The sequence below is a fragment of the Podarcis liolepis genome (assembly GCF_965112155.1).
Source record: "Podarcis liolepis genome assembly, chromosome: 7".
Lineage (NCBI taxonomy): Eukaryota > Metazoa > Chordata > Lepidosauria > Squamata > Lacertidae > Podarcis > Podarcis liolepis.
In genome coordinates, this window is record NC_139561.1 from 78,375,948 (window position 1) to 78,517,230 (window position 141,283).

The window sequence follows — 141,283 nt, forward strand, 5'->3', positions numbered from 1 at the left end:
TCCTCTGATCTGTCTTCTGTGCCCCACAACCCCTCCCCTTGGCCTGACTCTTCTTCCTCTGTGGCTTCCCTAGGGAGTTCCTTGGCTGAAGCTTCCCACCACTCCTTGTCACCCAGCCAGTCCCTGATAGTTGATGTGCCATTTCCATCATCCATGAAGCACTTGCAAGAGGCCAATGGCAGAGCCAGCCCATTTAAAGGGCCTGCAATCCCACACCTTCCCAAGATCCCACCTGGCCCCATGAGATGCAGAAGCCAGTAGGAGAATCACTCTCCCACCCCTGGCTATAGTGGCATCTTCACTGCCCCACAACCCACCTCCAGCTTGGAAATCCTTCAAAAAGGTCACCATAGCTGGGATTGGCCCATACAGGCAAAGGGTTGTAGTCCACTAAGTTCTACTCAGAGTAGACCTGTTGAAATTAAGGGACCCAAGTCAGACATGTCTATTAACTTCAATGGGCCTACTCTAAGTAGGAGTCTAAATTTGAAAACAACCCAGTATGATGTGTTGAGCAAGGTGTGCCTAGGGATGTCAGTGACTTCCCATTCCAATTGTAATCAGATCTATACAAGTTCAGCTTCTTCAACTTATCCAACAGTGTCAGGCATTTCCAGATTGCCACTGGATTATCACTGGACCCATATTTTCCACAATACTATACACTTATCTATAATTTTTGCTCCTTTCTATCCTTCTCTTTAAATAAGATCTAAACTGGACAGTTTAAGAGGAAATCTTCAAGCAGAGAATTGTCCTCTGAGAGTCCTTCAAAACAGACGACCTGCCTCTGTTAAGTAGGACATGAGATTAGCCTAGAAGTCAGCTTGAATGAGTCTAATTGGATATGCTGTCAGGGAAAAGTTCACAGGATTATAGCCTTGGCCCATTCTATCTCCCACACACCCACAACCCCAGAGGAACACATTGACACATGCAAGACAAACCAGTTCAGATTTAACTGCCAGCCAGGTAACTGCAGGGCCCGTAACAATAATAAAAAAGCCTCTCCCGCTGTTTTTCTTAAAGTGAATAATTTAAAGATAGGTTTATAATTACAACAGTACCTGTCTAGGCAGCTAGGATGTAAATTTCTTCCAGTTTACATCTTGGAATTCCCAAAACTGAGTTGTGGAATTGTTGGGAACACAGCTTCTTGTTGAGCAGGGGGTCAGAGTTACTGTACTTTGTCAACAGCCATGTGATAGGCTGAAATTCCACAGGTGCTCCTGTCCCAGGCATGGAATTGCAGTTTCACCTGTTGAATAGCTTCCTCTCCTGTGGAAGATCCTCTCCATAGGAAGATCCTCCCGGATCAGGCCAATAGCCAATCTAGTCTACTATCCTGTTCTTGCAGTACTACAGTAGCCTACCAAATGCATGTGGGGAACTTGCAAGAGCACTCTGCCTTCCCGGTAGGCAGAATAGCAACTAGTATTCAGAAGCATTCCTTCTGTAGAATTACTGCCTACAGCCAGAATGCGGCAGCTAGACTGGTGACTGGGAGTGGCCGCCAAGACCATATAACACCGTTCCTGGCTCCCAGTACGTTTCCAAGCACAATTCAAAATGTTGGTGTTGACCTTTAAAGCCCTAAACAGCCTCGGTCCAGTATACCTGAAGGAGCATCTCCACCCCCATCGTTCTGCTCAGACACTGAGGTCCAGCGCCAAGAGCCTTCTGGCAGTTCCCTCACTGCGAGAAGCAAAGCTACAGGGAACCAGGCAGAGGGCCTTCTCAGTAGTGGTGCCTGCCCTGTGGAACACCCTCCCATCAGATGACAAAGAGATAATCAACTACCTGACATTTAGAAGACTTCTGAAGGCAGCCCTGTCCAAGGAAGTTTTTAATATGTGACATTTTCCAATCTCTGTTGGAAGCCACCCAGAGTGGCTGGGGAGGCCCAGCCAGATGGGCAGGGTACAAATAATATATTATTATTATTATTATTATTATTATTATTATTATTATTATTATTATTATTATTATTAGCAACAGAGCATAGTCGTTATGGCGAGTAACTCTTGATAGCCATGAATTTGATAATTCCATGAATTTGTCCAATCCTCTTTTAAAGCCACCCAATGATGATTTTTAATGATATAAACAACACTGGTTGTTTATATCATTAAAAATGTGTTACAGTGGTACCTTGGTTCTCAAACGCCTTGTTACTCAAACAACTTGGAACCCAAACACTGCAAACCTGGAAATAAGTGTTCTGGTTTACAAACCTTTGTCGGAAGCCAAACATGCTCCGTTTTGAGTGTTACGCTTCTGATTTGAGGGCCACACTTCTGTTTTGAGGGCCACACTTCTGTTTTGAGGGCCACACTTCTGTTTTGAGGGCCACACTTCCGTTTTGAGTGTTACGCTGAGGTCTGCCTGTTTTTGCTATTTATTTTGGGTTTTTGTTTTTGTGGCTCTTTTTGTTTTGTTTTTGTGGCTGTGTGGAACCCAGTTCAGCTACAGATTGATTGATTGATTGATTGATTGATTGATTGATTGATTGATTGTCTGACTGCAGTACATTGTTTATTGCTTTCATTTTATGGATCAATGGTCTCATTAGATAGTAAAATTCATGTTAAATTGCTGCTTTAGGGGTTGTTTTTAAAAGTCTAGAACGGATTAATGCCAGGGGTCAGCAAACTTTTTCAGCAGGGGGCCAGTTCACTGTCCCTCAGACTTTGTGGGGGGCCAGACTATATTTTTTTTTTTGGGGGGGGGATGAACGAATTCCTATGCCCCACAAATAACCCAGAGATGCATTTTAAATAAAAGCACACATTCTACTCATGTAAAAACACGCTGATTCCCAGACCGTCCGCAGGCCAGATTTAGAAGGTGATTGGGCTGGATCCGGCCCCTGGGCCTTAGTTTGCCTACCCATGGATTAATCCATTTTGCATTACTTTCTATGGGAAAGTGCGCCTTGGTTTTGGAACGCTTTGGTTTTGGAATGGGCTTCCACACACACACACACACACACACACACACACACAGCCTTTGTCTAGAGCTCAAAAAGTAAGCCAGAAGTCCTGAGTCATCTTCTCATTTTCATTTTGTCCACCCAGTTCACCCATCACATCCAATTTCTCACACTAGATTGGCATGCATCACGTATGTTCAGCCAACCACATGGGGGAGTGCTGCGATGGTCTGTGTTTGCATGTGTTCTGGCATGTTCGGTATGTCACATGATGCTCCAAAGTCGTAGGTGGAGGCCAATGAATCAGGTTAGGTGCTCAATCAGATTAGGTGCTGAATCACAGTTCCTGACTGTGCTGAGTCACACGCAGTCAGCCCCATTCTTTCCATGATGCAGAATCATCCACACTAATCCTGGAGGTGGAGCAGGGACCACCTTAGCAACAAGGGACCACTCCTACACCTGAGTCACCTTGTTGCATTGTGGAGTTGCCAATTTTTCCTATGGTTTTTGCTGCACCTCTAAAAAACTGTTTCATTTACAGGCATTAGCAGAAGACAAACTTTTCTCTTTATACTACAAAAAGCTCCACTAGGCAGCTTCTGCAGATAAAGCTGTTCCTAAATCAGAACTATACCTTTCCAACATTATCTCCCTCCCTCCTTTTTATCACTTAAATTCAGAATGAGCAGGGGAGCAGCTGAGGAGAAGCTGTCACAGTTTCTAATTTGAGCCCAGAATGTCCTGCTTTTTCTTGGGACATCCCTATTTTCATCGGCGAAATGGTGGAGGGTATGGAGTTATGCAATCCCCAAGCCAAGGAGATAAGTAACTAGGCAGAAAACCAGGCAGAGGGCCTTCACAGTAGTGACACCCGCCCTGTGGAACACCCTCCCATCAGATGTCAAGGAAATAAACAACTATCTAACTTTTAGAAGACATCTGAAGGCAGTCCTGTTTAGGGAAGTTTTTAATGTTTGATGTTTTGTTGTGTTTTTAATATTCTGTTGGGAGCTGCTCAGATTGGCTGGAGAAACCTAGCCAGATGGGTGGGGTATATATAATAAAATAATAAAATAGTAATACAACCTTTAGAAGATATCTGAAGGCAGTTCTGTATAGGGAAGTATTTTTTCAATGTTTAATGTTTTATTATGTTTTTATATAGGTTGGATGCCACCCAGAGTTACTGGGGCAACTCAGTCAGATGGGCAGGGTATATCTATATCATCATCATCATTAAATAAGATATCCATATTTTCATCTGAGAAATGTTGGAGGGTATGCTATAGCTGAAATACCAGCTTCTGGAAGCTGCAGTGTGGAGTGAGTGTGTTTTTGTGCTCGAATCCTGCTTGCAAGTTGGCCACTGTGAGAACAGGATGCTGGACAAGACGGGCCATAGGCCTAATCCAGCAGGTTCTTATGTTCCTGTCAGAAGCCCCTGCCACAAATGGAAGTAGACTGTGATGGCCTGGGACTCGGGTTCGGATTCGGAGCCAGAGGAGTCTCAGTCCGCACTGAATCCTTTGCCCCAGGTGGCATCTGAACCTATTCTGGGGCCTGATTCTGAAGAGCTCCAGTCTGCACAGGTTCCCCTGCAACAAGCACCAGCTGGGCCACGTCAGGTGCCTGAGCTTGCCCTGGCTCCAGATGCGGGGATTACCTCATTGCCTCCAGCTGGGCAATCACTTACAGCTGCTCCACTACCAGTTGAGTCAGGGGAGGCTGAGGCGGCCTCTGGGTCTAGTAACCCACCAACATCTCCCAAGCTGCAGAGACTGAGGTCTGAGAGAAGGAGAGACCTGAGTACTCGCAGGAGGAGTGCTTGCCTTCGGGCAAGACATGGAGGTGCATCACCAGGGGATCAGGACCAGCCGTTACCCTGACAGAGATAAAAGGCTGCTGGACCCCGCCCCAGGTTGCGGGAGCAATGTTGCTGTTTGCCAGAACCTGCCTGTGATCCTGTGCCTGACCTTGCCTGGTTTCCTGCCTCGTGTCCTGCCTTGGCCTTGTCGGACTGACTCCTCGCGGAACCCTTGGATTCGGGACCGGACCTGGATCGCGTTACACGGGTTACCCCCGGGCCCAGCACACAGACCTTCCAACCACCCCCCTCTCCCAATGCTGTACCACTCAAGGAAACAGTGGAACTCCTTATCTGGGTAGCCTTACGACAGCATCTTCTGTAACCTCTGCAAGAGCGGTGCTTTCTCCAGGTCCCGCTCACTGCCCAGACTTGCCCACAATTATCTTCCCCTGCCTCGAAGCCCTGGGCTAACAGCATCAAAAGATATCCCACAACTGGCTCTTCAGGTTTCCCCGATGGAGACACCTTCCCAATAACCGGCCTTAAAATGCTGAGGAAGGGAAGTGATGGGCCCTGGGCTGGAGAGGAAACATGAAGAAAGGAGGGCGGAGGGCGGGGTGGAGTGGAGATGCTTTGGGCCATCATCGAAATACTGAGCAACGCAGCTTAGAGGAGGTGTGTCTCATGGGGGAGCCTGAGACGCCCCGCCCAAGCTGTCTGCTTATATTTAATGTCTTAGCTTCATCTTTCAGACATTGACGGCAGCAAGACGCACCCAGCACAGGTGGGGAAGATCTGAAACAAGGCCTGGAGGACTTACCGAGCAGAGCAATGGGCACTCACTTTCTGCTCCATGCATCTGTCTTTCTAGTGGCGGTGACATTCTTCATGAAAGGTAGGGGTGATAGAAGACTCATTCGTTTGGCTGTGACAACAGGATCATGCCAACATGGAACCCCATAGAATCTGGGGTGGGCCTGGATGGGTAGCAATGCTGTAGAATGGGGGGCCGGGGATGATGAAGTCAGGTAGGGTCTCTCTTGTAGGATCTGTGAAAAGTGTATCTGTTTCATCATGATCTCTGTGGAGGGAAATAGGAATTGAAAATATCAATAGCAGAGTGTCTGGCATGAGAAGGAGAAAGAGCCTATCGCCTGTATTATGGAAGATGCGATTGAGGGACATGAATGTGCATTGCCTGCATTTGTACGTCACATACGCCTATTTACATGCCTAAATCCTAGCAGAGGACTAAAGAAACCCTCCAGATTTCAGCTGAATAATCATATGACTCAGTTGATTCATTGATAAACACTGCATCAATAATATAAAAAGCCTGAGGGAATCAGGCCAATGGCCCATGTAGTCTAGCATCCTGGCCTCACAGTGGCCACCCAGATACTTGTGAGAAACTGGCAAGCAGAAACTGAGCAGTTGCCCCTCCAGTAGCTTCCTGAAACTGGTAATCAGAGGTGGCAGCTAATAGTAATCATGGTATAGCATGTAGTAATCATGGCAATCTAAAGATAAAGCACACCTTGTGTTTAGATAACGCATACATGCGACACTGAAAGCTTTATCTTAGGCGACACATTTCCTGTTTAGGAAGATAATGCCTCCAGTAATGGCGGGGGGGGGGTGCAGGGAAGCACAGATCTGGGACTTTTTTCAGAGCAGGAGTGATGATGGCACCTGTCACCTGAGTACCAGAGTAACCTAGGGACTTTCCTTGCTCCAACAAGTGAATGAGGCGATAACAAGGCTTTCAAATTGTTTGTGACAGATTAGCACAGAGGAAGTCAGAGAACGAGATTCAAACAGATATTTCTTTTTATTTTCTGTGGGGTTCTTAACTCGTGCTAGCAGTTTCATTGCTTTGAGCATGAGCTAAACACTTCATTGCAGCTGAATAGAGGTCTTTTGTGGACGCTTATTGTGTTTTACAAGTCAAACCTATGTGGTCTTACTCTGTGAAGACTATGCATAATAATCCACTGGACATTATGCTGTTGCTGTGTATGCAACATGCACACATGCATCTATACCAACCTATCTATCATGGATCAAGACCTGCATCAGGGAAGGACTGTGGCTTAGTGGGAGAGCATCTGTTTTGCATGCAGGAGGTTCCTGGGTTCATTTTATGGCATCTCCAAGTAGGTCTGGGAGAGAAAATCTGGAGGGATGCTGCCAGCCTGTGTGGACAATGCTGAGCTAGATGGACCAATGGTCCCACTCTGTATAAAGCTTCTCTGCTCCATTTTTTTACTCTGTCATGAAAACTTGATGAGAATAATAAGGTTGTTGCACTTCATCATTTAACACTACACCACTGAAGGACACACAAGATGGAGCTTGCAGCCCACAGCCACATTAACACAATTTACTTGTTAAAATAAAAGCATGTGGCCTTATGAACTGGGAGCACCTTTTTAACCTCTCAAAATGTTAGCCACCAATGCGTCTAACCAACTCACAGGAGAACTTGTATCCTTAATTATGGCTCTGGTCTGGGCCATAATTACCCTTGGCTAGTCTTATGCAACCTCTTCTTGATGTAGGAGAAGCTGTTGTCTGCTCTCAAGGATGGTATGTAAGTGGCTACTGAAGTTTGACTTGGTAGACCTGGGTTCAGATCTCTCCTAGCTCTTAAGCTTGTTGTGAGGCATTAGGCCAAGGGCAGGGAACCAGTCCCTTGCCCTCAAATGTTTTGGGACTCCCAGCTCCCATCAGCCTCAGCCATCTCAGTCAATCTCAGGGATGATGGGAGATAGAGTTCAACAACATCCACAAGTTCCTCGCCTTATCACAATTTCTCTGCCTAACCTACCTCACAGGGTTGCTGTGAGGATAAACTGGGAGGATTGCCTCATGTCTGTCACCATGAGCTTCTTAAAAGAAGGGTGGAACGTAAGGCTGGTAATTAAACAGCCCTGACCGAGGGCACAATATGGAGACGATTGGCTTAGGTTTCTTTTCCCAACCCATCACAAAGGCCCATCGGGGCTGGTTGTGAATCCATCCAAGGGTTTCATTTTATCCTCATCACATCTTTGGGAACGCCAAGAGGTGTGGCGAAAGCAGGAAGCTATGAAACAAGCGCAGACTTGTTCCAGTGTACGGTCTGAAGGCACCCAAGGCCACCACCTTGCTGGAACTATGCAGGTCTGCCTCTGGTCAGGGCCTGGATGGGAGCATAGCTGTCAACTTTTCCCCTTTCTTACGGGGAATCCTATTCAGAATAAGGAAATTTCCCTTTTAAAAAGGGAAACGTTGACAGCTATGGATAGGAGTCTGCCTCAGAAACAACATGTCTGCCACTTTGGCTTCCATGATGGAAGAATGGCAGGATACAAATGAAAGGGAGGAAATACGTGAGCTTATCAGGCTGGACCTAACAATCCTAAAAGGGCACTGAACATCTGTAGCATCCATCCATGTGTGAGGAGAATTTTACCACAAAACATCTGGAGGAGCGAAAGCCTGCCAAGATTCTCCTCACCTCATGGGCAGACAGCAGAAGCTACAGCTCCCAACATGGCTAAGTTAGGCTCTCCTCAACAGGGCAAGTGCAAGGCATTGCACTACCTCTGTCTCTGCCCTATTCCCCTCCTTTTCCTCTCCTCTCCTGATCCCTTCCCTGCTTTTGCCATCACAAAAGAACCAATGCTGGTTCTTCCCTCCCTCCGTGTCTTGCTTCAAGAAGGGCCATGGGGGTCCTTCCACAGTGTGAGGCATTCTGGGCAAGGTGGCTGGGAAACATTTTGTGCCCTTCCAATGTTTACATGGTACTTGAGGCTTTTCCCCCTCCCTATGTTTAAAGAGTGTTTATAGCGACCATTGAAAAAAACCACAATGGCAGCACAGACACTGGTGGAGGGTGGGGGCAGCAGTGCCCGGAAGTCAATGATGCAAGCAATTGGGAGGTCCTGGGGTGGGGTGCCAGTTCAGATACAGTGGTATGCTTCAGGTTCCAGACTCCGCTAACCCAGAAATAGTACCTCAGGTTAAGAACTTTGCTTCAGGATGTGAACAAAAATCGCGCGGTGTTGGTGTGGTGGCAGCGGGAGGCCCCATTAGCTAAAGTGGTACCTTAGGTTAAGAACAGTTTCAGGTTAAGAATGAAAATAAAAAAATTCCTTCCAGTAGTACCTTAAAGACCAACTAAGTTAGTTCTTGGTATGAGCTTTCGTGTGCATGCACACTTCTTCAGATACTTCTTTAAGTGTGCATGCACACGAAAGCTCATACCAAGAACTAACTTAGTTGGTCTTTAAGGTGCTACTGGAAGGAATTTTTTTATTTTGACTATGGCAGACCAACACGGCTACCTATCTGTAACAGGTTAAGAATGGATCTCCAGAACGAATTAAGTTCTTAACCCGAGGTACCACTGTACTTGCCACCCGAGGCAACTGTTGCAGCTTCCCTCATGAAAGGACCTGCCCTGCCCCTCAATAAGTTACAGCTTGGCCATTTGTATTGAGTGCCACACAGAGAGAGGCAGCTGAGGACAGCTTTCAGCTTAGGCCACTCATGGTTAAACCCAGCCTGTCCTCTTCTGTTTGGATGTCAAAGAGAAAAAGTCAAGGTCAAGAAGGAAGTCTATAATTACGCCTGTGGCCTGTTTGAATAGATTATTTGTAAATAAAAAATGAAAGCCGCATTTTTATTGACAGTTCCAGGGGTTTTTTCCCCAAGAGGCGGACTTGTAAAAGGAACCTTCCATGGGCCACACTGAGTTTGCATGTCTACAGACTCACTGTTGCCAGCTGCTGTGGCTTCTCTACCTCCTCACTGCTGCCAACTGTTTGCTTGCCAAGTAGAGCCAATGAGCCGCCAGGCAGTGGCAACTGCATCCCTTCTTCCTCACCCCTTGCTTGCTCTTGACCTCTGGGCCTGAGTGAGAGGCAGGTGACAAATCAGGTCACTATGGTGAGGAGGAGGAGGAGGAGGGAGTCCAGAAGCATTTTGCCAGTGGCCTTCCTGCTGCAATGTGGGTTCTCAGCAGCTGCCCAATCTCACTGGCATTAAATGGGGCCAAACATGTATTTATCTGTTGCATTTATACCCCACCTTTCCTCCAAGGAGCTCCAGGTAGCATACAGAGTTTTCTCCTCACAACAACCCTGTGGGGTAGGCTAGGGTGGGAGGGAGGGAGTGATTGGCCCAAGGTCACCCAGTGAACTTCATGGCTGAGTGGGGATTGGAACTCTGTTCTCTGAAGCCCCAGCACAACACTCTAACCACTTCTCTGCACTGGCTCTTCACTATCCATTACAAAGAAACCTGTCTGCATGCTCTCCCCGGGGGCTTCTTACCTGGTGTCTAATCTGACGAGTTTCAGGCGCCAGCCTAAGAGTTTTATTTGACTGGGCATTTAATGAGCAGAAAGTTTGGTGTTGCCATTTGAGGCTTTATTGACAGGGGTTGTGGTTTACTGATGCTAACTGTTTCTTCTCGCTCAATTTTTAATTTATTTATTTTTTTTACTAAGGGTCAATATCATTTGACTGATAGTTGATTTTGCTTGTTGTAAACAAAACCTGCTTCAGAAGGGGGAGATTTTGCAAGGAGAAGCAGTAAGGGGAGGAGTTGCTTAACCCACTCTTCCTCCAGCTCTTCTTCTTCCTCTCTTCCTCTTCTTCTTCTTCTTGTCCCCCCCTCAAAAAAAGGGTGTCCCCCAAAACTGGAAAGCTGCATGTTTAGCCTGGCTTTCAGAGAGAGAGGAAAACAGTGGCTTTTGCTCTCAGGGCTTAATTTGCCTCTGGGAGAATTACAGTGGTGGATTATTCAAGTCTCACTGGTATTATGCTTTGCAACACACACCCAGCTGCCCAGTAAACCAGGAGCTGGGGAATTTTTCCCAGCCCAACAGCCGCATTCCCTTCCAGGCAACCTTCTAGCCACATGCCAGGATGGGCGGGTCTGCAAGAAGCAGAAGTGGGCAGAGCAACAAATGATAATTTAACCTTTGGGCAGTGGACCAGTTTCTGTGGACGCTCTCAGCACATGCCTCTTTGTCCTCCATCCAGGCAACCAAAGAGTTCAAAGGCACCTTCTGGCCAGGCAAAAACACTAAAGGAGGATTCAAAGCCACAGCCAGTGAGGAGTGTCTCCTGAGGGGATAGGTGCAATTGGTTGGAGCTGTCAGTTTGGGAATGTGCCCCTTCAAAGACAAGCTACCCCATAGTCATACCCTCCAACATTTCTCCTATGATAATAGGGACATCCAATTCTTTTAGAAAAAAATAACTGAATACACACACACACACACACACACACACACACACACACACACACTATCAGATGTCTTCTAAAGGTTGGATCTCCTTGGTTCGAGGCTACTCATAACTCCATACCCTCCAACATTTTTCTGATAAAAATAGGGATGTCTTAAGGAAAAGCGGGACGTTCCAGGATCAAATTAGAAACCGGGGTGGCTTCTATAAATCTCAGGTTGTCCCTGGAAAATGGGGATACTTGGAAGGCCTGCATATTTCATATCCTTCCAGAAGGCCTGGAGTTTTGGAGGAGCAGCCGTGGATGCTATGGGGAGAACAGAGAGTGCAGTGGAACTTGTGACTGAAAGCTATCCGGGCAGGCCCTGGGGTGCTCTTACACAGCTGGGAGTGTCTCTATTAATATTAGCCCCACCCTAGGGTGGGGTCTTCTCAGAACCGGAGCAGACACGGCCCTGCAGGAAGAGGGATGGAGGAAAGACAAGGAAGAAGGAGCTGGGAGAAGGGAGTGGATAGGGAAGATGAGTGCAATGCAATGCAGGCAGGATCAATTTGCTGGTGGTCTTTGCAGGGTGGGCAGGAGCAGGCAGAGCCGAGACTGACAAAGGGGCAAAAGCACAGGAGAATGAGGCATAAAGTGAAATGACACTTTAAAAAAAACAACCTCAGATTTTAGGTTGAGGAAGTATGTACACAAAGGCAGCACAGTGACACACTTTTGCGGGCCTGAGCATGTGCCTGACCTGGCAGACTGCTGGCGCCACCCATGACGTGGAACCGAAATCTGCACTTTGCTCAGCTGCACATTCCTTGCCTGGTGTTAGCGCCCTGTCCAGAGAGAGGGGTGGGGGAGAGAAAAGGAAAGTCCACACAGGGCACAAAGGTCAGCACAGGCTTGGTTTGTTTATCGGCCATTTTCCTTTCCCAGGGAAGTTTTTAATGTGTGATATTTTAGTGTTTTTTGGTGTCTATTGAAGCCGCCCAGAGTGGCTGGGTAAACCCAGCCAGATGGGCGGGGTACAAATAATAAATTGTTTTTATAATATTATTATTCCCAGGGAACTGTTGTTCCGCCAAAAGGCTTAGGGCAGGGCAAGCTGACCTGGGGCCCTCCTAGTGCCCCAGTTCCCATCAGCCCCAGCCGTCAACTCAGTGGGCAGGGATGGGGGGAATCATAGTCCAAAACATCGGGATGACATTTGGCTACCTCTGAGCTAGCAGTATCAGAGAATCATCTAGGAGAATTCTCAACATGGTTGCAGCTTGATAAACAAACAGAGCTGTTATGCAGAAAATAATTCCCGATCTCTGTTTATTATCAGAGCCAATAAATTCAGTTTCCAGAGGCAGCTCATGAGAAGAAACCACAGAATAAACAAAAGAATGAGTACAATTTGTTATGCTGCCTCTTTATCATATTAGTGCATGTTTATCACTGCCCTAGCCCTCCCTGTGACACAGGGTGCTGCAGAAATCAAGTTGTTGTTGTTCCTCACATGAGGTAAAGCAAAGCAAAACAGTTACAAGGGCAACATGTCTGCTCACAGGTAAATCCCATTGAGTACAATGGGCCTTACCCCTGGGCCAGTGGGTATAGCAGGGAATACAGGAAATGTTGCTGGACTCCAACTCCCATCAGCCCCAGCCAGAATGGCCAATGATCAGGGATGATGGCAGGTGGAGTCCAGCAACATCTGGAAGGCCACAGGTTCCTCATCCCTGGAGTATTGGATTGTGCCTTCCAAGATATAAAAAGAACAAAAGCAGCACAGGTTGTCAAAACCCTCACCAACGAAACAAAATACTCTCTCAGAGAATAAGATATTTAAAACCATCTGCAAATCATGCTGGATGAGAGTCTCTATGATAAAAAAAATCCATTAAGATTATTGTCAGTCCCCCTTTGACCGTGTGTGGGATGGCCTCCCTATTACTGTCACGGGAATTTGCCTGCTGGGAGAGACTCAAGCTAGTTTATTTGTTCCATGAAGTGGTAAGATGTTCCCTGCCCTGTACCACTTCAGACTGCAGAGGGCAGTGTAGTATGCTGACGTTTGCAAGTTTGAAATCGACTCTTCCAGCACACAGAAAACAGGCGTCAGGGAGAAAGGTTCAGGCTGGTGCCTTTTGGACACATTGCGACCCAGTTGCAGCAACAATGAAGTCCTGTTCCACCATGTGTGCATGTTCTAAGATGGCAGAGTTTCACAGAGGACTGTGCTGTATGCTTCCCCCACCACCACCACCAAATACTTTGTATCTGCTCCAGATGCTCCTTCAATCATTTGTATCGGTGTCCAATTCTGTTTGGTATTAAAACAGGAACAGATTGATTAATTATACACTTGGAGCTGTACTTTCCTCACTTCTTTATTACACAGAACTAATAAATAATAAATAATATTAGGCAGTGGCGTAGCGTGGGTTGTCAGCACCCGGGGCAAGGCAAGTAATTTGCGCCCCCTAACCCGTGGATTTGCACCCCCTAACCTGTGGATTTGCGCCCCCTAACCCCCAGGTGTTGCGCCCGGTGCGGCCGGCCCCCCCTGCACCCCCCCACGCTACGCCACTGATATTAGGGACAGTGGGTGGCACTGTGGTCTAAACCACAGAGCCTAGGGATTGCTGATCAGAAGGTCGCTGGTTCGAATCCCTGTGACGGGGTGAGCTCTCGTTGTTCAGTCCCAGCTCCTGCCCACCTAGCAGGTCTAAAGCATGTCAAAGTGCAAGTAGATAAATAGGTACCGCTCCGGCGGGAAGGTAAACTGTGTTTCCGTGCACTGCTCTGGTTCGCCAGAAGTGGCTTAGTCATGCTTGGCCACATGACCCGGAAGCTGTCTGCAGACAAACGCCGGCTCCCTTGGCCTATAGAGCAAGATGAGCGCGCAACGCCAGAGTTGTTCATGACTGGACCTAAGGGTCAGGGGTACCTTTACCTAATAAATAATATTGCTAAAGTACATAGTACGTCTTACAACTTACAACGTTTTGGGAGTACTTGAGTTTTATAGCTAGCCATATATCTGATCTGTTTCAGAGTTTCTTGCCAAATGTCTTCCGGCAGAACATATGAAAGTTGTCAGATGTCAGCGTAAAGGGTCCCGCTCTTTTAACACCAGTCATTCTGCAAATTATAAAAACATGTTTTTGTAGTGTGGGAAACTGATACCAACAGAGCTGGAGGTGTGTTTTTTAATATAAAAAAATTAAGCATTACATTGGCCAAAGGAGGGATCGTTTTGTGTTTTTGCAATGTTATCTCACAACCATCTCTTTCATCAAACATCATTTCTTAAGAAATGCTTGATATCAATTATTTTTGTTGTTGTGGGGCAGTAATGCCTCTGAATACAACTTGCTGGAAACCATAGGAGAAGGAGAGTGCTGTGTTTCTTGGGTCCTGCATGTGGTAGGCCACTGTGAAAACAGGGTGCTGGAGTTGATGAGCCAATGACTTGGCCCAATCTTGTTTTCCATTGAGAAAATCAAATGACACCTTTTTTTCTTTTTCTTTTTTGGCTTGGTAATCCTCTCAGTCTAAGAGACATACTAGTTCTGCTACAGGAGAATCGTAAATCTACTTTTCTTTTTGTGCATCTTCCCCCTCCCTGCCCTCTCCTTTACAGATGCCCTGGCACTGGAGTGCCACAGCTGCGTCGACTTGGGCGATGGTGGATGCAATGCAGAGAATATGAAGAAAGTGGAGTGCCCGGCATCTACCCACGTCTGCGTGGAGACGGTGGCAGCTGTGGAATGGAGTGAGTAGGCAGCCCGTCATCTTCAGTCTCTAAACCAGGGTCGGGGAAATTTGTGACCTTCCTGCTGTTGGACTTCAGATCCCATCAACCCCAACAGCATGGCGATGGTCAAGGATGATATCTCTATCTTCCACAAAAGGAGAAGCGCCAGAAAAGTTCTGCACTCCAGTCCCTTTCCTCTGTTCCAAGTTGGACAGGAGGTGCTGGTTGTAATTGCTCCATGCTCAAAGGAACCGAGCTATTTCACACCTTCCAGGGAGAAGCTGTTGGAGTGAAATGTGAACTACTAACTACTGGCTCAGATTTGAGTAATTGGTTCAGCTGGACACCCAAGGTTGCAGAGTCCTGCCTTTTGCTCTCTTGAAATGTGCAGTTTAGCCCTCTGAGTAGATCAGCCTTTGGGAAGTGCCTCTTAGTTGTCTCCCTGTGTAACCTCTGCTTGTCCCGTTTGCAGGCCATGGGAAGTTCTCGGTTGGCGAAAAAGGCTGTGGGTTGGGCATGCCAGGTACCAACGACAAAGCAGTAGATGTGCACGGCATTCTGGCCTTCTCTCAGCTGCACCAGTGCAACAGCAGCCACTGCAACACCAAACTGGACATCAAAAACCTGGAGCTGGAACCCATCGGTGAGAATCTGAGCCCCATGCAGGAATGAAGGTCCTCCTTTGGATGAGAAATGGAGCTTATACCTTCTCATCCTGTTGGGACAAGGAGTTGAGTCAGAATACTGTTGTGAGTTTGGGGAGGGGAGGTTAGGCAGTGGCGTAGGAAGGGAGGTGTGGTGGATGCGGACCGCCCTGGGTGTCATCACTGAGGGGGTGACAAAATGGCTATGAGCTATGTGAGTCTGTGGCATTTTTAGCTGTCAGGTTAATTCAGAGAAGCAGTCAGCCCAAAATGAATGCAGAACAGAACAACAAACTATATTGCTGGAATCAAGAGCAAAGACACTAGGTGCCACACCACAGGGGGCAGCATTTATTGTGGGGCCTGCAGCATGCCCAAGCCACGGATCTCTCCTGGGAGTGACACAGTGGCTCGGGCACCTGCAGGCTCCATGCTTGCATCCACTCACCTCCTCTCCCTCAGCCACCCTGCAGCTGGGGGGGGGGGCGGGCAGTGGCGAGGCTCGATGCAGTGTGCCCTGCCTCGGCTCACCCCACCCAATGGGTGGCTTGCCCCGCCCCCGGGCAGAGGGCACATGCAACACTATGGGCACCTGAGCGGCTAACTACACCGCTGGGGTTAGGCTGTATGCCTGATTCCTGATTCCTGGATCCAGCAAGGATTCAATTGTTGGAATAGCTAGGCCAGCGCTGGCTGGAGCAGATGGGAGTTGTAGTCCCAGGTTGGCAAAGTTTGATTTACAGTATGCAGCCAGGTGTTTCATCCATGCTAGTGCCTGTTGCTTTTAAAATATATGTATATGCATCCTTGGTTGCTTCTAGGTAACGAGAGTGCCAGGGTTGCGAATGGCGTGGAATGTTACAGCTGTTACGGCAATGAGTGTTCACTGGACAACTCTACCACAGTCAAATGTTATGACTCTTTCCGGGGCTGTTTCCATGGAAATGTCACAATGAAAGCAGGTAAGGGTTCCGTCGGGGATCTAATCTAGCTATCATTGAATCTGGGTCCTTTGTGCATTTGCATGGGCCTGGTGAAATTTGGCAGGTCAGATGCTGGAGCTTTGATCGATCAATCTCTTTGTGACAGTCAAGGACCAGCAGTATTCAAAAATGAAACTATAAAAATAGTACCTAACAAAACAAAACGGGACCATAACAATACAATTACTAGGAACTGCATCATGTAATAGAACACTAGGCATCAAAAGCAAAATTATGACTTTGCTAGAATTAGTCCCTGGCAAGTTTTACATGCAGCCGTACAATATCTAGTCACCCTGGAAGGAGTGGGTGCATTATTCCTATCTGAAATGAGTTTTTAAAAAGGGATAAAATGCATCCAGTAGCCTGGGAGTTTCTGTAAGAGGGTTTCCATAAAACTCTCAAGTGCTGGAGTTTCTTACCTGTAAGCAATCTTCTTGATTTTGCTGGTTTAAGGGGTATGTTGTACCCCAGAGCAAGGGAGGACTTGACTGATGCCTCTTGTTTTGGGGGTGAGAAAAAAACACTGGAGTGAGAGGGTCAGACCTCATGATGTGTTTGACACTGAACTGGATAGATTTGGGCTGAATCAAGCATGTGCAAAAGAAATCAGTTACCCCTCTTCATGCTGCCATTATTTTTATTTATTTATTGAGGTTCTATGCCACCCTTCATCTAAGGAAAACAGGGTGGTTTACAATATTAAAAAAACTCCCAAAATGAATAACATAGTAACATAGCAATCTTTTCCAGGCAACTTCTCACTGACCAGGCCCCTCAAGGGCTGTGTCCAAGATGAGGACTGCACCAAGGTCACGAAAGGTAGCCCAGCTATCACCGTCATGGGTTCCTGTTGCTCTGGAAGCCTCTGCAATGTCGACCTCTCCAACAAAACTTACTTCGCTCCCAAGATCCCACGACTTGCAGTCATGCCCGGGCAAGGTACCAACGCCACTGTGGCTGCCACCACTGCCACCACCACCACAACAACTTCCACACGCACTCACAACAGTGCGCCAGCCCCTTCCACGGTCGGCAAGCCAATCCGTTCCGTTGCTGTGAGCCCACCTTCAAGTAGTCATGACGACCATGATCATGACCACGACGATGACCATGACCACGACCACGACCATGATCATGACCACAGTGAGAGCCCAGTGAGAGATGGGAACAGAGACACTGCTGTGAAAGTTGAAGGGCGTCAGAGCCAACATCCTACAAAGGGGGATGCTGCAGGCTTGGGGGGGTCAGTCTTCCTGTCCTTGTTGCTGGTTGGGTTGCTCCTTTGAATGAAAGGAGAAGAGATGGTGTTCAACCTCCTTCCTTTCCCCCTTGCTGTTTCAGTCCTGCCCAAATACATTTGGCCCTTGTCTTTTCATACAACTTCCCCCACTCGAATTAGGCTTCTGCCTACACATGCTTTGAAACCACCAGTTTTGCAGTTCACATGATAAATGCTCTTGCATAACACACTTTGCTTATTGGAAGCATGCCCTTATTTGCACACTTCTCCTTCGTATTTTTTTTAACCTTGCTTTCCTGGCAGACGCCTTGTAGCACATGACTTGGGGTAGCTGGAACTTGCAGCCATTTTACAAGGCAAAGTTCTTCTGTGTTATGCTTAATGTGTATCCTAAGACAGTTCTGCACTCAGAAAGCAAAGTCGAGTTCCATTTGTGTGCGAGCCTTTTCGCGGGCTCATGACATTGTGTTTGGTGCCAATACAATGGAAGCCATTTTGTACCCATCTTTCTCGATGGTGTTTACCTTGAGTCATTCTTTAGCTCACCAAATAAGTTTTCTCTCATGGTCAAGGGGCACTGCTCTCTCCTATGCTCCACCTGTATCAGTCTACAGTATCAGATTGTTTTCAGAGGGCTGTATTATCTCATATGGGCTTTGGGGGCTGACAGAGGGCTGCTAAGCTGGCCTCCAGTGTCCAGACAAATGCAAGTCTTAAGGCAAGATAGTCTGATGGACTGCCAGATTTCCTTGGAATCCATGAAGATAATTTGCCTTTTCCAGAGTGTGATATGAATAGATCCTGGAGGTCTATATATAACCATTCTAGGGCTGGGCGATATATCAATATATAATCCAAAACTGGCTTGAAGTCCATATCATGATATCAGCTTCATAGTTTTTGATCTGGCAATATATTGCAAATCATGGTGTGTGGGGGTGTGTGGGTGTGTGTTATGCAAAAATCGCAATGGGGGGGAAACCGTGAAGCCAGCCAATGCCTCTACATAGCTCCCTCCTTATTTCAGACATTGGGATATATCCGTATATCGCAATGTCTACTTGGTGATGTATTGCAATGTTGAAAACCAGATATCGCCCAGCCCTAAACCATGATGAACTCTTCCAACTTTTAGCGTTTGAGCATCAGTTGGGCTAGGAACCAGCCAGAGTGACTGCTTCCTTCCTCTCCCAATTCTGTGCATTGCTGAGTAACAGTGCATCCCCATTCACTCTCATGCATATGTTCTCCCTATCTCTAGTGAAGGCCACCAACTTGGATGGCTTCAAAAGAGAATTGGACAACTTCATGGAGGGTAAGGTAATGTTCTGCCTCCAGTGTTGGCCACTGTGAGAATAGGGTGCTGGAGCAGATGGACCTTTAGCCTGATCCTGCAGGGCTCTTCTTATATTCAGCTAGATGCTATGGAAATCTTTCATAGTAGCAGTAATAATTTAGATCAAAGGGCCACTGTTTCCATTTCCTTTCCCTCCCAGTATTTTATCTTTTTAGCATTTGACAGAGGTCAGAAAAAAATATGTTTTGGGTTAACAACAAAAACACAAAGCTATGAAAAAGACTGAGCAGTTGATATGGGACCCAGCGATTTAGCTATTATTATTATTAATGCTGGATTTCAAAATCTGCAATCCTGGATGCAGAGAGGATTGAGTCCAGTTTAGGGCTGAAACAATAAAGCTGCCTTTGCCAACTTGGTGCCCTCTAGATGTTTGGGGTAGAAATTCCCATGAGCCTCAGCCAGCACATGTAATCCAAGCTGAAGGGCAACAAGTTGTCAAAGGTTGAGATAAATAAATGGCAAGATTTCAAAATGAGGAGCTCTTTCCCTTGGGGGTTTGATCCTGAAATATGACAAGTTCACAAATCATAATCTGAAATATATTGAGTTCAGCTTTTCACCTGTTCAAGGGAAACTTTCCTGACTGGTTCAATTAATGACGCTAATCTAAATTTTGCTAAAGTGAAGTCAGGTGCTGTCAAATACTGACAGCCACCGAATTGAGTGCTGCTGCTACTTGTGTGGATATAAATTGAAATGATGATGATAAAAATGCAGAATTTTCAGAAACTCATACTATTAAATATTTTCACATGCAGAGAATATACATCATCTTTGGGGCAAGATTCCTGCATTGCAGGGGGTGGAGTTGATGACTCTTGGCGTCTAGTCCAACTCAAGGATTTTATGATTTGCAGAGGGTCATTGTGAGGTGCTGAGGGGGAAAGTCCATTTAACTCCAGTTGTTGTTGGATTCAAACATGAACCAACAAAAAACACATTTAAACCCAGACCAAGTCAGTGCGGCACCAGATCAACGGATCAGACCATCAGTTGCATTTGGAGAAGATTCAGATAGTTGCCTCACCCCCAACCTCACCTCACTCACATACACGTTCAGTAGTCCTAAATTGTCTCTGCTAAAATGTTTGAGGCTCTCTTCCGGAACACTGTTTTATGCCATATTCTCATGGGAAACATATCAGATTTCCAGCAGTTCTTTAAAATGTAGCCAGTTTCATAGCTATAAGTCAGGGATGGGGGGACCTGTGACCTTCCAGATGTGGTGGAGCTCCAACTCCCATCAGCCTCAGCCAGCATGGCTGGTGGTCAGTGATGGTGGGTGTTGTAGTCCACCAACATCTGGACAGCCAAACGCTACCCAGCCCTGCTCCAAGTGGTAGGAAAGGTTGCTGCTCCTTTCTCCCACATGTAGAAAGCTTTTTAATTTTTTGTGGTGTTTTTTAATATATATAAATATTATTGCAAGTCTCACATTGTGTATTTGAAGGGTAGATTATAAACATAAATAGTAAATAGATAAATGCAGAGTAAGCCCATTAAGGGTGGTAGACCACACCCTCCAACATTTCATCAATGAAGACAGGGATGTCCTATTCCATAATAATAATTTTACTATTTATATCCCAACCATTAGACTGGGTTGCTCCAGCCACTCTGGGCAGCTTCCAACATATATAAAAACATAATCAAACATTAAACTTAAAAAAAGGACCTCCCCTATATAGGGCTGCCTTCAGATGGCTCGGGGGGGGGGCAGATAACATCATACCTTCCAAAATTTCTCTGATGAAAATAGGGAAACATGGGACCTTCTGGGATCAAATCAGAAACTGGGATGGCTTCTGTAAATGCAGGATTGTCCCTGGAAAACAGGAACAATTGGAGGGTCTGGACTGGAAGGAATGTAGGCACACGGCACATCAGAAAGTTCTCTCAAGAAAACACCACAGAAATGGAAGAGAGAGGCACCAAACTGGGGCCAGGCAAGACACACAAGATGGTGGGAAAGCTGTGACTTTTGGACACTAGTTCCCATCAGCCCCAGCCAACATGGCCAATGCTCAAGGGTGATGGGAATTGGAGTCGAACAACAGCTGGAGGTCCAGAGGTTTCCCACTCCTACTGTTCTGTTTGCTATAAAGCCCTCAGACTCTTAAGATAACTTTCCTAAGGACCCCCAAGCTGCCTCTTCAAAAAGGGCTGCTCACATCCAAGAGAAATATTGTACTGAAGAAGTATTTTAACCATAAGCTCCTGGACGATACTTTTTAAATAATGCTTTCAGCAGGTCATATCCGCCACTTGTTGAATCTCTCTGACAACCCTTTGCTGTGTAACACAGTCCTTCCTGATCTCAGTTTCTTGGGATCCTCAGGGATCTAGACATGTAAATGAATCAGCAGCTTGTCTTCTATTGCAATTAGTTTCTGATTCCTCTCTTGTCAAGGTTGGGAATATCAAGGGAAGCATGAGCTGGAGAAGGTGGAACAAATAAAGATATTGCACTTTGGCTAATGAAAGTCTGCAGTCTACCATTTTTTAAAAAAATAAAAAAATTAAATGTGTGGGGAGCTGGGAGACCCATATGAAGCTACAAGGAAGGGCTGCCCACTTGTGGCAGGCTGAAGGCAGGTCAGGTTGAGGGAGCAATTTTGGAAGGGAGCTGGGTAGAATCAACATCAGACTTCAAGGAAGGCCTGCGCAGGCCACGGGGTGCTCACCTGTGCCCTAAAAAGTTGTTTTCACATGATGGGCTGGTGAAATGATGTTGAGAAGCTTGTTTGTATTGTTCCATGCACCCCAATCTCTGAGTGGTTAGAGACTCCAGGGGGGACCAGAACAAACCCAGGGTTTCCATGGAAAGAAGGTCCATGGAGACTGTGATGCTTTTATACATACATACATACATACATACATACATACATACATACATACAGCCTGAGCATAGAATAGAGGGGAATCACAGTAGATCTTGGCTCCCCATGACTATACATTCCCAAGGAGATCTCCAAGCCACAACTGTGGGTCCAGGACTGAGGAAGACAAGCTTATGTGTCTCCAGCTTCCAAAAACAGCCCAAACTCTCTCACACTGCCTCCCATCCTATTGTTCTCCATCCTAGGACGATGTGACAGGTGAGGTGGGAAAAGGCCCAGCCATTTGTCTCTATGGCAACAGGGCAACGCTTTTGGTCATGTAAATGGTGGTACTTAACTAGCTAGCTAGGGCCTTTATCTTACAGCTGGTTGGACTGGTTCAGTAGGTTTCCTCATAGATTCTAAACTCGCAGATACATGATCACAGGTTTGGAAGAAACCCATGGGAAGAACCCCACCCAGAAATCTTATAACAATGTTATATGTCTTACCTGACCTCTATGCTGTCAAGGACAGTATACACACTCATTTTATATTGTAAGAGAGGTTAGGGTGATTGACAGAGAGAAGCCCAAGATATTATTATTACAGTGGTACCTCGGGTTACATACGCTTCAGGTTACATACGCTTCAGGTTACAGACTCTGCTAACCCAGAAATATTACCTCGGGTTAAGAACTTTGCTTCAGGATGAGAACAGAAATCGTGCAGTGGTGGCGCAGCGGCAGCAGGAGGCCCCATTAACTAAAGTGGTGCTTCAGGTTAAGAACAGTTTCAGGTTAAGAACGGACCTCCAGAACGAATTAAGTTCTTAACCCGAGGTACCACTGTATTATTATTGCCTTATTGGGAATTTGAATCTCGATTTCTGTGGTCATAGTCAGATACTCTAACCACGACACCACATTGGCTCAAAAGCTTATCAGGAACAGCCCAGTAAGAGGATCAGTGCTGGTGGGAAGTCACCTCTGAAAGTGCTCCTCGTGACTTTTACCTGAAATGAACAGAAAGAGGGGAGTGCTGATTATGTTCTAGAACAGGGTGAGGAATCTTATGCCCAGGGTCTGGCCTCAATCTGGCCCAGGCTTTGTCCCCTCCTCAGCCACATTCCCTTGAGGTAGAAATTGCTCATATCCACTACTGGTACAAACCTGCCTCCCCCACTCAAGTTTCAGTTTCAAACCTTTTGCTTTTAATGTGGCCTGTGGTTGACAGATCCCTGCTGCGTCCTCACACTTCACACAAGCCAGCAGAGCTGAATAGAGAAGACTATTCAAACCACTTCCTGATCAAGTTTCAGGTCTCGACATGAGTTTAACTAGTATATGTATATAAATAAACAAAGAGGCACAAACACAATCATCAAAAAAAGAAAAGCTTATCTAGATCTCAGATGCTGGGTGCTTTTTCAAAAGGGGTAGAAGCACACAGTGCTTTTTCTGGGGGGACGCAGGGGGATGCATACCCCTAAACATTTTGTGAATCTAAGTCTGGCCTCATTGAGGGGAAATATTTCAATATGAGTAGGAAAATGAGAAAACACAGGAAGCATACTTTTTTTTTTTTAGCAAGCAGCTGATGTGGAAATGGGAACTGGTCGTTTTTTCCCATTGGATCAAGAGTAGCTTGGGGATGATTTGGAGCTGGCAGAGAGGAAAGGCTTAAAATAATGCCCCACCCACCTGTAATTCTCACACCAATCTCCTGGTGCAGGTTGGGGAAAAAAGGAAACAAATAAAATTGACAGATTTGCCCATCCTTAGTTGTGGCACACATGTGTGGTGTCCTCCATTAACAGTTTCTACAGTTTGCAGGTGTGCCCATGGTCCACAAAGGGTTGGCAACCCCAGTGTGTCCCATTAGTGCTTCTATTTTTTTTATATAATAATGTTTATTAAAGTTTTACAAACAATAAAAAGTTCCAAAATTTAAACATAAGAAAAACTACAAAAATATAAAAATACAAAAAAACGCATAAAAAATACACAATAGAAAACAGTTAACAGAAGAAGGGAAGAAAGAACAAAAAGAACAAAAAGAAAAACAAAAAACCCCAGAAAATAGATTAGTATTTTCAAATCTTATACCTCATTCACTAGTTTCTTGACCTCCTCACACCTCCCATTTTGTATTCCAGTTCAGATATTAAATTCAGCAAATCCTTACCCTCTAGCATTTATCCTCACTCAAGATGTTAACCTATTATAAATATCAATTTTCCAATTATCAATCCCTATTTACATTTTCTTAGAAATCTTTTTACCAATACCACTTATTTTCCATCAGACATCATTTTAACATTCCTTAATTTTACAGTGCTTCTGCAAGTAGTTCTTAAATTTTTTCCAGTCTTCCTCCACCGACTCTTCTCCCTGGTCACCATTAGTGCTTCTAAAGTAAGGACCAGCAATTTCATTTTATTTACTAGGCTTATATCTTCCTTTCCTTCCACCATGGAACTCAAGTTAACATAGACAGAGTTCCTGGCTGGTCTCCCAACCAGGCACTGATCAGACACCGGACCAGCTTACCTTGACCAAGGGTTGCTGCATTAAGGTCCCCAAAGACCCCACCTTGGTCACCAGTGGGATGGAAGCTCCTCACTGAGAGGTGCCACCAGATCCCTCAATACCCAGTTTAATGACAGAAGGAGGGTATGGGTACATAAAAAGATCCATTCTCTACCATTCTACTCCCCACAGTAGCCAATGAGGTGCCTCCAGGGAGTCCACAAAAATAGCCCCCACCCTACCACATATTGTATCTGAAGTTAGAGGCTCCAATGAGCTCTCAAGGCTAATCATGAATCTGTCTAATACCTTGAAAACTAATGGAACTAGTCACCATTGCATCTTGTGGCAGGGAGTTCCATAGGTTAAAGCCCACAAGACTCCTGCCTTCCTCATGGCGAAGGCTCCACAATCCCCTGATCATTTCATTTGCTCTTTTCAGCACCTTTCCAGCTTGGGACGGGGTGTTCCCAACAGGGCACGCTATTCCAAATTTGGTCACAACAACCTTTCATTGGGTCAAATGCCGGTAAAGACAAACTAAACAAATCCCAGGGTGATTCTTCACAGGACAAGCCTGATTTATATGACTTTTACAAGGATTAAGGTGAGCAGGAATTATTGGCAAGATTCGAATCCCAGAACAATCCCAGGCTCGCATTAAGCCAGGAATGGAGATCAGCTAACATATTGGCTGCAATATCAAAAGAGCACTCAGCTAAGTAAGGGGGGAAAACAGGGTAAATACGAAAAGGGGGTAAAAATGAATGACATGCCCACAGCGTACCTGGAAACTGTGCCAGGGCCAACCATTCAGAGACTGTGCTGCTGCTGCTGCTGCCGCCCAAATGCTGTCCACCAATGGAGGGAGCCCATGAGCTTACAATGACAGAGAAACACACCCGGCACACAACCCTTTATCAGAGGAGAGAGGATCCTATGATCCTCCAGGTGTTGTTGGACTCCAAGTCCCATCAGCCAGTCGGGGATGATGGGAGTTGGAGTCGAACAAGATCTGGAGGGCCACAGGTTTCCACCCAAAAAAATAATATGGTGCATCACATCATCCCTCATGACATAGCCAACAATGGCCCTAGTATTGCCTGTCCCCAACTATCCCTAAAGCAGGGACTGGCAGAAAAAGGCAACCAAAATCCATTAATTTATGTGATATTTTTGTCATTATTCCACTGCATTAATTGTATGATTCCAGTTACCACAATCTGGTTCATCTGGGAAAGAAGCAAAGCATTGGAGCTGATTGACTGTATGGGACTGGCAGAAATGACTGGCAGAATCCGTGACCAGTCGGCAGAAGAAGACTGGAAAAAATTTAAGGACTATCTACAAAAATATTGTAAAATTAAGGAATCTTGAATGATGTTGGATTGAACTTAAGGGGTTTCAAGCTGTAATTATGATAAAATGACTTTCTTTTTGTAAGTGAGAATTTAAAGCTACAACAATTTAAGAGGTTGAGATAAGGATTTGCTGTATAAACAACTCAAACTGGGTATACAAGAAGGGGAGGTACGAGGAGGTCGGGGAAATAAGTTACAAGAAAATAAGTTGTGAAATTTATGTGTTTTTAACATTTTTATGTTTGTTTTTTCTTTTTTGTTTGTTAAAAATCGGAAACTTTAATAAATATCTTTTTTAAAAAAAGAAGAAGCAGCAAAGCATTGGAGGCACTCTGATTGGCTTGATTTATGTATGACACCGGTGGTTAGAGGGCTGTCAGGAGGGCCCTGCTGGATCAGACCAAAGGCCCATCTAGTTCAGTCTCAGGGGCCAGCCTGTGGGAAGGCTTGCAAGCAGGAGCTGAGCGAATTCCTCCCATTCTTTCATTTTATGGTAGTAGGACACCTCCTAGTTTAGGTGGAAAACTTATAAAAGGAGAGCAGTGAAATGCGGGAAGAGTGTAATGAAGTCTAACAAAGCATACCCTCCAACATTTCTCCGATGAAAATAGGGATGTCCCAAGGAAAAGGAGGAGATCCTGGGATCAAATCAGAAACTGTAACAGCTTTTCTAAATCCAGGAATCATTGGAGACAACTCCTAGGGGCTGTGGGGGCTTTGACACCCCCCCCCCAAGTTGATAGGTAAAGGTAAAGGGACCCCTGACCATTAAGTCCAGTCGCGGACGACTCTGGGGCTGCGGCGCTCATCTTGTTTTATTGGCCGAGGAAGCCGGCGTACAGCTTCCGGGTCATGTGGCCAGCATGACTAAGCTGCTTCTGGCGAACCAGAGCAGCGCATGAAAATGCCGTTTACCTTCCCGCCAGAGCGGTACCTATTTATCTACTTGCACTGGCGTGCTTTCGAACTGCTAGGTGGGTAGGAGCTGGGACCAAACAATGGGAGCTCACCCCGTCACGGGGATTCGAACCGCCGACCTTCTGATTGGCAAGCCCTAGGTTCTGTGGTTTAACCCACAGCGCCACCCGCATACTGCAAGTTGATAGGTATTCCCATTCAAATACTGTGTGCACACTGTGTCATGTGATCAATTATGTGGGGCAAGACTTACCTGGCCCCCCAAAATATTTTATTCAGGTTGGCACACCTGCCAGGAATGTCCTTGGAAAATAGGGAAACTTGGAACAACTGACAAAGTTCTGGCTTTTCCCATGATGGCTATTGTATAAGGTTTTCTTGTTGTTGTTGTTGTTTTGAAGTATCAAATTCTTCTTCTTCTTTAAGGCTGTGTGTGAGTGTGCCCCTGCCTTTCTGGTGCCCTAAGCACTTGCTTAGCCTGCCTACTGGGTACCCCAACACTGGCTGCAGTCAGAACTGGTGGTGCCAATCACTTTGGCCACTGCTGAGATAGATGCGCCCTTGGCCTGATTGGGTAAAAGGAATCTTCCCATGTCCCTGTGCTAACTGGGGTAGAAAGAGGAAGGAAGAGAAAAGGCCAGCAAAACAGAACAAAGCATGATGGGGCGGGGGGAGTTGCAATGCTGCCTTGGCTTGATCTAGAAGTGCTTCTCTATCCTATTTATAGGGATGTGTGTGGGCTGGCTGTTGTTACTCAAGCTCAAACTACACATGACTTCAGCAGGACTTCCAGTCATGTGCTGGGATTTTTCTTCTTCCCCCTAGTCTCTCTCTGTCTTTCTATCTCTTACTTGAAGCCGTCGCCTAGGCTGCAATCATGATTGAGAGACTAATCTGGGGATGAGGGTTGATAGAGAGGCACCTCAACCCTCTCCCTTCCGCCTCTTTTCTATCTCTGGCTGCTACACGGGGAGAACGATAATGGGTACCAGTCAGTTTCTCCCATTGACTCAAGAGTAGCTTAGGGGTGGTTTGGTGCTGGCAGAGGGAAAAGGGTTAAAACACCACCACCATCAACAGCACTTGTGGGTACCTTGCCTGAGATAAGAAAACACTGATGGGGAGAAAAGGGAGGGGAATCTGATATGAATAATCTCATGTGTAGCTTGAGATTAATCGTCTCAGTAGGGATGAGGTGGAAAGGGCAATATTTATATCTTATGTCTCCCAGAGCAGAGCCCTGGCATTAGGAAAAGGTCCTAGGGTTAAGCCTTTGCCATAACAAAAGCTGTTCTGTTCCTGTGAAAAGTCTACACCCAAGCAAGGAGAGAGAGTGTGTGAGAGCTAGGCAACATCCCTTGGTCACCATCCCCGTCACTCTCCAATTTGTAGAGGGCAAAGGTCAAGAAGGGCTGTAGCTTGGCTGAAGACCATCTGCTCTGCATGTACATCTCAGGTTCAGTCTTCAGAAATTTCAGGTATGCATGGGTGACTCCAACCATTTCTGTTTCTCTCAGTTTCTCATTTCCCCCATCTTAAGTCCAGTTCTCCACATTTCCACCTCAGATTGTGGCAACTCCAAAAAGGGGACTTTACAGTGATGGCTCCCTGCTTATGAAATGCTCTCTCCAGGGAGACACGCTTGGCTCCATCACTTCCAACTTTGAGTCACCAGGCAAAAACATTTCTATTCAGCCAAACATTTTAGATAGTGCAGCCTCCTTTAATGGGTTGCATGTGTTAAATCGGCTTTTATGTACATGAATGTTCTGAGATTATAGTTGTTTTAATTTTTGTATTGTTTACTGTTTGTAAAAAGAGAAAGGGACTAATAAGTGTAATAAATCATAATCTATGACTGGGGCGGGCTCCCCCTTTTTATCAATTTACTCTTATGGGTGTAGGTTTTTCACGTGAGCAGAAAGCTCATGTAGGACTGAAGCCAGCAACCAAACCCACATGTCTGACTGACACCCCCCCCCCCTCATCTCTGTTCTCCATTAGTAGAAAGAGCTGAGCAGTCTCCTTGCTATTTTGGGATGGGGCGGCCAAGGGAGGATGTCACGCTGAGTTCACAGCATCTCTCTGTGAGGCGCAACTGTAGGGTAGCTAGGAGCTTTCGTCTCAGGACATGAAAAAGGAAGTAACTACGGAACCGCTTCCTGGATGGTGAAGGTTTCACAGAGTGAGATGGAGCAACCAGACTTCCTTTTTCTTTACCTGGAAAGTTTGCGGAACCACAGAAAAAGATAGCAAAAATATGTTGGTATTGCATGAGTAGGGTATGAGAGGTAACCTTCCAGAAAAAAACCCAACCCTCAGTCTTGGGATCATGTTACAGGTAGGTAGCCGTGTTGGTCTGCCGTAGTCGAAACAAACAAACAAAAATTCCTTCCAGTAGCACCTAAGAGACCAACTAAGTTTGTTATTGGTATGCACTATCTGAAGAAGTGTGCATGCACATGAAAGCTCATACCAATAACCAACTTAGTGCTACTTAAGGTGCTACTGGAAGGATATTTTTATTTATTTATCTTGGGATCAAGATTTGCATGCACACCAGTCTGGGGTTAATTCAAGCCAATGCTTGACCCTATGACCTGTTTTCCAGGCCAACAAAAGCCCTGTGCAATGAGAGTACTCCTGAGGACAAGCGGAGTGACTTTCTGTCTTCGCTGGCTGCCTCCAACCTGCCCCATCACTTCTGTGATGAGGGGCAAAGGATCTGCAGGTGAACTTAAACCCAGAGCGCTTCTTGCTTAGGTGTTTCATTTCCTACTGAGCTTTAGCTCTCCTGGAGCACTGTGAGCCTAGAAGTGTGTATGAGAAAGAGCAATGCATGCTGGGAATCTTCTCTCCACAGGGCTGCCCTAGAGCAGGGCATGCTGAGAACTATCTTACTTAGCTCTGGCAGAGCAATACATTTTGGGTTCTCTCTCTGTACAAGTTCCAATGATCAGGCAGCCATTACCACTGCCTTCCGGTGAGGTGGAGCCATTTACAAATATTACCTGCTGCTGCCAAGTACCAGCAGTTTTGACCCCATTTTACTGCCCTGCTCTTTCCCCCTGCCAAGATGCACAGGCTGATGCTGTTTTGGATGCCCACCAAATGAGACATCTCGTTTCTTCTTGAGCGTCTCTCTAAAGACCTGAGAGAACTTTCAGAGAGCGCCGCCACCTCCTTCCTTCCACATCACTGGAGGTTGTTTTGAGTTTCCAGGTCTGGTATTTATTGTCTATTCTGACTGGCAGCAGTCCCACACGGTCTCAGAAAGAGAAGGGTCTTTTCCAACAGCTACTATCTGATCCCTCCAACTGAAGGCAGAACTGTCCTTAGGCAGAGGGAGGTGGCTGCCTCAGGTGGCAACTGTAAAGGGGCTGGGCAACAGAAGCAAAGCCTTGAAGGAGAGGGCTGTCACTCAGTCTGCCCAGCAACCTTCTAAACTAGCCTGTCGCCTTCAGGCACAATGAAGGATGTTTCCTCATTGCCAGTATTGAAGAAGCATTTAACTGTCAGTCGAGCCAGTTTCTGTACGTGAAAGTTGTTGTGCCCTTTCCTCGGGCAGCTAAATGTCTTGGGCTAGCCCTTTGGAGATTTTATCTCCAAGGTTTTAAAAGGCACATGCTCCCCACCCCTTTGTAGTTTGATGCTTTGCTCTGGATCATGAACAATAGGTTAAAAGGTAAGTAAAGGACCCCTGGATGGTTAAGTCCAGTCAAAAGCAACTATGGGGTTGCAGCACTCATCTCACTTACAGGCCGAGGGAGCCGGCATTTGTCCACAGACAGCTTTCCGGGTCATGTGGCCAGCATGACTAAGCCACTTCTGGTGCAATGGGACACCGTGACAGAAACAAGAGCCCACAGAAACACCTTTTAGCTTCCCGCCACAAAGGTACCTATTTATCTACTTCCACTGGCATGCTTTCAAACTGCTAGATTGGCAGGAGCTGGGACAGAGCAATGGGAACTCATCCTGTCATGGGGATTCAAACTGCCAACCTTCCGATTGCTAAGCCCAAGAGGCTCAGTGGTTTAGACCACAGTGCCACCCACATCCTCATGAACAATACAATCAAGGTGAATCACATATTCATGGCAAGTCTGCCTGTCAGTCACAGACACCTGCAAACACATGCCATTCAGCTCCAGCTCCAAAAGTTGGCATTTCATGGGAATGCTGGGGCGGGGGACCTCTGAGTAATCTTGTTTTAATTTGCTTGTGGCGAAACATCCTAAAAGTAAAGAGCTGCAGTTTTTTTGGCATCAGCCCTCTATGCAATGACACTTTATTATAAACAGTGAGAGACCCTAGGAAAGCTTTCTCTTCTGCACTAGCTGTCTTCCCCCTTCCCTTCCATAACAGCTGGATGGGGCTCCGAACTTTGCTCAGGCAGCTGCACCAAAGCTTTCCTAGCTTTAAATATCACCCTTATTTATCATTGCATTTATATCCCACCAGGAGCTCAAAGTCGCATGCACAGTTCTCCCTCCCTACTCTTTTTATCCCTACACAACAACCCTGTGAGGTAGGTTAGGCTGAGAGACTGTGACAGGCCCAAGGTCATCCATTGAGCTTCATGCCACACTGAGGTGTCAGGGACTGTTCCCATGTCCTTCCATGTGCAAAATGTGCCGTGTGTTGTTCTAAGACCCCTTATTCCCCTCACAGAGCTACAATTTCCAGAGTGGTTTAATAGTCAATCCCTCTTTCCAGGGAACTCTAGCTCCATGAGGGTAATAGGACTCTCCTCATGACTCTCAGCACCCTTAACAAATTACAGCTCCCAGAATTCTTTGGGGGAAGCCCTGGCTGCTTAAAAGTGGTATCATAGTGCTTTATATGGATTGTGTGAATATGACCTTAGACAATCTCCCTTACCGTTTACTCCAGCTCCAGTGTGTTGCTGATTGTAATAATAAAATTAAGGTCTTATATATATATATATAATAAATGTTCATAAATGTACCAACCAAGCACGTACATAGATCAGCACAGGAAGACCAACCTGAAACCCTTTTGACTCCCAAACTGACCAAATGTTTTCTCTGCAAGGAGGGAGGGGGTCAGGGAGCCTTCCCATTGTCTCAGGAATTGGGAAATCACTATCTCAAAGGAATGGGCAGACTACCAGGAAAGGCAATCAGATAAGGCATTATCAGATAACCTGACAGACAGGAAAAACAACAACATTCAAATGTCTGTTGTAGACCACCATTTCTGTGATGTAGGTATGATGTTTGTGGGGGGTGGTCTTGAGCTCCAGGGCCGGGAATTTAAAATGTCTATATAAGGGCAGGCACACCTTTGTTCTGGGTCCTCCTCCCTTCCTGCATGTGAGGGGAGCACCCTGTTGCAACAGATCAATAAAGATCAGGCTTACTAGCTGCTTTGCTTCTCAATATTCTCTGGTTGGTCTCTGTTATTTTCTCCAACCAATAGAGAACCTACAAAGGACTCTATAAGGGCTCTTGTGTCCCCCATAAGAAAATAAGGGCAGATTTTTGTTTATTACACTGATGATGATGTCTGAACACACATGGCATTGACCCCAACCCATGTGCATCCTGTAGTTTGCTTGGAAATACTCTATATCACAGAATCATTGAGTTGGAAGGGACCCTGAGGATCATCTAAGTCTAACCCCCTGCAATGCAAGAATATGCAGTTGTCACATACGGATGATCGAACCAGCAACCTTGGCGTTATAAGCACCACGCTCTAGCCAACTGAGCTATCCAGGCTGACTCGTGTCTGATGTGTTTTCCGTCACACCAGCTTCCATCTGATTTGAAAATGTCAGCCACAGTTAAGCTAAGGTGTGAACATTTGAAACAGCCAATGAACAAGCACCGAGGACAACTTCAATGAAGGAAGTTCAGCTCAACAAAACAAATTAGGTAATGCACAGTGAGTGAAGACATCCTTGACGTTCTCTCCGGTGCATATTTTGTTGTTGTTTAGTCGTGTCCAACTCTTTGTGACCCCATGGACCAGAGCACGCCAGGCACTTCTGTCCTCCACTGCCTCCCGTAGTTTGATCAAACTCATGCTGGTAGCTTCGAGAACACTATCCTTTTTTTTTTTTTTTTAATGCATTTTTATTGAAGTTATACACAAAAAACAGATATATATGAAAATACAGAGAAAAAATTACAAAGAGAAAAAAAGAAAAAAAAGAAAAACCACACATCCGAAAAAAGAAAGACACAGCTTCGAGAACACTATCCAACCATTTTGTCCTCTGTCGTCCCCTTCTCCTTGTGCCCTCCATCTTTCCCAACATCAGGGTCTTTTCCAGGGAGTCTTCTCTTCTCATGAGGTGGCCAAAGTATTGGAGCCTCAGCTCCAGCTGTCCTTCCAGTGAGCACTCAGGGCTGATTTCCTTAAGAATGGATACGTTTGATCTTCTTGCAGTCCATGGGACTCTCAAGAGTCTCCTCCAGCACCATAATTCAAAAGCATCAATTCTTCGGCGATCAGCCTTCTTTATGGTCCAGCTCTCACTTCCATACATCACTACTGGGAAAACCATAGCTTTTACTATACGGACCTTTGTTGGCACTCCGGTGCATATAGCAACATTAAAAATAGAAACTCAAAAGGCAGTGAGGGGAAACAGAGAGTTATGTTTTAAGTTACAAATGTGTACATAGCCTCAGACTGCAAGCAGACCTCATGGCTCTAACATGCAGCCTAATCTTCAGCTATTACAGCAACAGGAAAGAGGAGCTGCTATCTAGTTTGACTGCCTATTCAATTTAGCTGCATTATCAGTCAAACTAGATAGCGACTTCGGTTTCCTGTGAGAGCTGTCAAAGGAGGGTTGGTTTTTTTTTAGGGTTGTCCTTATCTGTGTTGCATTACATCTGACAGTTTATACCTGTAAATCTGTAATGCTTGAAACGACGATGTGTTTGTGACACGCTCCTTGAAATAAATTTTAAAATTGAAATGTTAAAATGTTGAAATAAAAATAATAAGCACTCTAGCAGAGAGCCCAAGTCCGCACTCTCCGATGCATTCATTATGTAACGGAACAGCAGCATCACCTCTTCCACAAAGTATCCCTAACAGTGGCTAAGGCTGAACAACCTCTGAACGGACAAAGGGGCTGCTGGATCAATGGGACATACCAAACATTACTAACACAGAGACACTCCTGTCCTGGTTGTTCATATGGTGTATGTTGCATTTGTTGAATCTACAACTGCCGCCTTGTGTTGGCACCATAGTTTTAATAAAATTACCTTGTGTTTCTTTGGTCTCATCTGCCCAACACACTGAAAACCGTGTCATACTACTTTAAAGAGTCATAGCTTCTCCTCAAAGAATCCTGCAAACTGTAATTTATTCTGGGAAGTATTATTATTATTATTATTATTATTATTATTATTATTATTACTACTACTACTTATATCCCGCCCATCTCACCGGTCCTCCCCAGCCACATTGGACAGCTTCCAACAGGATATTAAACACACAATAAAACATCAAACATTTAAAACTTCCCTTCAGATGCCTTCTAAAAGTCAGACAGTTGTTTATTTCCTTGACATCTGATGGGAGGGCATTCCACAGGGCGGGTGCTGCTACCGAGAAGGCCCTCTGCCTGGTTCCCTGTAGCTTCACTTCTCACAGGGAGGGAACTGCCAGAAGGCCCTTGGAGCTGGACCTCAGTGTCCGTGCTGAACGATGGGGGTGGAGACTCTCCTTCAGATATACTGGTGTTGAGAGTTGCTAGGAAGCTCCTATTCAGAAAGCTGCGACCCCCAATGTTTTCCAGGGAACTGTTAAACTGTTCTGAGAACTGTAGCTCTGTGAGGGAAATAAAGTCTCCTAACATCTGTCAGCACCCTTTAGAAACTCCAGAACCCAGAATTCTTTGAGGGAAGCTAGGACTGTTTAGAATGATGCTGCTTTTAATGTATAGTGCAGAGGGGGGTTGTATTATTTCTTTCAGACAGCTTTGCTTCCTTGGAGGCCTGATTGCCATAGAATCGTAGAGTTGGAAGGAACCCCAAGGGTCATCTAGTCCAACCCCCTGCAACTCAGGAGTTTCCTTACAGGATAAGTGCAATGCAGACACATTCAGCAACATTTGCTATGTGGATGGGTGCTTATGGGGAGGGGTGAGCTAAAATGAAACATGCAAGAATTGTCTCTGTATGTGTGATATCTGGATGGTCAGACCTTCCCCAGCCCCGTAACTAAGAGCAGCTAGGGGAAATTTTGCAAAAATGTTTTTTTTAAAAAAACAAAAAACGATTACAGAATAAATCAGGCAAATGTGCTTTCATTCAAGTTGCAGAATCCAGGTTTTCCTCGTTGCAGAAGGAAAAAGCCACACGAAATAAATCAGGCAAATGTGCTCGCATTCCGGTTGCAGAATTCAGCTGTTTCTTGTAGCAGAACTTGGCTGAACTTTTGCAAAGAGTGCACATCCAGCCCTGCCCACTGTCGACACTGCAAATCCGCTCTCTACTACAAAAGGAGCAGCTCACTCCTGAGAGAAAGAATTCCTCTTCGAGACAAGCATCGGGTGAAATCTCTGTCTCCCATGAATCATTACACCCTGCAGCTTTAGGAGAGCAATTGGATTTTTTCTTTCTTTTTATTGATGCCTCACCTTGCTTCCACAGAACTCTTCATTAGAAGGCTTCCTGCCTTTCCTGGTGCTTCAATTGGCCGCTGTTATCTCGGTCTACAAGCAGAGCTTCCCAAACACACACCAGCCTCTGTGTTCCCCCCTCTTCCACGCAAAATGAAGTAAACATATCACCGAGTTCCCCTTTTCATCAGGAGCTAATCTTTGTCTTGGCCAGAGACCAAGGTCTTAGCCAGGCGAGGAAGACAAGCAGCAACCAAGAAGTCTCCAGTTTCATGCACAAGGACACCAACAAAGGACCATAGAAGATCAGAGTCCTGCAACCTCTGACAGGTAAGGGTTGGGTCCAAGATGCTTCATCTCCTTGGACATTGTCCTGCTAGAGCTTACCTTTTCAAATCAGATGGAAGCTGGTGTGAAGGAAAACACATCACAATGGTCTTTCTCGTCTCTGTTCCAGTGGCTTTGGTCTTTTGAAGCAAGGTAAATGTGCTTTTATCGTCCATCTGGCAAGATTGTTTCTTCCCTGCATAGATTGCACCTCTGTTGTGGTCTGTGGCCAACATTGTGCTCTGTCTGATTGTGGTTTGCATCGCAATGTGTGTCATAATGGCATCCCAATGTGATTTAGGTGTGTGGCCTCAGTGGCGTGCTTAGAATGGAGTGTTTGCCTCTCACTTTCCCTGTATGTGGTTCATACTTTTGTGTAGAGAAAGCTCAGCTGAGTGGAGGCAGCAACAAGGTCCGGGGTTCCAATCCTGCCATTCCCGATTAAAAACAACCTTCTATGGCAGAGCTGGGAACGATCTGTGCTAGAGACAGCGGGGAGCCATAGGCTGAATGAACACCATACATTTAAAGCACTGCACCACCAAAGAATCCTGGGAATTGTAGTGTTTGAAGGGTGCTGAGAATTCCAGCTCTGTCAGGGTTAAACTACAGCTTCCAGGGCTATAGGCGAGGTGTTTTAAATGTACTTTAAATGTATGATGTGTATGCAGCCTAAGTCAATCAAAACCAGATGGCTATTTCCCACTACTCTAGTAACAGAGGCACTCCCTTTTTCTGGGAAAAGAAAGATACCATTTGGCGAGGTGAGACAGCCACTTCAGGTGGCAGATTTTTTCCTCCACTTTTCTTCCTGAGGCCCCTCCCTCCCAGTCAGTTCCCTCTGTTATCATGAGTTCTCCACATTTCCACATCGGTATGTGATTCAAACAAAAAAATTGTAAAAATCCAACAGCCTTTTAGTGTGAATTTCTCTCAATAGATCCTTCCCCCCCCCCCTAACAAAGTCATTTTGCCTACTATAATGGATTTTGGTATTTGGTGTTCACTGATCTCTGCATTTGCACACACACCCTTATCCTAGCATATGCATTTCTGTACGCATTACTTGCCTGAAAAACTGCATTGCAAAATTCAGATAAATTTCAAAGGATGGTAGTGTTTGGGTTTGCATGTTGTTTATGAAAATGCAGATTAGGTAGGCTCATCTTGAAATGGGACCTGAATTGGTTTTATGGGTGAGGACGTAAGTTCAGTTCACATTTATAGGCAAATTGTATCAAATTTGCACATTCCAAAACAATACGAAAAACAAAATGCAGCTCTCCTTCTAGATATGCACTTATATGAATTTTGCAATGCAGTTTTTCAGCCAAGTAATGTGTACAGAAATCACCCACTCTAATTCGCACAGCTAATTCTCCTCTGGTCTCCTCACTGACCCAAATAGGACTAATTCAGCCAGGTAGCCCTGGTGATCATCTAATGTTTATTGGATGAATTTCCCCCCTAAATTGATTTTTGAATTCTGAATTTATTGTTATTCACGTTTTATACTGTATTTTATGCTGTTTTTTGTTGCATCAATTAAGTGTTTTAAATTTGTTGCTAGCCGCTCTGAGCCCGGTTTTCTGAACTGGGAAGGGCGGGGTATAAATAAATAATTTATTATTATTATTATTATTATTATTATTATTATTATTATTATTATTTTCATCCATTTCCTTTTCTGGTCTCTGGGGTTTGCTGCTTTTTGGAGTATCAGACTGCATACAGTCCCTGGGAAATGCAGAAGCCCTTTAGATGATAGACGGCAGGGGAGGGGAGACCTTCCTCCTTCTTGCCGTGATTTGTTCCTGCTCCTCAAAGTGCCTACCTAATGCAGAGAGGGGTTGAGGAATTGGCAAGTGGCGGGGGGGGGGCAATTTTGAGAAATGAATCTGAGGCGTGGGCTGCATTTTGATTGGCTTTCATAGCTTGACAGGCAGGCTTACTTCCAAGTCAATCCGGCTTGAATCCGTGAAGAGTTCACTCAGCATTCGTTTGCAAGGATAATTTTTTCTTTCTTTCTGATTCTCTCTTCTTCTTTTTCCATCATTTTTTAAAAATAAAAAAAAAACCATTTTTAAAAAGTCTCTTTCTCAAGTCACCTACAGGAGGGGCAGCTAATCTGTGGCCCTGCAGATATTGCTGGGGCACAAGTCCTCTCCTTTCGAGGTTCACATACCTGCCTCAGGAACACCTGACTTCCCATTTCTCTCTCTTTTCGAAGGTTCCATCATGGATGTCAACGCCACTGCCCTGTGGCCTACCAGTGTCTCCTTGCAGCTGCCTTCCAAAGCTAGAAGCGAAGAGAGCAAAATGATGGACACGATCCAGATCTTCTTCTACAGCGTGGTTTTCCTGCTTGGCTCCCTCGGCAACGGGACCGTGATCTGGATCACAGCGCGCCAGGTCTTACGTACTGTCAATTGTGTTTGGTTCTTCCACCTAGCCCTGGCCGACTTTCTGTTCTCAGTCAGCCGGATAGTGCCACTGATGAAGAACGCCTTCTACGAGGGGTGGCCCTTTGGGAGCTTCCTATGCCAAGCCAACAGCTTCATCAAGTACCTCAACATGTTCTGCAGCGTCTTCCTCCTGGCTGCTATCAGCTTGGACCGAGCAGTTTCCGTGTCCTACCCGGTGTGGTTCAAAAACCACCGGGGGCCCCGCAAGGCATGGCTTGCTGCTGCTGGGGCCTGGTTTGTGGCTACTGCCGCAAGCCTTCCTTTCTATCTTTACCGAAGAGTGGTAGCAGAGAAAGGTAGCACCAAGTGTTCCCTTGCCCTGGGGGACCAGGTTTCAGTGAAGTGGGCCTTGTATCTTCTGAGGTTGGTCTGTGGGTTCCTGGCTCCCTTTGCCATCATTGTGGTCTGCTACGGGATCATCACGGTGAAACTGAGGAAGCGACAGACCACCTTTCGCTCCAACAAACCCTTCAAAGTCATCTTGGCTATTGTGGTCACCTTCTTTCTCTGCTGGGCACCGTACCACATATTCCTCATACTCAAACTGGTGGGAGTGAAGGGTCAAGGGATGTCCATTGGCCTTCCGCTCACGTCCTCTCTGGCCTACCTCAACAGCTGTGCCAACCCCATCCTTTACTTCTTCCTGGGCCTGGACTTCCGCAGGAAGCTCAGACGTTTCAACTTGGTTGGGGCTTTCAGGAGAACTTTGCTCGAAGAGAGCGGCTACTCCTTCAGAAGGCCTAGCAGATACCAGAAGGAAGCTGCTTCATCCGTCACTGAGCCGGTCCAATCGACTGTGGTTGATAGAGTGCTGTGAGCAAATTCAAGGTTCTGGAGACTTGTTGGCTTGTGAGGTCCATGTGTCATCGTTTGCTGAAACAGTATTAATCCATCACATTCCTTACCAAATCAAATTTTGGACTGCACGTTTCTGCCCCCAAATTGCGGAGTAGAATGAAATTTCACCTTGTGGTACACAGCGATGTTTTCTGAACATTTTCAACTGGGAATAGCGGGTGTAAGGTTCATGGCAGATCCATTTCTTTATCCAGGTCAGGTTTTTCATTATGCCCCAGACTAAGCACAGATAAGTCCACCCCAGGATTTATACTAGACTGACAGGGCAAGGGCAGTTCTGGAAAGAAGAATGAGAGTGCACCCTGGGGCAAGGAAGGAACTCTAGAATAAATCCCTATACCTACTAAGCTTAGTCTGAATGCTGATTCTTACAGTCTCATGTCTCTGAACATAACTTGTGTGTGTGGTTGTTTGTGGTCTTTTGCCCTATCATTGGGTCTGAAAGCAAATGTAGAGTCACTTGAGGGACAGAGCTCTGCTTTTGAGAACCAGGCTCTGGAAATGGATTGAGGACAAATTTCCAAAGTTCAGCTTAGCAAAGATGGAAAACCAAGACCCTTAAAAACCTAGGGAGAATGTTTGAATGATATTGCTCCCCCCCCCCTTCCCTGAGCAGTGAGACTATCCAGGGAACCAGGGCTTCCTGGGTTTAGGTGAGTCAGCATTGGAGACTTAGAGTGTCTTTGCAATAGATGCCTGCAACAACAGCCCTGCAGAATCAAAAAGTTGGAAGACCTGCTCTGGTTGACAGAAGCACGTGTGGTCTGAAGCTGCGCAGGGCGGTGTCTACCCACCCCTGAAGGATGCTTAGAACTTCTGCTGGCATCTGGGTTTTTTGAACAGCACCTCGCTCCTCTTCTCTCCTCCGTGCCATATTGCTAAGCAGGTTTAAAGCACAGTTGCTTCAGAGGGGGTGATTTAAAAAATGCACCTGTGATGGTGCAAAAATATATTAAATACAGTCATCAAACAGGCTTCCTAATCCTGGGATTGTAGAAATTGCTCAAAAGAGACACACCTCTCCCGAGGATTAAGCGGCGGCTTTGCTCAACGTTTCCTAGCGCACAAAACAACTTATTCATCCAGCTTCCCCAGCCCAAATAGGAGACAGGCAGTCTTAATCATGAAGGCTCTGTTTCTGAGCTGTTTTGTTGTAGGCGCTGCTGTCTCAAGGAGAGTCCTGCTGGGTCACATCTACTCCAGCATATTGTTCTCACAGTAGCCATCCAGATGCCTATTAAGGAAAGCCTGCAACAAGGATTGCACCATTGTTTCACAGTGATATATAGGCAGTATAACCTGGCTGTCATATAATATAACCACCATGTCTGGAAACCTATTTGACAGTCCTAATCGCCTAATTAAGCTACCCAGCTGGTGTCTGGGTACCCACCACACCTTGCGTCAGAAAATTCCATATTTTAACTATGTGCTATATATGAAGGAGCTTCCTTTAGTCTGTTCTGAATCTCCCAACATTCAGCTTCATTGGACAGGCCTGGGTTCAAGTCCCACAGCAATGGGTTACTGGAGAGAAAAACCTAGTCGAGTGACCAGGGCCACCTTCACACCAAGCCAGATGATACCACCTTAAACAGTCATGGCTTCCCCAAAAGAATTATGGGAGCTGGAAATTGTTAAGGGTGCTGAGAGTTGCTAGGAGGAACCTAGTCCCCCTCAGAATTACCAATTCTCAAGCGTGGCTTAACATTCAATCCCACTTCACAGGGAACTCTTGGGATCGAAGTTCTGTGAGAAGAGACTCAGGTACCTTAACAAACTACAGCTCCCATAATGCTTTGGGGAGTTCATAACTGCTTAAAGTTGTATCATAGTGCTTTAACTTGGTGTGAATGCAGCCTAGGACTAAACCAGGCATAGGCAAACTCGGCCCTCCAGATGTTTTGGGACTACAATTCCCATCATCCCTGACCACTGGTCCTGCTAGCTAGGGTTCATGGGAGTTGTAGGCCAAAAACATCTGGAGGGCCGAGTTTGCCTATGCCTGGACTAAACCATCCCCATTTCTCGGCACTATATGTAGGTGGTGACATTTTATGTGCTGGGTATATGCATTTCACTGAATATTCTTCAGAGGTGGACGGAAATTCTTCGACAGTTCAGGGAAAAGACATTTTCCACCTCCCCCATCTTTCAGAATGTTGAAGGAAGCTCTTTTGCTGGCTCATATTGGGGGATGAAGGGAGTTGTGATCGAAGAGAGGGCAGGAAAGAGAAGGGGCAAAGTCTGTTGAGCAAAAGCAAATTGCCTATAAACGAGGCTGTTTGGGGTCCGTTAAAGATGTGACTGACCCAAAGGGGGGTTGCAGGTCCTCTGTGTAGTGCTATGCAAGGGCCAACAATCAGCTGTTTGTCAGGGCTTGCGACATGCTATCTGTGGACCTTGCAAACAGTGACAATCTGCTGATTGCTGAGGCTTGCACAGTGACATGTGGCGTTTCACAAGCTGCAGCATCATCCGCATGGGCAGGAAAAAGGCATCACTGAGACACCTGGCAATTGACAGGTATGAGAGGAGCCATGGGAGGCAGAGACACTCACAGGAATGTGGGAAGCTGTCTTATAAATTGCTTTGAGGTTCTTTTTCAAGAGGCATACTACTTTTATGAAATAAATGAATACTGAATGAGGCCGTTGGTCCATCCATCTCAGTACTGCTGCCACTCCAACACTTAGTTAGGCATTTCTCTCACTCCTTCCTGGAGATTGGACCTTGAACAAGCAAAGTTGATGCTCTGCCACTGAGCTACGCTCCTTCCTCAGCTGCTGCTGCTGCTGCTGCTCCTTCTCCTTGTCACTGTGCTTGGAGAAAGCAGCTGACCAGGCACCAGAAAAGATTGAAGAGGAGCAAAACTAGCAGCCCACTGTTGGGAAGTGGGCCTGGGCAGGTGTCTCATGATTCACTTGTGCATGGCAGATATGTAGTCATGGGAACAACTGGATATTCCATATAAAGTAAAGGTCAAGGGACCCCTGACCATTAGGTCCAGTCGTGACCAACTCTGGGGTTGCGGCGCTCATCTTGCTTTATTGGCCGAGGGAGCCGGCGTACAGCTTCCGGGTCATGTGGCCAGCATGACTAAGCCGCTTCTGGCAAACCAGAGCAGCGCACGGAAATGCTGTTTACCTTTCCGCCACCTATTTATCTACTTGCACTTTGACGTGCTTTTGAACTGCTAGGTTGGCAGGAGCAGGGACCGAGCAATGGGAGCTCACCCTGTCGCGGGGATTCAAACCACCAACCTTCTAATCGGCAAGTCCTAGGCCCTGTGGTTTAATCCACAGCGCCTAGTGGGTACCAAAATAGGCTCTAGCTAGTGCCTGGTGTACTTCCAGGCAGATGCAGGAGAAGAGCAGGATTCGACACAGAGAAGTTTGCAGGGAGAGGGATGCTGGGCAACTTAATTATCACGAGTGAAACCTTCTTACTGCAGGAGGGAATAACTTGAGTGACATTCAGATCTGTTTCCACTTTAAAGATTGACACAATAAATAGCCCAGTTTTATACATGGGTGCCCCTTTAAGCAGTGTCCCAGGTATTCCAACAAAAGAAAGAAAGACCAAAGCACACAATAAATACTAGGAGGTCTATACAGCGTGGGCAATATGCCTTGCTTTTCCGCATAGGGGGTGCAGCAGAGTTTTACCCCCCCAAAAAAAAAACATATTAAGAACCTCTTCCACAATCCAGTCAAACCCACGTGAATGCAGTGTGACAAAAACACTACTGGCGAGGGGTGGAAATGCCACATGGTTGAGCGAGTCTAAACAAGTAGCAATGATGGAAATAAGATGTACTCCTAAGGGTTACAACCAGGACCAAATCTCAGCTGGTTGGGGCTAGAGCAAGCCATGACTTCTACAAAACCAGCAGGAGTCTACTTGTGACTCATGGAACGTCCAGCCAACTCATAAAATCCACATGAAGTCCAGATGATTCGCTTTGTTCGGCAGATGTCCAGGAGCTACAAGTTCCAGAGAAGTTGGTTTTTATCCTTCAGAATGGAAGTCACTTTTATTTATAGAAGAGTTTCCATCTGCCAAGACATCACCCTAAGTCTTTTCTGATAGAGGGGATACTCAGAACTCTCTTTTGAGCTGGTCCATTAAAAAACAAACATCAGTATTCAGGCAATTTGTATGAACGAAACAGGCACGGCCAACCATTCTTATTGACTGATTACCCTGTTATAAGGTACTTGGATTCCACCCTGTTGTTCCAAAGATCAGACAGGCCGTACGGCCTTCTGACCGAACATGAAAACACTTGGCCTCTCCCGTCTTGCCATCAGTCTCTGTCCTGGGGAGGAGCCATATTTTACAGCAGAGGAGTCCTCCTTGGAAAGAAGTGCCAGGCCCCATAATCAAGCATGGGGAGCCACGTGTCCACAGCAATCGAGACCCATCAGTAGCGAACGTTCTCCTCTGCCGCTGTGACAATCGCATCCATCCAGATACGCATCGCCTCCGGGCTGGGCGCCACCATGCAGAAAAGGCGGTCGTAAGTCTTGACACAGAAGGTCATCTTGGGGCTGGGGCTCTGGCAGAGAGGAGAGTCGAAAGAACAATGGAAACACAAAATTTTCTCATGGTGCGCTTTTTAGAAATCCAACCCTTCCTCCTCCAAGGACCTCATGGCAGGGCACGTGGTGCTCTTTCAACACCTCCCCCCCCCACTTTCTTTTTATCCTTATTGCCATTTTGTGGGGTGGCTGTAGGTTCAGTAACAGCAGAGCTGCTTTGCAAAGCAACCACATCTCAATGGTTGGAGCAGGTGCTTTGCACAAACCCAATTTCTGCAGACTCCATAAAAAAATGGATCTAATATATTTGCATTTTTTAATATCATCTACTCTTTAAGTCATACTAGGCATGCTGCCTCATAATACAATTTGAAGACTGGTAGTGCAAACCCTCCTCTTTCTTTTATTTCTGTTAGCAGTTTGTACTTTATCCTTGGTTTTTTGCCCTGCCATATAAATCTTGCCAAATCTCTCTGCCATTCTTTAAAGCAATCCAGTCCACTTATTATTGGGATTGTTTGAAAAAGAAACAACATTTTCAGTAGCACAGTCATCTTTATTGCAGCTATCCTTCTCTACAGTGGTAAATTTAGCCTACTCTAGATTACACTGGGGTAGCTAAGGGGCAAGGAACTGAAAGCGGCTCACCTAGCCTCTCTTATTTCACCCCGGGATTCTCCCTAGGTCACCCACACCCCCATTTGCCCAGCTTCACACTGTCCTTGGGTGGTTTTTGCTTAGCTGGAATGTGTCCATTTGTTTGTTTATTATCCTACCCAAAGGAACCCAGGAACTCTTCCCAGTTTATAAACCCTTCACCCCCAGATCTACACTCCTCAATGACCCCTGCTCCATGGCTTCCTGATGTGCTTTTGTGTGGCTGGAATGGTGTCCTTGAATTGTGTCTTTAAATGGTGATATTTGGCTGCCGTTTGCCTGGATGGAGAGATGCCACCTGCTACGGTATGCAAAGGTTAAGGGTCACACCTGTGGCTCCACCCACTCCCCCCCCCCGGTCCTGCCCAATGCTGGCATGTGGGCCCCAGAATTTTGCCCGTGATGGAACTTAGTAACATAAGAATCTGCAGCCCACGTGGTCCAGCGTCCTATTCTCACAGGGGCCAGCCAGAGTCCCCCAAGCACAAAAACACTCTCCCCTCTGCTGTTTCCAGAAGTGTTACTGCCTCCAAATGGCTATTAAAGCCACTGATAGCCCTCTCCTCCACGAATTTGTCTCATCCCCTTTTAAAACCATAGGAGCTGGTGGCTATCGCTGCTTCCTGTGGCAGCTAGTTCCAACTATGCTCTGCATCAGGGGATTTCACGGTGAAGAGAGTTTTAAGGGGGGGGTCTGTGCTTTTTGGTACCTTGAAAGCACTGCGGAGGTGGTCGTAGTATACCTCTTCGATGGCCTGGAAGTAAATGACACCTTTAAGCTTGGTCTCCTCTTTGTCTGCAATGAGAAAGAAGCAGAGGGGCACATTAGGAAGCTAAGAGCAGCAGGAGAAATACCAAACAGAGGACAGGCATGAATTTCTCAGGCACATCACATTGACCCCTCCACATTGACCCCTCCACATTGACCCCAACACAAGCATAGAGGCATTCTCTAAGGGAATCTCAGACATTCCAGGATTGGATGACAGTTGCAATTCCTTGGGGAAAATAGTACTGGGTTGCAGACTGCAAAACTTTAATTTCTTCATTTTTATTATTTTATTTTAAAGAGAGAGTTTCTAGTCCTTATGGATGTGAATCAAGTGAATGGAGGCTTAAGAGAGGAAGCCTCGTGAAATTCAAGAGGCTGAGAGGGAGATGAATATGCTTTCCAGTATATTTCATTTTTGTTAGCAACTTGCTTTCCCCATGGATGATGATTTTCATTTTTTATACTTATATGCAAATTCTCACACGCAAATAAGAAATATGCAAACAGACTTGATTTGTATGTTCTACACATACCAGCGGTTTGAGCTTCAATCAGCCTGGGGAGATTAATGTTGTGTACAGACTTTCGAGATCAAAGGAAGGTGCTTTGTTGCAATAAATGGATGCTTCTGCCACCCCACCCCACAACACAAATTGCGCAGGATCTGGATCAGTGCTGTGGCAGAGTCAAAGGGATAAAGCCCACCCCAAGGTCCTGATCCAGATTGGAGCCATGCACTGTCAATTTCTGAAAGAAGAAAAGGCTGCTCATATGACTAACACCACATGCAGTTTGGCTCTAAGTCTGCCCATTGAGCCTTAAACTTGCTGCACTGGCTGGCAACAGCTCTCTTTCCTATTTCTGCTGCATGAGACCCCTTTGAATGGAAATGCAAGGGAGAAATTAAACCAGGGACCTTCTGCAGGCAGAGCAACTGTACTCCAACAGTACATAGCTTTCAGAACTGGGGGAGCCAAGAGCCATTCCAAGCAGCAGGTTCTGATAACAGGTGAGCAACCCCCACCCAAGTAGCTAATCAGCAGGCTCACCCCATCCTCTAAAAGGTGCCAGTCTTTTAAATCTCTGCATGCAAATGAAATAAAGGTAAAGGTACCCCTGACCGTTAGGTCCAATAGCGGACGACTCTGGGGTTGCAGCGCTCATCTCGCTCTATAGGCTGAGGGAGCCGGCATTTGTCCCCAGACAGCTTCCGGGTCATGCGGCCAGCATGACTGAGCCGCTTCTGGCAAACCAGAGCAGCACACGGAAATGCTATTTACCTTCCCGCCGGAGTGGTACCTATTTATCTATTTGCACTTTGACATGCTTTCGAACTGCTTGGTTGGCAAGAGCAGCGACTGAACAACGGGAGCTCACCCCATTGCAGGGATTCGAACCGCTGACCTTCCAATCAGCAAGCCCTAGGCTTTAGACCACAGCGCCACCCGCGTGCCATTGCAAATGAAATAAATACATCCAATTTTATTTTTGCTTTTCATTTCTCCAGAGAACATTTATTTCAAGTTGGACAGCTCTGTAAATGCAGCATAAGACTCTTAATGTCAGGGTCATGGGTTCAAGTCCCACATTGGGCAAAAGATCCCTGTATTACAGGGGGTCAGACTAGATGAACCCTCATGGCCCCTTCCAGCTCTACAATTCTGACTCTATGGACATTTTTGCATGCACTTCATGCATGCTTGGGAGTTTTGCTCCCAGGTGAGAAAGCCTTTCTTCCACCCCACCCCCCAAGCCATAAAAAATGGGAGCAACCTCCCAGGACCAGCCTGTTGGATCAGGCCACTGTGAGAACAGGGTGCTGATCCAGGTGGGCTTCTGGCGTGATCCAGCAGCGCTTCCTTTGCATTTTGTACATGGCGGGCGGCCGTGGACTCTCCTTCTCACCTGCATAGTAGGCCAGGACACGTTTCTGACGGTCAAAGGTGAACCAGCGCTTCTTCCAGGTCTTGATCCTGCCTCCCATCTTGACCAGGTAGCCTTTGCAGGACTTGTTGGTCACCCGCACCTGGGAGCAGGTGTCCACGCTGTGCCCCGATGCCTCCAGGTGTTTGCGCAGGTCGAATGTGGCTGGTTTTTGCTCCTGGATCTCAGCTGGGTTAGGATCCTGCAGGACAGCAAGCATGGCAAGGGTTAAATTTGGAAGTGGGGTTTTTTTTTGGGGGGGGGTGTTCGGAGCAGCCTATACTCTGCGACTGCACCATGTAAGCGCAAGAAGCCAAACCGGGCACAGAATTCAGTTTCCTAAGGTTCTCGGCTTTATGCTTTCGCCAAAGCAAGTTTCTAGTCCTTATGGAGGCAAAGAGAAGCTTGAAATGCATGTGAGCAAACGTTGACTGTAAGTATCTGATCTGGTCACTGCGGGAAACCGGCTAGATGGACTTTTGGCAGAGCTGTTCTTGCAATCTTATAATGAAGCCTCATGTTCTCAGGCTAGTGGGTGGGAGCTGAGCAGAATTTGCATTTGAAGCTTGACTGCCTTGTAGAACACATCTCTCCCCACTTCCTATATGCAAACAGCGTTTCTGGTGAGGAATGGGGATGTTACTTTGGGTATGAAATTCTGGCCTTAAGTGAAACATTACAGATATATCCACCAGCTTTCTTTTGGAGTTAGCCCACCTGACCTAGCCTCGCCTACCTTGATTGGCAGCACCTTTCAAAGCAGAGATACATACTTAACAACGAACGAGCCTAAGAAGAGCTTGGCTGCCGGATCAGGCCCATCTAGGCCAGCATCCTGTTCTCACAACAGCCAACCAGATGCCTGTGACAGACCCGGAAGCTGGACCAAAGGAAAAGGGCATTCTCCCCTCTAGCATCTGGTGGTTCCCTCGCTGCGAGAAGCCAAGTTACAGGGAACCAGGCAGAGGGCCTTCTCAGTAGTGGCACCCGCCCTGCAGAACGCCCTCCCATCAGATGTCAAAGAGAAAAACAACTACCAGACTTTTAGAAGACATCTGAAGGCAGCCCTCTTTACGGAAGCTTTTAATGTTTAACAGACCATTATATTTTAATATTTTGTTGGAAGCCACCCAGAGTGGCTGTGGAAACCCAGCCAGATGGGTGGGGTATAAATAAATTATTATTATTATTATTTTCAGAAGCATTACTGCCTCCAACCAGGGAGGTAGAGCGCAGCCATCATGGCTAGCAGCCATTGATAGCCTTCTCCTTCAAGAATTTGTATAATTCTCTTTTAAAGCCATCCAGGTTGTTGGTCATTACTGCCTCCTGTGGAAGAGAGTTCCCCAGGTTAACTATGTGCTGCATGAAGAAGTACTTTTGTTTATCTCTCTATAATAGAATTCAAACTGTAATACAATAAAAGAAACAAAGGGAGCAATATAATTACTATCGTTATTCTTATTATGTATTGATTTACATACCACTTACATGCCAAATGCCTTCAAAGTCATATTTAACTACATAACCATTAGAAGACATCTGGAGACAACCTTGCTTAGGGAAGCATTCTATAGTTTTATTATGATTTTATATATGTTGGAAGCCACCCAGAGTGGCTGGGGCAACTATTATTATTATTATTATTATTATTATTATTATTATACTATAAAATCAATAAATAATTAAAATACACAGTCATAGTTCCATTGGGGCATTGAAACATCCTTAATTAAAATCTCCCTGCTTCTGGCATCTTCAAGCAGCACTGGGAAACAGACTCTCATCTAAACCTCTGGACAGGAGCTACTTAAATAAAAAGCCAATTAAGATATTTTAAAAAAATAAAATGAAATAAAGCGTCTGCCACAGAAACATTGATTTCACAGAATTCAAATTGCAATCCCATGAAATACAATGTAAGAAATGAAAGAAGCAATAGTGAAAAATCAATGTGAGCGTTTAATGAGGGCATGCCACGGACCACTTGAAGGATGCTTTTGGGCCACTCATGGTCCACGGACCACAGTTTGGGAACCCCTGACGTAAACTAAGGCTATCTATGGCTACGATCCCATGATCTCTATTTGCTAACTGCAGCTCGGCTCTGAATACCAGCTGCAAAGCAGCAAGAATGAAAGTGTGTTATTTACACTCCTGTCCTCCTTGTGAGTTTCCCATAAATGCCTGATTGGGCACTGAAGGAAACAGAATGCCAAAGAGCAGATCAGCCTTTGGTTTGACTCAGCTCTTAGGAAGAAGCACGGGCTTGCTCACATGTTCACAGAAGCTACCTCCTCTGATCAAAAAGCTGAATTGTTGTGCGACAAGCACACAGAGTGCAATGAGATTGAGTGTTTGCGGGAGGGAGGCTTGATTAATTTCATTGTACACAGGTTGTACATTGACAATAAAAGTATTATTATTCTTAAATCATTTCCCCACCCCCCTGATGTGTAGGATAGCTGTCCGGAATGCGCTCTGTGCATGCTCAAAGTCCTTCCCAGTTCACAAGATGCGTACCAGAAGCAAATTTGCAACAGGCTCTAGGCTTAGACCTGGCAAAGCCCGTTTGAGCTCAAGCCACCTTCCCGCTGGGATCCAAAGACGAAAAGGGATCGTAAAAGCTCATTTTTGATTTTGCAGAAGTTCTCCTACCTTGGTGGATGGGGGCACCTCCATGCGTTTTGCCTCCTCGGCTGCTTTCTTGGCCTCCTGCAAGGAAAGAGTGTTGAGCAGGCGATAGGCAGCGAAGCGCCAGCAGCCACAGGCATACCCCAAAAAAGACAAACATCACACGGGCACATGCACACAACCCCAAACCGCAAAAGATAAAAACCAAACGGATTCCCAGACTCCTCCCCTCGCGCTCTCTCTCCGTGAGCAGAGAGCTGACATAGTGAAACCTGCAACTTCCTTGTCCTCGGAGGCACATGGCAGGCAACTGAGGTTACTCTGATTTATGTTCGCTTTCCCCCACTGCCTGCCCACCGGCTAGACCTCACTACTGACAAGATGTTGTGGTGTTCCGTCTCAAGAAAAGAAAAGGGAGTTGAGCAGAGCAATGATGCTGTTAGTTAATGTTAGATTCTGGACTTGATGGTCTATCGCCAAGGCTTCCTGCAGCTGTTACTGGGGAGTTTTGTGTTATGTTTGTTTTGTTTTCATGGCACAATATATTTATAGTCCTATTCTTCTTCTTTTTTAATGTGCTGCAAGTTGCATGGAGCCCTTCCAGTAACAAGTGGCTAAGAGGCCTATTCATTAGCTAATGAATAGCAACCAATATGCAACTCCTAGTTATTTTTTAAACAATGCTTTGACATTCCTGCGTTCCAGGGGGTTGGGCTAGATGTCCCTTGGCAGTCCCTTCCAACTCTGCAATTCTATGATTTTCTCTACATTGAAACGAATAGCAGAGAAAGCATTACGTCATTAATTATGTTAAAGTTGTAAAGTTGCGTAGCTTAGCATAAATAATTCCTCAGATTACATGAAACAGCAGGCTATGAGAGCAGCATTTGGCGCAAACCGAACTGCAGCAGAACAGAAATGGCGCCTCTTGCGACAGAGACAGGTCAGAAGGAAAACTGCTACCTTCAACACCCATGAGCACACCCAAATCTAGTGGTAGTCAGGCAGTCTGATTCCCCCTGAACTTCATGGCTAAGTGAGGATTTGAACCCTGATCTTCCCAACCCTGGCCTGACGCTCTGCCACTGTACAACTCTGAATTGCATTTAGGTGCTTTAGCATTTATGGCCTCAAATGCAAAGAGTATATGGGTGATATTGTGCAGCGGAACCCCATAATGCTGCTAATAGGGGGAGTCAGGTCCATTAGATTTCCTGGACCTGGGTATGCATGTCAGTTCATTAACTGCCTTGGCCCCTACCAAATTCTGTCTCACCCCCAAGCTCTTTTTACATCAGAGAAAAATGCAGGCGATGCACATAATGTTTAGCTTGGTCCTCATGCTCTTACACTTTGGGGAATGCGTGTTTGTGTTTGTGTTGGGAGAACTGGAGAGACTTGTGGTATGTATACATGGGTGACATCTTCCCACCCACCCCAAATACCAGGGATTATTCTGAAACCAGAGGAAGGCCAACAATCTTGGCCTGGAATTCGTTGATCTGACTTCTTACCCTTTCCTGCAGCAGCCGCTCTCTCTCGGCCATGGCCTCCCGCACCCTCCGTTCCATCTCGGCCAACTGGGTGACACAGTTCCCAAGGCTGTCAGGAGACATTTCTGGTTAGTGACAGTGGAAGTGAACAAGCAGATATGTCAGGGTGTCAGCCTGAGCCTGTAGTTCAGGACTGGCTGACATGCTTAGTCCCTCCAGATGTCGCTAGACCACAATTCCGATGAGCCCTAGAGAGCACTGCCAATGTTGTAGCTGTAGTCAGAAACATCTGGAGGGGACCACATTGGCTGCCCTGCGGTGGTGCATCAACATCTGGAGGGCCACACACAGTTCTAAGTATTTCAAGAAACACAGCGCCTCTCTCCACCTCTCTCTCTTCCGCAGGAGGGAAAGTGGGAGATCTCATGAGTCCTGCTGGCTCTGGTCAAAGGACCGTCTAGTCCAGCATCCTGTCCTCACAGTGACCAACCAAAGGAGAAACCCACCAGCAGGACATGAGTGTGACAGCTCTTTCCCCTCCTGCGATTCTCAACAATTGGTATTAGAGGCATACTGCCTCAAAGGATGGAGGGAAGAACATATTCACTGATCAAGCCAAGGAGACTTGCTAAGATGTGTAAGACTGAATCAGATTAAGTGTTGGAGATGCAATGAGGTTAAGGGTACGTTCTTTCATATGTGTTGGACCCGTAAAAGGGTAAAAGAGGTTTGGGAAATAATTCAAAATTAATTGAAAAAAAATGTTGAAAAGCACTTTTCTAAAAAAACAAACAACAACAACCCCAGTGTCCTTTTCATTGGGGATAATTCAGACGAAATTTCCCAGGTGTCCAAAAAAGGTTATTTATGTATGCCACCACTGCAGCCCATATTTTGTCAGCCCCCAAGTGGAAAACAAGCGAGGTCCCAACTAAAGAAGAATGGCAACTTAAACTGATGGAATATGCACAGCTTGCAGACCTAACAAATAGAATAAGAGAACAAAAGGAACATACGTTTAAAGAAGATTGGAAAATGCTTATTGAATATATTGGGGGGGGAATTGTATACACTTGAAAATGTTGGCAGCATTAAGATAAATTCTACAGTTTAAATATGGATGTAATAATGGAATACTGAAAGGTTAGGTTTATGTAAAATATGCAGGGATTTATGTTATGCAAAATGAACCATAGAAAAAGAAGAAAGGAAGTCATTGATATTTTAAGGTTGTTTAAATGAATATTCTAAATTGTAAAACAGAAAATTTAATAAAAAATATTTTTTTAAAAAGAACATAGCCGCTGACATTCTCCACAAATTTATTCAATCCTCTTTTAAAGCCATCTAAGTCTGGGGCCATCACTGCCTCATGTGGACTCCCATGGTTTAATGTACTAATGGAATGGCGCCTGCCGAGTGGAGAAGGCCGGCATACCAAGGAAAATGCAGCTGTCAGCTGGGGAGGTGTTTGTTGGGACAGGCTGAGATTAAGAAAAAACGGATGTGCTCACCTATAGGCTCCTTGGCTGGACCCTCCTAGCTGCCCCACAGCTCCTTGGCCAGCCAGGAGCTGGTAGAGGGGGTTGTTGAGTCGTGAATATTGCAGGTTTGGGCTGCCTAGGTAGGGCCTGTTGCCCCCACCTGAGAGCTGTGCTGCCAGCATGCTGGGATCCAGAGCACCTGGAGGGAGAGAGGGGGAAATCCAAGGAAAGTGATTGGTTCAGCATCTCCCAAAAGACACAGGGCACAGATGACAGTGAAACGGACCGTTGGTCCTCTAGCTCAGTACACTGATTGGCAACGACTTGAACCTGGGAAATTCTGCATGCAGGGTAGATGCTCTCTCTCTCTGAGCTATGGCCCAATAACCCCCCAACCCCCCCCCCTCTGGAAATCCTAATTTTGGATATAATTGGCCACAACATAGGGTTCAAATCCCCACCCCAGCCAGGATGCTCCCTGGAGAGCCTTGGACCAGTCACTATCTCTCAACCTGACCTACCTCACAGGGTTGTTGTGAGGTTAAAATGAGAGGGGAGAACCATGCACACACCACATTGAGCTGCTTGGAGGAACAGTGGAGTATAAATGTACTAAACAAATAACAGGTCCATGTGTTTTCCTGCCGCGCCATTTAAATAAAAGAGACCGAGTTCCTGTAAAACATCTTATTTCAAACCTCTTGGTTCACCGCTTAGTTGTGGTTTGTCTGTTTTTTTGCCAGCCACCATGAAGTTCAAACCATGCCATCAGTGAAAGAATGGCTGACGAAAGGCTAAGAGTTGCCTCCCCCTGGAAAAATCGTGGCTTTAGGTTGTTTTGGACTACAATTCCCATCATCCCTGCCAAGGGTCATGCTGGCTGGGGCTGATGGGAGTTGTATTCTAAAATGCCTGGAGGGTACCAGGTTGGGGAAAGCTGTCTTAGAGATTGCAGAGATGGGTTTACCACTGGCTCATACTTTTTGGAGGTGAAAGGGGCTTTTCACATCAATGGGTAAGGTGAATAGCATTCACTGTTTACTGGAATGGGTGTTGTACTTTTCGTTTCACTGGATAGAAGTCAGTTTTTGTGCTAAAGTGATAACAACAACCTCTGCAAGCAAAATGTCATGTATATGAACCTTACCCAACCACCTCCAAAAATAGTATTCCTTGAATTTTCCCCTTTTCCTTGTCTCATGCTTTCTGCCCACTCCAAATAACTGGTTGCTAGCTCATTTCTGGGCCCAGTCCAAGGTGCTCACATTCATGTTTAAAGCTGTAATTGACTTAGGCCCCAAATACCTGAAAGACCACCTCCTTCTTTGATTGTTGTAACCCACCCTAGAACCTTAGGGTGAAGGGTAGGTAATTAATAATAAGAATCCATACCATGCATGGAGAGGGGGCGCTGTGCAGTCCTGGCCGTGAGGCGTTCTCCTCTCCTACGGGGGAGACTTGCGGTCCTCTGCAATCCAATTGATCCCTGGGCAGAGAAAACAGGAAGAATTAGGGTCAAAGCTCCCACTCCACTTCTCCCCTCATGCTTTGAAAAGAGCCAGGTTTTCGTTTGTTTGTTTGTTCGTCTGTCTGTCTAGTAATTTCTTAGGCAACTTTATGAGAATTACATCCAGTAAAATCCATCACACATAAGAAACAGCACTTACCTCTTGAGCACCAGAAATAGATGGAATGATTCAACAACATGGAAGAAGGGTCTATTAGCCATGCTGGCTATCTAGAACCTCATAAGTGGCATCTAACTTAACTTGTTCCTTCAATGCAAGGATTTGGAGCAAAATATACATCAGGCGGCTTGGTTTGGTCAGAATCGAGTATACACTTCCAGAGTTAATGCTAAAGACATCACTTCTGGTAAATGAGCCACCACAGCTGCTAGAAGGCTGTGAAAATTTGTGCCCTGGGCTTTTTAGACTCGTCTGCCCACATACTACCTGAAACCAAGGGGACACATTGGGTGCCAGATGGGAAATATATTGGCATTATTTTCAGCTCTCCTACCCCACTGGGTGCCCTTGCTCCAAATCCTTTACAGTGTGCAGGGGCTTCCACAGCAGCTAAACCAATGTTTACAAATTGCTTCTCCAAGGCAGGGCCTTCAAAAATCACTGCTTTGAAAAGAACCCCTTGTTTCTATTTTTCTCCTTGTTTGGTTAATGATTCCTTGCCAGAGAGAGGTGCTGGAACTTAGTGTGTGAAGTACCCCCATAGAATGATCCATTAAAACCCCAGGGGACAGCTTTGCAGTGAAGATGCCTTCAGGTTTTGACTCCACCTACCCTGATTGACCACTGGATTCCTCTGGCCAGGGAGAGAGTTTCCTGTGCCGGCTGAGACTCGCAACAAGAGCTCCTCAGGGCCTGAGCAATAACATACTCCTGAATTATGGGTTATTTGTTGATCCTAGCTTGCTCCTTGCACCTGACTCTGGTTCGCCCTCTGGCTGCGATTTGCTCTTTGGTCATGACTGGCTGACTGTGATCTCATGGCTCCTGGTTCACCTCCTCCTGCCTTGTAAGGCTCAGTCCCAATATTCCCCTAGCAAAGGGCAATCTCATATTCCTAAGTCTCTGTCCTTTTGCCCCATGAGTCACTGCCATGTCTACTAGCCACGGTCACTATGCACTACCCCCACAGTAGGAGACAGTAATGTTTCTGAACATCAGCAGCTGGAAACCACAGGAGGGGAGAGTCCTCTTGTGCTCGGTTCCTGTTTGCAGGTTTTGTTCCACTGCAAGAACAGGAAGCTGGGCTGGATCCAGCCTGATCCAGCAGCTTCTACTTGTGTTCTTATGCCATCTTTGTTCCAGAATCTACCTTGCAGTGGTGGCTGGTGCCCATTGGAACTGGTAGGGCAGGAGGCCAACAGGAAGTGGAACCACAGCCAGAGTCAGAAGGCAGGCATGTGAGGACTGGATGAGGGCAGGCTGATGTTGCTGAATGTGTCCCATTTGCCCTAACAGACCACCCTCCACTGCAGCAGTTAAGCCATCTGATATCTGCTGCCTCCACTGCTGGTCCATGCTCCCACACCACCCTGAAAGGATGCAGATGCCCCAGCCTCTCCCATCAAAGACAATGCAAATCCAAAGGACCTACAGCAAACATCTCACATAACCTGGTGCCCTATGGAATGTTTGGGAGTTGTAGTCTGCTAACATCCAGAGGGCACTAGGTTGGCTGGGGTGGGGGAAGCACAGCTGCAGAATCATGTCTGTACATATAAAAGGAAGATAAGACACTGAAATTCAACACAGACCAACAGGACAAGACAGACCTTGACAGAACTGCGGACGGAGAAGACACAGGAGGAGGAGTCTGATTGGTCGGAACCCAACACAATGACCTTCCGGTCCGTCTTTTGGGTGAAAGTGAGCTGCAGGGAGAGACAGACGCAGATAAAAGGATGGAAGTGGTGTTTCTCTCCCCCCCCCAAAAAAAAAAAACCACCCCTGAAATACTAAATCAATCCTCTGTTGCTTTTATCACCAGAACCAATCAAAAAGGTGTGAGGTTTTTCAGCACAGTCCCAGCAAGCTTTCATATGTGGTCTGGCAGCATACACAGTAGTTTACACGCTTCCCCTGCCCTCCTCCTGCTAGGTTGGAGAGGCTGAGTTGACTCGCACAAATTTAACCTGGTTAAACTTCCCTAAACAGGGCTGCCTTCAGATGTCTTCTAAAAGTCAGGTAGTTGTTTATCTCTTTGACATCTGATGGGAGGGCATTCCACAGGGCGGGCGCCACTACCCAGAAGGCCGTCTGCCTGGTTCCCTGTAACCTCACTTCTCGCAGGGAGGGAACCACCAGAAGACCCTCAGCGCTGGACCTCCTCAGTGTCCGGGATGGACAATGGAGACGCTCCTTCAGGTATACTGGGCTGAGGCCGTTTAGGGCTTTAAAGGTCAGCACCAACATTTTGAATTATGCTCAGAAACGTACTGGGAGCTAATGTAGGTCTTTCAGGACTGGTGTTATCTGGTCTCGGCAGCCATTCCCAGTCACCAGTCTAGCTGCCACATTCTGGATTACTTGTAGTTTCTGGGTCACCTCTAGCCCTTGAATATAGGTTTTGCTTGGTGCCCACACAACAGACTCCTCAAAATGATGTTCCATTGTGTATTCCTGTTTAACAGGGATTTACCATTTCTGCAGAAAATCAGATCAGCACGTGGAAATGGTGAGTCCAGATTGAACAGGGAATAAGAATATAAGGATGACATTTTGGGGAGTACTAAAAAAAAAAAGAGCATGCTGGAGCTCACCAAGTCTTAAATTTCAGAAGGCTGCCCCCCTCTCCATGGCATTTGTGTTTGGTTCAAGCACTAAAGGGGCTAACTAGGAGTGGTACCTTCTCTCTTGCCCTGGTTTCTCTGTTGTATGCAACAGGCAGAAATTCAACAGGCACAGCCTCCCTTAGATTTGCACCATTCATTTATTCAAGTTATTTATATGCCACTCCTTTCAAAATGTTTTCAGATTGTTTTAAATACATTTAATTTTATTCTATTTTATTCTATTCTATTTTACGCTGCATTGTTTTACACCGTGGTTACTTGCAGCCCTGGGCTTCTTTGAGAATGTCGGGTGCACAGATAGATAATGAATAAATAAGTAACTTTGAATAAATAATAATATTCATCCCGGAGTAGTTTAAAGAGAACAACAACTACCAGGCTTTTAGAAGACATCTGAAGGCAGCCCTGTTTCGGGAAGCTTTTAATGTTTGATGTATTATAGTATTTTAATATTCTTTTGGAAGCTGCCCAGAGTGGCTGGGGAGGCCCAGCCAGATGGGCGGGGTATAAATAATAAATAAATTATTATTATTATTATTATTATTATTATTATTATTATTATGCAATCTAAAACACAGCAATAATAAAAACGTAAGATCAGATCAATTAAAAGAAATACATTAACACAATGCACAGATTAAAGCAGGAATTAAAACAGCCATGCAAATACTTCAATGCCAATGTTTTAAAATGTGAGATCGCTAGGCTGGAGGAATGTTGAATTTCTGCCTGTTATACAGCAGCAACAAAAACACACACACAATCCTGGTTGATGGGAAACTTGGGTCACTCTCATACTGTCACTAATTTGCAGGTGGGATCCCATCACCAGTCGCACTATTAAAATACATTTGGAGCTCTTGTAAAACAAACCCTTTCCCAAAAACAACTGGACTTTTTACAGTAAGGAAAATGATGAAGAAATGCACCAGAAGGCGGGGAATAAATAACATTTGCTCAAGGTAATGTTGCAAAACATCCCTGTAAAATAAATCAGAACGAATGCTCAAGAAACCCTATAACCTCCCCACAAAACTTTATGCACACAAATCAGAATGACAACTCAATAAGCAGGCCATCTGGAAGCGGATTTGGTCTTGGATGGACACTGGTGGATGGAGAGACAAAAGGGAGCACCTGAAAGGGCTTACCTGAGTGACACCCTGCTTACTTTCAGAGGAGTCCTCTCCCCCATCCTCCGAATACTCCGGGTCCATGTCCATTAGGCGATTTTTCTCCTACACCGAGAACGACAAGTCATATATAAGGGTCTGGTGACTTCTGTTTCAGTGTATTTGAAGAAGTGTGCATGCACACAAAAGCTCATACCAATAACAAACTTAGTTGGTCTCTAAGGTGCTACTGGATGGAATTTTTTTATTTTGTTTCGACAACAAGTCAGTTTTGTAGACAGGCAAAGTCCAGTTGCAAATGTTGCTTCAGGTCAGCTTGACCCATAAACGGATCTGGTGCCCCATTCATTTCCCCTCCTCCCACCACCCCACGTCTTCCTACTGTCTGTTCACCCACAAAGAATAGGTACTCTTCAACTGTCCCAGTAAAACTGGAATACCCCCCAAAAATTGTGAGAACACAGTGCTTGTTTTGGGTGCCATAATCTTGCAACGCTTTTGGGGGGCTATGATCTCACTCAGCACCCCAAAATATGCAGGAGGACAGCCCTGGAAAAACTGTGTCTTTCAGGGACCCAATCTCATGCACGTAACGTGACTTCACATGAACACACACCCTGGTTTTTCACCTTGACGTGTTGGAAGGTATGAGAATAGCTTCACGGTGTATTTAGTGCCCTCCCTCCTCACAATAAAACCCCTGGTCTCTTCCATTGCCATTGGGTCTAGCGCCACCTGCTGTTGGGTTTCCTTGTCTTCTGCCCCACTGAGTCCCAATGGGAACCAGCCACCACTGAAGCCTAGGAGCCAAAACCTCTGGTTTACATGCCCAGTAAGAAGCTTAGTGGCAGGGAACTGAAAGCAAGACTTTGCATTAGTTGTTATCGTTGGGCATGAGAAGTGGACTGGTGTGGGAGAACAGGGAACCTGGGATCCTGGGTGTTTTCCTGGCTTTCAGCCAGAAATTCCTTGCTGCGCCAAGATTCCTGGGAATTCCTTACCGCGTTGAGATTCCTGACGGCCTCGCCTTTCTCTTGCGCAAATCGCTGGCTCTCGCCCACCATTTGCTCCTGTGTCAAACGGGCCTGTCCTTCCAGCCTCTGCACCGTCCTCTGGATACAGGGGAGAGAACCTGGTTAGAATCCTCAGACTTCAGGGCAACACAGAGCTCTATTGCACCTAGGATAATTATACACAGGGAGCCCCTCTTGTGTCGTGGTCAGGTGCAGTAGAAGCAAAAACACAACCCCAAGGTTATTGACTAATTGACTAATTAAATAACGCTTAGCTGATGACTTATCTGCTTTTTCACAGATTTAACTATCACGTGTGCAGAATACCCCAAGCTAAACATGGATCTTTTTTAGAAAACAAATGGTGGACAGGTGAATTGCGTGCCCACCTACAGTTTAACAATGCTACTTTATTGAAAGGAAGGGCCATCTTCTTTTTCATCCTTTATTTTATACATATCACAGCAGGAAAAGAAAGACAAATAACACCCTTCAAAAATATACTTAAGAGCCTCTAAGTCTTGATCCCTCTGATTAAAAGTTGGCACCACTAGTTCAAAGGTGACTCCTGCATCAATTGAGCAACTAAAATTTCAGTTGGTTGATCTACTCATTGGACCAGATTTAAGTGTGCAGTCAAAAGAAAACAAAAGGTAAACAGAAGTACCAGATCCGTTTGTCGCTGCCTTGGCATAGCAGCCTGGAGCACACAAAAAACCACCCATGCTACTTTTTAAAGAATAAATGTGTAAGAAATAAATGCTGCGCACATGAAAATGGCAGGATAGGAATGTCCCTCCTCATCCTGAAAAGAAAAACACTACAGCACTGTCAGGGCCCCAGGTCAAAGAAGGCTACTATAGAGTGAGACAAACCCTGGAACTGTATTTATGGGTCATCAGGACTGCCACTTACCTTCCTTTGGTTGATGCTGTTCTGCAGCTGAGTGATCTCTTGGGCCAGAGCCTGGCAGATGGCCTCCTTCTCCTCTTCCAACCGGCTTTCCCGCTCCAATTGCTGGAACTCCAGATCTTCATAGCATCTCAGGGCTCCATCTAGCATCTCAGACGTCTGGATAGAGAACCAGAGTCAAGATAGACTTCTGGGTCCCATCGCTTATTGCCAGAAGGACCCAGTGGTCAGGGAACTTATGCTACCTGCCAGATTCCCACAATTTGCAAGCCAGTAGAAGTTTCTTCCTGGCTTGGATTTTTTTAGGCCTACATTGTGGAGAGCAGCCTTCCCCAACCTCCTGGTGCCTTCCAGATGTTTTGGACCACAACTCCCACCCAACCCAGCTGTGGTATTGGGGGCTGATAGCAATTCAAAGCCCCCTAATTAGGGGAGCCTGTCCTAGATTTCACCACTTGAGATCGTAGGTTGGGAGAAACCACATTTTTAAATGCACACGGCACAGAGAACCCTATTACAAACATGCAAACACAAGGAGCTGCTGCCTTATACATCAAGCTCAGCACGACCCACACTGACTGGCAGCAGCTCCCCAAGGCAGGAGGTGTCTCCCAACCGTACCTGGAGACACTGGGGGTTGAACCTGTGATCTTTTGCACGCATGTGTTCTGCCAGTGAACCACTGCCCTTCCCTAAAAGTCTAGGCTACAGCCCTTCTCTCCCTGATGCCTATCTTCCTATAAGCAGAGTGTTTGATGCATGCCTTCAAATCGCACCATCTGCCCCACTTGCAATCTGAAGTGGTAGCAACCAAAGAGAGAAATCACACGATCTGACCTGCTTTTCGCACGCCGCCATACCAGACCTGCTTCTGGCAGCTCCTTGCTGCACACTCACCTCCTGAAGCTGCTTCTGCATCCGTTCCCGCATGGATTCGGGCTGGTTGTCCAGGTGGATCTGTGATTCAGCGTGCTGCCGCTGCAGCTCCTCTACCTTGTGACGCTCTCTCTGCAGCCGCACCTTCTCCTGCCAAAAAAGAGGGCAGGGAGAGCATTACTACATCTCCATGGGCAGCAAATATCCAGCCGCTTTTGCTCCACCTAGCAAGTTAACAGATTAGGCGTTCCTTTCCCAACTGTGATCGGCGCTGCGATAAGTGCCGCTTGGGAGGCCAAGTTCTCACTGATGAAATAAAGGCGAAGTCCAGGCTGCAACACTTCAGAGTGCAGGCAGGAGTGCAGTTCAGGGCAGGGTCACCTGGATTCAGTCTGCCCATCACTTTTGCCAGCATGGGAAGTTTGGAAACTGCCTTGTGCTAAGTCAGACACATTGCCCAGCAGTGGTTTTCCAGGTGTCCTCCCAGTCCTACCTGAAGATGCTGGAATTCGAACCTGAGACCTTCTGCATGCAAAGCAGATGCTCTACCGCTGAGCTATGGCCCTTCCTCTTCTCCCACTGGGGAATGGAAAGGTATATCTAGTTGCTAAGTAATCAACATTTTCCTCCTTCCCTGTGTTCTCTTCCTTCTTGCTGTGCTGTTATTCCTCACTGTTTCAGGCACTTTGACCTCCCAGCTCATCACCAAGGTGTTGTGCTCTGCTAGAAGCAGACTTTGGACATCAAGGTGAAGATTTAGCGCCCTCCTGTATGTCAGCTACCCGTTAAGTTCCTTGCACTATTTAATTACAGGTACTTTTGAAGATTTCGGAAGGACAGCTTTTGACGCATATATATTCCTGGCGACAGCTTGTTGTTGTTATGCAGAAGTCCTGTGATGTGGGCTACTTGATGACAGCATTGTGTTTTTATTTATATAGGAAGAAAATATCTATTGCACCTGTCATCATAAATGATCTCAGGGCAGGACGCAACCATTTGCCATTTCTCCCCCCTACCACACACACAAAAAGCTGAGAGACCTAAGACAAGCAGGGAGACAATGGGGGTGGCCTGCATTGCAGGGGGTTGAGCTAGATGACCCCTGGGTTCCCTTCCTACTTTAAGTTCTCTGAGTCTAGGACAAGAAAAAACATAAGTAGGAATATAGACAGCTGCCTTACACTGGTTTATCTAGCCCAGTATTGTATTGTATTGTATTGTATTGTATTGTATTGTATTGTATTGTATTGTATTGTATTGATCGGCAGTGGCTCTCTAGGGTTTCAGGCAGGAGTTTTGCCAGCCCTACCTGGAGATGCCAGGAATTGAACCCGGGACCTTGTGCATGTAAGGCAAATGTTCTACCAATGGGCTACAGTCCTTCCTCCATTCTGTGTTTGGTGTGGTGGGGTTTTGTTTTCATTTGGCCAAACACTGCTATTCTGTCTCCTTAAGCTTTGCTTTATTATATAACACTAAAAGGCCAAAGTGGAGAATAACAAAAGAGATGATGAGAAAGCCTTTGAATTTCAGTTTCAATCTCAAAATACAAAGAGCCTCGTGGCACTTTAAAGGCTAACAAATTTATTATGGCATAAGCTTTCCTGGACGACAGTGCACTTCATCAGACGTATAAACTGTTACCTTGAGTGGAAGGTATATATATCCATAACGTGTGTGTGTGTGTGTGTGTGTGTTTTAAAGGGAATGTGCACTGAGAGGTTAATGTGCATAGCAACTGGCCATTGTGCACATTCACCAGGCCTCATGGGGAATGTGTATATAATCTTTCCAAGAAGAGGCAGTAATGTACATTTCCCATCAACAGACATACTTGCCAACTGCCCTTGGGGAATGTGCATATGTCAACTACATTTTGCACATTCTCTGGTCAGAGGTGTGCAATTGGTCTGCTGCCCAGGCTGCTTCTGGACCACTGCTTGATCTTACATGACTCACAACATATCCTCCCACTGATCAGCAGAGCAGTAAGAAGGACAGGAGGCTCCAGATACAGATTATTTTTTTTCTGCAGTCCATCCTCCACCACCTTTTTTCACCTGTTCACCAATCAACTGAGCAGCAGAAGGGGGGTTGCAGGGAGATGAAGAATGCAGAACTTCCCTTACCTTCCCACAGTCCTGATGGACCTTTACACCATCACACAGGAGGGAAGATTCATCCAACTGGAAGAGGTACCAAGCAGGGAAAACAGAGCTGGCAGAGAAAGGGTGTGATCCTACCCATCCTATCTGTGCCATTCATCATCAGGTCAGGATGATGCTATCTGGGCGACCACACATGATCTGACTTTCAATACTGTTTACACTCGCAAAAAGTTTCAGGGAGGTCACACTGTTTTGCTTCCAATCAGTGCATATCCTGCAACTTTCTACTAAAATCACATAACAAATGTTCATGCATTGCATGGGGGGTTCGGCTAGATGACCCTTGGGGTCCCTTCCAACTCTGCAATCATATGTCCTGGCTGATTTTTGCCCCACTTTTGTTGCAATTCCATCCTTCCGGACAGCAATCATGCAGAGGCATCCAAGGAGACCTCTGAACAAATGAAAGCGTGTTGCAAAACACACCCGCAATAAATCGCCAGCCTGAAGAGGCCCCTGGAGGCTGACGAGAGAAAGACTTAAGAGAGGAGGCCTCACCTTCTCTCTTTCGGCGTGGCACCTGCGCTCTGTCTCCACGAGGCGCTTCTGCAGCTCCAGCAGCTGCTCCTCTTCCCTTCTCAGCTCCTGCCTCTCCTCCTTCAGTTCTCCTTGCAACAAGGCTCCTTCCAGGTCCATCTGCTGGGGAAGGGGGCCATGTCAGAGGCGAGGTGCCCAAACATCCTGACTGGCGGCCGGCCAACCTCTACACAACCACCAGGGGGCAGACGGGCAAGTGGAATCATGGGATAAGAGCAATCGAGGAACGCAGGGGAAGTTCTAACTTCCAGGCTCCCCTGATCCGATCTGACCATTAGAGAACGCTCCTGAGAGCACCTTGGGAACTAAACACCGTGCGGCGAGGGATGCCCCGTTCTGTAGAACCAGCAGGTCCTGCTCTCTATGTATCTGTGACGTGCCTCAAGCCTTTCCCCACCTGCCTGGGTGTGGCGCCTCCACCATACCGGTTTTACAGGTGCCAATTGTCATCCATCAGACACCCCTTTCCTCGCGAAACAGGGAGGGGATTGTAGGAGACTGAGGCGTACCTCAATGTTCACCTCCTTCTTCCGGTGGTGCAGGTCCTTGATCCGATTCTCAAGAGCCGAGATCTTGCTCACAGCATGAGTTGGCCGCAGCTGCTTCTCCTTCGTGCTGCAGCCAATTCTTCCTGTTTGGGGACTCTCGTACTGGGAAGGGAAACATGATATATAAATCAGGGTTTGCGTGTACGCGTGCAGGCTGCGTTCGCACAAACAAAACCCTGTGGGTGGTTCTGAACCCCTCGCCGTAAGAGCTTAAGAAGGGCCTATATCTAGCTGCTGAAGATGTGTCAGCTAAAACATACATTTGTACAATGTCCTAAAAATTCTGGCAGGAGGTAATAGAGCCAATCAACATGACTGTATGGAGCAATCTTAAAATTGCAGAGGAAAAATATCCTTTTGAATTATATACGCAACACATGGAATCTACGTGCCCTTACTACGGCAAGAAGACTGGTCTTGATGAACTGGAATAAATTAAAATCAAGGGCATCCTGATCAAATTTGCAGATGACACCAAACTGGGAGGGGTGGCTAACACCCCAGAGGACAGGATCACACTTCAAAACGACCTTGACAGATTAGAGAACTGGGCAAAAACAAACAAGATGAATTTTAATAGGGAGAAATGTAAAGTATTGCACTTGGGCAAAAAAAATGAGAGGCACAAATACAAGATGGGTGACACCTGGCTTGAGAGCAGTACATGTGAAAAGGATCTAGGAGTCTTGGTTGACCACAAACTTGACATGAGCCAACAGTGTGACACGGCAGCTAAAAAAGCCAATGCAATTCTGGGCTGCATCAATAGGAGTATAGCATCTAGATCAAGGGAAGTAATAGTGCCACTGTATTCTGCTCTGGTCAGACCTCACCTGGAGTACTGTGTCCAGTTCTGGGCACCACAGTTCAAGAAGGACACTGACAAACTGGAACGTGTCCAGAGGAGGGCAACCAAAATGGTCAAAGGCCTGGAAACGATGCCTTATGAGGAACGGCTAAGGGAGCTGGGCATGTTTAGCCTGGAGAAGAGGAGGTTAAGGGGTGATATGATAGCCATGTTTAAATATATAAAAGGATGTCACATAGAGGAGGGAGAAAGGTTGTTTTCTGCTGCTCCAGAGAAGCGGACACGGAGCAATGGATCCAAACTACAAGAAGGAAGATTCCACCTAAACATTAGGAAGAACTTCCTGACAGTAAGAGCTGTTCGACAGTGGAATTTGCTGCCAAGGAGTGTGGTGGAGTCTCCTTCTTTGGAGGTCTTTAAGCAGAGGCTTGACAACCATATGTCAGGAGTGCTCTGATGGTGTTTCCAGCTTGGCAGGGGGTTGGACTCGATGGCCCTTGTGCTCTCTTCCAACTCTATGATTATATGATTCTATGAAAATGCATCTCCCTTTAATGATTGGATTGAAGATATGTACAAACTTGCTGCACATGAGCAAGTTGTGTACAAACACAGATTTGCCATGGACAAATTTAATTATATTTGTTATAAATGCCATATTAGATGAAGGTCTGGTTAACTACAATAACAACCCCCCCCCTTTTTTTGTAATGTACACAATATCTTTTGTTGTTGTTGTTCTGTTTTGTTTCCTACATGGGTACTATTTCTTGTTTCTTGTTTTTGTGTTTTCTTTTTCTTTGAGCACTTGTAAGTTTGTACTTTTTTATTTTTCAGTAAAGAATATGAAATAAATAAAGAACTTAAGAAGAAGTTGGGAAGCCTGCAACCAGGATCTGAGCACAAGAGCATCTTTCCCTTCCTGTGTTTCCCAGCAACTGGTATTCAAAGCACTGCTGCTGCGTCTAACCATGGACTTCCTTTTCACTGGAGGTACGAGGTGCAAATCAAAACAGTGACTATCTTTGTTCAAATGAGGTGCTCCAGCACTGAGCTACGGTGTGTCCCAATAACTGTGCTAAAAGGTGTGGCTGAGTTTCCCTACCAGGGTTGCAAAACTGAAACTGAAAATGTCAGCTTGGAAGGCAAGAGATTAACACTAGTCCCTTCGGGAGAGGAGAGATTTTGTTCTTTCTGAACTCTTCCTCCCAGCCCTGCTCCCATCCTTTACCCCTTTGTCCAATTGGTACTTAACTAAGAGCTATGAAGACCTAAGCGTACCTGAAAACCAAAACTTCTGTCTTGGGAATCCTTCCAGTGACTACATACAGCCATACCTTGGTTCTCGAACACCTTGAGACTCGAATGTTTTGGTTCCCAAACGCCGCAAACCCAAACGTGAGTGTTCCAGTTTGCAAACGTTTTTTAGAAGCCAAACATCCAATGCGGTTTCCGTGACTTCCGACTGAGTGCAGAAAGTTCCTTGGTTTTCAAACGTTTTTGGAATTTGAACAGACTTCCGGAACGGATTCCGTTCGAGAACCAAGGTACGACTATAGTAGGAAACTAAGAGGAGGTGTTGACCATTCTCCACACAGATGAGCTTCATAGAGGGAGGAGGAAAAACCTGCTCACTTCCCTCTCTATAGCAACGCCCAGGTTAATGGTTTTAGGCACCAGTGGCAAAAGGGCTTGTGGTTAGCTGCCACATAAGAACTTACAAGAGTCCTGCTGGATCTGGCCAAGGGCCCACCAAGTCCAGCATTCTGTCCTCACAGTAGCCATGCAAAGCTGATGCTCTACCATTGAGCTCCCAAACTATATAACTCTAATGCTCAAAAATTTGCACTGGCAGCCCCAATCTCTGCCCAAACACTGAGTCTTCTGGGTCACTGTTTGTGGCCCCTATGGCTTGGATGCATGGTTTGTATTCATTGGGAGCTGTGCAGTTAATATTGTGGGCCCAACTCCCTTCTAGTTGGGGTTAGCAGGCCTCATCCCTGTTGATCTTCCAGTGTCTACTGAAGACTCCTCCCCCCATTAGCTGAAGTCTGATTGTGTCATTTTAGCAAAAGGCAAAATATTTGTACGATCTGAAGAGAAACCAGAGTATCTGATTGTGTGGTTTTAACTCCCTTTTCTGTAATGCATTTCTTGTGCACCGCCTAGAGATGATTGCACTTCTCTACCCATTGTTTGATTAAAAGAAAAACCTTGGGAGCTGCCTTGTCCCAAGGAGGACCATTGGTCCGTCTATAGCTCAGTATTGTCAACAATGACTGGCAGCAGCTGTCCAAGGTTTTGGGCAGGGCACATCCCAGCCCTGCCTGGGGATATCAGGGATTGAACCTGGGACCTTCCGCTTGCAAAGCATATGGGGCTGGCGAGCAGAGGAGGCAGCCCCTAGCAAAAACATATGCATATTTACTCCTGTCATTTCTGTTAAAAACACCCTTCTCCACTTGATGAAGGAAAAGGCTCAAAAGCCAATTAAGCCTCAGATGAGAAACGAGACCCTAGACATTTGCTGCCACTCACCCCATTCTGGGCACTCTCTGTGCTGCTGGCTTCATCCTCCTCCATCCCGTCACTGGAGTTTCCGCCTGGACTGGAGCCGCCTTCCAAAGAAAGGGCATCTTCTATGCTACACTGAGCTGGGGACCCCTCCTTGTCTGGTGACTGGCACTTGGGCATATCCTCCAGGCGATCCTTCTCCGATTTGGTTGAAAAGGGGCGCAGCTCCGCTTGCCTCAGCACCCCCATGGCATCCGAGTTCTGGAGCACCATCGCTCAACAAGGCATGATATCCGCTGCGAGGATAAACGATAATAACAAAGACCCCTTGTTATTTAGTCACCAGCGTCATCTATTTCTTTACTGACTTGTGATTCTGTTTGGGAATCGTTTCCCGCGGTTTCGTAGCAGGAAAGAGCCATGCTAAAAATAATCCCGAATGCGAAAAGCAACGGAGAAACAGTTCCATGTATATAAAAAGAACAACTCGAAACGCTTTCATGCATGAAAACAATTTCAAATCCAACACAGATACAGACAGGGATAAAGATCTCCGCTTGAAATGATCTTCAACAGGTGCCAGAAAGACCACAGAGGTGGTTTTTGCTTGATATATAACTGCCAAAGGATTGGTGTCACCAAGGGCTGCATTTAATGTAGAGCTAAGATGTGCTTTGCATGAGCAGAACGATTTCTACTGCACGGTGGGGGCGGTGTTCCCCTCCAGGTACCCTGTAAATCTGTCCTGAGTTTTTCCCCAAGCCCAAAGCGGATTCGGCAACACTAAGGGGGTGCCTTTGGTTGCAGTGTGGTTTTAGCTTGCTTTGTTCATTCTTTTCTGTATTTTGTTTAAAGCATTATCTGTCATTTAGTACATTCTTGACCCCAAAGGTGTGGTACAAATATTTTAAGTCATGAATAGATAAAAACAGGTGTAATGCCCTGAACTTCTGAAACACACCCCATGAATGCTAAGTATTTTCCCCCTCCCTGTCTTACGCAAAGGTAGAAGGCCAGCCCTGTTTATTGCAACTCATTACCATAAGTTGGGCCCAAGCCCTTGGGGACTTCATATGTCAAAGTCAGCATCCCATAATGGACTACCTGCAATTCATTCTTTTTAGGGGAAAGAAGTAGAAAAGCTTACCAGGAGCCTGGAAGCGGAAAGGAAAGGAAATTCCCATTGCACCAAAGGCCAAGGGAATCCCAACTGCTTCTCAGCCTGCTGTCGCCTTTCCTTTGCCTGAGATAATCTAGTGGCAGGGCTAGGCACCATGTTACCTTGCATGCACCAATGCCAAATTGCCCCTAAGGGGCCCAGCATGCACATGTGATGCCACATGTTACCTGTGACGTCCCATGCATCTCCAAATGCTGGGTAGACCAGTGCCACCTTCCGCTAAACTGTGCCAGTCCCTGCAGCATCAGGAGATGCTGTGCAAGCCGGTGTGACCTCGTGCCATGCCCACTGGTCCCCTTGGCATCTTGAGACACAGTGCAGGCCAGTGCAGCCTTCCGCTGGCTGCAGGTAGGCCTGGCAGGGCCCAACACAGCTGTGGGAAAGCCGAGTGGGGCCTGGCAGGCTGTGGAATATTGAGGGGCCCTGACCCTTGCCCTTGCACAGGGGCAACAGCTGGAGTTAGTGGTTCCTAACAGACATGTTATAATAAGAAAAATAATTTATTATTTATACCCTGCCCATCTGGCTGACCTGCCACTCTGGGCAGGTCTCAATCGAGTGTTAAAAACAACACAGCATTAAATATTAAAAACTTCCCTAAACAGATGTCTTTTAATTCAGATGTCTTTTAAAAATAGGATAGCTGCTTATTTCCTTGACATATGATAGGAGGGCATTCCACAGTGTGGGCGCCACTACTGAGAAGACCCTCTGTCTGGTTCCCTGTAACCTCACTTCTCGCAATGAGAGAACCGGCAGAAGGCCCTTGGAGCTGGATCTCAGTGTCCAGGCTGAATGATGGGGGTGGAGACACTCCTTCAGGTATACAGGACTGAGGCTGTTTAGGGCTTTACAGGTCAGCACCAACACTTTGAATTGTGCTCAGAAACGTACTGGGAGCCAATACAGATCTCTCAGGACCGGTGTTATGTGGTCCCGGCAGCCACTCCCAGTCACCAGTCTACCTGCTGCATTCTGGATTAATTGCAGTTTCCGGGTCACCTTCAAAGGTGGCCCCATGTAGAGCACATTACAGTAGTCTAAGCGGGAGATAACTAGAGCATGCACCACTCTGGTGAGACAGTCCGTGGGCAGGTAGTGTCTCAGCCTGCATACCAAGTGGAGCTGGTAGACAGCTGCCCTGGACACAGAATTAACCTGCGCCTCCATGGACAGCTGTGAGTCCAAAATGACTCCCAGGCTGCACACCTGGTCCTTCAAGGGCACAGTTACCCCATTCAAGAACAGAGAGTCCTCCACACCTGCCCATCTCCTGTCCCCCCAAAGCAGTACTTCTGTCTTGTCAGGATTCAGCCTCAATCTGTTAGCCGCCATCCATCCTCCAACCGCCTCCAGACACTCACACAGGACCTTCACCGCCTTCACTGGTTCTGATTTGAAAGAGACGTAGAAATGGGTATCATTCGCATACTGATGAACACCCAGCCCAAATCCCCTGATGATCTCTCCCAGCAGCTTCATATAGATATTAAAAAGCATGGGGGAGAGTACGGAACCCTGAAGCACCCCACAAGTGAGAGCCCAGGGGTCTGAACACTCATCCCCCATCACCACTTTCTGGAAGCAGGGTCACTGAGGGATGTGGTTTGAGGAAAGGAGGTGTGGCCTAGATTGAGCTGTGGAGGCCATAGAGAGAGTCCTGCAGGGCCACATTTGCACCCCAGACATGGGACACCCTATCCCTGACTGGCATATTGTGCTCACGTACGCAGGGCAGGACATTACACACCACATCGGCGACAGGACTGGCTTAAGATATTTCATTGCCTGAGGCAGAAAATGAAATTGTTTCTGTTCATTAGAGTTTATTAAATATTTCTAGATTTGCATCCATACATAAACATCAGCATGCGCACATTCCATGCAAATCTGCATCCTCTTTCGGCATCTTCTTTGGTGACGCCTTTCCGATTTTTTGGTGACACATGAGCAGCCGCTTTCGTTGAAAAGAGTGGCTGGGAAAGTGTCACAGCCTCACACCTTTCGGGAGCTGCTGCTGCCAGTCAGAGTAGGCAGCACTGGGCCAGACAGTCTGGCCTAGTCTGAAGCAGCTTCCTGTGTAATAGCAGAGGAGGAACTCTGGTTGGCCAAGTCTTCATTGGTGTGAGAATAATAAAGATGTTTCCTCTGCAAGATATGTGGGGTCGGGGGAGGGGGGGAAGGTATGAACCTCTTAGATAACTGTAGACCCTCCAAGTGTCCCTATTTTCCAGGGACAGTCCTGTATTTATAAAAGCCATCCTGGTTTCTGATTTGATCCCGGAATGTCCCACTTTCACTTAGGATGTCCCTATTTTCATCAGAGGGTATGGAGTTATGAGACCCTTAAGCTAAGGAGATAAGTAATGATACAACCTTTAGAAGACACCTGAAGGTAGCCCTATTTAGGGAAGTTTTTTAAATGTTTAATGTTTTATTATGGTTTTATATATGTTGGAAGACACCCAGAGTGGCTAGGGCAACCCAGTCAGATAGGCGGGGTATTATTATTATTAGTGCTTTTTTTCTTTAAAAATGTTTAGGGGTACTCTCATTTTCCTACTCATATTCAAATACCGTCCCTCAATGAGGCCAAACTTAGATTCACAAAATGCTTAGGGGTATGCGTCCCCTCAGAAAAAAGCGGTGGTGGTGATGATGATGATTGAATAGGACGTCCATATTTTCATCAGAGAAATGTTGGCGGGTATGCAACTGATGACCTAATAGCAACATCAAGTTTGCTTTAAATGTCTGGTGAGAGAATTTAAGACAGGCGTCCCCAAACTCGGCCCTCCAGATGTTTTGGGACTACAATTCCCATCATCCCTGACCACTGGGCCTGCTAGCTAGGGATGATGGGAGCTGTAGTCCCAAAACATCTGGAGTGCCAAGTTTTCGGGATACCTGAAGAGTCGGGCTGCTGGATCAGGCCGCAGACCCATCTAGTCCAGAATCCTGTTCTCACAACAGCCAACCAGATGCCCACAAGAAGCCCCCCAGCACAGCTGCATCCTCCTTCAAATGCCCAGTGCCACATTCAGTGGAGGTGGAGAGCATTTCCATTGTGGCTTGTAGTCATCCAATAGCTTTCTCCTCCATGAATTTGTCCGGTCCCCTTTGAAAGCCTTCCAAGCTGGGAGCTGCCGCTACCTCAAGTAGGAATGCGGAGGCAGAGACCCACCACTTCAGCAGCCCGCTTATCTCTCCTAGTTCTCCCTCCCGGCTTGTTTCCGTCTTCGCTAAGAGACGCTTTCACATCGGACCAAAATAACAGCAAGGTCAGGTTTTTCCACAGAAGCGGGTAAGATGCCAATGAAAAGGAACTGAACACAGCCAGGAGGTCTGCTGAGGCAGCACAAGGGCTTGCCGACAGCCAGAGCGTGCCTTCAGAGACGCTTCGTTTCTCATCGCTCCAGCTCACAAATGAAGAAGGGCACTGTGGAAGAACATCTCCTTTACATGCAGAAAATCCTAGGTTCAGTCCCCCAGGAGACTGGCAGTGGGGAAGGCAAGGAGGTCAACAGCAGATGGAGACAGGACCAATAATAAGCAGAGCCAACTAACTGTAGATTGACCCCAGCTCTCCTGCCTGCTGAGTTCTGCAAAAGCAACACTGAGGTTAAGGAGGAAGAAGCTGAAAGACAAAGCCACCCCTTGGACTGGTTGTAAATAAGAAGGCAGGTGGATGAGGCAGAATGAGACTGGTGAGGAAGAGCTCCATTTGTCCTAATGGACGAGGCTCCCTTGCTACGCTACCTGAGGGAAACTTCTCCTATTTTTCAGGAAGTTTGTTGCAATGCCAGCTGCATATCCTGTGACCACACAGCAAACAAGTTCCATGGCCCTTAACAGCTACAGGTCTCTTCCCAGCCTTTGGAATGACACGTCTTTCTGCTTGCATTTGGTCAGAGAGGGCCTGAAAGCGGGATTTGAGCTGGAGTTTGGGAAATTGGGAATAATCCTGCAGCCGTTACACCCCACCCCCTCACCCCAAAAACCTGCTGCAGAGTTAATGATTATGCTGTCTGTATTATTATTATTATTATTATTATTATTATTATTATTATTATTATTATCATTATTTGTATTCATCTGAAAATCACACGGTGGTTCACTGCATGGAAATACAACATGAGAACACAAGATACATAATACATAATAAAACAAAAATCCAATAATCCCCGCCTCTCACAAACTCATTAAAAAAGAATGCCTGCTTGAAGAGAAATGTTTTTGCCTGGTACCTAAAGATATGCAATGAAGAAGCCTGCAGCCTGTTTCCAATATACTCTGCCTGAGTTGATATTAAAAGGGCACCACAGCTTTGCTCAGGCATTTTAAAGTGTGTGATGTGGATTTTAATATTATATTCTGAAAACGGGATTTCATCTGGAGCTCACTAGATCTCAGCTCTGGCACCTCTCAGGTGGGCACTACAGTGGTACCTCTACTTATGGTCACCTCCGGTTAAGTATCCTTCGGGATATGTATACGGCAAACCCAAAAGTATTTTTCCAGGTTTCGCCCTGCACGCATGCACAGAAGCGATCCCTCCGGTTGCGGAAACCTTGGGATCTGAATGGAGGTCTGGAACGGATCCCACCTGCAACCAGAGGTCCACTGTACTGCCATTCTAGGAGAACAAGGGGAAAGTTCATGCTGAGCTCCGGCACCTCTTTTTCTAGAAAAATAGCATGGGGATTTTAGCTGGGCAAAACTGAGATAAAGGCGGAGGAGGCAGACAGGCAGAGCCAGGTGGGTGAGAGCTGGCGGAGGGCACAGTCTTAGCAGACTAGTCCATACATATGTAGCAAGCTGCTAACCCTTCCCAAACATGCCTCCTCCACGGCTTCTTTTATATGGTAAGAAAGGTAAATTGTTTTATGTAAGTTCTTCTGTCAGCAATCTCGCTCAGTGCCTCACCCACAATTAGGTGGGGCCTGCCTTATTAAGTCCTGTTTTTCCAGAAGGAAGAAGTGGAATCAAACAGAGAGGAAGGAGACTGGACTCGGCAGAAACTACATGAAAATGGGGCAGAAGCCTGGAGTTGCGTCCAACATTAGTCATACTCAGAGAAGACCCATTGGAATCAATGGGCATGGCCAATTTAGCTCCAGTAATTTTTTAGCAGCTCTGCTTAATTGGATACAATCCCTGGGTGCCAGAAACCCTTGCAGGGTGTTCACACATTACAATCTGTTCACCTTGATACATAAATAGTTATTGCTATTAATAATAATAATAATTTATTTAAAGTTTTCTAAACCACCGTCTCAATATGATTTACATACGAGACAATTAAAAGTAGTTAGAAACACTGGTTTAATTGAGATTCGTGCGTTGTAAGGGTTTGGGCTGGATGACTGTCGGGATTCCTTCAATTCTACGATTCTATTAAATACATTTAAAACAAGACTACAGCCCTAACAAATGGGCAATCATGGTAAGGACCCATTTATCCAGTTGAGAAAGCCTGTCTTAGCAAAACTGTTTTTAATAGTTTCTGGAAAGTGCAGATAGCAGCCACCTGTTGTTATCTCAGCAGGAACGCTGTACAGGGGAACATTGGTTTTTGAACATAATCCATTCCAGAAGAACTTTCGACTTCCGAAACGTTTGAAAACCAAGAATCAAAGGACTGTTGGCAAATTCAATTGAAAAAAAATTGAGAAACGTGCCTTGGAAGCCGTTCAACTTCCAAAGCATGTTCAAAAAAGGAAGCATTCAATTCCGGGATTTTGACGTTTGGCTTCTAAAATGTTTGACAGCCAAGACGTTTGAAAACCGAGGTCCCACTGTACCACAGAACAGGGGCAGCCACAGTAAAAGCCCTGCTCTGAGTCACTGTGGAGCGGCCTTGCAATTTCCAATTTGCAGGGTGTATAAGGCAGTCTTTCAAGCAACCTGGTCCTGAGCTGAATAGGAACTTGTATGTCAGCTGAACTAGACACACTTGTACAGTTTTTCACGTGTGTTCCTCCACATGCTCCTTCTTAGCTCATCTTTCTCCTCCCTCTCTTTCCTCAGTGACAAGATACCAGAACTCTAAAGCTGCAACAGTATCCTTTGCATGTGACTATGGCTCAGAAGCATCTTTGGCCAACTCTGATTCGATCTACATGCTGACAGAGCATTTTGTTATGAAGGATTAAAACTGGCCTCGTGTTGTTTGCATGCGTGGCAAAGGTATAAATCCCTCTGCTTAAGAAACAAGGGGAGGCGGTGTTTGTAGGTGAATGTTTAATCTGTGCCGATGGCTTGAGTATAATTATTCTCATGGGATATTGATTTATCCTTTTCTTCACCTCGCTTTTCCAAACAAAGGGCCCTCAAGGCAGCTTAGAAAGGTAGCAGCATCATACATACTGTAAACCCATTTACAAAAGCACAGACACCAAAATGAAAACAAAGAACGGTTGGCAATGCAGGCTATGTGCACACCATAAGTTCAAATTGCATTTAAGGCACATTTTCCCATCAAAGTAACCTGTGAAATGAAGTTTGTCAAGGGTGCTGGGAATTATAGTTCTTTGAGGTGGAGCTACAGTTCCCAGGCTTCTTGGCGGAGGGGGAATGTGCTTTAAATGTGCAGTGTTGTGCGCAGCCTCAGATAAGGTGGGTTGGCAACTAAACAGGAGGGGGAAAACCAGATTATCTTGCTCCTGAGCCTTGAGTGGCAGGTTGAATTGCAGAAAGAAGGCAAGGCTTTCACAGGATGAAGATTTAGCATTATCGCCTGCTAATGCCTGCAAATTAAGGCTGCAATTCTAACCCCAGTTACCTGGGAGTAATTCAGTTGGTCTTACTTCTGAGTTTACAAACAATTGCCGCCTTACTGCCTCTAGGCTGTCTGAAGCAGCAAATGACTTGCGTACGGACAGTACAGAGAAAATAAAAGTAATGAGGCGTCTGTCGGGACAGCAAAAATTACACATCAATAAATAAGGAATACTGTCAGGATGGTGCTGTAAACTGCTGAAGAAGGCACAGAAGCAGGGCTCAGTTGGAAATCTGGCAATTCTAAGTGTTCTGTTGCGAAAGAGCTTGTGCTAAGCTCTCCAAACCCAGAGGAGTCATAATAATTTTTAAAGATTTGTTTGTTCATAGTCCATAAGGAAATTGCTTTGCAGACTCTTTAAGAAGAGAAAAGGGGTCCATAGCAAACAGAGCCCTTATCCTGCTAGGTTTCTGCCTCATATCTGACAAAGAAGAAGCCTAGAGCCAGACCCTCTAGGTCAGCGTTTCCCAAACTTGGGTCTCCAGCTGTTTTTGGACTACAATTCCCATCATCCCTGACCACTGATCTTGCTAACTAGGGATGATGGGAGTTATAGTCCAAAAACAGCTGGAGACCCGAGTTTGGGAAACACTGCTGTAGGTGAATATCTCAAAATCTAGAAGGGTTCAAATAAAAAAAGAAAGAAATCCTAACAAATACTCTTAAAACACACAGAAACACACACTCTTCGTCATAACTGCAATAAAAACTGCTTCGCCCCCTTCCCTCTCCAGCCCATTTTCCTTTCGTCTCTTATCTTTCATATGGCAAGCTTGTGAGCAGGCACCATGTTATTTTAAGCAGTCACATGCAACCTATTCTGGAAGGCTTTTAAAACTGAAGAGCAGGTTTAAAATAAAATAATAATAATAATAATAATAATAATAATAATAATAATAATAATAATAATAATACTCTAAATAAATAAACATAACCCAAAAGGGGCCTTTAAATCTCACTGGAATTTGGCTCATTGCCTTCTCCTGGAGTCTTAAATGGCACCCCTTGGACTCCCTTAGCCCTTGGAAGAAGGAAAACCCACCATCCAACTTCCCAGTTTATTCTGCCAAACCCACAGAGAACGAGTGTTACGTGTGCTTGCTTTTGCTTTGGCTGTTGCTCGACAGAAGACAGCTTGGTCAATTAATCATGCGTCTAGTTGAATGGGGTCCTCACTCATTAAATCTGCATGCATTTGCATATCAACTAACACAGCCGTCTGGATTTTCCTTTTTTTAACACATCCCAGTTTACCAGCGGTGCATTCATCTATCTGTGTGTCACGGCACATCAAGCGTCAGAAAGGATTTCCTGCTGTGTAAGAGAGAAACTTGCCTGCAACGCATGGAAGTGTGGAACTAAAAGGGACCTGTCTGTGGTGTTCTCACTGGCATCTGGCTGGTGACTGTGAAAATAGGTTGCTGGACTAAATGGGCCACTGACCTGATCCAGCAAACTCTTCTTACGTTCTTTTGTAGGTCCAGCTAGGGAGATCCTAGCTGATTAAGAACATAAGAATAGCCCTGGCTTGGGTGGCCAATGGCCCCTCTATCTATTCCTCTTCTCACAGCGGCTACTCAGATGCCTGTACCAAACCCTTAAGCAGGACTTGAGCACAACAGCATCTCTCCCCTCTTGTGGTTTCCAGCAGCTAGCATTGAGAAGCACGACTGCCTTCGGTTGTGGAGGCATTGCACCGTCATCGTGGCTAGCAGCCACTGATAAGCCTTCTCTTCCATGAATCCATCTAATCTTCTTTCAGGCCATCAGAGCAATTTCCATGTTTAATTGTGCGCCATGTGCTTTTGCCATTGCAAGGCCCCCCACTCCTGGGGAAAATGGGACATTGCTTTCTCCCACTTGCCATTTCTAGCAATTGGCATTCAGTGCCATGTTGCAGAGGTGGGTCAGAGCCGATGACCGCATTCCGAGACCCTCCAAGCATCCCTATTTTACAGGGACATTCCCGGATTTACAGAAGCCATCCTGGTTTATGTTTGATTCTGGAATGTCCCGCTTTTCCTTAGAATATCCCTGTTTTCATCAGAGAAAAGCTGGAGGGTATGGAGTTATGAGACCCTCCCAAGTCCAGGAGATAACTAACTATACAACCTTTAGAAGACAGCTGAAGGCAGCCCTGCTATAGGGAGGTTTTCCGATGTTTAATATTTTATTATGTTTTTATATATGTTGGAAGCCGCCCAGAGTGGCTGATGAGCAGGGTATAAAATAATAAAGTTGTTGTTGTTGTTGAATAGGAAGTCCCTATTTTCATCGGAAAAATGTTGGAGGCTGTGCACTCCCCTTGTAGGGGGCTGCATGTCAACTGTGGACAGGGCCAAAGCCAGTGGTGGGCAAGGGTACCCCTTTTGCCACCCCTTCTCTCTCGCCCCTCCACATCCAGTGAATATCCAAGGGGAGGCCAGATTGCACTTGTCAGAGGTGTGAGCTGACCACTTGCAAAGAAGCTTCCAAAATCAGACCGAGGGCCATATAACATTTGGGCATGGGCTGCCCACGCCTGCCATAAACTAACAGTGGAGTACAACATAAGGGTTTGGCTGCACTGACCTGATTTTTGCTGCGCATTTAAAGTACATCCCCCCACCCCATTAAAGAATCCTGGAAACTGTAGTTTGTTGTGGGTGCTGGGAATTATAGCACTGGGGAGAGTACACTACAGCTCCCAGGACTCTCTGCCAAGTGCAGGAAGTGGTGCAAGCAGTGCAGGGGTCAGCAAACTTTTTCAGCAGGGGGGCGGTCCACTGTCCCTCAGACCTTGTGGGGGGCTAGACTATATTTTGGGGGAGGGAAATGAACGAATCCCTATGCCCCACAAATAACCCAGAGATGCATTTTAAATAAAAGCACACATTCTACTCATATAAAAACACGCTGATTCCCGGACCATCTGCAGGCCAGATTTAGAAGGCGATTGGGCCGGATCCAGCCTTAGTTTGCCTACCCATGGTATAGTGTGTACACTGCACCAGACAAGCAGGAAAGATCCTATTCTGGTTCACGTCCAACCCCACTTCCTTATGGCGCAACACCGGTGACCTTTTCCCTGTACCTGGCACGCTCTTGATCTTCAACCCCTCCAAAATTAACCCCTTTCCACACCACCCAAGTGATACAAACACACACCAGGTCCTAACGCTTCCAAGAAAAGCACTCCCACTTGCTTCTTAAAACAATCCCTTTCCACAACCCATATTTTGAGACCCTTCTTGCGTACCATAGAACTGACACGCTTAACCTCTGCACACACACACACCAATTCCTATATGGAATTCCCCCCCCCCATGGTGTTTGCAAATCTCACAAACAATCCGTGCACCAATGGAAAGTTTTATCACAGTTCAAAAAGAAAGAAAAAAGTTGCCTTCCACCAGCTTCCCACCATTTCAGATTCTTTCAGTCTGTCCTGAAAGTCATTTTAGCCTTTATTTGATAAGATTCCAAACATTGGGGGGGGGGGTAAGCCCCCTATTGCTTGCCGTTTCCTGCCCCTCTCCCCAAATTTAAACTTGACTGCAGGGGAGCAGGAAAAATGTCCCCCATTTGGAGAGAAAACAAACCCAGAAAAACGACAATAATAAGCACATTTGCTCCCTATTCCTCCCCCGGGGGGGGGGGGAGCCACAACCTTCCCCACTAATCCAAGGTCAACACTTCTTGACACTCACTTTCCTCTGGGCCTTGTCACTCCGGGGGTGTAGGGAGGGGGGGAGCTGTCCCAAAGCAAAACCTTCACTTTCTTGGGGTGGAGGGCAGGGGGTGACCCCGGCGCCTGGGTCTTCAGCCGATCCCAGGAGAGGAGACCACAGATAAGTGAAAAACAAACTCCCAAATTTGAGGGCGCCTCCAGTCCAAGCAGATGCTGTCCCTTGTGATCCCAGATAGGGAAAAATGATGGTGGCGATGATGATGATGATGGGTGTCTCTCGCAGGTTGTCATAATGTCCTTCCTGGTTCCCTGAGTGTCCCTCCCTTGCTCCGCCCCCATCCTGGATTGTTCCCTTGCCTATGTCACCCAGCTCCTGGCTTCCTCTCTGCACCACCCTGGCTCCTTGCGTAACTCTAACAGCTAGCTGTCTGTCACTCACCTGGATTGACGGGGAGCCTTTCCCCCGGTGCTCTCGGGCTATTGGACAGAGAGGACCCCCTCCGGCTCCAAGGCGCGCGCGGGCGCGCAAGACCCCTCGTGCGCTGAGCTGCCGGAACGGCTTCTTCTGCTGACTTTCCGCTTGCAATGTCGAGCCTGCAAGCGGTTCGCGCTCCTGCCTTCCTGGTGTTCAAACAAGTTTTACAACCCTGCTCGCTGGCTTTGGCTTTTGCTTTGGAAAAACAAAAGCTGTGACATCAGAGGCCGAAAGAAACGGGGCGGTTGGGGGGGGGAGGGCACCCGGCCTGCAGGAAACCAGCTTTGAGATAGTGAAACCAGGAAAATCCCACGAGTGCAGAAGTTTGAAGCTTTCCCAGCTGAGAGCAGCTGCCCCTTTTATTATTACTAATGTCAGTGGGGTGTTTTTTTCTGGGAGAAATGGTGGGGGAACTCACCAGAAATTACGGTAGTTAGTTTGCTTGCTTGTTTGTTTGTTTGTTTGTTGTGGGGGGGGCACCCCCCCATTGTGGCTACATGTAAGATGTGATTAATAAACTCAAGCAGACAATGATCTGGATTAGAAATGGCGCAACTTTATTGATAACAGATAGAGGTGGATTTTTGGTTCAGGCATTGGGTTCCAGCCTCAACAGACAAAAGATAATTATTATTAAAATTTTAAAAGGCAAGGGAACTCAGTTCCCCGAGTTCTGCTAAAAACAACAACAACCCCTGACTATTATTATTAACAGCAGCGGGACTTTTAATAAAATCTACCATTCTTTTGTTCCTTCCAAGCTGTGCCAAAACCCTTTTATTTCTTGGTTGTTTTCTTTTTTATATATGATCGGTTTTTAATTAAAAGTTTCAGAATACAATAAAAGCAAAACAGAGAGTAAGAATTGGAAAGAAAGAGCATGGAAAAGAAAATGAAGAAAAAGAAGAACAAGAAGAAAAGTAAAATACAAAACCCTCTATGAAGATTGTATCTTTACTCTTCATCCACACAAAGGGAGGCAGGCCATCCCAGCTCACATCTGGGCACTTCCCTCCTCTTACCACAGCCTCCCACCCTGGAAGATCCTCTCTGCCCTGCTTCTCACATTCTGATTCTATAACTTGTTTGGCAGGCGAAGCTTCTCTTGCAGTGCAGGTGGAACATGTCATTGGTATGTCCAAGCCTCGCAGGTTTATCTCCAGGATTTCCAGCACAAAGATTTAGCAGCAGTTGTCCGTTAATAAACTGCTTGGCAGGAAGACGTTCAACAGGTTAAGCGGGTTTGTTTTGTTTTTGCAGGAAGAGACTGTAGTTCAGTGGCAGTGCGAGTCTTTTGTATGCCCAGGTCTCCCAAATTCAATCCCTGACATTTCCAGTTTAAAGATCATTACTTCATAGAGTTGAGGGTTAGATTGCAGGGACAGATGATGTAATGCACTCTGGACGTTGATAGACTCCCAATTCCCATCAGCCCCAGCCAGGATGGTCAATAATCAGGGGTAACGGGAGTTGTAGTCCAACAAAACTCTGGAGGGCACTGGGTTGGCTGGGTTGGAGAGTTCCCAGCTGTCTGCTAGAGGCAGAGACCAACAGTCTGCCTGACGCTATGGCAGCTTCATAAGTTCAAAACCTTTGAAGTACCTCTCAGTCTTGCCGTTCCCTTCGCTCCACAGTGGTTAATTTCCTAATGAGACAGATGCCAGTTATGCCAGGGCAGAAGGTGGTTTGAAAGCAACACCCTCTCATTTACTCACCTGTCCCTCCCCTTCAGATTGCTGCTGGCAGTTTTGTACAGTGATGCACCTGGGAAAGGCACTCTGTCTGTGCTCAGAGACACGTTTTCAGTCGTTATGTCTTACTGATCATTTACACCCATGAAAGGCTGCTTTGGTGTGACGCTAGCACAGTCCTTAAAATACACAACAACTCATAACCAGCGTAGTGTAGCAGACTGAGTGTTGGACTAGGACCTGGGAGACCAGGGTTCAAATTCCAGCTCAGACATGAAACTCACTGGGTGACTATGGCCCGGGCACTTTTGTCTCTCAGCTTAACCTACTTCACAGGGTTGTGGGGAGGATAAAAGCAGGTCTCTTTTTCAGCTAGAACTCGCCGGAACTCGGTTCCGGCACCTCTCAGGTAGGTGCTATTGCCATTCTAAGAGAACAAAGAAAGTGTTCGTAGTGAATTCTGGCATCCCTTTTTCTAGAAAAATAGCACCGGAACCCAGTCTGCTGTCTTGAGCTCCATGGAGGAAAGGCAGGGATGCAAATGTAATAAACAAGCAAGCAAACGTTTTGGAGAGGCAGTGTGGTGTAGTGGTTAGAGTGTGACCTTGAGCCAGTCACAATGTCTCAGCCTAACCTTCCTCATTGGGCTGTTGCAAGGATATAGCAGGAGGGGAGAAAGAGCTTTGTTCATCACCTTGAGCTCCTTGGAGGAAAGGTGGCATATAAATGCATTAATAAAAAGAACATTAAAAATTCATCCTGATTTCTTTGCAAGGCGATTAGACAATGTGGTCTATTTAATGAGCTGGTTTGTTTGCAAAGGGCAGAACCACGCATAGCCCATCTAATTCAGCCAGTGTAAGCAGGACTTGAACACAAGAGCACTCTTTCCCCCTCTGTGGTTCCTGGCAACTAGTATTCAGAAGCATTACAGCCTCCCACTGTTTGAAAACCTTGCCTGGACTCTACCACTTCAGAGTAGATCATATGGCGGGGGAGTGGCATGTTGGAATTGCTCATCCATGGGGTGGAGGGCAGGAAATATATGTAGAAAACTTGAATGCTGTTAGGCTTGTCCTTGACATTTTGGTTTTCCAGATGGACGAGTTATTGGTTGTTGTTTTTTAAAAAAGAGAGAATAATAATTAAAAAAATGAGGGAGTATTCAAATATGCAACTCCCCGCCCCCCAAAGTAGCACAGTCCAGGAAGTACTGAACCACTTGATTCTGTTGATGGCAGAATTGGTAGCCTATTGGCTGAGTCTTGCAGCCTGTGGGAAATCGAGTTGTTAAACCTCAGGAGCCATAAATGTCTGTCAGTTTCCGGAAGTGGGTTTTGCGTGTCTGTACATTTTCAAGCTGTCTTTCTTTCATTATATAACTCTTCTGCCAGAAGCTATATAGGCTGAAATAATATTTGTTCTTAGGCTTGGCACTTGGAAAGATTGACATGCAGGGATGGGAAATCTGCAGTCCTCCATACATTTGCTGGACTACAGCTCCCATCATCCCTGGCCATTGGCCATGCTGCCTGGGGGCTGATGGAAATGGGAGTCCAGCAGCTGCTGTAGGGTAACAGGTTCCCCACCCCTATTCTGGGGGAGAGGGCAGAGAGCAGAGTTTATTGGCACCCCGCATTTAAAGCGCTATGTTCCACTTAAAACAGTCACGGGTTTTCCTCAAATAATTCTGGCAGCTGTCGTTTGTAAAGGGTTCTGCGACTTCTTCGAAGGCTCCTATATTCCCCTTGCAGAGCTACAATTAACAATGAATCCCTCTTTCCAGGAAATCTGCTAACTGTACCTCTGTCTGGGGAGTAGGGACCTTTAGAGCAAATCTGTGGACAGTGATGCAGGTAGCTTAGTGGTAGAGTGCATGTTTTTGCACACAGAAGGTCCCATGTTCAATCCCTGGCATCTCCAGTTAGATGGATTCAGTAAAAACAGGGAACAAAGGCACTGTGGCTCTCCAGATCGTAGAATCAGAATTGTAGAATTGGAAGGGATCCCAAGGGTCATCTAGATTCTAGCCCAACTCCCTGCAATGCAGGAATCTCAGCTAAAGCATCCATGACAGATGGCCATCCAACCTCTGCCTAAAAACCTCGGAACCTCAGAGTTCTGTAGTGATTTCATGCTCTTTACTGCAGCTTGTAAAACAGTGATTGAATAGCCCCTGAACCTCAGGCTTTTATATACATTATTTACACAATGAGTCCTGTACGATTGGCTGCTTCTGCTTCCCTCCTGGAGCCTGATTGGTCTTTTCCTGCAAGCCAATCAGTTGTTGCATTCTAGGATCCTACTTGCCTATTGTTCTAGGATCCAAGCTTAGTACATAACAGCCTCCAAGGAAGGAGAGTTCACCACCTCCCGAGGGAGACTGTTCCACTGCCGAACAGCTCTTACCTGTTGGATCTTGTTGGACTGCAGCTCTCATTATCCCTTACTTTTGGTCATGCACACTGAAGCTGATGGGAATTGGGACTCCAGAGACACCTGCAGAGTCACAGGTTCCCCAACCGTGTGGTACAGGCAGGTGATGAGAAAGACCTCTACTGAAGAGTCACTGCCTGTCAGTGTGTTAGGCAGTCCTGGACCAGATGAACAAGTCATCTGACTTAGTGCTTCCTGTGTTCTTTGCAGACTCATTGGGATGATATCAGAGTCTTGTTTGTTGTCCTTTCATGTTCGGTTATCTTTGTTCTCACAGCACGGTCCATGGCTAAAACCAAAACACTGGCTGGTCAGAAAAACAGATCTGGGGCCTAAGGGCCATCGCACCTGAGAAAATGTCAATAAAAGCAGGTATTCTGCTGATACAGAGAGATCGCCCTGTGGGACACACACAAACACACAAATAGGGAGAGCACTCCGCCCTGTCTGCCTCCAACCCAGAAATAATACCTGAACAAAACCAGCCACTCCTCTCTGTCACAACAATGCATTGCACCTCTCAAGAAGCACGATGTCTTTGCAGACAGAGAAATCCTTCCGGCAGAGATGGAATGCTGGGTGGAACTCCCAGCAGTCAGGGAAACCGGAATTGTCACAGCACCCGTGAATAGCTCTAGGTCCCTGTGTTGTTTTGTGGCACATGTTGGCGCTTGCAAACCGTCATGCGGGGAACCCTAGAGAGGTTCCTTAGAGTTTTATCTGATAGTTCCTCAGTCACTGGGTGGGACATGGCAAACAAGCTTCTCTGGAAAAGCATTCACATGCCCCCCAACCACCCACCCTATTAACCAGCATAATGTTAGGGCATCAAGCTAGGAATGAAGGGGTGTGAGAAACAGCAAACCAGCCCATGCAAATTGTTTAACGGAGGGAAGGGAGGCGCTTCACACAGCAGTTTAGCAAACCGCTCTGTGAAGTGCCTCTTCACTTCTTTAAAAGGGGCGGGGCTAGGGATGAGAGGGGAGTGGCTTGGGGAAAGTTGTGGGGAGAAAGGCAAGGGGCAGGTGGGGTGTAAAGGGGGGTAAGTGGGGCAGACAGCAAAGGGGTAAGTGCAGTTATTGAGCAGGAGTAGCAGCCCCAAGTTATTAAAAAGAAATTTGATGAGTTGATGAAAGAAATTTGATGAGCTGTAGTCATACCTAGAGCAGACCATCTGAAAGTATTGGAGAAGAAGAAGAAGAAGAAGAAGAAGAAGAAGAAGAAGAGGAGGAGGAGTTTGGATTTGATATCCCGCTTTATCACTACCCGCAGGAGTCTCAAAGCGGCTGACATTCTCCTTTCCCTTCCTCCCCCACAACAAACACTCTGTGAGGTGAGTGGGGCTGAGAGACTTCAGAGAAGTGTGACTGGCCCAAGGTCACCCAGCAGCTGCATGTGGAAGAGCGGAGACGTGAACCCTGTTCACCAGATTACGAATCTACCGCTCCTAACCACTACACCACACTGGCACCACATGACTAGCATTTGATTCAATGCGTCTACCCTGACGACGACTTAGTTGCCTGCAGCCCATTAGAACTATTTAATGCATTTTTTAACGCTTATTCTGCTTGTGTGTTGTAGGGTTTCTGTACTGACTTTTCCCTCAGTGGTTCCTTAACCTCTTCATTGCCCACTCCTCCAAAAATTTCTAGCTGTAATAATAATAATTTATTTCTTTTTTATACCCCACCTATCTGGCTGGGTTTCCCCAGCCACTCTGCGTGGCTCCCAACAGAACTAATGCAAAAACATCGACCATTAAAAACTTCCCTAAACAGGGCTGCCTTCAGATGTCTTCTAAAAGTCAGATAGTTGTTTGTTTCCTTGACATATGATGGGAGGGTGTTCCACTACCGATAAGGCCCTCCACCTAGTTCCCTGTAACCTCACTTCTCACAGTGAGGGAACTGCCAGAAGGCCCTCAGAGCTGGACCTCAATGTCCGGGCTGAACGATGGGGGTGGAGACGCTCCTTCAGGTATACTGGGCTGAGGCCGTTTAGGGCTTTAAAGGTCAGCACCAACACTTTGAATTGTGCTTGGAAACGTACCGGGAGCCAATGTAGGTCTCTCAGGACCAGTGTTATATGGTCTCGGCGGCCGCCCCCAGTCTGGATTGGTTGTAGTTTCCGGCGGCCGCCACATTCTGGATTGGTTGTAGTTTCCGGCTCACCTTCAAAGGTAGCCCCACGTAGAGCACATTGCAGTAAGTGTGCTGGCGAACAGGATCAGCCAGGACACGAAAACAAGTGCTCAAAATGACAACAGGTACATGCAGGCAGAGACTTGCTTCCTTTTCCTCTCCATCCCACCCAAAAGCCTCACTGTGGGTTATCTCAACCACCATTTCCTGTCTCCTTGGAATATTTTGTCAGGAAGTTTGGATTTTAATTCCCCGCTGGGGCTGACCCCCAAACAGTGGATCAGGCCAGACATTCCCTGCCCTTCTAAACTAACTCTGTCCCCAGCCATGGTGCATTACAATCAATGTTTCTCAAACTACTCTTCTTTGGCTCATCCCTGTGGTCTCTCCTTACCAAGGAAGTCCCAGGATGCAGTGGCGTAGCGTGGGTTGTCAGCACCCGGGGCAAGGCAAGTAATTTGCGCCCCCTAACCCGTGGATTTGCGCCCCCTAACCCGTGGATTTGCGCCCCCTAACCCGTGGATTTGCGCCCCCTAACCCTAAACCCCAGATGTTGCGCCCGGTGCGGCCGGCCCCCCCCTGCACCCCCCATGCTACGCCACTGCCAGGATGTAATAATTCCATCTGAAGATGGTGAGAGCAGTTTGACAATGGGACTCATTAGCTACAGGGCTGATGGGCTCTCCCTTGCTGGAAGCCTACAGACACAGGGAGGGCAGCCATCCATTGTGGGTTCCCTAGCTCAGGATCTCGTGCATCAAGCATGGACATTGGACCAGAGAGTCTACAAGATCTCCTCCAAGCCCGTGACTCTGTGATTCATGTAACATTGGAAGCTGCATTTATTAATAATATCAATATTTTATTAAGAGAGTTTCACTTTTAGAAAATAAAGTGGCGAAAGAAAAAAGGAAAAAAGAGGGAGAAGAAAAGTGTAAAAAATAAGAAATATATAATATGATGCAGTAGTTATATCAGTTGCATTTCCATACAGAATTATATAGATAGATGAATAATATTACTGTCCTAATACATATATGATTATTAATAATCTAGTATATTCTGTATAAACGCATTCCAAATGTCAATATATTTACCTGGAAAAGCCTATAAGCGGACTGCACGGAAGTTACTGGCCCAGAGATAAAGTCCCTTCCAGAGAAGAATGGCAAATGAGGCTAATGGACTATGCTGAAATGGCTAAAATGATCGGAAGAGTTAGAAATCAGGAAGACCAAAATTTTAATAAGGAATGGGAAAAATTTATTACTCATCTTAAATACCATTGTAAACAGCTAAAATCGTTAGTAGGATTGGAATCTCACTTGTAGGTTGAATTCAGGACATAATGGAAGAGGCAAAGGATTTGGAGTATCATAAAAGACGCGGGAGGAAATGATTAATAATAGGACTCACAAAGGGGAGGATGGCAGTCCAGAAGATTCATTGGAATCTTGTTGTTATGATTTATGTTTGGATATACCTCTGTAAAATTTTAATTTGAAAAACCAAATAAATAAACTTTCAGAAAAGTCTGTAAGCGATCCGTTCACATGGTGCAGGTGTTGTCATGCCGTCAGTTCATTAATTAACGGGGATCAAATCTTTATTCTTCCAATTCATCAATTCTAGTCTCTTGGCCACAGTTAGGGCATGTATTATACTGAGTCAGACTGTTGGGTCCATCTAGTGATGCCTACACTGACTGGCAGAAACTCTCCAGGGTTCCAGGCTGGGACTCTCTCCCAGTCCTGCTTCCGAGGTGCCATCGGGGACTGAGCCCAGGATCTCCTGAATGCAAAGCAGATGCCTTTCTGCTGAGCGACGGCCCTTTCCCAATTCATGGAAGTCCTGGAGGCGACATGGCAATCAGGGTCGTGACCCCACTGCTCCCGTTCAACCATCCCAGTGGCAATGTGACTCACAGTCTGCAGAGCCCTGAGCCGCCCTTCGACTGAATGTTTGTGAGCCGATTGCCAATACGATACCCAGCAATGCTTTCAAATGCTTACCGCACCCCAGAAAGTTCACCGAGGGCATGAAGGTGACATCTGTCTCCTGCTGTCTCTCTCCATGATGCATGAGGAAGAGGAAAATGTCTGGTCTTCTGTGGTATACTATCCCTGAACATGGAAGCTCCATTCCTAGCTGAAATATACTCAGAGTCGAGAGTGGATTTCATGCTCTTTATTCAGCTCATAGTGATGAGGAAGAATGGAAGTTCCCCCACAATATCTGCTTTATATACATTATTTACACAATGGGCTGCACGTGATTGGCTAATTCCGGGATTCTCCTGTAGGCCAATCAGGTTGTGGATTCACTTCCACCTGGAGCTGGATTGGGTGGCTCCTGTGGACCAATCATACTGCTGCATTGTTCTAGGACCAATCAGACTGCTGCATTCTGAATCGTATTGTTCTAGGACCAATCAGACTGCTGCATTTTGGATCCTATTGTTCTAGGACTAATCAGACTGCTGCATTTTGGATCCTATTCAACTCAGTACATAGCACTAGCCATCACAGTAAAAGGACTGCTGGAGGGGGTGAGAGAGCTAAATTTCTCTAACCTGGGGGTAGAGGAACTGTGGCCCTCCAGACTATCAACTAGCCGTGATGAACATGTTCCACAGTGTCAGAAGTATTATACCTCTCCATACCAGTTGCAGGGAATCACTGGTGGGCAGAGTGCTGTTGCTCTCAAGTCCAGCCTGCAGGCTTCCCACAGGCACCTGGTTGGCCAAAGTGAGAACAGGATCCTGGACCAGGTGGGCCATTGGCCTGATCCAGCAAGTCCATCTTATATTCTTATGTTGTTGGACTTCATCAGCTGCAGGCAGCGTAATTATTCCTTTAAAGCAGTAGCATGCCTTTTCAAACAGTCATGGCTTCCCCCAAAGAATCCTGGGTTGATGTACAGACCCCCCAACTGACTCTATTTTCCAGGGACAGTCCTGGACTTAGAAGAAGCCATTCCGGTTTCTGATTCGATCCCAGAAGAATGTTCTGTTTTTCCTTAAAGGTCAAGGGACCCCTAACCATTAGGTCCAGTCGTGGCCGACTCTAGGGTTGCGGTGCTCATCTCGCTTTACTGGCCGAGGGAGCCGGCATACAGCTTCCGGGTCATGTGGCCAGCATGACTAAGCAGCTTCTGGCAAACCAGAGCAGCGCACGGAAATGCCGTTTACCTTCCCGCAGGAGCGGTACCTATTTATCTACTTGCACTTTGACGTGCTTTCGAACTGCTAGGTTGGTAGGAGCAGGGACCGAGCAACGGGAGCTCACCCCATCACGGGGATTTGAATCGCCGACCTTCTGATTGGCAAGTCCTAGGCTCTGTGGAATAGGACGTCCCTAGTTTCACTGGAGAAATGTTGGAGGGTATGGATTTAGTTTGTTAAGGATGCTGAGAGTTGGTAGGAGGCCCCTATTCTCACACAGCAGCATTTCCCACAATTCCCTGGATAGGCAGATGAACTGTTAAACCACTCAGATTTCTTTAGCTTCAGCAACAAACAAATCCAGTGATGGAGAGCCTGTGGCGCTCCGGATGTCATTGGACTCCAACTCCCATCAGCCCCAGCCAGCATGGCAATGGCCCATAGTCCCAGGGTTGATGGGGGTTGTAGTCCAACATTAACTGGGGGTGGGGGTGGGTGGGCACAGATTCCTCATCCCTGTCCCAGGCCAACTGGTGCAGATCAAAGGTGGGAACCTTCATTCCAGGTTCTCGTTCCAGCCCCTGGGGAAATGAGACCCTGAAACAATTTCGCAATGCATTGCAGGATCTCACCGCCTGGGCTGTGGGAAAAAACCAAAACATAACAGAAAACTCGCGTCCTTCTCAAGCCAGCTATGCTGAGTTGATGGCAGATCGAAACATGCCAGATCTTGCCTGGTTTTGCTCTTGTTTCGCTGCCTTTTGGTTTCCCTTGGGAAATGGCTGGGAAACTCGGGCCTGTCTAGGGAAAGTTGTGCAGGTGGGGAAGAAGGCGGGGAGAGAATCCGCTTCCCACCAGCTTCTAATTTATATATATTTATATAAAACCAGGCAAGGAGGCAAGGAGGACAGCCCACTCCCTTTCAGTACTCAGGCAAACAAATTGCCACCAATCACAAAAGCAAACCTTGTTGATTTTATCTTCAGTTCCTTCATCACTTCCCCCTGCACTTAATCTGGGTTTTGAGCATAAGGACATAAAAGGCTTTTGGATGAGGCCAATGACCCACCTAAACTAGCATAAATTTCCAGTGTGGCCAGCCTGTGGGAATCCCACAAGCAGGATTCAAGCACAAGAGACCTCTCATTTAACTGGTATTTTAGAAGCACAGCTGCCCCCCATTGTGGATGCAGAACATAGCCATCATAGACAAGACAGCCACTGGTTACAATTGCATTCTAATGGATTATTGTATATTGCTTTTTTGATATAAGTTGTTTATTTTAAAGTTATGTTTTTATTATGGCTTTTTTGTATTGGATCAGATTGTGATTATGTGTGTGATCTTTGCTGTCTACAGTGGTACCTGGGGTTACATACGCTTCAGGTTACAGACTCCGCTAACCCAGAAATAGTACCTTGGGTTAAGAACTTTGCTTCTTAGCTAAAGTGATGCTTCAGGTTAAGAACAGTTTCAGGTTAAGAACGGACCTCCGGAATGAATTAAGTACTTAACCTGAGGTTCCACTGTATTTTGTTGTTTCTCTGACTTGAAAACCACCTTGTGTATAGTAATATAGAAAGGTGGTGGTATACAATTTAAAAGTGAAATGAAATGTAATCTTCCATGCATTTGTCCAAACCTCCTTTAACAGCCATCCGAGTTGGTGGTCATCTCTGCCTGTCCTCCCATGGGAATGAATGGGAGCCATGCTGGCAGGACACACTTCTCTGCATGTTCAAAACAATCCATTTATGAGATACAATCGGGACATCCGTCGGCATGCAGAAGCACAACTCTCCCCAATTGCCCCATGGGTGACAACACTGGGTGTTCCTGTTGGAATTATGGAGTGAGAAGCTGGCAGACAAATTCGTCTCCACGGCCAAAGTGGTAAAGTGGAGAGGGAAATACTGTAAAGTTAGAGAACAGAAAAAGCGCTCCAAAGGATGCCGCGCTGTTCAAAGGGAGCACAGTGGGTGCACAGTGCAAAACCATGCTCAGATGTAAGTCTCACACTGTTTAATGGAGCTTTGTTTGGGGTATGGATGAGTGGTGTGGAATAGGGTTTGCATTTTCATGTGAGATGGCCTAATTCTTCACTGTAACACACCCGTCCTTTGAAAATTGCAGTTCTCAGAATTTTGTGATGCTGTTCTCCAACCAAGAACAGTGTATAAAGATGCATACATTAGGGGGAAGAGTGCAGAAAAATGCACGTGCTAATGAATAGAAAACATGAATTGGGGGAGATTGCTTGATTGAACAAATGGGCAAAATTGCTTGCAAAAATGTGAATATTAGGATAAATGCGCTATTTACCTTTCACAGAGCTACAATGCCCAGCAGCCTTAACCAGCTTAATTCCTAGGATTCTTTTAAGGAAGCCATGTGCTTGAAATGTTTGGTGTATATGTGACCAGGGCTGGTTTCTTATAGTACAACCAATCCCTTTAAAAAATGACAGTCCATTTATTTATAATGGTCTATTCTATGACCGATATTCAGGAAAAAAACCTAGATAAATATATAAAATACTACCAAACAAACAAAGCAGATACCCATCACAATAAACGGGTTGGTAATTGTATTGCCGGGCATAGAGAGCAAAATTGTGAATTTGCTAAAACTATTACCTGGTAATATTTACATGTTGCACCACAATATTTAGCAGTCCTGGAAGATGTTGATGTGTTCTGATTTGAAACAAGTAAGCAAACACAGAAAGTATCCGATCGGCCTGGGAATCTCTGTAGAAAGGGTTAGATAAAAATGTTACATACATCACAACAAAAATGGAAATTTGTAAGAATGTGAGTTAGCAATTCTGCCTCTCCAGATTGACAGAGACATTTATGTTGACAATAGGGGATTTTTTGGAAACTCCCCTCCAGAACTAATAATGGAAGAATATTTAAATACACTAGAGTAAACACAATAAAAAACAACAACCCAGACTTTTTGTGATTTGGAAAGTAATGAGGAAATGCACTGATGAGTGTGGAATGACCAAATGTTTCATGGGAAGATATGTAAACACACCACAAGCAAACCCAGACGAATGAACATTGTCACAAAACTGCCCTGTAATCTATTGAGCATTTGTTCTGACATAGTCTACTCACTGTGTAAGCTTTGTGCAAACAAATCAGGATGGGTGCTGAGTAAACAGGTCAGTGGTGGAACTGACTTGTTCCACCTCTAGAAACTGAAGGTGCCTGGAAACTGGAGAAGTTTCTTTAGGTCTTAGCTGGGCTGGCCTCTAAGTGCAATTCCGGCTATTATATCAATGATGTGGCACCTAGGAATATGGATTATTTCCCCCAGCCCTGCCCACATCTGTCATGCAGGAAACTAAGCCTGTTTTGCTTTGTATTCTTGCATTCTGGCATGTTCTTGGACTCGGCCCCAGAACCTCTTTTCCATGGCAGGAGCCACCCTTAAACATGTGAAGTAAAGAACATTGTGTTTCTGAGCATACACAGAGTGTGACACCCCCCCCCCACTACTGAGTAACCAAGAGCCCCTGAATGGTTAAATATCAGGGGATTAAGGGATTCACGGAAGAGATTGGAACTCGCAGGCAGGCTTGGGCTGGGCCTCATTACGTCACCATTTAAATTCTTAACCGCAGCTGTTGACTTAATGCTCCCCTCTTAACCAACAAGATATCTGTAGAGAGAAAATGGTTTAGCAGTGGTGGAGTGTCAGTGGCCCTCCAGATGTGACCGGACTCCAACTCCCATCATTCCTGGTTATTGGCTCTGCTGGCTGGAGCTGATGCGAGTTGGAGTCCATGCAGTTCTGTTGCTTGAAGCTACAGCAGCAGCACAGATGGGACTTTTACTCTCTGGTGAGCCCCTGAGCAGTCTAGCAACCACATCACTCTGTACAGCTGGAAGATCAAGGGGCAAAGTATCTAGCTGCTGATAACAGGAACTAAGGGCAGTGGGGCACCCTGGGACACAGGAGGGTGCGGGGAGAACAGAGCAGAATCAGATCCAGTCAAAACACCACAACTTTAGGGTTCATTAGGTCAGGCCTGGTTGTACAGGACAGTCTGCAACAGGGCTGGGAGGGCTTGAGGGATAGGAATAATAGAATTGTAGAGTTGGAAGGGACCTGTGGATCTAGTCCAACCCCCTGAAATGCAGGAATATGCAGCTAGCCTGTATAAAGATTGAACCCACAACCTTGCCATTATCAGCACCACATTCTAACCAGCTGAGTAACTGGATACTACTTTGTTGTTTTGTTGTTGGTTTTTTGTTTGTTTTACTAGTGCCCAGAATGGGTTTATTTTACCCAGTTTTTGTTCTATTGCCGTCTTGTGCTTCCCTCCAACACCTTGGTCCTTGGAATCACTTTAGATCAAAGCCGTGGAAAGCTAGTTGTGCTGCTTATGGGGAGCTCATCCTGCTGAGAGGGGCCCAGGATCTCTGCCCCAATGACCTGCCCAAACCGTTTAGGTGCCCCGAGAGAGAGAACTCTGAACACAACACAGTGAAAAAGTCAGAAGGGCTCTCTCTGTGCCCCACCCCTTTAAACACTTCAAACACAACATCTAGCAGCAAGCAATACGTTCCACATTCTATCCACAACTTCTGGAAAACCCCAAGGCTGCAAGGAAACCCAAGCTGGAAAACCCCAAACAGCACAATAGCATTTTAAAATGAAACAGTCAAGCCAGGGTCAAGTTGTGATCTGGCAGCTTTCCACCCCAACAGTTCCTTTCAAGAGCCCCAAACACAGAGATGCTACAGCTGCTACATCCCCTCCTCTGCTTGTTCCTCCTCTGGTTCCCTTAACCCAGGCTTCCTCAACCTTGGCCCTCCAGATGTTTTGAGACTATAATTCCCATCAACCGTGACCACTGGTCCTGCGAGCCAGGGATCATGGGAGTTGTAGGCCAAAAACACCTGGAGGGCCGAGGTTGAGGAAGCCTGCCTTAACCCATCCACCCACTTCCCCTGCATACTGGGACCACAGCAAGGTGTTTGATCCAGACATTGATGCTTGTTTGTTTTTTGTAGATTTTCTGTTTCTGGATGCTCCCAAGTCAATATTTGAGAAAGGAAAGGAACAATATTCATGCAAAACTCAGTCCCGGATGAGGAAGCAAAGAGTGCACATTCCCAGAACCATGTCTCCACTCGTATTTGTAGACAATCACCTGCCCCCATAGCAATTTCATCTTTAAAATGCTAAATAAATAAATAAATAAATAAAATCAACAGAAGATCCAAGAAATGCCCTGCAAAGTGTGGTTTGGGCCTTTCAGACAAGCTAACTGTTATTGTTAACAGTTGCTGGCAAGTCACCCCAGTGATCAAACAGTACTATCTAGCGGTTAGAACTTGCAACTACAAGCCAACACAAGTCTCTGAGCTTGTAATGGCCAAAGATTATTATTTCAGCCCCTTCTGTATGAACAAGGGTGCATCAAAAAAAAAAGAGCGGTCTCTTCTTCCAAGGAGCCTACAGTTACAACAGAGATGGCCACCAACTTGGGACAGCTTTAAGAGGGTTGAATAAATTCATGGAGGACTATGAATGCCCACTAGCGATGATAGCTATTGCTGTGCCAGTTGGAGGCAATAATGCTTTTGAACACCACTTGCTGGAAACCACAGGAGGGGAGAGGGCTCTTGTGTTTGCAGGTTTCCCAGAGGCATCTGGTTGGCCAGTGTGAGAAGATGCTGGACAAGGTGAGATGCCGGCCTGTTTTAAATTATTGGACAATGATTCCCATCCCTCTCCGCCAACATGGCCAATGGTCAGGAATGATGGGAGTTGTAGGCCACATCCACTGGAAGAAGCAAAGATCACCAGTGTCGAAGCAATGATTCTTCAACATCAACTTTGTTGGACTGGTCATGTTGTTTGGATGCCTGATTATCGTCTTCCAAAGAAACTACTCTATTTTGAACTTTAAAATGGAAAGCGCATTGCTGGTGGTCAACAAAAGAGGTTCAAAGATGCTCAAACTCAGGACGAAAGGGAGAAATGTGCTAAGAGGTAGGCTCGCTTGGCAAACCCTCACCGTGGTCAACTCCCGCCCGGAAACCAATGTTCCCATTGTGGAAGGATGTGTGGATTCTAAATTGGCCTCCACAGGCACTTACGGACTCACTGTTAAAACCGTGTTCATGGAAGACAATCTTACTTGGCTACGAGTGATCGCCAAAGAAGAAGTAGTAGTTAAATTGTGTAGTGTAGTGCTTAGTGTGCAGGATTAAGGACTATTGAGATCAGGGCTCAAATCCTTACTTCAGTACATGATTGCCAATCTTGGGCCAGTCACTGTCTATCAGGCGAACAGAGTTGTTGTGAGTATAAAACGAAAAGCGGGGCAGGAAGTGCTTATGCCACCATGAGGTTTTTGGAGGAAAGGTGAGATAGAAATGTGATGATAATAATAAATTAAAGCACACTGATTCCACCAAATGCTTCTGGGAAGTGTAGGTTAACTGTCCCAGAACTACAATTCCCAGCACCATTTGCAAACTACAACTCCCAGGTTTCCCGTGTGTTTTAAATGCATGGTGTGGATGTGACCATTGGCTAACACCATCCGCAAGGACAAGATTTCCCATTGCTGCTCCAGAAAAATCAGCCCCATCCTATTCAGAAGTGAAGCCGACTAACAACAAATGCATTTTATTTTTTCTCAGCAGCAAGAGTTTCTCAGGCACAAAACCCGAGTTTTCAGAACATTCACAGTGCAAGGGACTCTGTCTTCTGGCAAGGAATTTCGAGGCCCAGCAGAAATCTTGACACAGTGCATACTTGGAAAACAAAAACATCACGTGGGTCCTGGTTGAGCTGGGAATGTCCAGCCAGTGCAAATCAACAAAGAAAAGTGAGCCACTGAGGTCATGGAGCTGGAATTAAGAGGTTGATGATCATAATAGGCAGGATGATCAGGAACCAAACCAAGTTAGGGTGTATCTGAAGACACACACATCTTTCCAAATAAATCACTGTCATCTTCCTTCAGAGTGTAATAAGGAGATTGTTTGTACGCCATGAAACCATCCCATTGCTGCAAGGGATGCCTTAGGTCATCTTTGGGAAGTCAGAAGGTGCATCTAGGCAGCTACATCTTGGACCCCACACTTGAGGTTAGCAGGAACCGCGAAATCTGCAGGAGATGAGGGGTAACAGAAAGATTATTTCCCCTGAGTTCCTATAGGAATCACCCTCCCTCTGTACCTGGGCACAGAACCCAAGAAGTCATGGCTGTCCCCCGCCTCAGACCAGCCACCAAGCACGCCGGGAGCCCAGCCTAATTCTGGTTTACTCTGAAGAGAGCAACTCCTACAGAGAGCAACATAACTTGCTCTCAAGTTAAAGTGCCAAAGGAATTGAGCCAGAAGGAACTTATGGGCCTTCAGATTCTGAGGGTCTCCAACACCCATCACACCCAACAGTCAGGGATGATGTGAGTTGCAACCCAGCCAGTGTGGTACAGTGGTTAGAATGCCAGACAAAGACATGGGGGACCAGGGTTCAACTCCCCACTTTTCCAGGAAGATCGCCAGGTGACCTTGGGGGCCAGTCGCAGCCTCTCAGCCTAGCCTATGTCACAGGGTTGTTGTGTGGATTAATTGAGGAGGGGGAGAACCACGTATACCCCTTTGAGGAAAAAGGTGGGATATAAATGCAAACAAACACACATCTGGAGGGACACCATACTCAATCCTATATATACTCTGTTTCCTCATACGTAAGTCCTATTGTGTTCTATGAGACTTACACCCTAGGAAGTGTTTGGGGGGATTGTGCTTTAAGATGTCTAACACAAGAAAAGCCAATCCCTTGGATATTCCTTAAGGGAAGTGCTGTGGCTCAGATTCCATCTTTGGCATCTCTAGGCAAGGCTGAGAGCGTTACTCCTGCCTTAAATCCCAAAAAGCTGCAGTTGGCCAGTGTAGACAATGCTCAGCTAGGTGGAACAACCATCTGGCTCAAGATAGGGCAGGCTACCTACATTTCTTGGCCCAGCAAGCGGAGGAGGCTAGGAAAACGAGATAATTTTCTGCACCGTTTCCAAACCACAGTCCCCAGGATCCTTCTGAGGAAGACACAATAGCGGAGCAGATACTGGCTTTCAGCTGAGAGAAGGCAGCCTCCAGATAAATGCTGCTGTGCTGTACCAGAAACCAGCCTCACCTATTTGTTTTGGCTTGGGCAGATTCAGGTTGTTCATCAGTTCAACGAAGGCCTCTCGGGGCAAGGTGAGGCGAGGATTCAGGGTCTTTTCTTCCTCAACTGTGGACACTGTCTGGCCTGCAAGGGAGGAGGAGATGCATCAAGGGGGGCCAGGACAGAAAAAAGAGTCTTGCGGCACCCAAAAGGCTCACATAGATTTATCAAGGCAAAGTTATTTGCCTACCAATGTGGGAATTATCTTCCTCAGTTGGCAGGCGGACATTTGTTCAAATGCCTGAACAGAGCTACTGCCTCTCACATTTCATGACCCCTCGACTCCACTTTTACAAATGTTTCCTTCTACACCTATGTTTATGTGTCCCTGTAAGTATACTGTAACTTTTTGACTTTCCCCCCTCAACCCCCCCAATGATTTCCTGCATCATAAAGGGATAAACTTTATGGTGCCTGCAGCAAAAGGAAAGACAAACCACAATCTCGATTTATGACAGCCAATAAGAAGTGATGTGCATTGTACAATGTACAAAACATTGTACAAGTAATTTGCAAGCTCCATTTTTCCTGTATTATAATAAATGCTATGCATATTACATGACACATTATAGTTACATATGCAAAAAATTGACATTTATTTCGGGGAGACCTGTTTTCAAAAGATTTGGAAATGAAAGTTCATTCTTTTTGTTTTTAACCAAAGGTTCATCTAACTACACAACAGGAACATGAGGTTGTAAAAAAGTTGAAGCCCTAATGTGTATATTCATTCTCTCTCTGTGTGTGTGTGTGTATGTCAGGTGTGCACACCCCGCCCCGATCTGAGAAACACCCAGATCAACCTGAGCCCAAATCAAGTCAGGGTGTGGGGTTAATGTTTAAATAGGGTTCTTTTAAAACCCTAATTAAGCATACAGTTAACCCTAAATAAGCATATGGCCCACCCTCACTTCCGACTGCACTGAAGAGAGGAGGGTTCAGTTCTGCTGAGTGCTGCTTCGCTCTCATGTACGAAACACACTAGTGAAGCAGTCCTTAGTCTGGAGACGTTTATTTAAAGAAGCCTTCCTATGAGTTGATTCCAGCCATGCACACTGTGAACTGTAGAACAATCTGCCGTCCTTTCTATCTATTTCCTGCTCAGTTGCATACTAATGTTTTAAATCCTCGTACATCACTTTTTTGGGGATATGAAGTGGTTGATAAAATTTCATTCAAAAAACCAACACCACAACACTTTGTGCATCTGTTGAAGGGGGTCTCCAGTTTCTAGAACAGTAAATCTATCGGTCTCTAAGAGAACCACAAGGCACTGTGTTGATTGCAACAGAGATATTTAAGGATATTTAAGGAAAATGAGGAACTGAGCGAGGAACTGCATTGTCATCCAGTGTCCGTTGTACCACAGTGCTGCCCGCCCCCCAGCAGCAAATCTGAGACCCCGACTTACCGGTATAGTCATGGGCAGGGTAGATTAGGCAGTGGCCAGGGAGTGTGAAGATTTTTTCGTGGACCGACTGATACAGGGTCTCTGGGTTGCCTTGGATGAGACAGAGAGTCTTACTGAGCTAAGTTTCCTTCAACATCAGCTATTTTTGCCAACCTGATTCTCTAGGACAGCTGCTTTAGACAAGGGTCTTCAACACATTCCTCCCATTTGTTCAGTGAACACATAGTTAGGCAGGGGGACGGAGAAGCACTATGCATATGGGCCCTGCCTCCAACGGTATGCCCTCTGGCCATGCCCCTGACACCTATGCGTTAAGCATTAGTGCAAAGAAAGCATCTATGGAGCATATACTGGGGCACCGGCTGCCCACCCTGTTTACCTATTTGCCCACTGACCTTTCCCCATTTCTGACCAACCACCTTTACACCCACCCCCTTGTCACCCATTTTTAACAGTGGGAGGGGGGCCTTTAGAGGAGCTGACTAAAACACTCTGTGAAGCACCTCCCCCTCTGTTAAATGTCTGCCATCAGTGCTGCTTCCTCGCTCTCATGCCTGCTGTTTGTCATGCAGTTGGTGTGGCTACCTGAACTGCACAGCGTGACGACAGCATTAGATTTTTATGTATATAGGAAGAAATGTGTAGTATATAGGAAGAAATGTGTAAGGCTCTTTCATGCATCCGGAACCCTAGGCAATCTGCATTTCTGGATGCATGGAAGTTGCATAAAAGCCCATTTCACATTAATGGGCTGTGTGTGGACATTAGGGGGTGACCAGTGAGGTCCACTCCGGGCATTAAGTGTTCATTCGAAGTGGGGAGGAAGAAAACACATATACCCCTTACAGGGTTGTTTTTTTGCAGAGGTGGCTGCACATTTCTACACAACAGCTTGTTGTCAATCTTATCCACAACACCCACGTGGTGTTGTCTTCATTGAAACACCATCCCATATTTTTCCCCTTCAAAGAGACTTGCTCCGGAGAGCTACAATAAACAGAGTGGTCTAACAATCAATCTCTCTTCCTCAGGGACTCTCGGAATTGTAGCTCTGTGTGAGAGAAGCAAAGGGCTCCCAAAAACTCTCAGCACCTTTAACAAACTACTGCTCCCAGAATTATATGGGGAAAACCATGACTGTTTAAAGTGGTACCATGGTACTTCAAATGTATGGTCTGAATGTGGCCAGGGAGAAATACAGTGCTATTGTAGGTAGACACATTCAGATTAAGGCCAAAAAAAAATGGGTATCATTTGTCAAATGGAACATGACAGCCCATGTCTCCTCATAAATCTTGAAGCTACCCTCTAATACTGATGGTAGCCATTAAGACTGACCCAGATCTCATAGCTCCCTCCCCCTTGCAACAGATCAGAGTCCACCCTGGTATGACCACCCTCCCTGGTTATAACTGGATCCACAAGGCCTCTGTACCTTGCTGGAAGTCTGTCCGTCCACAGCCCCGGATCAGCAAGGCATCGCCAGTGAAAGCCATGCCTTTGTCATTCAGCACATACGTCAGGCATCCGTCTGTGTGCCCAGGGGTGGAACGAGCTTCCAGGGCCTGCAACAACAGCAGGGTGACATGCCATGAGACTCAAGCCTTGGAATTGCCAGTGTGATATAGCGCTTAGAGTGGGAGACCAGGGTTCAAATCCCCCCTCAGCTGTGAAACTCGCTGAGCGGCTTTGAGCCAGCTGCAGTCTCTCAGCCTAACCAACATCGCAGGGTTGTTGTGGGGGTTAAATGAGGAGGGGGAGAGCCGTGTGTACACCATCTTGAGCTCCCTGGAGGAAAAGGTGGGGTGTAAAATCAATCAAACAAACAAACTCACAAAATCCCCAAATTTGAGGGTGTGCCCTTCCTGGATTAAGAGGTCAGCAGAGGCACCACTATGTTTGGAGATGACACTCCGGCAGCCTGGGAGAAGCTTCTTCAGCAATCCGGTGCCTGTGATGTGGTCTGCATGGCAGTGAGTGTTGACTGAGAAAGAGGAAAAGAAGCTTGGGGTTATTATTGCAAGACACAAAAATCAAAGCATTTAACAAAGAAGTGGGGAGCCTGTGCCCCGCCTCAGATGTCATTGGGACTCCAACTCCCCGTTGGTCTCAGCCAACATTGCCAACATTGAGGGATGATGGGATTGGTCCTCTAAATGTTTCTGGAGAACCACAGATCTAACGCCACAGTCAGGCCAGGCCGTTTTGCCACCTCAGGTGCCAAAATGCCTTGGGCCAGTGTGGGTTACCATCTCCTTCCTGATTCAAAGGTATGATTCTATTATTTTACTCTTCCGCTACCTAGTGGTAGAAAGTGGAATATGCCATTTCTTTTCTGTTCCATTTTAACCTAGCAATACCCATGAAGGCCAGGTTTTACTAACCTGCTCTTGGGAGCTGGAAAAAAAATCCACTTTTATTTTTGCAATTTCATTATATGTACAGTCGTACCTCAGAAATCGAACGGAATCCGTTGCGGAAGTCTGTTTGACTTCCGAAAGTTTGGAAACCGAAACGCGGCTTCTGATTGGCTGTCGGAAGCTCCTGCAGCCAATCGGAAGCCGCAGAAGCCCCACAGGACGTTCGGCTTCCAAAAGAACGTTCAAAAACCGGAACACTCACTTCCGGTTTTCGTTTGTTTAACAACAAGCTGGAACGTTCGACTCCCAAGGCGATTGGGAGCCGAGGTTTGACTGTATTAAAAATTAGTTTTTATTAAAGATGTTATTGTCTTAAAAAACAAATAAACAAGTACAAGTACATATAGCATCTCTATATTCATTTTCACACTTTTCACACTTTTTCACACTTCATTTACATTCCATACAAGACCCTATTGTCATAGATGTTGTATGGTTGAGGGGGGAAAGAAGGAAGGGAGAGAGGGAGGGATGGAGTAAGGAGGGAATAATAAGGTTTTGTTCTACTTCAAAAAAAGGGGGGGGGAAATCAAAGTGATTTACAGCAATGCACACACACATGCAATAAAAACCAAGTAAAAAATTAAAACCACAGATCATTCGCTAACCATTACAGGGGATGCTTTCTTAATTGTCTGCATAAGCCTAGCAGCATAGCTGAGTTTTCATCAAACATTTAAAGGTGGAAAAAGAGGATACCGTGCTGAATCTCTCTCGGAAGAGCATCCCATGGCACTGGGCCAAGGCATGTTTTCACACTGATGTCAAATGAGTGTGACCATCATGGCGGGTGACCAGCAATGCTCCTACACGTGATCTGAGTGATGAGGCTGAACTGTAAGGGTCCAGGTGGTACCTAGATTAGCCAGGAACTAAGTTGCTCAGGGCTCTGTAAACAAATGCAAGGACTCTGAACCTGTGGGCTTCCTTGGGAGCATGTTACACTACTCCAACTGCCTTGATCCATCCAGGACTGAAGAAAAACCTCCTCCTCTCACCTGCATATACCAAATTAAGGCCAAGCTGCTTCACCAGGGTCGAATCCCTCTTGGCTGTCTCCAGAACTGGGTCTATCAGAACCGCCTCCTTGGTCTTCAAATCTGCCAGTAAGTAGGTATATGTGGAACTTTCTGATTCAAAGAGCTGGGGGGGAAATGCAGAGATATATCTGGTTAGTCCATGAAAGGTGATAGGTGGGAGCGTCTGAGGACCCCATTCCCCAAAGCAGCCCCCTCCTCCAGTGGCCCTTGTGCTTAGGAAGAAAAGGACCCCTGCCCCTAATAACAGCAACAACCGGGGTATGGGTGCGCAGTCACATGGAGAGGAAGCTGGAGGTCATAAGCCAAAGGCAACATGAAGTGCATCAGCGCATAGGCCAGAGTGCCTCCACACCAGGCCTAGTGGTTAAAGCAGGAAGCGGGCTTCTAATCCCTTGCCCTGGGGAAACTCTTGATTTATATTCTTTCCAAATTAAGATCCACAAAAATACTCCCGCTACAGAAAAATATTTTACATGCCTTCGTATGTAAGGAGTTGGATCTTTTAGCGTTGGTTCTTTTATGCTCTGGGTCTATTTTACCGTATTTTTCGCTCTATAACATGCACCCGACCATAACACGCACATAGTTTTTAGAGGAGGAAAACAAGAAAAAAATATTCTAAACGAAACAGTGGATGTATGATTTTTGTGGTTCATGCTGTGGCCACAGACATGTGATCTGACGGTGAGTTTGGGGTAGCCCAATGCAAAAATCCTGAGGATCCATGTGGATCCGTGCTTTGTAACCACGTTTTAAGTGGGGAGGGAAGGAAAAGCACTCAAGGGACAAGGAACATGCGTGGGGTGGGTGGAGAAGGATGCTGTTAATAATGCAGAGAGGAGAAGGCTCCTCTCCTCTCCCGCTTTGCTCCTTTAAAGCAAGCAGGTTCTGCTTCTCTCCCTCCTCCCCAGCTCGCTGAAAAACTTTGCTGCTATTTAGCCAGCTGAGTGGGGAGGAGAGAGGGACAGAGACCCTGCTTGCTTTAAAGGAGCCAACAGGACGGGAGCCGCTTACACTCGTGTAAGCGGCTCCTCTCCTCTCCCGCTTTGCTCCTTTAAAGCAAGCAGGGTCTCTGTCCCTCTCTCCTCCCCATTCAGTGGCTCTTCTCTCGCTTTTCTGTTTCAAAGAGAGCCATGGAGGAGGGAAGGAAGGGGAACCATGGATCCTCTGCTCACGACTGCAGCAGATCCCCCCGCCATCCGTAGGCATTTGCTCCATAACACACACAGACATTTCCCCTTACTTTTTAGGAGGAAAAAAGTGAGTGTTATGGTGCAAAAAATACGGTATTTTCTTTATTTCGCAACATTTATATATACAACTTGATTGTAAAACTAAACTAAACCGCAAAGCGGTTTACAAAAGAAAAAACAAACAAACAATGAAATAAACCAGTTTAAAACAACTATTTAAAAGATTTGAAAAAAATATTTACAATCAATGATAAACTAAAATCCAGATTAAAACACCCACCAAGCGTTCTGGATAGCTTTGCCTAAGCAAGCATGCTTTTAGCAGGAGCTGTAAAGAATACAGTGAAGGCGCCTGCCTGGTGTCAGGGTAGTATTAGGGAGGTGCCTTCGTTGTACTGCTTTAAAAAGGTAAAGGTAAAGGGACCCCTGACCATTAGGTCCAGTTGTGACCGACTCTGGGGTTGCGGTGCTCATCTCGCTTTATTGGCCTAGGGAGCCGGCGTACAGCTTCCGGGTCATGTGGCCAGCATGACTAAGCTGCTTCTGGCGAACCAGAGCAGCGCACGAAAACGCCGTTTACCTTCCCGCTGGAGCGGTACCTATTTATCTACTTGCACTTTGATGTGCTTTCAAACTGCTGGGTTGGTAGGAGCAGAGACTGAGCAACGGGAGCTCACCCCGTTGCGGGGATTCGAACTGCCAACATTCTGATCGGCAAGTCCTAGGCTCTGTGGTTTAACCCACAGTGACACCCGCTTTAGGCACTAAAAACAAACAAACAAATCTTTTGTTTTGGCCAGCCTATCCAGATATGTGATTTTTATTCCATATACTTTCTTTAAAACAAAAACAAACAAAAAAATCTCTTCTGGTCTTTCTGCAGTTTTAAGAAGTTACATACATACACCCATTTAAATTTTTTGACTGCGTCTGACTTTCTTATTAAATATTTGCACCATTTTATGTAAGCTGCTTAAAGATTCTTCCTTCTTTCTTAGATTAAATAGTCTATAAATTGTGTTAACCGACTAAATAAAAATACCCACATTACATTTGGTATTGTATTATTTAGGAAAGTTGCTTGCCTGCCCATTCTCTATGCATTGGGACACCTCATGATGTATTGCAGCCAAATTCTGCACGACGGCACCTGAGATGAGGGAGCTGGTTTTTGTCTACGCTTGAATATGCCATTTTGAATCAAGATGTTGGACCGAAATTCTCAAAGGTGTGCTGCTTTCTTTGAGTTCTTACAATCCCAGAGATGCACTGGGTTTGAGGCTCTTCATATAAAATGAAGAAATGGCCATGTTCTTTTAAATGTGCCTAACTGCTCCCACATCGCTCAGGTGTAACAGTTTTCCACTTTTGCCCAATTTGGCTACTCTCCAGATCTTAGCAAGGCTTTCTTCCAATGGCACAGCACTTTATATTCCTACCACTGACTTCTCTATCGGTATTCTTGATGCAGGTCGTAAGTTCCAGACCTACTCACAGAATAACTTGCTTCCTAACATTGCTTATATCCAAGCAGGCTGGACCCAGGGGTCAAGAAGGTGCAGTTAATCATCAAACCGATTACAGCCCCAAGAATCTAGCAGACACGCCAGTACTGTGTTGCATTTCGAACATGGTTTGCTTGTTTTATCATCCTGAAAGTTTTAAAAGTCTGCATAACTATAAAGTTCAATCTGAAATTAAGATAAGATGTTTGTATCTCTGGTATCTTTTACAGCATGGATGCATGTTCTGTATTATTTTATTGGTATTAGTGTTACAAGGCCTTCAGCTAGAACAATAAAAAAATTGTGTATTATGTTGTTGTAAACCAATCTGGGACCTTATGAGGAAGGGCAGGTAAAAAAATTAAAAAGGAGGGGAGAATCAGGGATTTGGAGTCCAGCTTTGCTGTTGTTTTAAAAATGTCAAGATGGTCAACAATACAAGTGAGACAATAATATGATAACCTAAAAAAAGGGACCATACACATCAAAACATTTAATTTATGGTAATTATTTCAAGTGAAATATATAACAATTGCGTTTAAGAAAGCACAGTAAATTGAAAGACAATGTATTACAACTTAGCAAAATAAATGATAAGTAAATAAACATTTGTATTATACCTGATTATGCAGGATTCTATCCAATGCTAGTCCAGTCTGGACTCTGCATTTAAAGCAGAATAGCACTATAGACAGTACAGACAGTACTGGCTTCCCAGTCCTGGGAGCTATAGCTTGTTAAGGGTGCTGAGAGTATTTGGGAGACTCCCGTTCCTCTCCCAGAGCTCCGGTTTCGAACTTGGTTTCACAATCAGTCCCTCTTCCTTTGGGAGCTCTGAGAGTTGCAACTCTGTTAGGGAAATAGGGAGGTCTCCCAGCGATTCTCATGACCCTTAACAAACTACAGCTCCCATTATTCTGCTGAAGGAAACTGTGACTGTGGTATCATGGTGATTTAATTGAGTCTTACTTCAATGTCGTACACACAGCCCTGTCTCCCAATATCCCTCAGCATCTGAAACCTTGACTGCGGCCGAAGCTGGCCCTAAAATTAAGCACATATATTTCGGGTGCAGAGGGAAGAAAGAGTAAACTAGGATGCATTCCTATATGCTGTTACTTATTTATTATGGGAAGCCTCTTATGACCTTGGGCCGCTCACTGCCTCTCAGCCAGGAGTGCCAACTTGAATCTTTGGCAATCACTCGCAGCTGAGTAAGATTGTCTTCCATAAACATGGTTTTAACAGTGAGTCTGTAAGTGACTGTTGAGGCCAATTCTGGATCCACACGTCCTTCTACAGTGGGGCATAGGTTTCCGGGTGGGTGTTGATCACAGTGTGGATTTGCCAAGTGTGCCTTCCCTAAGCACGTTTCTCCCTTGCGTCATGAGTTTGAGCATCTTCAAAGCCCATGACATCTTTGGTAAAGGCTGTTCTCCAAGTGGAGTGCTCGCAGGCCAGTGTTTCCCAGTTGTCAGTGTTTATACTACATTTTTTAAGATTTGCCTTGAGAGAGTCTTTAAACCTCTTGTTGACCACTGGCATTACACTTTCCATTTTTAAGTTCAGAATAGAGTAGCTGCCAACTTGAATAAAATATGGGCGGCAGGTAAGGCCCACCCCACATAATCTAAATAAGGCATGCATATTATTTGAATGGCAATGCTTATCAACTTTCGGGGGGGGGGGGCTGGAGTCCTCAAATATTTTATTGGGAGGGTCAAGGGGACCTCGGTCCCTAGGAGATGGCTTGTATGCGCTCGTCTCAGCCTAACAGGGTTGCTGTGAGGGTTATATGGGGAAGAGGAGAATGATGAACACCACTTGGAAGAAAAGATTGCCTGCAAATGTACAGTGGTACCTCAGGTTACATACACTTCAGGTTACAGACCCCGCTAACCCAGAAATAGTACCTCGGGTTAAGAACTTTGCTTCAGGATGAGAACAGAAATCGTGCTCCGGCGGTGCGGCGGCAGCGGGAGGCCCCATTAGCTAAAGTGGTGCTTCAGGTTAAGAACAGTTTCAGGTTAAGAACAGACCTCCGGAACGAATTAAGTACTTAACCCGAGGTACCACTGTACTTCTTGTTGTTAGCTTTGAAAAGCAGGGTAGATGTTACTCAGAAGGAAGCTCTGTGGAACTCAACTGACTTTGAAGCCTAGGTTCCCAGGAACAAGTGGCGAAAAAGAAGATAAGGCATCCAGGAAATGGAACACAAAATCCCAGCTCCTCTGCCTCCACAATGTAGCAGCCAAGAGAAACATGCATGCATGCTGATCCCACAACAACAAACAGCACCCCCTTGGAAGTACTCTAGGCTTCCAATCTGGAACAGCAAACAAAAATCCAGCAAGTGGAGCTTTTCAGCAGAGCTTTCCAGCTGCATACAGGCTGTGCATTCAAAGTGCACTCCCCCCTCCCTTTCCTTAAAAGAAAGAAAGAACCCTGGGAACTGTAGTTTGGCCCTCACAGAGCTGCACTTCCCAGGACCCTTAACACAACTACACTTCCCAGAATCCGTACGTGTGTGTTTATGTGCTTTAAACGTAAGGAGAGGGCAGCTTCGCAACTATAAAAGTTCTGCTTGCCTTGCAGCCGTGCACAGAGGCAGAGGAGCCCTATGGGATGGGAAACGTTGGCAACCTACAGAAGCACAAACACACACGCATCCAAACCAACAGTACTGCCAAATAAATTCAATGGAAGGTTGCTGATGCTGCTGCTATTGTTTCAAGAACGGGGTAGAAGGGTCCCGATCCTGCCTGCCACCCTTCGGGGTGGAGGACGGGGCGCCTCGGATCAGCTCACCTGTCGGAAGAGCAGCCCCTGGCGCTCCGCGGTGCGGACGCAGTAGCATCGCCGGGGAAGGCTAGCCCGGGCCGGAGCGGCGCCCAGGACCCGCAGAGCAGCCGCGGCTGCAGCAGGGCATCTGCGGGACAGAGACATCGGGCGCGCCACACTTGGTGGAAATGAAAGGAGAGGAGCGACGCCCTTTAAAAGTTCAGAGGCTGGGTCAGGAGCGGCGGCGGAAAAGTGGGCGGGCTGCGAGCCTCCTTAAAGCGCCACGCAGCGGCAGGAGCCCTCTCCTTGTTTTGGCTTTTCCTGCCAACTGACGAACCTTTTTTATGAATGCAGGAGCAAGAGCTGGCGTGCCAAAAAGTCCTGTTTAATGCTACTGTAATCACAAGATTTACTGGCAACAAACTCTTAACCTGGGCTTTGGTCCCAAGGGCAAAGCACAGAACCCTTGCCACAAGTCGCGATAAGAGCTAGAGAGCCAACTTGTCCAGATAAACACATTCCAGGAATGAGAGTTCTTATGGACTCCACCAGATTGACTCCACCAGATGATTGATTGCTCAGATAATACATTCCAGAGAAACCCATTTGGCGGAGTTCACCCCCTTCAACACACATTCATGCACACAGTCTATTCATGCACACATGGGTAAGAATGAAGAACCTTCAGCGTTGTGCCTTGCAGTATATTATATCTTCCTTTGGCTAGGATTTATTCAGTCCTCTTCCTGCCTGAGGTTCCTACCTTTCCCATCTTCTGCAGTCACTGATCAGTACTGTCTTAGGGACTGGCCACTGTGAAGTATTTAATTGAATCAGAGCACCAGGCTAAGATGCACTGTTGAATGCTATTTGCATGTGTGTGATTATTTGCAAAGGTGTACAGTATGTTTAAGTCTCTGGCTGGCTGGGACATCACTAGCACTGCACTTTGCAGCATGCATTACCATCCTCTAAGCAAATTAAAATAAATTAAAAAATAAGGTTTTTAAAATGGGGGGGGGGGGAGCCAGGAGATCCGGGGCCCAGTGCAAAAAATTTGGGACTTGGGCCTCCCACCCCTGAAATGCAATGCACCTGTTCCAGCAGCATAACTATAGCTAAGACTATATATGCTTCCACTCACAAAGTAGGGTAGTCTAATCCACATTCAAAAAGTGGGTATATCATTCATATCAATGAACTACCATCACTATAAAACTTTTAAAATCAAAGGTAGGCAAAGGCACCTGGCTAGCTCAAAGTAGAGCTGAACCGGCAGGTGTAAAGTCTACGTGCAGGAAGGTTCTTGTAAACAAGAAGCCTGCAACGATTACATGCTATCGTTCTTTGTGCAAAGGGCAGCCTCGTTTTTCTGTTTTACAACGCTAAAATGTGTGTACTTAAGCTACATGGATATTATTGCAGTTTGCTGTGTGACTTGGGGGACGCTGTGCGAGCACTAGAGGGTAGGGCATGTCTGTGTGTAAAAGGTGAGGCAGTGGGATTTGTTGGTGCAATACAATATGGAGGGACATGGATATACATAGCCAGAGCACACAGTCGAGGTGTATATATCCATTATCGTTAGGGTGGGGAGCTGGAAATCTTTAACTAGTGCAATTACGCTTCAATTTCAATGTTTAACATTGCCGTTTTCTATAGCCCAAAGGGCAAGAGATGTACAGTATTCTTGCATGAGATGGGGAAATGCATTTTAATTTAATTTATTTTATTTTTTGCATTGTGTGGGTGGGTACTTTTGATAAAGAGAGAGAATGGGGAAAGAGGTTTTACCCGCAACACAGCAGATCATGGTAGAAAAAGTGGCCTCTTATTGGGCTTCCTTCCATTCATATCCCACTTTTGTATCCAAGGAGTTCAAGGGGCATACATGGCTCTCCGCCTCCCTCCTCATTTAATCCTCACAACTACCCTTTGAGGTAGCTTAGGGTGAGAGGAAGTGACTGGCCCGAGGTCACCCAGTGAGCTTTGTGGCCGAGTGAGAATTTGAACCCTCTTCTCCTAGGTCCTTTTTGGACCAACTAAGCACTACACCACCACTGACTTACACACAGCCTTCTTTTTTTGCAGGTAGAAATGCCCCTATTCTTTACTTACTTATTAAAAAGGCTGCAAACTGACATTCCCTGTTTTATCTAGGGGGCGGGGCAGGGATGTCTGTATAGGAGGCAGAACAGGTTCTGGCAAATTTCAGCACCAAGTCTAAATGCCTAGCTTTCATCCCTAGTAAAAACGGCCTTGATCTAATGTGAGAATATTCTGGAACACAAAGAGATTTTCCAAAGGCGATTGTATATAATAATGCTCACACATCCATCCATTCATCGTAATACAGCATCAGTAAACAGCTCCCACCTTTTTAAAACGTTGACCCGCTCCTGGAGTATGACTAACCCTAGCTTGAAACAGACATTAACGAGGGGAAAGAGCTGCTGCTCAGTGGCTGAGCAACTGCTTTGCATGCAAAAGGTCCTGGGGTTCAATCTCTAGGCTGGGTTGGGGAAAAAACCCTAGTCTGAAATCCTAGATGGCTTGCTGCCAAGGCAGTGTGGACAATACTGAGCTAGATGGACCAGTGAAAAGCAGCTTAGATGTTTGCCTGCCAGGAAAATGCTGCATTTACTACACGTCCAGAAGGCTTTTGTACCCTGGACAGCATAGAACTCAGAACAGCAGCTCATTGGCCAAAAAAAAAAAAAAAAGGCGATTAGGTTTGTCCGTCTCCAGCCACCGTTAAACGTCGTTTATCCGCGCTCCTCTGTGGGCGAAACCATTCGGCGGAGGGGTGAATATGAAATCATCCCTGGATGTGGTTCTGCCCGGGCGTGCTCATTTTGCCAGCAAGGCTTGCTCAGTTGATTCTGCTGCAGGTAGTTCCTCTTCTGTTCCGTATAGATTGCTTCTGGTTTTTGTATAATCGCGCTTCCTTTGACTGCTTGTGATTTAGACTTTTTTAAAAAATATATTTTTATTTTCGCATTTTCCCGTCTGTTTGCGCGCGCGCGCGCACTTCTAGGCAGCGCGGAGTTTTGCATTTCAATGTACGGTTCTTTCCAAAACTAAACCAAATTGAAGAGCTCCTTGCTACTCCCGTTGCCTGTGCTTCCTCAGCTTCATTCGCCTACTGTGCATTCTACGAAGCAGCTTAATAATAATAATAATAATAATAATTTATTATTTGCATGCCCAAAGCATAAAAATCTATGCATAAAAGAAAAGCGGGAGAATAATACAGTTCTTTAGAAGTTTTTTTTTAAAGCCAGTGCAAGAAACACTCTTAAAATTGCACCCACCCCCTTGATGCAATATGAGCTTCCAAAGTGGGTCTCTCTGAAACTTTGGCTTCTTGATACTTGAAATCCTGCCTGTTTTTAAGGGTCCTGGGACATCATGGCCTAAAGGCATCTTGTTCCAACAGTCTCGGCTCAAGTTACGCAGGTTCTGGTCTGGTCAGTGTCCAGATCATGAGGAATGTTTGGGAAACGCCTCCCCTGGACTTCCATGGAAGAAAGGCGGGGTAGAGGTGTAATAACATTTCCTTCCTTCCAACACCGCCTTGCCTTAAAGTCTGTATCCGTCTGCAGGGCTGCAGCCTTAATAGTAAGCAATAATAATGCAGAGAAAAGGTGGGCTCCTCTCTTCCCTGAAAATTAGCACCACCGTCCCTGTCTTTCTCGAGTTAAGGCGTAGGCATTAAAGGAGTAAAATTCTGCAGCCCCAGGGCAGACTTAAGGACCAGCTTCCTCTCTTTAGGAACAGAGGCTGTAAAATTAAACACCCACGCAGCCTTCTCATATCCAGGTTCGTTCTCAAGGCAAGTACCTTGCTGCATTCAATGAGCTTCCTACTTTCTTGGAAGGAAGGAAGCCACGTTGAAATCAATGGGCCCTTAAGCGCAACCTGGCCGGCAGTGCCACATCATGGAGGAACTGAAGCCACGCACATTTCCATCCTGAAGGAGGTGCGTGTGAGAGGTTAAGCCCAGAGTCTCCCTACTGCTAGGTAAGCCTGGTTAGGATATAAAAAAAATCCTTGCATGCATGCACACGAAAGCTCATACCAATAACAAACTTAGTTGGTCTCCAAGGTGCTACTGGAAGGATTTTTTTTTATTTATTTTTTACTATGGCAGACCAACAGGGCTACCTACCATAACTGTCAATGTTTCCCTTTTTAAAAGGGAAATTCCCTTATTCCGAATAGGATTCCTCACAAGAAAAGGAAAAAGTTGACAGCTATGCTACCTAGCTGTAACTGGTTAGGACATGGCCTTGAACGGAGAGGTGGTGGTGCATCATTCTATAGCGCTGGAGTCCTAAGGACATTTATTGGGCAGTAAGATCTAGTGGGTCTTCTTTCCGAAATAAGTCTGCATGGAAACACCTGGCCACATATATATAATTGCTTAAGCTATAAGTGGCCCTGAACTTAGCGGGGCTTACTTCCAAGTAGCCCTACTGCATAGGCTGGTAGCAGCATCCTCTGACGTCCAGAGGGGTTTTGTTTTGTATATTTATTTAGTAGGTCTTAACTAACCAGTAACCATGCATGCGTAAGATTTTGCAAGAGTTTGCTTTCAAGTAAACATTGCTAACGAGTATTTTTTTAAATAATAATAATAATACTTATCCAGCTTCCCACTCCCCTTCGCCCAGCTCAGAGCAGACCCATTGGAATGAATGATTTCTGTTCTAAACAGAATTTAGTTGCATGCACGATGGTGGGGGTCTAGGTCTGCAAATTGAAGAGCTCCCAGGGACGGCCGTTTCCGTCATCGCGACCTCATCACGTTTATTAAATCCCCCCCCCTTCCCCAACACACACATACCCCTACTTTGCAAAATAAATAAATAAATACCGGGGAAGGCGCGGATTGGCCGAGGAAGCTGCGAGTAAGGAAAGACCCCTCCTCGCCAGCCAGCCAGCCGGATTCGTGCTGCTGCTGCTGCTGCTGCGCCCGCCCGTCGCTGGGGACCGGCCTGGGAAGGGATGCGGTGGGGCGCACGACCTGGCCCCCCGCGGGGACAGCATGACCCGGCGCGATCGGCTCATGAAGGGGAGACCCCAGAGGCAGCCTGAGGCCGGGGGAGGCTCCCGGGCCGGTGAGTGGCGTCTGGGGGGAGCGAGGGGGCGGGCGGGCAGCAGGAGGAAGGCCCAGCTGCTCAGCTGCATACATAGATGCGGTGAAAAGGCGAGGGATGCCCAGCGGTGGGGTGCCAGAAAATGGGGAGTCCCCGCTGCATTCGTATTTGATGGCGGTTTTGCATTTGCTCCAGGCCTTGGTGCGTCAGGGTGAAGAAGGGGGCAGTTTTTATTTTCCTCTCCGCCCCTCCCCCCCCAAAAAGACTAAACCGGTTTGAAAGCACACACCCCAATATGGTGTGAAGCCGGGTGCATTGCACCAAATCCAGATTTCCCTCGGTGGTAATACGAATCACATTTCAAGCTCCTGGTCTCCTGTCCACTGTCTGTCTGGTTTTGGGGAAGGAGGGCCAGCTGTAAGGGAAGGGGGCTGCCCCATAGCAGCAAGAGCTGTTGTCTGTGTTACTGGGAAGTAAGTGCCACTCTGCTTCATGGGGCTTACTCCCAGGTAAGTGTGCAGAGGATGGCTGCCTTGGTTGCATTTTTTAAAAGAAAAATGCTTTGATGAAAACATTGTGGTTCGTGGCTGGTGCAAACTCTACATCCTGAACACCCTCTTCTTAAGGAACTAGGTCAGGGGCTCACGCTCAAATGATTTGGGCCCAGCACCAAACAACTCCGTTCCACCACAATCCTATGTGTGGTGTGCTTACTCAAAAGTAACACCCACGGTGTCCAGTGGTGCTTGCATGTGGATAAGTGTGTCTGGGATTTCAGACTGCAAAACTGAACTTCCCTGGAAAGCCAACAGCTTGCTCTTTAAACATACTGTATATATAAGCTATTTATATATAATAGTTTATATAAGCTGTTTTGCTTGTAATTGTTGCATATACAAACATTTGCCTTGCTAGGTCCTGAGGCATCGCTCCCCCCTCTAAAAATAAAAAGGACTGTGCTTGAAAGAGGTATCTGCCCAAGTCAGAGCCCTTCTGAAGCGACTGAGTAAACATGCAGTGATGTGGTTTCTGTGAATTACTGTTGTTATTATTAGTAGTAGTAGTAATTGAATTTCTATCCCGCCCTTCACCCGGGGATCGTGTGGCAGTTTAAAATATAAAAACACAAAAAATGCGCAACAGAACAAACAAAACATAAGTCCCTTTTCGCAAGGAGCTCTGGGAACTGTAGCGCTGTGAGGGGAATGCATTGCCAACAACTCTCAGCAGCCTGAACAAACTACAGTTCCCAGAATTCCTTGGGGGAAAGCCATGACTGTGTGAAGGGGCATCTCGGTGCTTTAAATGTGTGGACGTGGTCCCAATTCGTTGCTGGCCTCCCAACTGTCTCCAGCACCAGCCAGCACAGCCAATGGTCTGTTTCCGGCAGATATTGTTTCTGCAGCTTCCTGCCATCAGGAAGCTACTGGAAGGGAGGATATTGGGGTCTGGCCCTCTTTTGCATGGGGCACTATCTGATCTGAAAGCTTTCCCCTGTAATACTTGGTTTGCAAATGCTGTTAGTTTTCTTTCTCCTCTCTGCCTTATCCACCAACTCCTCCTCTCTGGCCTGTATTCCAAGCGAGTTTCCATAGCAACTCCACACTTAGGCCAAGAGCAGAATCGAGCAGTAATTGGATCCCAGGGCCTTTCGGGAGACATGAAACCATGAGGGAACCCTGTGATTGAAGTACCATTAGTTAACACAGTTCTGATCCATACGCTGCCCGCCTGACCCTGGCAAAACCGAGGCCAAGCCTGTAAATGAGGGTGCAGGAATAACCAGCCCGTTTGCCCACGCATCCTCATAAAGGTTGTGTGAGGCTTGGAAACGGGGGGAAAGGCCTATTTGCACAGATCTGGCCTCCCTAGTCACCTCGAGCTGCTTCTCGCTCACCATAGGCAACCAGGCATTTTATTTTATTTTTTAAATTAAACGTCATTGTGAGTGATGGGAGCGGGGTGGCGATACATTTCCCCGTTGCTATATATTTCCCTGTTCAATCTCTATCTACGATGCATTGCTTCATTAAGATGAATTAGCAACATAATGAATGGGATGCCAGTGTTATATCGAGTCCAGTTGGCAGCTTCCAAGGCATGCTGAAATGAGTGTATTAACAGATTTTCATTTGAAAAGAGAAGTGTGCGAGATTGAGCTATGTGTAAGTATTTCGATAAGAAATAATCTGGAAGAAACTCTAAATTGGTTTGATTGTAACATTCTCCCATGCTGAAGGTGCTTTGTTGTGTTCCCCCCACCCCCGACAATCAAATATGTCAGTTCAAATTTTATTTATCATTGTTATTTATTAAATTTGTATACCTCCCTATACCCGTAGATCTCAGGGCAGTTACCATTCTCTCTCTCTCTCCCCCCCCCCCTAAATACAAGCTATTAGGGGAAAAACACTTTTGAGCTACTTATACAACATGCAAAATGAACATAGGGTGCATATTTTTAGAAATGTTGACTAAATGTAAGTCAAGCATGCTCAATTGAATCCCAATCGCTTTGGGGCATCAGGACATAAAATGTCCCCGAAAGCCCACATCACTGTCAGGAGAGCGAGCGAGCAGTTTTTATTCGATTTGCAGTGCCAGGGGGTCGCTGGCAGTTGTTTAATTTTTTCTCCCTGCCCTCTTTTCCCTAGTCAAAATCCCCATCACCACTGCTACTGGTATTAAAAAATGCATTCCTTTATTCTACCCTCCATCCCTTTCAAACAGGGCTAATAACTTCTGGAGGGAAAATCTCCAGTGAGGGTGGGAGCCTTCAGCTCTGCTCCTCCAATCAAAATCGGAGCCACTTAAGTTGGTTTTTGATTTTTTTATTTATTTAGGGAATCTAACGACTCCTGTTTTGCACACAGATGCCTTGTGCCTAGGGCCAAGTGTCCAGCGGCAGCACCAGGAATCTCTTACTGGGTGCCAAATCAAGGTTCTTAGTGAGGAAATAAATATATACATTTTTTTGTGTTTTGTTTTGTTTCAAAAAGCCCCACCAAGTTCCTAGTCCTTAGGCCTAGATAAGTAGGCTTGAAAGTGCATGACCAATCTCCCAGGCCAGAGAGTGAGTGGCTCTGTAGGATTTCTAGCAGCCAAGGACAAGGTTTCAGTCTCCCTCTGCCCCCCACAATGAGCAGAAACGGAACAAACAATGTAAAAGGAACATCTGACTGGATGTAAGGCAGTTTCCTGTGTTCTGTCTTGCGCTTCTCAGAACATTGATTCCCAAGTTTCTCTTTATATATTCTATCTTCACGATGGATGAACGTGCCATGGTGATAAAACCATTTCCCTCTGTTTGTGCAGGTTACATTCTCGCCCGACCAAGCCTTGTCCTGATGCTGGAAAGGGGGGAACAGCCTTGCATGAGCAACAGCAAGATCAGCGTGGGCACCAACCCTCTGAGCAGCAGTGTTGCGGGTAAGGGAGTGTCTGGAAAGCCAGCCTGGAGCACCCTGACCTGATCTCCTAGGACTTAAGTCATGTGCGCACCATAAATCTAAAGCCCTGTGATAACGCTTTAAACAGCTATGGCTTTCCCTCCAAAAGGAAATGAATGAAGTTGAGACACTTGGATTTAAAAGAAATATTGTTTAGCAGAAAGTGGAGAAGATGGGTGTTAACCATGGAAGGATGCCTTAAATAAATTTTTTAATGTAACTGGAAGATGGAAAATGGGATTTTTTTTCTTTTTCTTTATTACTTCTTTTTTCTTTCGTTTTCTCTCTTTTCCCTGCTTCTTTCTTTTTCTTTTCTTCTTTGGTGTTCTCTGTTTGGAAATTTTATTAGGGTCCAGGGATTGTACACTCTTGAGGGTTGTAGATTGTTGATGGAGGGGCCCTGGGTGGGAGGCCGGGAAATATTGGTTGACAGGGAGGATAAAGATCCCAGGTGAGAGCTGGGAGGGCCTACGACCATCTGCAGTAAGGGTTAAGAACTACTTTTCAGAGAAGACTTTGTATGCTATTACAGTGATACCTTGGTCCTCGAGCTTAATACATTCTGGGAATCCGTTCGACTCCCAAAATGGTTCGAAAACCAAGGCGTGGCTTCTGACTGGCTGCAGAAGCTTCCTGCACTCAATTGGACACCGCGTAAGCTGTGTCGCATGTTCGGCTTCTGAAAAACGTTTGCAAACCGGAACACTTACTTCTGGGTTTGCGGCATTCGGGAGCCAAAACGTGCAAGTACCAAGGCGTTCGAGAACTAAGGTATGGCTGTATTACATTTTGTAGCTGTTTTTGTTTTTTATTTACCTTAGCGTTTTTCCTTTACCCTGGTAGCTTAGTGTTTCTCTTATTGTGTCATGAAAAAACTTTAATAAAAGTATTAACAACAACAACAACAACTAGAGCTCCCCCCCCGGCAAAGAATCCTGGGAATTATAGCTTGTTCAGGGTGCTGAGAGTTCTTAGGAGGTCTCGTTCCCTTCCAAGAGCTACAATTCCTAGAGGGAATTAGCGATCAGTTCTCTTCCACAGGGAACTACAGGGATTGTGCTGACTTTGGGAGGTGAGTGGCAGCAGGGTGCATCAGTCCCCATTTAGTGAGTGGACTGATGAGAAGCTTAGAGAAGTGGGGCAGAGAAATGGCTAGGAGATGTGGGAATGGCCCCCTGGTTGATGAGGATGCCCAACTTCTGACACTCTCCTTTCCCCTCCCCTTCCAGACTCGCAGGCCCTGAAAGAGAACGCCAAGTCACCTTCGCCCGCGGCTCTGTCTTTGCCGCCCGCCACGGAGTCACCCAAGCCTGCCCGGCCCCGCCGCCCCCGCCCCCCGACCGTGCTGCCCTCCGAGCGCCCCTACCAGTGCAAAGACTGCGGCAAGCGCTTCGTGTACCGCTCCAAGCTGGCCACGCACCAGTGGACCCATTGCGCCGAGCGCCCGTACAAATGCCCCGACTGCCCCAAGAGTTTCAGCTACCCGTCCAAGCTGGCGGCCCACCGCCGCACGCACACCGGCGAGCGGCCCTACCCCTGCACGCTCTGCCCCAAGCGCTTCGGACACCGCTCCAAGCTGGCCGCCCACCAGTGGATCCACACGCCCGAGCGCCCCTACAAATGCGCCGACTGCCCCAAGAGCTTCTGCTACCCTTCCAAGCTGGCCGCCCACCGCCGCACGCACACGGGGCAGCGGCCCTACCCCTGCAACCGCTGCGGGAAGAGCTTCTGCTACCCGTCCAAGCTAGCCGCCCACCAGCAGATCCACGCGGCCGCTGCGGCGGGGCGGCCCTACCCGTGCATGCGCTGCAGCAAGAGCTTCCGGCAGCTGCGCAACCTCACGCTCCACCAGCGGGTGCACGAGGACGGGGAAGTGGGGGATGACTTGTCCCAAAGCAAAGGCCACAGCAACGGAGAGAGGCCGTAGAGCGGAGATCTGAAGCGACTGGACAACGTGGGGGTGCGGGGAGGAAATTGGCTAACTTGGATGCTTGGTGGGTGCGGGGGGGGGGATCATTGTAAATAACGGCAAGGCAGAGGGGGTTTGGGGTTTACACAGATGCGCTTTGAGGACCCATAGCAGCTCAGCTCTTTTGTTGTGGGTCTTGCCGCTGTTTCCCCCCCTACAGTGCCAAGTCGATGTGTGTGTACTCTCCGCCTCCCCATAGCCCAAGCTGTGTATACCATGCTGAAAAAAAAGCCAAAGTGTGTGTGGTCAGAGAACCCAGGTTCAGCCCTCAGAAACGACATATTCTGCAACCTAACTTGTGCATTGCTGAGATGTGCGCCTAGGAGGGGCAGAGCGCCATGGCCTGCAACCTCAGCACCCCACTGATTCTGCAAAACAAGCCCAGCCACCTTTGAATCCCAATTTCACAAGAAGCTTGCATAAATTCATAGAAAATGGATGGATATGCACAAATCTTCCGGAGAGCAGAATTCTGCCATTGCTTTGTACGACCTCCAACCATTGCCCAGGCTGCCTCTTGTCTGTGTTCAGTTGGTGCATGCTTACATTGGAATGCAGAGATCAGCATCTTCACAGTCCTAGGCTCTGCTAAGTTAGGCCTGTCAAACTTGGCATTTTCTGGGTTGTACAACATCTGCCTCCTGTGGCTTATCAAACCCTGTTTGTGCCTCCGGCCTGTGGCTAAAGAAAAGGGGGACAGTTTTAACAACTTGGCATGCCACGCACACACTGGTGTCACACAGTGTGTGCAATAGAAGTTGCTAGTCTTTATGAAGGCACAGACAAGTCTGAAAATGTGGTTGTGGCATCTGCAAAATTGCCAGGGGTAGCTTAAGCCGAAATGCCAAGAATCCATGAATTTTTTGGGGTGTGCTCGCACACTACATTCTGTACAGTGGTGGGCCCTCCCAACAAGTAGCAGTAGAATAATTTTGCAAATGTTATGTGTTGTGTTCATCTGCCATTTTAAAATTTTTGCTTCAGTTGGCATGGAATCTTACCTCTGAGCCAGCTGCTGTAAAAACTGGTGGCTCTGGGCTTCTGCCCCTGATCCCATCAAAATATGTCCCTAGCCATTTACAACATGTACTGAAAACTGCTTAAGTACACAGATTTCTAGTGCTGGATTTCCCACCCCCACCCTCCATCACTTGGTTTACACAACTTTTACTGCCCGGTTCCTTTCGCTTCTTCCGTGTGACCATTTCACCACATGCCTAGAGAGGCAGTCCCACAAACCTGCCTTCCTTTGTTACGCCTCCCCCCTCCACAAATTCCCCACTTTTGGGGGTTACTGTCTTGCCTCTTGGTTCAAATGTTGGATTTCTAAGACACAGTGTGTTCCAATCTCCCACTTTTTAGACACATGTCCACCTTTCCACCCCCCTTTCTTGGATGGATGAATTCTACACACACACTCCTTGTCCTTGTACCCTTTGCCAAAGCATCTTTTGCCTTCTCACCCCACCCCCCACCCCAAAGGCATTTGTTCAGATTGTTGCAAGGGAGGCGGGGAGGGGGTGTTGATTGATCCATGGTATGTTTGTAGTTGATACTAAAAAAAAAATGGGACTCCCCTGGGAGCCTGGAGTTTTTTTGTCTTATTTTTCTTGGAAAAAAATAATAAAACCTATAAAAGTTTAGTTAACCGGGTTAAGTTGAGCTTGGAGCATATGACAAATGCAGAATTTTGGGGAGCAACGCAGTAGACATGTGTAGCATCATTGGCCAAAAGAGGGATGTGCCCACTTTCAAAGCATTTTGATACGAGAAACAGGTAGCTAGATTAAATTGGATGTCCATTAGAGCCAAAAAGGCAGTTACTTAACTGTTGTTGCTGGTACAGATCAAAGCACTTGTGCCTAAATATTCCAGATTTTGTAAGCGTTTTAAAAAAGCACAGACCCAAGTCAGATATCTCTTCCACACATTAAGTTAGACAGAGGAAGGTGGAGGGAGACAAATAGTGATGTCAATCCTAGGGGTAATTGCCTTCGCTTGAACTTTTAAATGGTTTATACAAATAGTTTGTGGGTTTCTAAGTAATGCAATTATGTCAGAAAGAAGAGAAGCATTTGGGGCTGTATGAGCAGGACAGAAGGAAGGCAGGGAATGGAGACCTCAGGGGGAAGGAGCCAGTCGTTTTACTGTGTGTTCAAGCAATTCCACACCACCTTCAATTGCCACATTATGAGCCGAAACTGCCGCTATGAGCATCAGGAGCCTTTTTAAAAGCTTAAATGCATGACTTCCTGTCCAGAACTGTTGCGACCCTGTTAGAAATCATCATGTGAATATTCTGACACCTGTTTCTTCTGAGTAAGATCTTAGGAGGTTGTTACAATCTCTCTGTTCTGTGGCGCAGAAGAGCAGCTCGAGACAGAGATTTTATTTTCATTTCATTTATTTTTTATTAAAAAAAAAAACCCCACAACAAACCAGATTGGAGGGGGAAAGAAGACATGAATACATCCCTGGAGGAGATTCGTCACAACTTTTGGAACCTCATGCAAACTGTAATGAACCATAGGTATAATTCATTTTTTAAAACCAAGAAGCCCTTAATCTTGGGACATGTGAGCTGTGATGCAAACTTGATACAGTTTAAATGCTACGCCTCCCCCACCCCCATAGCAACCCTGAACGTGGCAGATTTTAGAAGGGGTGTGTGTGAATTCTCATTGCACTCCCAAAGCTAGTTCCCCTCTGGTGAGTAGTCAAGATAGCTTATTAAAAAAACACCATTGCCCTTTACTGTCACCTGAAAGCCATCACCAGCTTCTTGGGAATCATAGCTGAGCAAACACTCCAGAGCATCCCATGCTTTTCAACAACTTCTGGCTAACACTGTAATGCCCCCTACCTGGGGACAAGCTAATCCTCCCTGCCAAAGAGGCATTGGAGTAAACAGGAGGCCAACATGGTACTGCCATCTTTTGTTGTTACAGCTCCTATCAATGCTATCCGTTGGTCGTGCCGATTGAAGCACCTCATTGGTAGGCTTCTGCTTACTTCTTACCCACGCCTGTGATCTCTGGGCTTCCACATAGTAGGAGCTAGAGGGAAATGGAAGGTGGTAGCTGACTTCCCATTTAAGCATCAAAGCTAAGGGTTCAAGTGGAGAACCTCTGTATTGGAGATGTTATATACACTGGGGCCAAAGAGTAGAGTCCATAGAAATGGGCCATTTGCAGCCCTTTCCTGAAGCTGGGAAGCTCCTGTGAGCAATCAGCTTATTTACTGTAGTTTATCCATGAACATAAGGACAGAGAAGAGTTGCTGGCTTGATCCCCAGCGCTGAGGGCAGCACCAATGATGTGGGGGAAGAGATGGGCTGTAAAAACGAGGTAGATTATTCAAGGCCTCTCAGTCCAGTTCACAGCCAGGGAGAATAAGGAAGGAACATGTAATTTTGGGGGGTCTGGGGCTGAACACCACTCCCCCCCCCGAAAAAAAGCTCACCAGGAAGCTGAACTAAAGGGTGGGTTTTTCTGCTGTTTCCCTTCCAGCGAAATCTGAAAAGAGTTCTTTGCCCAGGGTAAAAAGTAAAGAGTGGAACTGACAACACCCTGCTGAAATGAATCAAATCATAAGACAATTAACTCCAGCTGCTTTTTTTGCTTCCTATAGGAGAAATCTGAGGCTTGGGCCATAAGAGCTGCAATATAAAACTTAGTATGATTTTAACAGTCATAGTTTCTCCCAATAGCAACCCTGAACACTGTTTAAAGCGGTTGTGTGTGAGAACGCTTAGCATTAAAACATCTCTGTACCTGGGCCAAGCATGCCACTTAGGATTCTATGCTCGGTCACTGTAGGGCGTCTACTCCAAATACCACATGCTTATAACGGAGCTGAGTAAGACAGCGCAAGTACACTGAGCTTAAAAAGGAATGTGAACTCAGGGACTGGATATTACCCAGCGGGCCTCATTTGAACATGATTTTCCAGAGGTGCAGGTGAGCAGAATGTCAACCAACATGGTAATGCACACTTGTGAGTGGTTAATTCCTGAATTCTAAAAACAGGCTTGGATTTGCCCCATGGTCAGGCCAGCATACCACTGATTGTTCATACGCTCAGGTTTGCTGAATCTGCAGATGGAGGAACAAATTTCGTCTGCAAAAAATGGAAGCTTGTGATGGGGTGGCCTTAGTCACAAAATGAAAAGGGGTCAAGGAGCAGGAGGCAAACATCAACTCCTGTAAAACTGGGAGCAAGGCAGAGCTTGTATAGAGGGACAGGTGCCTCCGTTCTAAGGACAACGTTAGTGTCAGAATATCCACCTTGAAATGGCCAGTGTCCTCAGCTATATACATATAAAGATAGAGAGATAGAGTAAAGTTAACTGACTGGCAAGAACACACAGAGCCTCCTAGGAAGTGATGGGGGGGGAGGGAAAAAGAGAGAAAGAAAAAGAATGAAATGAGAACCAGGGTCAGGAGAGGGTCCCAAAAAATAAAAGGATTGTTTGGAGGATGCATCTTGCTTTCCCAGTTGCACCCCCGCCCCTTATTAGTCCAAACTAAGTTCCCACTCCACTTATTAAGCCCTTGAGAGAGTTGACACTAGACCCAACCCAGAGCAGCTCACCACTGCCACTGTGCACCATGGAGGCTTTCTACACTGATTTCTCCAGAGCAGCTCGAGTTATTTCTGAAAATGAAATCGTGTCCCATGTGAGCTGGGGTAGCTACTGCTGGAGCAAGCAATAGTAGGAAAAAAGACCCTCAAAATCCCAGCTGCGTCTGTGTGTGAGTGTAGAAACAGGGCTGCTGGACAAGGCCCTTGAGAGGAAGGAACGTCCCAGCGGAAAACGAGTGAGAGAGAGCATGGTGTCAAGTGGCCCCAAGGGGAGAGTATACAGGACCCACAGGGACGTGCCTGCAGGGAGGCTGGCCTACACTCGTGGTACCACAACATAGGGCTGGTGGGGGATCAGCTTCTGCCGCTGGTTGCAGATGTAGATCCAGCGGGGGCGCACGAAGGAGAGGTTGGCATTCTCGTTCAGAGCCTGCAACAGAAAGGAGAAAACGCTGGCACTTGGAAGTCCCTGGCCCCACCCCAAAAGGCGGAGCCAGTCCATTCTGATGCAATGCCTACCTGTTGTGGACTAGCACAAGCATTTCAATGAGGTTGCCCCGGTTCACATTTTATCTTGGTCACAAAGCAAGAGACAGCGGGGTGATGTGGTTAGAACCAGGTTTCCCCACTCTTGTCTGACACTAATTCCCTACTGAAGCACAGAGCTTGCTGGTTACTTAGGGCTAGTCACAGATGGGCAGGGTATAAGTAAGATTAAAACAACAAACATCAACAAGAAGCATTATTCTTCAACCTCAGCCCCCACTTCTACAGCAATGTAACATTAAACATGTTACTGGGTCATCGTAAGGATGCTAAAAAGCTCTTGAAGCATTTTGAAAGCATAAAATGCTAAAAAGTGCTACTATGATCATCTGTTTCTGCCACAGTTGCCTTTGGAACTGGCCTCCTGTGTTTATCTCCATCCGTTATCTACGGGGCCATCTGAAAAGTGTGTCATGGCTTACGGAGGATGGGCTAGACCAGTGCAGACCTACACAGCTGGCAGGATGAGCTCACCTCCTCAAACGTGTCGTCCCACTCTTGAGCTGTGATCACATAATTCACTCGCTCATTCATATAGTCCTCCACTTGCCTGCAAGCAGAAGAGAAGCATTCCCCTCACAATAATTTACAGCCACCTTTTCCTCCTCCCCTAAGAGCAGAAAGAAGTGATCTTGAAGTACACTTGAGATTGCAGAATTGGCACAAATGGCTGGTTCGCATGACATACTAAGCCAACCTGGCTCACCCTCCAGATGTTTTAGTGAATTGGCTGGGGCTGATGGGAGTTGTGGTCCAAAACCTCTGGGGGGGGGGTGCCAGGTTGGCAAAGGTTGTACTAAGCCAAACTTGAACATATGGGTTCCTAGGGAGGACCTTGCACCCACTTGGCTCCTTCTCCCAGGTCACCTTTGCTGCCACACCAAACTAGGCAAGGTTTGGCTTAGCATGGCCTCTGAACCAGGACTTGTGGCTAAACTCTCCCTCAATTAGCCGCAAGCTGTAGCCAAGGTTTGTTCTAAATCCGACATCTCATGGGCGTCCTCTCACCAAAAAAGGAAAAGGAAAGAGGTAGATTGTATCCAGACCCACAGAAATTAATGGATATGACTAACTTAATTTCAATGGGTCTACTCTGAGCAGTATTTTTAAATGGGTTGATAAGTTTGTGTGCAAGTATACTGTGCTAAATGTTACAGTATATTGTTTGAATTGTGCTTTTTAAAATTTAGCCAGCCCTGACAAAATGAGTATGATATATTCAAAGCATGTTAGGCATGAAGGAGTGGACAGTCAAAACTCTACGTAGTTTCTGGTTTCTCTCTTCCTAGAGAAGCATCCTTACAGAAAAATATGGAATTGTGTTTCAAAATTTGGCTGATAAACTCAGCTCACACTCTTTTGGGGGCTACTTCTGATGACAGCATGCATTCAGCACACCACTTGGGCCACAGCAGGCACCTACTGCAATGCCACCGCAGCAAAACTCACCCGTTAAAAGCCACAATGTACCGGTTCAAGAGGCGTCGCTCTTGAGAAGGGAATTCGCCATAAAGGAAGAAGTGTTTGCCCACAAATAAATCTGGCAAAGACAGAGAAGAAGCTGAATGAAGACTTGAAACCCCAAACTCGCCCCATAAATGAACCACATAATTTCCAAGCATTATGTCTATTGATGCAGTTCAAGACTAGAGGGTTGCATCTAATTAATTGATTTCAATGGGTCTACTCTGAGTATACTAACATTGGATGCAAACCAGGAACTCTCAGGTCCTAGTCACATCTATACCAGCAAGGGAAGAAACAGCATGGTTGCATCTCATCTCCTGACTTCATTTTTCCAGTCTCTCCTTGCCTTTAGAAGTCATGAGGCCTCCTTAGCAGAGAAGGGAGAAAGCTGGGGCTGCCCACCAGTAAATTGCTACTAAAAAACTTATCATTAAATAATTTGCACTTAATAAGTCTCAATATATCTCAGAGATACTGGCGGCGGGGTGTGTGCATGTGTGTGTGTTAATCCACAGCTTTAAAAAGCTACCACTCTGGTGAAAAGAAAAGGTAATCTTTAATATTTTCTTCTTAACTTCCTTTTATAGGAATACTCAAAAGTGTAAGAAGAGCCCTGCTGGATCAGGGTAAGTCAAGCATCCTGTTCTCAAAGTGTGCTGCCCAGATGCCTGTGGGAAACCCACAAAGCACAGGACCAAAGCGTGGGAAAACTCTCCCCTCTTGTAGTTTCTAGCAACTGGTATTCAGAAGCATTTCTGCCTTTGAGTGGGGTTAGTGGCCACTGATAGTCTTCTCCTCCACAAATTGGTCAAATTCTTTTTAAAGCCATCCAAGCTGGTGGCCTCCTGTGGCAGCGAGTTCCAAAGTTTTAACTATGCACTGCATAAACAGGAAACAAAATAGCTGCACAAGATGATCAAGTCTTTCACTCTCAGCCCCACTGAGTAATTCATCCCTGTGGGTTAAAACAAGAAAAGCTTTAGCTGACTGATCAGATCTAAGCTCACAGTCCTGACATACCTGGTAGCTCTGGGATGGGCTGATCTGGCTCCTCTTTTTCTTCAACATCCGTATTCTCATCTGTGGAGCCGCCGTACGGATCGTCATCTGGCTCCGGGACCACCCTCCGCCCCCCTTGTTGCTTTTTGCGGTGCTCCTCTTCCACTCTAAAGGAAATGGGAATATGTTGGCACAAAGGACCTGATATCCCCGCCCTACAACCAGCATCACGCTTCTAGTCCTCAAGGACAAAAGTGCACATTGGCTATTACAACTGAAGGCTTAGAAACCAGGGAACATCTGCGCGAAGGACTTCCACTGATGGGGTAGGGCCTCTCCCCTTTACACCACAGCTTCAAGTCCTGTTCCACCAATCTCTAACCATCTTCTATATTTGCTTACCCGCTGGCATCATAGGTACCCAGCCACTATTCCAGCCCCTTGAAAACACAAAATCCTTCTTCCATCCCTGAGTGCACGGCTTACAAAAGAACCATTCACTTGACCAACCTCCTCAGCTCATCGTCGGTGTCACCAGAGCCCTCATCTCCATTGTCTCGAGCACCTGAGGTGGGGAGGGGGGGTAGAAAAGGAGAGAGAAAATTAATACAAAGGGCCATTACTATGCCATTACATTTGAATGGGCAGATTAATGCAGCCCACTGCCTGCTCCTTCAAGCTCCTTCATAGCTGCCAGAGATATGGAGTTTCTTAACAGCATTGCACAAAAACCTGAAAGACAGGTGAGCAAGTGGCAATGGGAAGCAAAGAATCAAGAGGCTTGGTGGCTCAGGAAGGGAACACTCAAAAGGGCTGCTGGGGTCCAGAGAGAAGACCCACAGCTTAGACAGCTCAGTTGGTGCTGCTAATGCCTAGGTTGCGGTTTGATCCCTGGATGGAACAACTAAATGTCCCTGCATTGCCTTGCAGTGTGTTGTGCTCAGTTTGGCAGATATGGGAAGAGACGGCCCTTCAGCTGTCTGGGCCCAAAGTAATTAGGGATTTATATGCTCAAGTCAGCACCTTGAATCGGGCCTGGTGTACACAGATAAAAATGGTTTATAAAACTGCCTACTAACTTGAGCTTCATGTAGTGGAACTGATAAGCAGAAGGTTCAAGATTGCACCTTTAATCATAATCATTTCATGGATTTCATTACCCAGGGGTGCAAAAAATACAGGGGGAGGGAGAGGGTGGCCATCACAGTTGTGCCCCATTTGTGAGCTTTCCAAGAGGCACCTCTCTGGCTGCTGGTGGAGATAGGATGCTCAATGGGAAGGACCTTTAGTCTGACCCTGCAAGGTGGTTCTTACAGGAAGATGAAGCGGGAGGGGGAGTCTGAAAGTGAGCTCTCTTGCTCCAACATGCAGGTAGAACCAGGGCTTCTCAGACCTACCTCTGGGATCCTCGTCGCTGCTGGATGCTCCAGAGTCAGCTGCCTGGGCCTGCGAGTTGTTATGGATGCCACTGCTCCGAGAGGTAGTGGGCTCCTCCTCTTCTTCAGAAGATGCCCTCTTTGGTGCCCTGGGTACAGCTTTGGGGCTGGCAAGGGTCTTGGGCTTGTGGTTGGAGCTGGGCACGTCAGCTCTCTGTCAAATAAAAGCAGTGCTCACGTCAGAGCAGTTCTCCCCTTCAATCTCATGAAGGAGAGGATGCCTCTAAAATGGCACCTGCAATCTTATCCTTTATTAAAAAGGTATACAGCACAGAGAATTTTAAATGCATTGCCCAGTTAACCAGGGAACATTGTCTTCTCAGTTAATTTAAAAACCTTTTTGAACAACAGAAACAACTGACCTGCTTCAACTCAAAGTAACCAGCACCACACTTGGGGGGGGGGCAAGTTTTATTCTCTAAAGCAGTGCCACAGTTCAGTTTTGTTTCAAAAACCACATAAGGTGTCATCCCCCCCCCCCCAGTATGTTAACACTGGCAGGGACACACACACAAAAAACCCTGCTAAAGGCAAAAAAACGGGAGACTTCTGGGGATATATTTTTTGTCTGCTGCAGATAGAAAATTGTAAATGTAAAGTGGCTCAAATATCAGGATACTGTTTACTACCATGCAGGTAATATCCTAGGCAGATGGCAATGTAGTAGGTTTTTTTCTGTGTAAATTACGCAATGAGAAGTAAACACAGGGCTTGATTTTACCCCCTTTCATTGGAAGAACCTTATAGGAAGAACCCTAATTTTCAATCAGAATGTGTGTGCAGACATACAGCCCTGATCTATTAGTGCCAGTGGGGCGCTAGCAACTCCTTTCAGGACAAAAGAAGTCTGCCAGAGCTGTGCCTACTCCATATGAACTGAGGTGCTCCATTACCTGCGGATGTGCAAGGGGTTTGTGGTGTCGGGCAGGGGTGTCTTCATCGCTCTCCTCCTCCTTCTCACTGCTGGAAGATTCTGGGCTTACCATCAGGTAGCTGGCAAAAGGAACACACCCGTTGCAAACCCAGATGTAGCTGAAACCAAACCTCCCATCCCAATGCAGTGGGGAGAGGGAGACTCTCTCGATTTTGTTCGACTCCAAATCCCATCAGCCACAGCTACCAGTGGATGACAGGAGACTCGAGTTTTACCACCAGAGGTTCCCCATCTCTGCAATACTGCAAGGATCCTTGACAGAGCGCCCCTTTAGGCTCAGCCCCCACCCGCCAACTCACCGCTTGCAGGGAAGGCACCGCTTTGTGCGGTAACAGTCCAGGATCCACTCCTTGCGCACAATCGTGCCCCCGAGCCCTTTCACTTGGCTGTACTTGGGCGTGTTGGCAAAGGCACAGCTGGAAGGGGAGAGAGCACAGCAGGGCACTCAGGGCATAGCAACATGTTTCTCTCTACTAACCAGCGCTAAGAGCAGAAGAGCTGGCAGAAAGCACAACCATTATAAATTGGTCACTTCAAAAGGCAGATCGTTGTGGTGGAAATTGGAATTAGTTCTAATGCACTCAGCTGCAACTTCAACCCTTGAGCAGACCTGCACAGGATCAGGCTGTTCATCTACGTAGTTTCTTGTTGGTTAGCAGCCCAGTTTACTGGAGCTACCCTGCAACTGCCTATAGCAGCCAGCATTAACCTGATGCCTGGAGATGTGTTGGACAACAACTCCCATCACTCCCAGCCATGGCTGTGAGGCCTGGAGGCTGATGGGAGTTGTAGTAAAAAACATATAGGTTACCAGGTTGATGAAGGCTGCTGTCTAGCATCTTTACCATGTGCACAGAAGGTAGAGTAATACTTTTATTTAAAAAAATCTGGGATTAATATTATTGTGCTACTTATTTTAATGGGCCTGTGTTAAAAATCACATGTGCAATGCTGATTTGCAAATTGTTTAGCTTGTTGCTATTGCATTTTTATGGTAAGATCCCTAAGCTTCCTTTTGTAGGCTATATTAAAAAAGGCGGCAGCCTGTGAGAATTATAAGCAGCAGCAACAGCAGCATCAGCAGCAGAGGAACTCTCTCCTGCTACCCCATTTCCAAGACCTGGCAAAACCTGATCTTTTTTGGGGAGATGAGGTGCAGGGAAAGAAGTAGTTGCACGTTTTTATGTACTTCTCGTACCAAAGACTTCTTATGTTTCTGGTAAAGCAGCAAGTCGACAAGATACAAACTAATGCCTGGTTGAAGCCTTTGGGACTGTACAGTCTTAAAAACCTAGGGGTTGGGTAGAGAGAAACAAAGTTTCAGAAGGCACAGGGAGATCCAGTGGTTTGCAGGACACCTACATGAGGTGAGTGCTGTCAGGGGTCCAGTCTGGCCGGTACTTTGCACCCATCTCTAGGGCTTTGTCCCGCAGCTCAGAGCGGAATGGATTCTGGAAGCCGCTCAACACGAACACAGTTCCCTGCAGGAGACGCTGGAAAGACACGTTTGCTGTCCCCTCTGAAGACTGAGTTTGCGGAGGCTTTTTGGAAGGTGGCGTTTTTGGGGAAGGAAGTGCTGAAGGAGAAGCTGGTAAAGGGGGGAAAAGAGCAAATCAAAGTCATTTAGGAGGAGGAGGGGATGCACAGATCTGTAGCTATTCTTCCGTACGAATCAATCAAAATGTGATGCTGGACAAGCTGTGTCCTAATCCCTGTGCAAATAGTTGCTGGAAGTGGGTGATTCTGCATGAATATTGAACTAGGAGCAGCATATGACATCCTGCTATCTCAACATTCTTTTTTTTTTAAAGAACTAAGTTTCTAGTCCTTATGGCTGTGAAAGAATACTGGCAACAGCTGGTATTGCTGGATGTCAGAAAAGCATTTGGGAGGGGGTAGGGAACGAAAAGGGATTTCCAGCAGTTAAGAACTTCAGTCTCTTCCGTAGTATCAAGATCATCTGCAGAGGTCAATGTGCCCTTAAGGTGTGTGGTTGTCAGGGACCAGCCATGTAAAACTTTGATAGAACTATCTTCCAAAAGCCTGAACAAATAGAAAAATCCTTAACATTTCTCAAGAATGCAACTAAAAAGGCAGACTATCTGATTTCTGTAGGGAGGGAATTCCATAGCTGGAATACTACCACTAAGAACAAGCATGGGTATATTAAAGACTCAGGATACAACCCAATGCACACTTAATAAGAAGCAATGTGGAAGGATTTAACTGCTGAGTAAATGTGTTAAGATCTGCACTGCAAAGTTACTTATCAATGCAAGTAATTTACAGTAACCCCAACTTTAACCTCCAACTTCTCCCAGAGTACAAGAGGACTCCCAAGGCCCATTTTCAAAATGCAGCCCTTGCATACACACCTTTGAGTTTCTTGGAAGCTGGCTGTGCAGGGCGGGGAGTATCGGGGTGGGGTTTATTGGCTGCAGATGAGAGACCAGAATTTTCCTTGCTGAATTCAAACTTCCTCTTGACCGGCGTGGGCTCCTGTGAGCAGAAGGAAACATGCAGTGCAAAACTATGCAGGCCTACTAAAAGGTAAGACACCCAGAGGCCACAAGGACTTACTCATGGTGTAAGAAGGCAACTTGTGGCTTTCCACATGTTGTTGGGCTCGCAACTCCCATTAACCTCAGGCAGAATGACCAGTGGCCAGGGATGATGAGAGGAGTAGTCTAACAACCACATAGAGAGGAAATGCAGTGGATCACGGGATGGGACAAACCTATAGTAAAGATTTGTATACTTCAGGGGTTGACTTGCTCCTGGTTTGTTTGTTTTTAAACTACATTAGCAAAACAACAAACCTATGGTTATGTGAAACATACCCAATAAACATACAAGACGTAATCGGCTGTACTTTTAAATAAATAAGGTATACTTCATTGTATCAAATAGCAGATTTCAACGGAAGTCTCATAAAGTTCAACGAAAAAAGGAAAAGACCCAGTGGATCAGCTCATTCTCTAGTCTGTTCATGCACAAGGTCCACACGTCTATAAGTGTCTATTCCACCTGTCTGTTCATAGAGTCCAATAATCCACATGAAGGGTTGTTACTGTTCCACTGGGTCTTCTGCTTTTTCCGTTGAACTTTGTGAGACTTCTGTTGAAATCTACTATTTGATACAATGAAGAATACCTTATTTATTTAAAAGTACAGCCAGGAGTAGCTAAGCATTTTCAGACAGATGGTTGCACTGACCATGGCAAACCGTCTGGCAACAGGGCAACGTGTAAAAGTGAGCTTGGCTAATCCTCCATCCAAGCACACATATTGACGGCCTTAAAATGGGGTCATAAAAAAACTTCTGGCATCACAGCTGGGGACATGCAGGAGATGCCAGTAAAAAGAATATTGGTTTTTGATGGATAAATTTGAGGGTACCCAAAAATAAAACAAAAAGCCTTTTTGGCATCACAATAAGCAATCTATGGGAGCAGACAGTAATAAGTTTTTAAAACATTTTCATTTTTAAAAACGGGGAAAATTGGAATCGTGGAGGAGAATTAAAAAACCCTCTTGGAGGGTCTGTACACAGCTCTTAGCCTTAAGTCTTAGTGTCTCAACTGCCGTGTAGGGGATAATAATAATAATATCAGTTTTCCTTAAAGCAAGGATGGGGAGCCAGTTGCCCACCTCATGTTCCTGAACTCCAACTCCCATCCAACCATGTTGGCTGAAGCTGAGGGAAGCTGTAGTCTGACAAACATTTGGAGGGTCACATATTCCCCACATCTGCTTTAAAGGGTTGCTGTAAAGATTACAACTAGATAATGAATGTGAAGCAGTGTGAACACACAAAAGTACTATAGAACTATTAATCAGAGCATAGGTAGTTAAAACAATAAAGGAACAACTGGCAGCCCTACTTTAGGCTAACACGCAAGGACAAAGTTTGGCACCCAACCTATTCAACCCAGAAATCAGCTTTTAACCTTGGGAGAGGCTTTGGTGGTGGGTTTTTCGGCGGCTGATGGCGAAGGATCGGGGGAACTGGACACGCTGGTTTGCAACGAGGCAGCGGCGTAACTGGGTGAGGGCTGGTTGTTCTGAGAGGCTGCAACAACAGTAATGAATAATCATTCTCAATGTGTTATGAAATGCAGTGCTGATGCTGTGAAGTGTGCAGGGCAGAAGAGCCAATTTGGGTTTTCTGTTTGTTAAGGAATGCTTTTTCAGGGATGGCACGAAAAACCTTTTGTCGTCACAGCATTACAGTGGGAGAACACAGAGCTTTGCATGTGAATGTCTCTGGTTCAACCCAGAGCCAACAGAAAAGCCACCTCTCTGCCCCACCGACACAAACTCGCTTAAGACTCTCCTTGCTAATGGCTATTAGTAACAATGGTAAATGGAACCTCCATTTTCAGTGGCAGTATAACAAGAACAACAACAACAACAACAACAATAATGATACCCCACCCATCTTCTAAAAGTCAGATAGTTGTTTATTTCCTTGACATCTGATGGGAGGGTGTTCCACAGGGTGGGTGCCACTACCGAGAAGACCCTCTGCCTGGTTCCCTGTTACCTCACTTCTCACACCGAGGGAACCACCAGAAGGCCCTCAGCGCTGGACCTCAGTGTCCAGGCTGAACAATGGGGGTGGAGACGCTCCTTGAGGTAGACTGGGCCGAGGCCGTTTAGGGCTTTCAGATACCATTCAGTACGAGATCCCAAGGAGCAATGGTGAGAGAGTGCTGTAGCTTTCATGCCCTTCTTGCGAGCATCTCAAAGGCAGCTGGTTGGCCACTGAGGGAAACAGAAAACTGGATGCAATGGACGCATGGCTCGACCTAGTAACCCTCATTATTAGCCAGCTGGAAGCAATATACCAAGTGTAGGGCCTCTCAGGTCTGTGGCCTTCTCTGGCCTCAGAACCCTCCCCTGGCCACCAAGTCATTTCCCCAGACCGCACCCCTCACTGACCCTGAGTAGTTTTGAGCAATTGACCTCTGATAATGTGTATTCCTTATCTAGATGGAGGCTAGAGAGGAGTGTGTGCAGAAACTAGCCTACTGTACAAAGATAAGACTTATATTAAGGGCCCCGTCCTCTTTTGCACCTCTGCCCCCATAATGGCATATGGGCCTCAAACATCTGCCCAGAAGGGAAACGCATCCCTTGAGTTGGAAATCGTTCCCCACCTATGCTATAGGTACTGTGGCTACCTTTAGGTGGAGAGACGAGGGGTTTGCTGGCACGGCTGAAGAAAAGTGCGCCGGGCTTCAGGGAGTCGTTCTCGTCTTCCTTGACCTTGAACTGCCCCAGCTTGGTGAGCTTCTGAATACACAGAGCAGGAAGGAGAGAGCGAGGGTTTCAAATTAGCCAAGGAATGGCAGCAAAAGAGCGGACAACATTCAGGTCATTGGAGCACTTACTGGCGAAGTGGTTTTGGAATGAACCTCATCATTTTCTGGAGGAGAGTGGAATCTCACAAAGGAGAGGCCATAAGTCAAGGACTAAGAAGGAAAGCAAGAAACTCAAGTAAAGGAGTCAGGTTTATCAATCAGGCAGTCCCAAGCACTTGTCGGCCCCTCCTCCCAGGCGGCACCTCTCTCTTATCATCATCACACACTCCTCAGAGTCCAAAGGCATCTCAGCTAACAGAACCTGCTCACTGGTATGTTAGGCATACATCAGACTGACACCACCTACCAGGAATTGCTCCCCTTGTAAACAATCACCCTGATAAACAGTTGATACTATATTTTTCATGCCAAGAATATGCACAACTCTGGAGTTTACATGTTCTTTTGCTGGAGGTTAGCTCAGTTAATGCTGTTACGCACTTACTTGGAAGTTGCACAACTCATTGGAATTTCAGAGTAAACATAAATAGGAATTTGCTCAAAATAATATCCCTATACAAGAATTTAGTTATTTCCATCCCACATTAATGTTCTCTGATTTCACCTCATCTCTAGACGGGGAACCCATAGTTTAACTACCTAAAGCAGTTAAAAATTTGCATCCTCTGTTCACCAGAATGGTAGAGATGCTAGCCATCAGCCTTTTCATGCTGCTGTTGCTGTTATGATTTTTGGCATTTGTACAGCGCTCCATAAAATAAATGTTCTTTGGGCAATTACGATAACCATTTCTATTTCAGAATCCAAAGTACTTTACCCTTTTCTCAGCTTCAAACCACTGCTGTAATGCCAGCCAGAATGAAACCCATTTCACAAATGGGCAATGGAGAGAGATGGTAACTAACCCATGACTGCCTAGCACAGCCTTCACCAACCTGGTATTCTCCAGGCATTTCATACTTTATGTCCTGTCAGCTCCGGTCAACATGGCTGTGCTGGCTAGAACTGATGAGGGCATGTTGTAATCCTAAGTAGCTGGAGAGTATCAGGCTAATGAAGGCAAGCCTAGTAAGTCTCTTACCGAACTGAGAAACGAATGCAGGAACTCAAGCCTGACACTGGCCAGCATCCCTTATATCCTGTATCATTTGTACTTCCACACAAACCTTGGTATAGGGCTGGGTACAGATGATTTTCACCCGGTCCCACTTTCTCTCAGCTGTGGCCTTCACAAGCTTATCTGGTCCAAACATACGAACCCTGTTGAGGTTGGTGCCGCTCTTGCTCTCCGAGGGGGACATGAAGGAGGATGTGACCAGCAGCACCTGAGATGAGAGGGAAAGGACTGGGGTGGAGGTCAGGGTGCACTGCAGGCTTAAAGGGATTGCATTTTAGCCTCTAGCTTGACAGATGCCAGCCTAATGGGATTAAAATATGGGTTCACAGAGGTAGGAGGTGGTGGTGGTGGGGAACTAGAGAGGAACATTGAGTCATGTTTATGGCTTCTGATGAAAACTGCCAAATGCACAATATACAGGGCGCTCCTCTTTACCCACATGCCGCTCCATGTCTCTATGGCACTTTCTTTGACTTGTCTAACATTGTTTTGCATGTGGCTGCATTCAAGTGGCAGCTAGCCTATGCTGCTGGACTGCCACTCATGTGTGACTCTGGTCCCCACTCCCACTATCTCTAAGTTTGGCCTTTCTTTAACTAGGTTTAAGTACCACTTCCAGCCTCTGTGAAATGGACCCCCATTAGTAGACTGCTTCAACCCCACAGACTAGTAAAACAGTGGTGGTGGTGGGGGAGGAATGTTCTACAGTAAATGAGACAGCCCAAACAAATTGCAAGGAGGACACAACTCTGATCCTGCAAAGCCCCAAACCACCAGCCTTTTGTTAAAAAACAGCTTGCTTTCAGGTCGGATGCGGAACGAGGCCCTTCCACAGTCTCTCTCACACAGGCATTTGCTCACCTCATAGTTCTGCTCACTGGAGGAGGCAGAGCTGCCAGCCAATACTTCAACAAATGCGGAGCCTTCATTGCCAATGTCGATGCTGTGAATATGCTCCTCTTTCTCAAACTGTGGGGAGACATGACAGCCTCAGCCAAGGGTTAGGGAACACACAGAAATGTTGTCTTTCAGCCCAAGCTTCTAAAGTTTCTGACAAATTGAACACAGTGTCCCATTCATGCATGATTGCCGATATGTATGTATGCATGCACATACACTCACCTCATGCGAAATCAAATATTATATCAGCCTTCCCCAACCCGGTGCCCTTCGGATATTTTGGGATTGCAACTCCCATTAATTTCAGCCAGCAGAGCTGTGCTAGCTAGGGCTGATGGGAGTTGTAATCCAAAGCATCTGGAAGACACAGGGTTGGGGGGGAGGCTGTCTTATACCAGAGAACTGTCTACTCTAACTGGCAGTGACTCTCCAAGCTCTCACACAGAATCCTTCCCTTCCCAGCCCTGGTGCCCAAGATCCTTCTAACCACAGAGAATAGGGATTGAACTTGGAACCTTCAGCATGCAAACAATGTGCCCTACCAAAGGGCTATGGCTTTCTCGCTGAAGGCCTGTCACACTTCCTATTTTTGTTGTGGGAAATATGGCAGTGAGGGTGTCAACCACTGGTGGTCACAATGCACAGCTGCTGGGCTGCATTCAGACTTCCAACTGCAAGTGATCCACCAAGCTATGACATAAAGATGAGATGCTAATCTGTTGTCTGGTTTTGGAGTTGACCTCTCAAGAGGTCATGCTTGCATGACTTCCCAAAACAGGGCTTCTACCCCCCCCCCCACCAAAGGGACAGATGGGTGGCAAAAGCAGCTCAATGGGAAGTGTGGACATGAGGACCTGGCAACCCACTGAGCACACCCAAGCCAACATAGTACCATTTTTGAAGCAATGCAACCACAGTAAGCCAAATGCTAATAGCAAACCTAAGTCAAGTTGCAACTAAACACACGCGTGAGGTTTGTTATTTGCCAATGCTACAAATATTGCCAGTTCCCACAGTACGTTTCCCCCTCCACAGCCACTAATAATAATAATACCTTTATTGTCAATGTACAACCTGTGTACAATGAAATTAACCGAGCCTCCCCCACGCACAAACTCTCAATCTCATTGCACTCTCTGTGCTTGTCGCACAACACACCAACCCCGAAAGTCAGTTGCACTATATTATTTTCCGTTCAACAGCCCATGGATAGAAACTTTTTAGCTTGCTGGTACGACTGATTATACTTCTATATCTCCTGCCCGAGGGTAGAAGATTAAAGAGGTGCTGACCAGGGTGTGAATCTTCCCTGAGAATTTTTCTTGCTCTCCTAAGGCAACGATCCCTTGCAATGTCATCTAGTGGGCTCAGGGGACAGGCCCATGATATCATGTGCTGTGTTTACCACCGTCTGTAAATACTTTTTGTCCGTGGCTGTCAAGCCAACGTACCACACTGTGATACAATATGAGAGGACACTTTCTATTGTGGACCGGTAGAAGGAGGTCATCAATTGTTGTTTAACATTGTTCTTTCACAAGACCCTGAGGAAGTGGGCCTTCCTAACCACCTGAGTTATATTGTTTTTCCGAGTGAGGTCTTCTCTTCACTAAGGTAAACTCCCAGGAATTTAAAGGAAGAGACTCTCTCCACACAATGCCCCCTGATATACAACGGAGCTAGTTCCCCTCTCTTCATCCGAAAGTCCAACACCATCTCCTTTGTCTTGCTAATATTTAGGTGCAAGTTATTCTCTAGGCACCATGTAGATACTTTGCCTGCAATCACTTGGAGACACAATAGCATAAATCAGGGTGTATGAACATATTTCCACCAGCAAGCTCCATCACCATGCCGACATCCTGTCCAGCTGTCACTCTCTACAAAATCAAGACAGCTGTTATCTAAGCCTACAACCTGATTCAGTTTAGCTTCCTTCCAAGTAAGGTATTTGCGTAGCTAAGAAAGAAGTTCAGCTGTTTAAGTACACAAGAAACTAATTGTGCAAGCCAATCCCAGGTATTTTAGCCCCAAAGAAATTGCATCACACGCTTCTTGCCCCGTTTACACTCCTAACAGTCCTACAAAGTGCAGGTGGGGGAGTTGAGGCAGATTTCAAATGCTCAGGTTAACAAAAACTCACCTGTAGTATGGCAGAGATGTGCTTCTCCCCAGCCTGTGCGGCCTTCCACTTGCGATAGGTGTCGGCCTTAAGCAGGTTCTCAGCACAGTGCGTCTGGGGCGAGAAGAGAGATGAGATGAGAAGGGTAAAAAAGAAGGGGCAGGAAAGAATCTCTCATCTAGAGCAGGAATGTCTTGCCCACATCATCCGCACTGTGATTTCTTCAGCTGCACACACACCATACATTTAAAACACAATCCGCTCCTCTCACTCCCAAGAATCCTACAAACTGTGTAGCCTGCCCCATACAAAGCTACAATTTGCAGGACCAACTACGGTTCCCAGGACCCTTGGATGTCCGTATGTGTGCTTTAAAATGTATGGTGTGTACACAGCTGTTCTCCCCATCACTCCCCACCCCCTCCACTGGAACTGTAGTTTGCCTCACACAGAGCTACAATTCCCAGCACCCTGCACAAGCAACAGTTCCCAGGACTCTTGGGTCTGCGCTTTAAATGTATGGTGTGTTGTCCTCTCCACCACTCCCCACCCTATCACTTCACCCTACATATGACCTCACTCAAAAATCTCCTCTGGTCTCCTATCCCTTAATTTACCACCCACCTCTCTCCCCCCCCTCCAGAATGGGCTCTTCCAGGCTCCACCAATCAAAACCCAACTCCTCCCGACCACCCCCATCCTAGATATGAATGGTTGCGCCCAACCGCCGAGGGGAAATAACGGAACCTCCCTCCCCTCCCTCGGCCACGGAGCGTCCTTTTTAGAAAGGCGGCCTCGCCCTCACCGGGTCGGAGCTGCTGGCAGACACCACATGTCGGATTGCGATCTCCGGCATCTCCCCGCCACTTTCTGTCACCACCGTGACCCGGTAGCAAAACTCCCCTGGCCGGCCGGAAGCGCCGGATCCCGACGACGCTCAGCTCTATGGTATGTTCTCGCCCGCCCGCCGCTCATAGACTCCTCCCACCTGGATGAGTCCGCCAGGAGCTTTTGCGCAGGCGCCTAAGGGCAAGGCCGCGTTGGCTCGGAGGCACGAGCGCCTCCTGCCGTCGTTTCTTTTCTTTTTTTTTCTGTTCAAGTCAGGTTTTGCTTCCCGACGGGCGAGTGCCACCTGCTCCTGTAAGCGCATGCGCTCTCGCTCGCTCTCAGAACGTGTTTTAAACTGGCGGGAAATTTCTTATTAATTGCAAGCAAGCAAGCAATAAATAAATAAATAAATACCAAGAGCAACCCTGCGAAATAAACGATATAACATGCAGTTCCTAATGTATTCAGCACTTATTTAGATGTATTAATTCAGTTGTTACTGCTACATGCTTAGAAAGTTAAGGAGATAGCAATCTGCTTTAACTTTAAAGTGTTGTAGATTTTTCTCATTCCTCCCCTGCTTTTTTGCTTTTTTTTTTCAAACTGTGCTGTCGCTACAGTCCAGCAGCGTGCAAATTTTATGAAATGAGAAAAAAATAAAAAAGCTTCCTATTTGAAATGTGTTTAATTAATTATTAACACCATTGTTAAATCCATTGTCTTAAAAAAGAAAAAGGAGGTGACAGGAACTGGCTTCATGATGTGTGAAAGCAAAGCCATTGCTTCCTACTGCTTCCTCTTCGACGTTTTACGATTAAGCCGAGCCTTCAGAAGCGAGTAGAGCTGCTTTTCCATGGATAGAAGGGAAAGCACTTTTGCCAACTCATGACCCAGGGGGCATTGAGGCAGGTGGACTCAGGGGGGAAGATGTGTGGGGCACCATGTTGGAGACCCCTGCCCCAACTGAATACACTTGAGACCTGCTTCCTAGTGCTGTACAGTGAGGCGAGCGGGCAGTGCTGGATTTACATATAAGCTAAACAAGCTATAGCTTAGGGCCCCACTCTCTTGGGGGCCCCAAAAAAATTTAAAGCAAAAACAAAACAAAACAAAACTGGATGTACATTTCCAAAATTGTATTTCAGTTCAACAATTACTTTGATAAAATACATATTTTGTTATGTGCAAATGGCTTTAGATACCTATTAGGTCCATCAATTACCATATAGCATATATTCAACGCAAAAAAACAGCAACAATTTGTTGTTGACAAAGGACAGCTGGACATATAAAGGGCCCCATTACCTTCCGTAGCTTAGGGCCTCATCAAACCTAAATCCGGCCCTGGGAGCGGGTGGCGCTGTGGTCTAAACCACTGAGCCTCCTGGTCTTGCGGCGGTTCGAATCCCTGCAATGGAGTGAGCTCCCGTTGCTCTGTCCCAGCTCCCGCCAACCTAGCAGTACGAAAGCATACCAGTGCAAGATGAGCACCGCACCCCATAGTCAGTTTTAACTGGACTTAACCATCCAGGGGTCTTTTACCTTTACACATTCAGTATTGCCTAAATGGGCAGCTGGATGTCAGAGTAGATGATCCAGTAGCATGAAAGCATTTTTTTTGGGGTGGGGGGGGTGGCAGGTACTTTGTCCAGGTACCAGATAGATCAGACCACTGTTTGTCTCCTGCCCCAAACGTGCGTGCCAATAGAAACAACTCTATCAGCCCTCAATCTGAGCTTGTTTCTCTTGACTCATCCACTTTTACTGTTACCCGATTCCTTTTGGAACAAGCTTCAGCTCAATTCCTCCCTCAGAGGCTCTGCCCAAGCACTCAGCCCCTTTCAGAATCTGGCAACAGGCTTGGCTCCTGGAAATAGCATCCCATTGTGTGCCTCTTTGGGGCCATTACGTCCCTCCAAGATTCATTTACGAACATAAATGCTGAGCCATCCTTCTGCAACCCGATGCCCTCCAGAAATTTTGGGCTACAGATCCCTTCAGCCCCAGAAATGCAGGCTCAAAAACTGGGGAAGGCTGTAATAAGCATTCTCGTTCAAATAATTTCATAAAAGAAACAGTCGCTTCCAGAGCAGGTGCTAAGATGCAAAGGAGATTGGGAGACTTGTAGCCAAATTCCCCCAACATGGTTGCTCATGCTTCATTTGTGAGCAGGTCCGAAAAATTGAGTCTAGTGGAAATACGACCCTCAATGATTTATTTATTTTTTTGAATGCACTTGCTCAACCTAGCTGCCATGGGAAGAGGTGAAAACAGCCAGAAAAGCAGACTAGAAAAATGAACGCAAATAAAACCCAAATAAAATCTGAGGTGAAAAGGTTGAAACTTAGAACGCCAGACAAAATTAAAAACGGAACAACTAAGCCTGGACTCAAGGGAAAGTGTGGATGAGCCCCAAGAGATGGGAAGGTAAATGAGCATTTATTGTGCAGCGCGCAAATAGATAAAAGCATGACTAAATGGATACAATTGCCAAATTAAATAAAAACACAACTGAGGGCAACAATCTTTCTGCATCCTCAGCTGCTAATGTGTATACAGCCTTATTTGCCAGTTGTAGCCTTATTTGCCAATTGGAATCTCTTAAGGGGGGTGGATTTGAAGTAGGGGCCTTTCGTTTCTGATCCCACTGCCAGTCTGGACTGGGTTTGAGGGTCTCTTACCCAGCAAAATGCTCTCTGGTGGGCCCCCATCTACATTCATGTCTGCCGCAGCAGGTTTATGGCTCCACAGTTTGAGATAGGCAGCTGCAAGCAAACCACCATGGCAATTACAGTGGTACCTCGGGTTAAGAACTTAATTCGTTCTGGAGGTCCGTTCTTAACCTGAAACTGTTCTTAACCTGAGGTACCATTTTGGCTAATGGGGCCTCCTGCTGCCGCCGTGCCACCGCTGCACAATTTCTGTTCTCATCCTGAAGCAAAGTTCTTAACCCAAGGTATTATTTCTGGGTTAACAGAGTCTGTAACCTGAAGCGTCTGTAACCTGAGGTACCACTGTATCCACTAAATGCCTCTGCTGTAGTGTTGCCCCAGGGCATTGTGGGCGATTTAAATGTCGGACCTGCTCACAGACGTAGCTGACTAGAGTCGGCGGTGGGCCCAGTTGAAGGGTGTTGTGTGCTGACTCCATCATGGCCCCATTTTCAGTAAGGCGCTTCCTAACCTCAAGTATTTGGGGTCTCCTTCAAGGATTTTTACAT

General features: G+C 46.3%; 7 protein-coding genes across 19 annotated transcripts in view; 4 read left to right on the forward strand and 3 right to left on the reverse strand.

Annotated features, from left to right (window-relative positions):
• Positions 1-5,460: 5,460 nt before the first annotated feature.
• LYPD3 (LY6/PLAUR domain containing 3) lies at positions 5,461-21,437 on the forward strand. The gene is made up of 5 exons (XM_083514034.1): positions 5,461-5,637; positions 14,611-14,742; positions 15,197-15,367; positions 16,190-16,330; positions 17,105-21,437. Exons 1-5 carry the CDS (start codon positions 5,574-5,576, stop codon positions 17,638-17,640), a joined length of 1,044 nt encoding a protein of 347 aa, XP_083370160.1. The 5' UTR covers positions 5,461-5,573; the 3' UTR covers positions 17,641-21,437.
• A 13,524-nt stretch (positions 21,438-34,961) lies between these two features.
• LOC310712472 (chemerin-like receptor 1) lies at positions 34,962-39,194 on the forward strand. Its single transcript, XM_083515567.1, has 2 exons — positions 34,962-35,527; positions 37,755-39,194. The coding sequence occupies exon 2, from the start codon at positions 37,763-37,765 to the stop codon at positions 38,804-38,806; it is 1,044 nt and encodes a 347-aa protein (XP_083371693.1). The 5' UTR covers positions 34,962-35,527; positions 37,755-37,762; the 3' UTR covers positions 38,807-39,194.
• Positions 39,195-42,322: 3,128 nt separating this feature from the next.
• Positions 42,323-79,461, reverse strand: PHLDB3 (pleckstrin homology like domain family B member 3). 8 transcript variants are annotated; one of them, XM_083515512.1, is made up of 16 exons: positions 79,255-79,461; positions 67,209-67,480; positions 63,824-63,964; positions 63,276-63,413; positions 60,628-60,756; positions 59,734-59,889; positions 58,807-58,917; positions 57,824-57,910; positions 55,653-55,751; positions 53,747-53,840; positions 52,385-52,553; positions 50,892-50,979; positions 49,402-49,458; positions 46,726-46,945; positions 44,759-44,844; positions 42,323-43,408 (listed from the first exon to the last, which is right to left on the reverse strand). In XM_083515512.1, exons 2-16 carry the CDS (start codon positions 67,455-67,457, stop codon positions 43,274-43,276), a joined length of 1,959 nt encoding a protein of 652 aa, XP_083371638.1. In that variant the 5' UTR covers positions 67,458-67,480; positions 79,255-79,461; the 3' UTR covers positions 42,323-43,273. The 8 variants fall into 8 exon arrangements, with proteins under 8 accessions (XP_083371638.1, XP_083371636.1, XP_083371639.1 ...); XM_083515510.1 differs by having other exon boundaries at positions 63,276-63,416; positions 79,255-79,433; XM_083515513.1 differs by lacking the exon at positions 79,255-79,461 and adding an exon at positions 78,835-79,125.
• Positions 79,462-95,369: 15,908 nt separating this feature from the next.
• ETHE1 (ETHE1 persulfide dioxygenase) lies at positions 95,370-107,527 on the reverse strand. Its single transcript, XM_083515596.1, has 7 exons — positions 107,311-107,527; positions 101,763-101,907; positions 100,180-100,328; positions 99,780-99,909; positions 98,345-98,434; positions 96,901-97,017; positions 95,370-95,869 (listed from the first exon to the last, which is right to left on the reverse strand). The coding sequence occupies exons 1-7, from the start codon at positions 107,446-107,448 to the stop codon at positions 95,817-95,819; spliced, it is 822 nt and encodes a 273-aa protein (XP_083371722.1). The 5' UTR covers positions 107,449-107,527; the 3' UTR covers positions 95,370-95,816.
• A 2,527-nt stretch (positions 107,528-110,054) lies between these two features.
• Positions 110,055-119,446, forward strand: ZNF575 (zinc finger protein 575). Of its 5 annotated transcripts, none has more exons than XM_083515583.1 (3): positions 110,055-110,174; positions 115,701-115,814; positions 117,064-119,446. In XM_083515583.1, exons 1-3 carry the CDS (start codon positions 110,096-110,098, stop codon positions 117,759-117,761), a joined length of 891 nt encoding a protein of 296 aa, XP_083371709.1. In that variant the 5' UTR covers positions 110,055-110,095; the 3' UTR covers positions 117,762-119,446. The 5 variants fall into 5 exon arrangements, with proteins under 5 accessions (XP_083371709.1, XP_083371713.1, XP_083371710.1 ...); XM_083515587.1 differs by having other exon boundaries at positions 110,141-111,306; XM_083515584.1 differs by lacking the exon at positions 110,055-110,174 and adding an exon at positions 110,592-112,406.
• Positions 119,447-120,189: 743 nt separating this feature from the next.
• XRCC1 (X-ray repair cross complementing 1) lies at positions 120,190-138,170 on the reverse strand. The gene is made up of 17 exons (XM_083515509.1): positions 138,041-138,170; positions 137,257-137,349; positions 135,075-135,182; positions 134,263-134,421; positions 133,166-133,246; positions 132,956-133,067; positions 131,720-131,841; positions 130,145-130,268; positions 129,132-129,357; positions 128,069-128,185; positions 127,729-127,828; positions 126,797-126,989; positions 125,910-125,964; positions 125,421-125,566; positions 124,383-124,473; positions 123,408-123,483; positions 120,190-122,817 (listed from the first exon to the last, which is right to left on the reverse strand). Exons 1-17 carry the CDS (start codon positions 138,089-138,091, stop codon positions 122,704-122,706), a joined length of 1,968 nt encoding a protein of 655 aa, XP_083371635.1. The 5' UTR covers positions 138,092-138,170; the 3' UTR covers positions 120,190-122,703.
• The window catches only part of PINLYP (phospholipase A2 inhibitor and LY6/PLAUR domain containing), an 11,227-nt gene continuing 8,019 nt past the window's right edge, over positions 138,076-141,283 (forward strand). The window contains exon 1 of one of the 2 annotated variants that reach the window (XM_083515640.1): positions 138,076-138,183. Coding sequence is in view for 1 of the 2 variants with exons in the window: in XM_083515639.1 (XP_083371765.1) it covers positions 140,483-140,490 (8 nt within the window). In the remaining variant the exon portion in view is untranslated. Of the gene's footprint in view, positions 138,184-140,172; positions 140,491-141,283 lie in introns of those variants that run through there. The other variant, XM_083515639.1, reaches the window with a different exon arrangement.

Excerpts from the sequence above, each read along its gene's own strand:
- LYPD3 (XM_083514034.1), top strand. The coding sequence starts at position 5,574 with ATGGGCACTCACTTTCTGCTCCATGCATCTGTCTTTCTAGTGGCGGTG. Across the intron at positions 15,368-16,189 it reads CCTGGAGCTGGAACCCATCG|GTAACGAGAGTGCCAGGGTT; the intron begins GTGAGAATCTGA and ends GGTTGCTTCTAG. Across the intron at positions 16,331-17,104 it reads AAATGTCACAATGAAAGCAG|GCAACTTCTCACTGACCAGG; the intron begins GTAAGGGTTCCG and ends AATCTTTTCCAG.
- ETHE1 (XM_083515596.1), bottom strand. The coding sequence starts at position 107,448 with ATGTCTCTGTCCCGCAGATGCCCTGCTGCAGCCGCGGCTGCTCTGCGG. Across the intron at positions 101,908-107,310 it reads AGGGGCTGCTCTTCCGACAG|CTCTTTGAATCAGAAAGTTC; the intron begins GTGAGCTGATCC and ends TTTCCCCCCCAG. Across the intron at positions 99,910-100,179 it reads CCCTCAAATTTGGGGATTTT|GCCCTGGAAGCTCGTTCCAC; the intron begins GTGAGTTTGTTT and ends CTGTTGTTGCAG.
- PHLDB3 (XM_083515510.1), bottom strand. The coding sequence starts at position 67,457 with ATGGTGCTCCAGAACTCGGATGCCATGGGGGTGCTGAGGCAAGCGGAG. Across the intron at positions 63,417-63,823 it reads AGAAGGAGGTGAACATTGAG|CAGATGGACCTGGAAGGAGC; the intron begins GTACGCCTCAGT and ends CCCCTTCCCCAG. Across the intron at positions 60,757-63,275 it reads GCCACGCCGAAAGAGAGAAG|GAGAAGGTGCGGCTGCAGAG; the intron begins GTGAGGCCTCCT and ends CTTTTTTGGCAG.
- LOC310712472 (XM_083515567.1), top strand. The coding sequence starts at position 37,763 with ATGGATGTCAACGCCACTGCCCTGTGGCCTACCAGTGTCTCCTTGCAG.
- ZNF575 (XM_083515583.1), top strand. The coding sequence starts at position 110,096 with ATGAAATCATCCCTGGATGTGGTTCTGCCCGGGCGTGCTCATTTTGCC. Across the intron at positions 110,175-115,700 it reads CTCAGTTGATTCTGCTGCAG|GTTACATTCTCGCCCGACCA; the intron begins GTAGTTCCTCTT and ends CTGTTTGTGCAG. Across the intron at positions 115,815-117,063 it reads TCTGAGCAGCAGTGTTGCGG|ACTCGCAGGCCCTGAAAGAG; the intron begins GTAAGGGAGTGT and ends CTCCCCTTCCAG.
- XRCC1 (XM_083515509.1), bottom strand. The coding sequence starts at position 138,091 with ATGCCGGAGATCGCAATCCGACATGTGGTGTCTGCCAGCAGCTCCGAC. Across the intron at positions 135,183-137,256 it reads ACATCTCTGCCATACTACAG|TTTGAGAAAGAGGAGCATAT; the intron begins GTGAGTTTTTGT and ends GTCTCCCCACAG. Across the intron at positions 122,818-123,407 it reads GGGACGACACGTTTGAGGAG|GCTCTGAACGAGAATGCCAA; the intron begins GTGAGCTCATCC and ends TTTCTGTTGCAG.